Source organism: Cheilinus undulatus, linkage group 3, assembly GCF_018320785.1.
Source record: "Cheilinus undulatus linkage group 3, ASM1832078v1, whole genome shotgun sequence".
NCBI lineage: Eukaryota > Metazoa > Chordata > Actinopteri > Labriformes > Labridae > Cheilinus > Cheilinus undulatus.
Window position 1 is genome coordinate 15422194 of NC_054867.1, and position 128015 is coordinate 15550208.

General features: G+C 40.0%; 1 protein-coding gene across 4 annotated transcripts; it reads left to right on the forward strand.

Moving 5' to 3' along the window:
* The first annotated feature begins 6147 nt into the window (after positions 1-6147).
* On the forward strand, positions 6148-104023 carry sema3fb (sema domain, immunoglobulin domain (Ig), short basic domain, secreted, (semaphorin) 3Fb). 4 transcript variants are annotated; one of them, XM_041782730.1, is made up of 19 exons: positions 6148-6531; positions 9904-10057; positions 70112-70272; positions 70611-70673; positions 72523-72642; positions 75231-75320; positions 76995-77088; positions 80605-80724; positions 80984-81123; positions 82196-82310; positions 91839-91908; positions 92006-92150; positions 92348-92570; positions 93601-93689; positions 95256-95297; positions 95948-96105; positions 96464-96546; positions 98447-98580; positions 99536-104023. In XM_041782730.1, the coding sequence occupies exons 2-19, from the start codon at positions 9940-9942 to the stop codon at positions 99983-99985; spliced, it is 2415 nt and encodes an 804-aa protein (XP_041638664.1). In that variant the 5' UTR covers positions 6148-6531; positions 9904-9939; the 3' UTR covers positions 99986-104023. The 4 variants fall into 4 exon arrangements, with proteins under 4 accessions (XP_041638664.1, XP_041638665.1, XP_041638666.1 ...); XM_041782731.1 differs by having other exon boundaries at positions 96479-96546; XM_041782732.1 differs by lacking the exon at positions 75231-75320.
* Positions 104024-128015: the final 23992 nt, after the last annotated feature.

The following is a 128015-nucleotide window of genomic DNA, read 5'->3' on the forward strand; positions in this document are numbered from 1 at the left end:
CTCTATCGGTGTATTAATCAGCATAGCATTCTCCATGTCTTCCCCACACTTTTACCCTAAAATCCAGCTGCTGTAGGTAGGGAACTGAACTCACAGCTGAATGTAACATTGCTCCACATATTCAGGTCTGATGAAGGTCTGATGCTGAAACTCATCACTGTGTGTTTAAAGGTCCACTTGACCATGCTGTTAAAATGAAGGCATTTCACTTATTTCGGAGAGTGCCTAGTTAATCCACTGACAAAATGATGGAGGTTTTCCATTGCTACATCTTATTTACTATGTTGCATTCCTCTTCTTCACTGAATGTATTGTTGGGCTACATTGTGTCGTGGTGCTATGATGTCATGTTATTATGTAGCTGCCATGGCCTTTGGTGCCAAACCATATCGGACTGAACTGAAACAAAGTGGACTGCTTGGTGGAAATAAATGATAAGGTGATCAATGAAAAATGATGCAGATGTTTATTTGACAGAAAGCTTGACAGGCAGAAGCTACATTTCTGTCAACCAGAATGCTAGCTAGCTAGCTAGCTGACAGGAAGTCAAGCTTAGTAGGCGGGTCATTAGGTAGATCCAAAGTTTGATTGAGACAGCGATTTCAATATGGAAGCTGCCGAGGATTGGCTTCAAGAGCTATTTGAGTCCGCTTACTGTAAGTAGACGGCTGACGTCACACAGGCTTTGTCAAATTCTTTCTACAGTCTTTGGTAGCTCCAACTTTTTAGGACTGAAAGGTAAGACTGGTGCACCTACAGAGGGGTGCCAAAAAAGGGGGACAGTATGGGCTGTTTTATTGTGACCCTTTCAACTTTTGCTATATGGAAATGCAAAAAAACGGCATGCCTTACTGCACTGAACTGAACTGGACTACTTGGTGGAAACTCCCTTTTAGAGATAAAAGTATATACTAAAGAGTGCCCTAAATAATAGGCAGGTGATCATGATTGAGCGATGGTCAATGAAAATACATGCCCATAAGTAAAGGTAATTAAGCTGGGATATAATACAATCACTACCTTTCTGACTGCGTTGTGCCAACTATGAAGTTTGGTGGAGGAGAGATAATGGTGTGGGGGTGTTTTTCAGGGTTTGGACTGAAGGGCAATCTTAGTGCTTTAGCATACCAAGACATTTCGTACAATGATGCGCTTCCAACTTTGTGGCAACAGTTTGGGGATGGGGATAGAGCAGAGCAAGGACTATAAAGACATGGTTTGATGAATTTGGTGTAGAAGAACTTGACTGGACTGGCCTGCACAGAGCCCTGGCCTGAACACCATCGAGCACTTTAAAGATTGACTGGAACAGAGATTGTGAACAGGCCTTTTTTTGCCTGACCTCATAAATGCTCTTCAGAACGAATGGCCACAAATTCCCAAAGTAACGCTTCAAAATCTTGTTGAAAGCCTTCTGAGATGTTATTGCTTCTAAATGTATTTATTGCTGTGAGATAAAAAGCAATCTTCCTGTGCCTTTTGGAGAGCTACAAACAGCACTGTGTCAACCTGCTGACAGACAATGAGCTCTGTAGAGCACTAAGTAAAAATGTGACCCTATTTTTAAGGAGCTTATACTTTCAAATTAAAACTAATTCTCCTGATTAAAGAAAAGATTTGCAGGGTGGTCTCTTGAGACAAACTCGTCAAAGTGCTTGAAATATCAGAAAAACACATTCATCTCAAGTGCTAAAAATTAAACTGTCATTCAGACGTAAAACATCAGTCCTTACAGCACATTTAAAGTTTTAGGAATGAGAAGGAAATAAAATATCTTTAGCCAAAGAAGGCCAGTTAAATGTGCTTAAAACTCCACAGCTGTTATTGTGCATTCGTAGAGTCGTACGTAACTTTCAGCAGAAGTTTCCATGTCTGCTGTTACTGAAAATGATCTGTTATCATGCTTATAATACTGTGAACTCCTAAAAACACTATTTCATGTATCTCAAACTCAAATATCTCTTTCCATATCTCTAGCTTATATAAAATCTCGTCACTACATTTTCACCTCAGCCCAGGATAGAATCTGAAACCTTCTATGGTTCAGCACAGAACAAAAACACGAAAGAGACTGCAGAGCATACAGTAAGCTGTCATCTCTCTCTGCACACACTGAAGCTGGTTTTACATTACAGATGATCTGATGAACTGCTGGAATCACAAATGCTGATAAAACAGCTGGCATCGTGCCCTGCAGGCAGCAGAAAACCCCGTTCAAACCTCAACTGGAATGCAGCTTCTTCTGCAGGAACTAAAACAACTTTATACACCACTTAGATAGATGTCAACAGCAGCTTGGAAAAATGCACTGCCAGCATTTTTTAATCACAAATATTGCAGTTCAGGCCCACTGAGCAGCAAGAGCATTAATATCCATGAAGCACCTTGGATTCCCATGAAGCAGAAAAGAAAAGACTCTGGGAATCAAGGCTGACAGATGATTTCATTTGTCCTTCAGTAAAGTGGCGTGGGTGAGGAATGTGCAGCATTGTGGCTTTTGAGAAGGCCCAACATCTTACAAACCCCAGCCTTTACTGAGTAGATAAACTGTCCTGAAGAGGAAAGAGTCTACTTGGACTCATCAAACTGTCCTTTTCTTTTTGACCTCTGCCAAGTTTCTTATAAAGAACCTGCAGACTGAAGGCCATATTGTCAACATCATGGCTTCACATGGAAGAAAAGTTGAGCAAGACAGCTTCTTTTGACCCCATTCAACCAAAATGTTAGAGCTGACAAACTTTCTCTCTCCAGACCGGCTTAATAATGAATCAAGTCCACTTAATTTAAAGCTCCAGGCTGAATGAGAGGCTGATAATTCAGGTGTGAAAGGACGGTGAATAAAATATGATTAAAAATGGGGAAAAGGTTTAATTTTCTCAATGAGCTTTAGAAAATCTTCACAGGCGGTAACTCTGTGACTTTGAAACATCCAATCAGTGTTTGAATAGAGGAGCAAATTAGGCATTTTAATCAACATTTCTGACGTACTATCAAATGAATTACATTCCTCACCCTTTTTATAAATCAATGGCTACATAGCCAAGATAAGACTTTTAATTTCTGATAAGTTGGACCCAACAATCATTACATTGTCTGCGCTCGGAGTCGCTCAAATTGACTTTGCAGGTCAAATGTTCAATAGAGAAAAGTCAGTGTGAGCCTTGTATGAAGAAACTTTTACCCAGTGAATGATAAAGTTTATTTAACTTATTTTATCTGTATAATACACATTGAATACTCACTTATACATCATATTTAAAGTGTAAGATGAGGACAAAGTGAACTTTCAAGTGATGAGGCATAACACAGATCTATTTTAAAGGCAGCCCCTTGTTGATTGATAGAAAAAGAACACATGTATGCACCCCTCAAGCCAAATCCTGTTGCACATTTTTCCTCCACACCTCATGTGTGGGTGGCAGATGGTAGCTCACTGGTTGTCACAGTGATAGAAGATGGAAATACAGGCGACTTATTCAAAGCAAGCAAACACCTCCTTGGTGAGAGACACTCTTGTGTACTATAGCAGCTGTACAGGGGACAAGAAACCGGAACTAAATGTGCATACAATCACACAGGACAGGGTTTGTTCTTCTCTTTAATCAGCTTTCATTAAAGCTGGGAGTTTCAATAGAAACAGCAGTGACAGAAAAAGTCATGCTACTTTAAGTGACATACTGAATGCTTCGCTGAAAACTATTTTTGCCCGGCAATACCGGCTACATTTATGATCTGTATTCTCACAGTCAGTCACTACTTACAGTCAAATCAGTTGAATGTTTCTCTTAAAAGAACATGAGATGTTGGATTAGGATATATTCATATTTGTAATGTAGAAAAAATGTAAGTATTTATTGTTTCTGTCGTTGCTTCATGAGATTCCAACATCAAATTTGAAGCAATTTTTTTTTTTCACATCACATCACAAAACCAAATGTATGGAATTAACACTGTTTCAGACTGAGTGAGTAATGGCTACATCTCAGCATCACAGCTTGATTTGATTTCAACGTGCTTGTTAACAAGTCAGCACTTTTAGACCGCCTGTGTGAGTGCCATGTCTCGCACCTGATTTTCACGTCTCAGAGAATCTTGGGAGTAGAAGGCTCACCTATTTTTCCCACAATCCATTTTTGTATCCTGGCAAAAATAGACAAGAAAATACTCAAGAGAGAGTCATATCTATTTGGTTTTAGTAGGTACGCATGCCCACATGAGTAGAATATATTTCCAATGTATTTTGACCTTTGGTGCCCTAATGTTTGGAAATAAAATGGATTAAACTTTTAGGTTAGGAAAAGTTAAAAGTAACAGTCCTGATCTGTAAAACATGATAGCAAACTTTTTAACAAAGTGAAAACACTCTAACCCAGCCAGCATAACTTATGTACCTTTGTAAGCTAAGCAAGCTGCGTAAGTAAGTTAGCTACGAAGCTAACATAGCTAAAGCTAAGATCACAGAGCAGTTACGTAGATATGTAGCTATATTAACTTAGGCTACATTTGCTAAAGCCCATATTGCAAAAGCTCGCTTGCTAAAGCTAACTTAGCTACATTGGCTTATGTAGTAATGATAATTACATAGCTAGCATAGCTATGTTAGCTTTATGTTAGCTATGATTTGTGGTTTCTCAGATAAACAGTCTGTGAGGATGTCCATCAGAGATGTGTGGTTGCAGCCAGACCCCCCTCTCTCTAATGCCTATGGATAGATAAACATGATAAAGTGCTTCTTAACTCCTCTCTCAGTGAACACAATTTGACAAAGTGCCTCTTGAGTACCTTCTATGAAGACAGAATTTGAGAAAGTGCCTGGTTTAGTTCTCATTAGGTAGACTAAATTTTCCAAAAAGCCCTCAAGGGTACTTTTTAAATGGATAATACATCATGAACTGCCTTCCATGCACCCCATTTTGGGATAAAATGCCCTTCACAGTTTCCTTCGAGTGGGCAGGGTGCCCACATGTTCAAAAGTGGAAAATGAGAAAATGCCATTGAAATTAATTGTCCACCAACATCCTACCTAGTGCACCTTTGTAAAATCAATAAAGGTTTCATAGTTTCTCATCTGTTTATACAGAGGTCTGTTAGAGGTAATCATAATCTTATCCATATTTTGAAAACATTTTATGTTAAATATTTGATTTTTTTTTTTTTTTTGTGCTGGTGCCCTATTGCATCAGCTGCCCTTTTTTTTTTTTTACCAATTTTGCCCCTGCACCTCAAACATCCTGAGTCTGCCGCTGGGTAATATGAATATGGTATAGTAACAGTTACACTTCCACTTTGTGCTTTTCAGGAGTAAGAGCCTGGGTAAACATTTCTGTGGAGAAACTCACTTCATTTGTACAGAATGCTTTATTCTACATTTTTTCTGGCTCAATTTGGATATACAATGAATCAAATCACGTGTAGGGAGCTTTGTTAGTGTAAAACTTGTGATGTAAGACAATGCTGACACATCAGAGAGATGCAAAGTGGCACACTCTGGGCTTATTATCACAAAACAAGGCAAAGCAACACTTTTGATTTACTGTAAAATACAATTTGAGCATCAGCTTAAAATCAGCAGATAATCTGAATCATGAAATATATGACCGCAGACTTGGTGGAAAAATCTTTATTAATTAGTTGTTAGATTATAAATTAGGATTGTTGCTTTTGTTGCTTTCTGTGTCAAGATGTTTTAAATCTCTGTTTTAAGTACAAACTGAACTCTCTGAACCAGCTGGCCCTTGAGGTATTATTAAAGTTGTTTGAATCAAAATTAATTGAAATAAGGCTAAATGGATCATTTGGGCTGGTAAATAGGGACTGTTATATTCAAACGTTTCTTCTTACACTGAAATGTTTTTTTCTTATACCTATAACGAAACGTCATGAGTTTTGCCACCTTATCCCGCTCGTGTGGTAATGAGGATCTTTAATGAATATAATGATTCAAACTTAGTTTAAGGTTTGCCTGAGCAGCGTCTCTTCGGTGGCTCCTCTGTCTCAATAGCGTCTGTAACACGGTAGTAATTCTCGTCTCTGCTGGCTGATGGGCGGCTCAGCTCGGCGCTGCCCGCCCTGTGGGTGTGTTTAAGTCAAATGGGCCTCTGCATCCACCTGCTAGCGCCCTGCCTCCTACAGTCAGGAGCGCCCAACTTTCCTGAGGAGCACACGCTGCGTGTCTGGACCTCTGTACGCCACAGGGACTTTGTTTCACTCCGCTTTTTCCCACGAGATGTTGATTGTGCTCGTGCGAAGACAGTGCATCTTCGCCCCACAGTCTCGCTAACGACTGTAGTGAAGAAACATTTTTTTTTTCCCCCTTTTTCTTATTGTTCTCTGACAACTCCGGAGCCAATACCCGCGCAGAGCGCACAGGTACACACTTCCTCCTGAGCAGGACTGTCAGAGAGCTGCCCCGGGATTCTCTATTATTATTGATCTCTGCTGGAAACCAAAGTCATTGATCTGTTGGGATTGGTTTGTTCAATGACTTACAGGACTCGATTGGAAGTTATATTCGGAAAGCTGTAACATAAGGTAAGACATGATTTTCTGTTGCTTTGTACTTAGAGATTTATTTGGAGCCTGCTTTAGTATTTCTAGTATTTCTAGGAGCTTACCTGTTTACATCTGCGCGCTTTTTACCACTCCTTTTATTTTCAGAACGCACCAGAGACGAACATATTACAAGTTTTAACTCGTAATTGGAATAATTTATGATAATTATAACATTAAATGAATGCTATAAATGATCAACTTAAATCTCATCTGAATCACCCTTGGTGCTGTTGTTGAGTTTACCTCGCGCGCTAATAGCACAGCAGACTGTTTACTGTTCTGTTGTCCATGTGCAGCCAAAGCTGCCAGTCTGTTACGCACAGCCCTCTGTCTGCACTGTATTATGGTTCAGGAGCATTGATCTGCTTCTACTACACATGTTTATATTCATTCATCACAGGGATAGATATCTATTTATAAGATGTAGTACTGTGTTCATATTTTTCAGTTTTATATAATGATAACACTTTTAAAGCAGAAGGAAGCATTTGTGACTGTTATGCTTCTGATTTGTACCAAATGCCTCAGTGGATCCACTTTACTCTTTTAAAATGCCCAGAAGAACTCCTCTTATTTTTTTAACTTTAAGGATGACTTTTAATGGTTACATTTTATTTGTTCATCATATGGCTGCTAATAACCTGCAAACACAGACCATAAAACACATCAGTAATTGTGCTGTTTCCCATGAAGATGTAATATTGCTTTGTCTTGCCAGACTTATTTAAAGTGTTTATTTTATTCCATTACTTTTTCCATATTACAGCTGAACTGGACCTGAAGTTGAGTTGCACTTAAGCATCCTTTTGCATGGCACAAAATGACTTTTAATTGCAGACCCTCTTTCCTGTGAGTGCACTTACTTTCTAAGTGCTCTCTCTCTGAGCAGAGCCTTGTTTAATTTCATCGGCTTGTGCTGAAGGAGTTGTGTCTCCGAATAAACAGCTGGATTGTTTACAAATTGTCAGTAAATAGCCAAGGTTTAAACAGCTGCTTATGCTCATGAAGCCACTTTAGCAAAGCAGTCTGAAGATTCTCCAAATGAGCGTCTGGGATGGTGACCTGGTCAGAGAGTCCAGGGGTTTTAGGAGAAGAGTGTTGTTGAAGTGTTGCACCAGTGAGGTCTGGATGCTGGCGTGGGAATAGAGTTTGATTATGAAGTTTAATCCAAAGAGGAAATGGTAACTTAGATCAGAGATTTTCAAACATTTTTTGCCCATGGCACACTTAAGATCAAGCCAAATTCTCAACATCGGGCTTGTATTCTTGCAAAATCACCTCCTTAACTTTACTTGATGTTTAGCTGAAGTAGTAATGCATTGTTGTTCAAATTTACAATGCATACCTTTGCCAATTTATACAAATACGCTCTAAAATTCACATTTTTTCATTTCAGCCAAGTCAGCCTTAATCACAGTTGTTGATTAAACCTCTGAACCCCTTGGGATCACTGACGATCCCAAGCAATCCCATGTGTTATTTACATGATCTCTGGAGTCATAAGAGCTCTGTGGAGTAAATTGTGATCTGTAGCTTACCTTATTGCAGATGTACAGACAGCTCTTGGTATTTAAATCCCATCCAGATTTTTTTTATTCACGGCACAAAGCACACTGTTGATTAAAAGCTTTGGTACTATAAGTCCACGTTGCTAAATCAACTGAATCAATACGTTTGTGAAGGAAAAAAAAGTATGCTGAAAGGAAATTGAAGCTATCTGAGTGTAATAAATGATTTGCAGATATATCTTTGTAAGGTGCCAGTTGAACATGGGGTAAGAAAAGTAACTTAATACACTTGCCTTTCATTGGGGTTGCAAGGTATCGAAATGAAGTATTGATATCTGTGTTGTAATTAGGTCCAGTAGGTACTGGATATGTTGGTACCGGTACCATGTTTACGATACTCATTCCTATCAAATTTCTTCTTCTGTTGTTTTCTTGATGGTAATGACCAATCAGGGCAAGCCAAAGATCTATCAGAGACAAGAGCTGCCTGTTTGAGAGGCAGGACAAATAGCCCTCTGTGGCCAAAATAAAGAAAAGAGGGCATTTGCATTACTAAAATGGACCTTTTACAAACTGTAATACCACATGTGTGCAAAATGTGACTTGGTTATTTGGAGATAAATTATGCACGTTGTTATTTTTCCTCAGGCCTGTAAATGTAGATGTGAAAAGGCTCGGTCAATGTCGATCTGGGTTTGATTTGTAGGAAGTTTTTTTTTAGATTCCATTTCTGTTTTGTTCTTTTACTTGGTCTTTCTGGTCTTATAACTTTTGATACATTCATCTGACATCCATGCAGCACACGTACCCTGATAGTCCAGGTTGTCCTGAAAAAATAGATGTTTCTAACTTGATTGTGCTTTAAAGGGTTGAGACTCTACAGGCATTATTGAAGAAAAACACAGGACCAAAAATTTAAAAACTGGCTTTGGGTTCCAAGAGTTAAAGCAATCTGCTGTTACCAATTTAAAACTTTTTGTACCTTGTATTTGTCATTTTTACAAAACCTGTGAAACACATGTAGAAACATCTCTACTTCATTTATGTTACTGTGGAAATCAAGCATGGTTGTAAAAATTCTCACGGTACACCAAGACTCTCCAGTGTGCCGCTCCATTCAAGAACCACTAACTAGGTGATTAAATCCATCTGATGTTGAATGCAATGCCAAGACTTGGCCTGTATGACAGGGATTCAGATGATTTGTGACATGCGTGGATCATTATGGTCGCTCCCTGCTGTCGATCATTCATTAACTCCAGCCTTTATTGATGGCCACCACCACTTTGTTTGGGACACTTGTTAAACCGTCCCGGTTAGCATTTCAGCCTGTCATCATTTGTAACCTCATCCTTTCAGCCAAAGTTAATATTTTGTTAAGATGCACCAGTAACATTGTTTTTCCTTTGTCTCCCTCTTGAATAAGTGTGAGGACACGCTTTAACCCAGCATTACTGAGCCTGTAATTACAATGCAGCACACACGTGTGGAGTCATGACGTAGGAATGTGTTTTGGGTGCATGAAAGGGGACAAAAAAAGCTCCTCTCATTTGAATCAGAGTCATCTTAACATAAGTTTGTCACACAGGAGCACGCCGTTTAAAAGCAAACAAAGCTTGTGCCAAGTGGATGTGTCATCATTTTAAGTTTGGTTCCTCTCCACTGGGGCTCATCAGTTTTGCAGAGATGTTGGCGTAATCTTCACACCTCGTTGCTGCATCGCAGAAGCTTGGTTCCACTGGGAGCTTTGCATTTGACATCACACATAAATTGCAAACAGACTGCTGCTGCAGTTGGGAAAGTATCTTCTTCTCTCATGAGTCTGTTTGTGTTTCTCCTGCAGAGTTTTTTTTAAAAAAACACACCTTGTTGGGGAGCCATGCAGCTGGATGGTCTGTGGACGGTCCACGCCCTCCTGGCACTGTCCAGCTTTGCTCTGGGGAACCCGATGAGCAATGACCCGCTGGCCGCACCCCGAGTTTTCATTTCCTTCAAAGGTAGGAACCTGAACCCCGTCTCTCTTCTTTCTAACTGGCCTACATTCCTGCTTTGCAACTGGTGTTCTTGAGTTTCCTATCCTTCTTATTCAGTGTTTGTTTCTTAAACTCTGCCACGTGTTTGCTTGTTGTATGAGTGATGGCACACCGGTTGTATAATTGGAGCGATTGCGGCTTTGATACGTGCTGAGGATTTTTGCAGAGGAGGAACTTGCAGCATCACCAGACTCTCATGTTGCGCTGCAGAGCAGACCGCACACAAATCATGCAGGCAGTCTTCATTTGCTTCCCCCTCCTCAAACCTTCAGGCACTGTAATAATCACCAGATGCATCCACACTGGCTCAAACTGTACGGACATTTACAAATGCAAACATGATTAAGGCACAGATTGGATGTATAGCCTGTCTTGTTTGTATCTGCCATCAGCTTCATTATCTACCTCATAATTGGAGCCACAAAAACACATGGGATACTAAGACATCATCTTATAAAAATGATAAGAATCATCTTTTCGGTCTATAGCTGTTTTACTCCCTTAAGAGACAGACTTGGACTCCAGAGAGCTGTGTTTTCAGGGGCCGTATAGATTAGGTGAGATGGGTTGCTGGGTTCCGAGGGTTGCAGAGTGAGAGAGGGTATTATCAAGAGCAAATTGCCAGGATCAGCCAAGCAGAGCGACGTCCCAGAGGCCTGTCCTACTCCGAGATCAAGCCTTTGATTAGCACCCGGAGAAAAGCCAAGGGAGCGAGCGGCAGCACCCCTGTTTGCTTTGCTTTCCATTTCCCACCGCTCCTCAGAACAAGTTGACTTAATTAAGTGGACTGGCACGGTTCATTGTTAAAGGCGTTTTCCTGCTTTAATCAAGTAGGATTTAACACACCAGTGAACTCACATCCAGAGCTCAGCAGTTTCTAAATATCATTTTAGTCTGTTTTAGACACAGAACTTTAGAAGTGATGTTGTTCTGCTGATCTATAGGCTTCCAGACTGGTGTATAGGAGCATCTTTGGCTGGCTGATCTCACCCATAATATATTAGAAAGCAGCACACCACTCGCACTCTTCTTTGGCTGACACGCCGAGTGGAAAAAGCTCAGCTCTGCTGCTTACCTGTGTGTTTGCCTCTCCGGTCAATATGAATTTCACAGTCTGCTGCTACTGCCTCTCTCAGAGGAATGCACCCCCCTCTCCATTCAATATTATGACTCTCTCTCCCTTAATTGCTTTTTGAGAGGCCCATGTAGTCCTTACCTTGGCAAGCTGGCTGCACTTTCTCAGAAGATGTGTTAAGTTTTGTGCTTGAGCTGTTTGGGAAGCAGTTCGCTTCTGGGCAGAGACTTTTAATAGAGCATGCTCTCATGAAAAGTGTGGATTAATGCAGGAAAGAAATGTCCTAATCATTGGTCATTATTGTAGCATTTCACACTGTCAAGACAAACTGAAATTGCAGCTATGAAGCTGGACTTTTCTTTGTGTGTTGAACTGATTAACTGAGGAGAAAGGTTCAGATCCACGACCTCTGTCTGGGAGGCCCTCACTTCCTTATTAAAGCTGCTAGAGTAAATCACAGCACCTAACTTCTTTGGCATCATTTAGTTTACTGTTTTTATGATACTGAAAGAAAGAAATGCAGACCACAAAGTATTAAGGAGTGATGAACTGAAAAATAAACTCAATCTAATAAGATTAGAGCTTGCAAAGTCTGTGAAACAAACCTCAGAATTAGACTTTGTCCAGGCTTATCACCTCCTCTGTGCTAGTAAGCCGAGGAGAAAGGGCAAGAAGAAAGGAGGCTGCCTCAGTTTACACAGCAGAAAGTTGTAATCAATGTCAGATCAGCAGACGTGTTTTGTAGAGTAAGGATTGGAGGCTAAGCAAATCTGACAGAGATAATAAGTTAACATCTTAAGGTTAGGTGAAACCAGAGCACTGTCATCAGCCAGTTGAAGCAGGAATAATGTGTAATAGTGCAGCTGAAAATACTTAGAATCAGACAGTTTGAGGTAACACACACCCAGAGTGATTCCTGTCCTGACATGCAGAGCAGTATGAGCCAATATCGGAATAAATGCCAAAGTGAAGACATCTTTTTAAAATAGCTCATCTTGCACGACAGACTCAGATTTTTTTATAAGTGAAGCTTGATCACTCTGCAGATTTTTCGGTTGATTGTTTGTTTTGTGATTATCTATCAGAAAAGAATGAAAAATATTGAAACCCTTGATTTGCATGCTCCACAGCTCACAGTTTAATAAGGCTTGGCTAGAAACATATTCTACCTTATTTGTTGCTAGACATGACAGGTGAACATCAAATCATTCTTTATGAGAGGGCAGTGTTAAATTACAATGTCAATTTTTGCTCAGAACTGACTTAAATGTTGCATATTACATCCTTTTCCCACCTTTTTAACACAGTCCACTGTGGTCTAAAGTAGGGCTGGGCAATTAATCGCAAATTACATTGCAATATGGCCTGTTGCAATTATTGAATTGCAGGAGTTGCAATATTTCTTTAACTTAAAATGTGTCAAAATACAGGTAAAATGAATCATTTTTTTGCAGAGGCAGAGATTTAATGCACATTATGCAAACATTCAAATGTCAAATTTTTTGTAATGGTGTACAAAAATCCTCCTTTTTGTGTTTTATGTATGTTTTTCTTAATCAAAATGAGTGACATAAAAATGATAATGCCCTTCAATAAAGCAAATGACATCACCTTTGCAATATGATCAAAAATACTTAGCTCATTCTATCTAAAACTAATGAAGCCTAGCTTTACTTCACAAAAGTCATACCCCAGCTGCAATCAGCTAGTAGCCAGAACCCCCTCCCCCCAATTAGATCGTTGTTGCAAATCGTTCATCCCTAGTCTAAAGCAGTGCTCCTCAAGTGGTGGATGTGGTCCAAAAGTGGGTCGTGGAGCTCTTCCCAGTTGTTCGTGAACAAGTGCCCAGAAAAATAATTGTAGCAAAAAGTCTATACTTTATGGAAGCCTGAAGTGGACACACATCATGCTTTTTATTTTACTTACTTTTCCTGCGTTAACAAGTACATATGAGTTTCCAATCTCATTTTCTCAAGATTTCCTAATTTTCTTGGGATAACAAAGCTGTTTTTCCCAATATCACAAGGTAATTTCTCAATAATTTAACAAAACTGCATGCTGCCCAGGTAAAAGGGAGTAAAAATAAAATGTATGCACGCATGCTTTAGTATCTTTGCACTTTTCTACATGTTTTAACGGTCCAAACAGCAACACTTTTCATACATAAATTGAAGCAATGATTTTTTAAAATTTGGGTTGCAATTTCTGACAAGGGGGTAGTGGTGAGTCCTGATGCCCAACCAGTTGAGAACCATTGGTCAAAAGTGATAGATTGTGCAGTGCTTTGGTGAAAACATAAATTGGTCGAGCAGCTGAGGAAGTTTTAGACCCTGTATAAACCAGCTCTAAACAGCCTTTCCAAGACGTCTGTTTTGGTGTGTCTCTTTATATGAAGTCCTTTGAATTTGGCTCTCTACTTTGGTGTGCTGTAACATTTTAGCTGCTAGCTTCCACTGCCTGACGGCCGGCTCACACTACATGAATTCCGCCAGATTTTGGCCCAACTGCAACATCGGAGCTCATCGTCAAACTTCAGGCCTGATTTTATGCATCAGGAATGACAAATTGTCTTGTAGTGTGACATAATTAACAACTAATCCAAGCTTCCCATGACCATGATTCAACAAGACTAGCATGTCAGAATTTTTCTTGCTTTGTCGTCTAGTTTGACACCTTGAGTCGACGTTAACGACATGAATCCTACAAAGGAGAGCATTTGCTTATCTTAGCATCATCATTTACCAGAGTCTCTACTTTTTTCTCCCTCCAGGGAACTAATGTATAATACGAGGGAATGTGGGTTAGCTCAGAGGCAAGCAGAGCCTTTTTAACAGGGTTTCTTCTTCATTTATCCATGCAGTAAATAGAGATACACTCTTCACTCTACCACAGGCTCATTCCTGCTTGATGGTGTAACAATAATGTTTTATATTAGCAGTGTAATTCAGCCCAGCCAGAGAACAGGGATTTGACCAGCAAGGTGTTTTTTGGATTTTTTTTTCTTTTTTTGCTAAACAGTTATATGAATATTCAGTTAATTAAAAATTAAGCATAACTGGAGTAAAATACCAGCACAAAATCAACCTCATGTCATGGCATTGCTAAAGTTGAGAGGTTAAATAAGGCGAAAATGGTAACAAAGAAAGAGCCGCGTGGGAGGCAAAAGAGTTGGCACAAGCTGAGCCGAGCCAAATGACCCCGATGACTAAAAGAAGCAGAAATTCACATCACTACTCTTCAGATCCAAGAGCTGGCTTTTTTATGAGAATGATTGGAGCCAGCTCCTGTTTAAGAGACACATTTGTTGTTGTTTGATAGACATAGTAAAAGCCAAGATGGCCCCAAATGACGACTCATTTTGAAGAGAAAAGACTAACTTTAAGTACTGGGGTAGGTATATCCGGATCTCTAAAAGCAGGCAGATTTTTCTCACTATGAGCAAAGAAAGAAAGTGAACCACATTTTGCTTACTGGCCACAAATTGGGTCAGATTATGTTGTGGTCATTAATTCATGCCAGTATGGGTAGCGTCTTTAAAACCAACCCAAATGAATGCATCCAAGTCTACCCATGTAACAATCTAAACTATTATATATCCAAGCTTTAGGTGTGTCCACATCAGCACTAAGGATTAAAACTCAATATGGCTGTTACTTGGTTTTCACGGAAGGTATAAACAGGGTCAAACTGGCATTAAAGAAACCATTTACTGTGACCGTGCTATAAATCTAATGTTGTTTTTCTTCATTTTTTAAAAATGTATTGTTCCATATTAGTTGAGTTCTGCTCCCTGCAGCCATGTATTCAGTGTCCATGACCGTTCTTTGTGTACAGGAGCAGAGTTGTGGTCTAGTTAAGCCATCATTCCTGATTTTACTCTAATGTAGAGCCACTTTTTGGCCTACAAAGTGAAAGAGTGAATTAACATGTGAAAGGATTGTGTGAGAGCGTCGCCTCTCCGTGAGACTCTAAAGACATGCGAGTGCCTTTGTGGTGAAAATCCATTAAGAGGTCAACAGATTTATATATAGTGTTATTCTCCACTTTCACATTCACATGAACACACACAAATTGTTTAGTGTCACACATGAGGAGCAGCACAAACCGCACTATTCCTGGTGCTCCTCAGGGAAATGATGCCATGCTTTACAGAAGGTGTAACATTATTGATGTTTTGCGGCCCAAAATCCCTCATTGACTGATTTAAGTTAACGCATTCAGCAAATTTGAATGCCAGTCCATGTTATGACTGTAGTTTAAGTCCTATACCATACCAGGACTACATTATTTTGCAGCTTTTATGTAACTGAAGCTGTATGTAGTTGTACTGAAGGTTTAAATGTTGGCTAACAGCCTTTAATGACACACAAAGGATCTTTAACCAAGGACTTTTCTCTGCTGGGATAAACAGAAGGAAAGTAAACATTGCTTCAGAAAAAGCAGTGATTCAGGGTCAAGAATCTTCACTGTAATTTCTCTGTGAAAAGCACTGCTGAGGGGAGCACCACATGGCTTGTGAGGATTAACCCAATGCACTTTTCACCTTTTCTGACTTGTTAATCAAATTTGAATGGCTTCTCACTCCAACAACAGCTATGGATGAATGCTCCGTCAGTACAATGGAAATGTCCATTACATTCCATAACACACAGGATTACAGCACAGTGCTCCCTCCTCCCACCGGGTACATACAAGGACAAATCCAGAGACGGTCAGAATGTGGGTCAGTTTTACCACAGTGAATGGGCCCAGTGCTGTCGGGGCAGGTGGGATAGAGAGGAACCAGCTCTGACTTCTTACTATGCCAAAAATGTCCCATCTGCGTGCCTCCTGCAGCGGCTAACAGCAGGCTCTTATTTTTGCTCCTCAGCAGAGTCTTTAGTCTATATCAGGGGTGAGAGTGTGGGTTTAGGGAGTGTGTTGATTATGGTGGGTGGGAGTGTAGAGGTGAGAAACCCCCTTTTCGGGTTATACAACAGGGATTCCTGTGTGTTAGCCAATGCTGCCCAGCTTCTTATAGTAAGAAGCTGGGCAATATGGACCAAAAATCATATCATGCTATTTATTAGCTGAAGGGTGAGATGTAGTCTATATATCAGTATTTTCCTCTATAAAGAAGACAAAAAACATCAGTTCTAAGTTGAATCTACATAGTCCAAATGTCACACATGCACTTTTATTAACAGCCAGCTGCATAATGTCAACATGTACATGAAGACTGACATAAAAATGAACCTCCCATTTGTTAATTTAATGACAATGATTATCTGGTGGTCAATGGGAATACTGTCATGTTTCTTTCTGCAAACGATCTTTATCCTGAGCACATACCTGCAGCGTTCTCCACAGCCAAATTGATAATTAGTCATTTTGTTAGAAGTGTCCAAGTTCGACTTACCACAAGCTACCTGAACATGAAACAATGATATATGCTCATTTACTAGACGAAAATTTTAAGATATCAGCCTCTAGTCAGGAAAACCATGGTCTATTCACAATCTCAGTCATAAATACTACAATACCCACAATCCTAAAGTGTCTCAATGACGTCCCTCATTATTAGGGTCTGCGTTAACGTGGAAGTGTCTACTGGCCCCACAAATGAAGATTACCAACTCTTGATGATGACAGTACAAACTACAACAGTATAAACAATAAAAACGCAAACACAACATATTACAACATAATTATTTCAGATGGTACATATGTGGCCTGAAAGCTGGGAAAGCTCTCATTAACAATGCATAGAATTAATCTCAATGAACTGTGGGATACGTAGTTTATCCAGTCTTGTACTTTTGCCTGTTTTCAAATGCTGTCTTTGTGCATAATCAAATGTTAAAGAGTCATAAATATACTGTTGAGCTCTATTGGATCTGCTTCTGTTGTGTGAGAAATCAAAACATTATTAGAAATATATCCGTTTATGCAGGAATCATAGGATAAAGCAAGTCCAAGGTGAGAGGGCGTGTAAACTACATATAACTTTGCCTGTCTGCCTTTCCTGTGATCTTTAAAGTCTGATCACCTCTATGACCCTCTGATGACCTTTATCTTGTGCCACAGACAGGCAGTATTGATGATAAAGTGACGAGAGTTACAATTAGGAATCTGTGCATTGTGTTGTAATTTTCTTTGATCAGACACTTGGGGGCTCTAGTTCCTGTTTGGGGTGATCTGTTCTGTGAGGATTGATTTGTGGAAGAGGATGAAGAAAAAGCAGAGCAGAGTGGAGTGGAGTTGCATGGATGGATCATGGTGTGTGCTGTGGGATTGCACAGACTGAATAGATGGGGGCTCCGGAGTGCATGGTGTGTTCGGAATGCTGCAAAAACAAAGTATGTGGAATTTTTTTTTTTTCAAATGAAGTAAATTATAGGAGCATTGAAAATAATTTCTTACTCCATCTCTTGTTTTGGAATATAATGGTATATCCAAAAAAACATGATTTGTTGCCCAGCCCTAGTAGTAAGTGTCATGTACTTATATGGCTTGAATGACCAGAGAAAGCAACAGATGAGGATTAAATCTATTGGAGTGATCTAAAAAAGCGGCTTATGATGGCATCCATACAGTCAAGTAGTTGTTTTGATAACTCAGCAGTTTGCTATCAGATAATCTGTAGGCATGCCCTTAACTGCCACCCTTCTGCCTCACTTACATCAGTGAATGTTTACTCTCTTATTACTGTTGTTCACACAGAACATTCCTGCGGTCACTTTCTACTCTGGCACACTTTAGTGGTCAGTATTATCTGACACCCTTATCACTGCTGAGCTGATTGACCATGACATCATGCTTTGGTGTTTTTAGTGTTAACTCAATAGTGACTGTAGAGAACAGCTATCAGCATGTTTGCATTCTGACCCTTTTTTCTGCAGTTTCCTGAAAGAGCGCCTCTTCATTTTAATTGCTTAAGACTCTAATAATATTGGTATTACCTCCATCCTAACTGCAATATTGCTGCATTAGCAAACCACATGGGTAAGCCACAAATCCAGTGCCCCAGTGTCAGTGATCTGGCACCGCCACTGATGTTTGGCTGTGATCTCTAATTACTGTTTGTGAGAGCTGAGTCCATATATCACCACAGCAGCAGAGTTAAGACCGACAAAGCATTGGAAACCACTATTACGTTGGCCATGTCCCAGACCTCAACCTCTCTCCACAGTAGCTCTACCAGGTTATATTTAGTGTAGAAACTCTCCTCTCCTTCCACACACAGCAGTCATTTGTAGGACTGTGGTTAACCATTGAACACAGCCGGCAGGGTGGTGAGGGCAGTTTAAGTGCAAACGCAGCCTGGTGTAACACAGCTGAGCCGCGCTGGGGATCTGTTGTCTAAAGCGTCTTTATATTGTTGGGATCTACCTGGTCAGAGGACAAACAGCACAAACATTCAAATTTGATCTGGAAAAGTAAAGATGGTACACATGTTAATATAATCTCAGCTGCATTTACAAGCAGTAGATAGATAATGTTTCCACTTATGAAATAACAAATAGTTATCACAATGCCAAAACAATGATTTGTGAAGTGACCCCAGCCACATTCAAATGGCTCATACCAGAGTCTGCTTAGGCCCTCACTTTAGCCAGAGGCACCCTGTATGCTTGACACTCCATTAGACAGTGAAGAGTGAAAATAAAGACACACTTTGTGGGGGAGTAATTCATGTTATTGACTATCTGTAAAAGAAAATGCCGATTCAAAAATCAACCAAATGCCAAATATCAGTCTTAATGATCTCAATGTCTCAACTGCTGACAGGAACTGCTTTGAGAAAAGGCAAAACTAAGCCAATACAAAGAAGTGCAAGGACTTTTTTCTCATATAATGATTTTTTTTTCCACTTTTTGGTCCCCAAGAGATGGGAGAAGAGATTTTTTAAGAATCAAGTGATATTACTGCAGGTTGTCCTGGAAATAAAAGGATGTGATGTTTAAAACAGGAGCTGTATGGCGGTGCAGGGGTTAGCAGCGTTCCCTCACAGCAAGGAGGTCCCTGGTTCGCTTCCTGGTCAGGGCATTTCTGTGCGGAGTTTGCATGTTCTTTCCAAGCATGCATGGGTTCTCTCCGGGTACTCCGAAGAGAACTCCCACCACCAAAAACATGCTTGTTGGTTAATTGGGGACTCTGAATTGGTCATAGGTGTGGTTGTTTGTCTCTATATGTCAGCCCTGCGATTGACTTGGGACCAGTCCAAGGTGTACCCGACCTCTTGCCCAGTGAAAGCTGGGAAAGACACCAGCCCCCACGCGATCCCCAACGGAATAAGCGGTACAGAAACTGGATGAACGGATGGATGTTTCCAAGCTTTTTAAGACAATAAGTCCAGGTGGGACAAAATGGAAAAAAATAGCTAAGGGCTTGAAGGGTTAAACTTTAAGGACTGATGGTTTCAGCAGTATTTAAAGATTATTTTTTTGGGGGGGGCACTCTTGTTAAAGAAGATAGCTGAACAGAGACAGGAAGTTGCTCTCAAATGTACGTCGCTTTGGAGAAAAGCGTCTGCTAAATGACATTGTAACATTGTAACATTGTATGGGGACAGATTGTAGCAGGGGACATCAAATAGCACCGGGACCCGGATTTGAGGCTGCAACCTCTTCATCAAGGATTCTAGCCTCTAGATATGGGTGCCTGCTCTACCAGCCCAGCTAAACCAGCTCTGAACTACATTTATATAAGGGTATGCATATCGGTCTGAGCTAAAATAGATTTGGAATAATCTGCATATCAGATACCTGCCTGTATACTGTATAATGTTGTGCATCCCTTTCTGTCTTTTCAAATAAACTGTAAATATCTGTTTTCATATCTCATTTGAAGAAATATTAATATACTAAAATGCAATATACTGTATTTCCTATTCTTACCCATTTGTCTTAATGTGTGTGAAGGCTAAATACAGTAGAGCTTGTGCTTTGCCCTGTTTAGTTTCAAACATCACTGTTGTGCTATCAATATGTAAAGCACGGCACTTGTGGCTTTTCTTGTGTGTTAGGTTCATAATGTTGTATTATGTTGGTGCAGTTTATCCTTATGCTGAAAACTGGGGATTTATTTTTTATATTAAATGTTGAATTTATTAAAGATGACCCTCAGAGCTCATTTCAAAGCAGGCAAAATTGAAATCATTCAAGATTTGCTCTAAAATAAACTGACCCTTTTACAGTCCTTGTCAAAACGTTGTGGCATGGTCAATTTTCTTGTCAGTGGTAATCGTTAGCATTTATCCGTCTGAGTTGACAGGTCAGGAATCAGTTATTGATAAGCTGTCTGCAGGGAGCCTGTATGAAAAAGGCACCAGTACAATAAAAGACAGTGATTACTATTATTTCTGGACCATTTGGTACAAGGTGCATGCTTGTTTTCATTGTCTGGTGAACAATTAAGTGACGTTGAGAAAAAGTAAATATACTTAAATTAAAGTTGCACAGACTTGTCTCCCTTAGCTTTGAAATCAACTTTAACTAATCCATAAGCTGTATGTATAGCTAATAATATAGAAGGCAGCTTCTGTTCTCATGCCTCTCTCTTGTCAGGTGCATATGTGGGACGGAGGTGTGATAATTCTCAAAATAAAGATGAGCATGTCAGTGCCTTTCAGCACATTGACCCTGAATCCAGCAGTGACCACATGTCTGTCTTCCATGGTGTCAGTTTCCCTGTGAAAATAAAATTGTGGTCTTAATGACATCTCATTGGCGTGTCAGCCAAACATTAACGCAGTTTGCACCTCCCAGCCTGCTGATGCTGCTGCTCCTGAAATATCAGTTTTATTCTCTCTTTCTCATGGTTGTTAAGTGCATACAGGACTTTCTTTATGATTGCCAATGAATCGAGTCATTGTGCTGTCGTATTATAGAGTAAGGCCACTTGGCACCTTTCTGTACTTGATTCTCGGGCCATATGGCTGCAAAGTTGTAAAGTGTATTTCAGACAGCTTGGGTGGTCTAATGTTTGATAAAGGGGATAGAGTTGAATTGTTTGCCTCTGGACTCTCACATCTGGTGATTGGGTGTTGGATATTTTGTTGAGTGAGGCTCTCATACTCCATGGGGTTACTGTGGTCGAGAAAGGATTGCCATCTAAATGTTCGGTGTCTGTTCCTTTCTCTTCCTCTGGCATCAGCATGGTTGTAAATACAGACAGACTAGGGTGCTTCAGATTCCTGACATAAAAGCCCTGCACTCTTATTGCCTCTGCAGAGAGAAGGATATGTTGTGTTGAGCATGATCTCCCCTCTTTAGTCAGAGTTTCACTCGTGGAACAGCCTCCTGAGTCAAGTTTCAGCCTCTGTCAGTACATTGACTCCAGTGAAATCAAGATCGTCTCTTAAAAAGACTGAAGACCCAGCGCCGTCTGTCTGTCTTGTCTTTCATGGAGATGTTGTTGCATCTGTTCCTCCCCCCTGAGCCCCCCTTCACCACACTGGGAAATACCAGCCAGATTGTGCAGATACTGTGAATTGCTTTTCTGCTATAGTTGCAGCATCCCCTCATTGGTTTTATTAATGAAACTGATATTGTACAGTTGCTCTTAGAGTACTTTTCCCACCTTTGATGTAACTCTGCAAATGCATTCAGTAGACTAAAGGGGGAATTAATAAAAAATATATGGAATATGCTTTCACCTAGACTAAAACTTCATGAAAGTATCTTTTGATTTCATTTCAACTTTCAGTCATGTGGTTAGAAGTCTATCAGCATAATCTAGCTTGACATGGCAAAATTTTCCAACTCTTTCTTGCAAAAGAACACAAATCTGTCAGATTATGAGGGTGTTTCCCATGCACAGCCCTCTTCAGGCCAACCCATAGATTTTAGGAAGATTCAGGGCTGGGTTCAGCTGGGGTCATCCCAACAAATTTTAGTCCTCTTCTGGTAAAGCCATTCTTTTGTAATGTTGGATGTTTGCTTTGGGTCTCACACTATAAGGTGAAAATCCTGTATATATTCAGCTTTCTAGCAGAAACCTCAAGGTTTTGTGCCAAAACTGACTGGTATTTGGCATAAATCCATCCACCTTAAGTAAATCCAGTTCCATTTGAGTAAGAACAGCCCTAAAGCATGCAGAAGTCTCCATCATGTTTCATCATGGGTATGAGGTTCTTTGGAGGATATGCAGTTTTGTTTTATGTCTAACATAACATAAAAGCTCAGGAAATACAGTTTTTTTTGCCAGATTTTACCCATGATTCCCAGTTGGGCAAAGTCTGCACCGGTTTGGGACAGTTGGCATGGCTAGTTGGCACATAAATCTGCAAGTGCGCGAGGGGAACAGACCTGACCTCAGTCGTAGTCCATTGGCCAAATCTGGACACAATTGGGTCGTGTGAACTGATTACCAATCCAACTGCAAGCACTTGTTGCCAACAGCCAATGAAAAACAGAGTTTGCTTGAGACTTTGATACATTCAGTTGGCGTTAGTTGGTTTGACAGGTCATGTAGTCTGTTATCCCTCATCAGGCGCAGCTGTTAAGTGTGTACTCCCCAGTCTTTCAGTTGTTACACAAATATCTGCTGCAAACAGTCTGTCTCTATGTGTATGTCGCCTTTTCAAAAGCTATAAAGACTTTGACAGTTGTGTGTCCCCAGCTGTAGAATAATGGTCAAATAGTTTCACTTCACTCTCTTTTGATGAAAAGAAACATCCTTTGGGAGACTTCTGTATGTTTTTCTTGTAAAAGTTAGCCCCGCTTGAATGTTTTCTTGCCACCCCATCCAACCATACCCACAGTGAAGCAGGGGGCAGCGCTATCTTTGAGCTGCTTTTCTTCAGCTGGTACTGGAATTTTAGTTAAAGTGGAGGTGAGTTATCAACAGTTCCTAATACTTGTAACCTATTTTCCATAAAAAGGTTTAAAAATGTCCATTCCAATGACTTAAACTATGCTGACTGAATGTATGTACAGTGCCTATAACAAGGATTGATTTTATTCATTTATCATGGTTAGTGTAAAGGGGACCAAAACCTCTTTAATGTCAAAATGAAAACAGATTTCTATGAAGTAATGTTGTTGGGATGGTACGTTTATGTTGATGTGCAGTGTTTTTTTGTGTCTGCCAAACAAGACTTGACCTTGGCGTCTCCCACATGCTTTTTGGTTAACTCTAGTCTACTCTAGTCTGTGATGACAGCTGATCTTGGGAGACTTACATATGTGCCCTATTTCATCTATTTCCTGATGATAGATTTAATTTAACTCCGGGGGGGTGTTCAGTGCTCTGTTTTTGTTTTTGTTTTTTTTCCTATCCATCCCCTGACTTCTACTTTCAATAACCTGTCCACTGAGTTGAGTGTTCTTTTGTCTTCATGGCGTAATGGTAGCCAGGAATACTGATTAACCAGTGACTGTGGCCATGAATGGTTTATAAAATCAATGACAGGGTAAAACATCCAAGGGGATGAATATTTTTATAGGCAGATAGACAGATCTAAAAGTACATGATATCACACACGCAAACAAAGTAATTCAGCAGTTCTTGGCTGTTCCTGTAATCCACAAAGCTGTTGTTGGAGACCATATCAGTCATACAGTGGAGGCCCTGTCAGGTGTGATTAAACTGTTTGAAACTTGTCAGTGATGCAGAGAAAACTCTCACTCTGCACCTTTTGTTATTACACCACCCCTTTCTTTAGGAAAGTGTTAAAACACAAAGATGATGCATTCTTGGTCTAGACGTAGTGGTTGAGCCACGTAGATGACCAGGTTCATTAGTGCCTTCAGCTTAGTATCTAGAACACCTGTCAAGCGTCAAGGTTGGTCCTTTATCTCGGCGGCATAGTTTAGACTTCCTGTGGGATTTTGTGTCCTTTCTTACCTGAGAAAACAGGCCATTGGAGTGGACTGGATGAACAGGTTGAGGACTCAGACAAGCTTTGTCTCTGTTATGCTGATGGTGCTGTACACTGTACATTATCAACAGTAGGGCTTCTGTTATAACAGATTAAGGTGTCAGGCTGAAAAATAGTCTGGATGAAATGGGTGAGCTTGTTAAAGTTCCGTTGAAAGCTAATTGTTGTTCAAGACTGAAATTAACAGGGAAGACGGACCATTTGGATACTGTATTTTTAGTGCTTTTAGGTGCTGCCATAAGGTTGGGGTCAGCTTTAATGGCAAGAAATAGCTTTATTTTAACATTTCAAAAGTTAGAATGCAAAAACTAGTGATGCACTTGGGTTTTAGAAGAACTAGAGTAACCATGTTGCTGCCAGTTGCCATGGTATGGAAAATACTGGATATGAAATGAATACCTAAGGCCTCATTACACATTTGAAGGAATCTCCATGGGCTATTTAGATAGGAGCACTGAGAGTCTGTCATGGTTTGGGGAGCTAAGAGAAGCCACTCTTTATGATGACCAGTCCAACTCAACCATTGCTTCTCCAAACTTACAAGTGTAATAAGACAAATTGCAACCTGAGCTATTTAACCTCCCAACAGTCTGCTAGCTGTTCAAGTTATGAGGCGTTATTTGAGGTTAACGTAATTTCACATCTCAACCTATTCAGATTTAACAATTGTTACAAAAATACACCAAAGGCCTTATTTATTTACTAATTACCTCCGCCAAGGAGGTTTTGTGATCAGCAGGGTTCGTTTGTTAGTTTGTTAGCAACATAACTCAAAAAGTTATGGATGGATTTTGATTAAATTTTCAGGAAATGTCAGAAATGGCATAAAGAAGAACTGATTAGATTTTGGGAGTGATCTGGATCACTGTCTGGGATTCTTTACAATTGGGAGTTAGGGCTAATGGCAGAGGTCTGCGCTCTCAGAGTGCTTTTCTGGTTTCCCTATACTACATCACCTTTAATGTTAATAAACAACAAAAATCAGTCTACAGGCTGAGAAGTCATGACAGAAACTGACCATTATTTAGAAGGATATATTAATTGTCATAACCTCAGCCCAGACTGTTTTCCATCCCAGCCACTCCACAGCTGTGAAGCTGGAACTTTTTCCACTCCTAAAGTTGAACAAAACTCTCTTCGAGTGACTTTAAGTGGCCCAGCAGTGGCCGTTTAGTCCCCCGTAACCTTGGCTCACTCTTACCGGCCCAGGTAGTGTCCGTGAGGTCAGGGTTGTCAGTGCTCCACGGAAACTCCTTCCTGCCGCTGAGGTTCAGGCTCCTGGTAGCTGGTAACTGGAGTCAATTGACCAGTCCCTGGGTGCTGGACCCAGTCCATTTTCATTCCCTGCTGACACATTCCTGGTGCTGCCAGCTGTTAGCTCACTATGCTAATTGCCAACTCTCCTACCCTAAGTTCGAGAGGAGCGCACACGCAGAGGGTAGAGGACTGGAGGACAGGGAATCTTACTATTTGGCACAACATTTAAAGATTTTATTGAAAATATGCACATCTGTTTGATCTTTATGGCACCAGTTTCAAACTGGTACACATAAAAAGTGTTCTGTGATATGTAAATGGAGACAGACAGACACGCCACAGAGGATTTTCTCAGTCAAAAAACAGTACCTACACATGTTCAGGACAAGATCAACAAAGGAACAAGACATTTTTGTACTCAGACATCACCAAAATGAGCATAACACAAAAAAATCCCCATGGGAACTTTAAAGTTAAAAGCGAAGAAAAAAACTTCTAGGAGAGGTTTGGTAATAATTTGCAAGAGAAAAGTACGTGGCTTCAGTTGCCAGACATTTTTGTAACACTACATTCACATCTGTAGTTTGTCATCTGCACCCAACCTCTGTAATTCAATTTAAGCTCATATTTTGCTATCTTAGGTAAACAGAGAGTTGAGCCTGATTTTTCTTTGAGAGAAAATGTGAAACCTTAAAGCTTTTTGACATCTTCCATCTCACCCTCAACATTTCCTTTGTAGCCTCCCTGTCAAAGAACGCTGCTCCCTACAGACCCTGTGCAACTCATCCAGAACACTGCACACTGCCTTGCCTTTAACCTCTGTGAATTCTCCTGTATCATCCCCCTCCCTCCGCTCCCTCCACAGGCTGTTTGCAGCCGCTCATATCATATTCAGAGCCCAGCGCTGGCATACCAGCCTTTGAAGAGATCTGCAACCCTGTATTTCCAGTCCTGAACACGACTCTGCCTCCTCCCTGCTCTGTGTTAAGGAGCAAGAGTTTTGCTCTTTGCTTCAATACTAAAAATCATCACTTTTTCATTTTTCTTCTCTCAAAGAGGCTCACGAATTCATTTCAGTCTGACGACTTGCCTTGATCTCTACAAATACTGAATTTTATTTTGTAATTGCATTAGTTAATTTTATTTACTTCCCACCTCTCTTCATGCATGGCTAGATCCCTGAAGACTTAAGTATATGGGAGATTGTCAGAGAGGTCAAGTGGCAGGGCACGACACTGGCTGGGGAGGTCAAGGCCACTGCCCCCCTTTCATCTCCAACCTCCACATAATTTCTCACCCTCTGTCAGTAGTAGATTGAGTTTCAGATGTGCTTCACTGCCTCAGAGCCGCAGACTTGTGCCTGTTAATGTGACCTCTCTTCTTTATGATGTGCAGTAAATACACCATGACTGAGATGCACTGTAATGTAACATGAGAATAAAGGGGGAAATGTGTGTTATTTTTAAGATCTGCACAATTCAAGTTTTATTTTTACAAATGGAAATACATATTATGCTGACTATTAAGGGAGTTTGAAGCTGAAGCAGAAGTATTAATTAATGGACTAGATAAATACTCCAGCATAAAAGTAGTCTTTATTTATAGTATTTCTATACTCTGAATTAAGGCTGCACTGATCACATTTTTTGCTGCTGTACCTGACATTCATGAGTGATATTGGCTGATCATAATACATCATATCATCATTTATGTGTTGATATATCTGCTGGTTTAGTGGTTGTGTGTGGGTGCTGGGACCTCCTACAGGTCAACAGGTCAGCAACCTGGTTAAAGAAACACAAAATGCATCCTTATTTAGTCAACAGCATGCTTTTACTTTGCTTGTCAAAGTAGTGCAAAAAAATCCTAAGACGAAATGCACCAAGTGTCCTAAAGTCAGGACAACTAAATTGTATGAAGTGATGATTCATTCATTTATGTGAATTATTCAACACAGTTAGAAACAGATTAAAACGAATATCCTATTAGATATACAGCACAATTTGTCTAGTAAAAACCAGGCAGCAAGTCTCAGAACATAACTGAGTTGGATGCAGCAGATGTCTTTTTTTATGTTGGGAAGAAAAAAGAATTTCGCCTCCAAACCACTGCAATAAATCAGATATCTAACTAAAAACCTAACACACTTTCTCAAAGGTCATTATGAACAAACCATGATGATGTTTTTAAAGATGTTCAATGTTTGCCAATTTCCTATGCTGGTATTTGCAAATCCATTTTAACCATTATACTGATATTTTGTATATTGATACATACATTTTCACTTCAAGATCTGTGTAGTCAAATACACACTGTCAGAGTGATTACTGACACTTTTCAGTGTCATCATGTCTTTTTAACACTAATTAAGTATCATTATTTTCTTTTAGGAGTTTAAAATGGACTCTTCTTAAACCTAATGAGTGTTACTTTAGCTCAACACTTCTTTTTAGTGTTAGAAATTTACTCTCTCAGTGGATCATTTTAAACTACTAAAGTATTCCAGTCATATAAAGACTGTAAGGTGTAAACATTTATGTAATTACCAACTAAAACTTTATATATTTATAGTCCCAGAATAAAGATTTTATCACAAAAACTTCTGATGTAATTTTGAAAGTTTTACTATTCTTATAATTAAGATAATACAATTTGCTATGCACATTTCATAATTCATAAAGATTATTAGTATATATTGAATGCTTGTGTTCAGGTGTCAGATGATCCTTACCAGAAAACACCAGAGTTAGGTATTTTCTGGTAAGGATGGAGCAAAGAGACAATTGCAGAGTTTGGAAACACCATTTGGTAAAAAAACAGCATACCACCCTGTCTAATAAACCATCCCTTGCCACAGGCAGGAATTAGCTAACTCAGTAACTCAGGCAACATCTAAAAACATTTAAAAACTATGCCCAAGGGCATGATGGGAAGACTCAGCCCAGTCAGATTTGAATTGGCAGTGGGCAGAGCTTAGATTAAATGAGACTGAATGTTAAAAACCTCAGCACTGAAGGCACTTGAACTTATTATAGGGTTGAAATGATACTTTGGAGTTAAATCAACTGAGAATTTTACAACCCAGTGTTTGCTGTGTAGCCAGACCCCAAACCTTCAGTACTTCAAACACACTTTAAAGTTTAGGGAATGAGGATGGACAAACTTTTTTTTTTTTTTTGTACTAACACAACTCACAGCAAAGTTTCTGGGTTTTCACTGAGGCTGCCTCAGATGGATTAGGATGACTAACACAACGCAGCAAATACAGATGAGTTTAAGTTTTAAGTCAGCAGTCAAAGCTGCTTCGTTTTATTTAACTCTTATGCACAATACTGATGTGCTAACTACTTATTGGCTGGGAGTTTAACTGTATAATAATACCGCTGCAGATGCAACGCTCCTCTCAGCTGCAGACACCTCAGTATTAACCACAGGTTACAGATCTGTTCTGCCAATTATGCATTTTAGAAATAAAACTTCCTTATAATTATTGGTTCCTCGTCTACCCAGGCATCTACTCCTAACTTTAGTGGAATGACAGTTATTAGTGTTAACTACTGAGTAAGACAGTGAAACATTTACAGTAGGCTATTGCACTATGTAGCTTTTTACCTTTAGGGGCATTAAAGGCCTTATAAATAAAAGTTTAAAGATGTTTCAAAGGCAAATCCAAAAAAGAAACAAGTCACCTTTTACAGTTTAATAAGATGAAAAGGACTGATGTTTCAATGCAGTCCTAATAAAGATGCAGAAATGTTTCTGATCTTTCTGAGATCACCAACCTCCACCTGTGGAGAGATGGTATAAACACATTTTTACACAGTATTTAAGCCTATTGTTGGCATATGTTATAGATCAAGATTTGCATGTTGAATGTCTTCATCTGCCTAATATTCTCCATGTATGATGTGGCTTTTTGCTGAAAGTCACTGAATCAAATTTACTGCACTATTTAGTAGGTTGGGTAACATTCTGCATCATTCTGATTACAACCAGCCTGGATGTGATCTGGCTGTAAATAAGTTCAGAGTGTTTGAGATTTAATGAAAAACAGAAACACGGCGGCTGCATTAAGACTCCTTTCAACTTTCAGTGAGGCAAAATATTTTAAAATCAACAGTTAAAATGTAATATTATTAGACTGGAAATGCTTAAAATCAACCACTACACAAGGATTTGTTGCAAAAGTCAGGAGGCGAGGCATTTAGAGTTCTGATTTAGACCAGAGAAACTGGATCCTACGCTCATTATTGTTTCAGAGCTCAGTGAAGCATGTTAGAAATAAAGTGAAGTCAGCATTTCACCCATTCCTCACATCCAGTCCTCTTTCAGCATGTATGCCTCGGCCTCCCACCTCCTCATCTGGTCAGTGATGAGGTCATACCGCACTTTTGCATGAGGAAATGAGGTTACACTGAAGAGTATTTTCCCCTATAAGAGCACTCAGGCATGTAACAATGCACATACTTTGATGTCTTTGTTGTGAGTTGGTTTTGAAATGCTGATTTGTAGATTTCCCAATTGCTGCCCCCTGCCTGTCGGTGGAGTAGGTGTTAATTGCGATGTGTGGGGATGCACTCATTCACGTCCATTCAGACCAGGCCGGAGCCAGCGGTGACCCCCCGACAGGCCGTTTTTTTGTGAACGACCCATCCTTTCAGGCCCCCTCCTGTGGCGGTGCCTCATCTTGATTGGTGAAGGGTTGGGAATAAAGGAGACCCCGGGCAGCAGTTCCCCGTGTTGTTGTTGTTGTTGTTGTTTGACGTCGCCCACACACTCTTCGTCTTGTGAAGCTCCTATAGCTGCAGGGGTGTTTGTGTAGGTTTGCGTCTCATTCAGAGAAGTTCATTCACATTCTGGGAGACCTGGGGGAGGGCGTCAAACTGGCATCAGGCTTCTTTGTTCAGGAATGTCCCGCAGACTTTTCTCTGAGCTTCCTATAGATTCCTGAGTCCAGGTCTGAAGGGGACATCAGCAGAGGTGAAAAATGATTCGGAATGGAGGGAAAATGCCTTCTTTACAGCTTGGCGTCATGCCAAACCAGAGGTGCATGAGGTGTTGCAATCTGAAAGCATGGGAGATTAGGAGTATCATGGGTGTTGTTTGTGGAACCACCCAGTAATGCCCTAATGTCTCTGACTTCATTCAATCACTCAGCCCCTGTTTTTGATTCTCTGATCTCCTGCTTGTCTGAGCCGGATCTCTTCAACTCCTTTTTCAAATCTGAAGACGACGGAGAGGTGGTGTTACTGTGCGCGCTTAAGCCCCTGTTTGACTTCTTAACTCACTTGCTTGTTTTCCAGCTTAGCCCTTCAATGGAGGGTTAATGAATACTTTATTGCCACTTTACTGTGTGGATCAGAGAGGCCGTATTTATTTTCCCCCTTGGGACGTCCTGTGGCGTTTCCCAGAGTTTCGGAGCAACCTACTTTGCATTTCCTTTCTGTGGGAAGACAAACGGGCCGAGAGTCCAAGATGAACCGCTCAGACAGAGGGAGGGAGAGAGGCGCACCAAGCTGGAGCTTGGATTTCACTCCAACTTCTCTCCGTCTACGCTCTTGAATCAGCCTCTCTCTGGGGTTACGGTGTGGATTAGGTTTTACCCCCACTTGTCTCCTCCTACCTTCCAAGTTTTGTCATGCCTACATGTCAAGGGTTGGAAAAAAAAGAAAATCAGAATGGCATTATAGAAAATATATGTAGAGTTTGTTGGATTAGTTTCCCAAGGTAGGACTCACCCAAAGTCTTGTGGGTAATTTTACACTGTCAGGCATGTCCATATTCTCAGTTGGCAGACACCAATAAACCTCCTGACTCCATCTCAGGTGAGTAATGACTAAATCATCACCCTCCTTTGCAGTTTTTCTCCTCTTCTGCCCATAACTCTTTCAAACCAAGCTTAGTAACGCAGCCCAACCGTGACGACTGTTTGCTTTTTTAAAGCCCGTAATTAAGTCACTTAGCTCTCCCTCTTCCCCTCATGGTGCATGCATGACCAGATAGGGGTTCAAGGGGGTCCCAGAGCCCACCTCTTGCTCGTGTTGGACCCTGGCCTGATCGATGGCTTTTTAATGAGGCCTCCCAGCAGAAAAAAAAGCCCAAGTGAGCGGTAAAGCAACCCAAGGGAATATTTAAAAGACTGGCGAAAAGAGCAGCAAGAGTAAGCAGCTCTTCCTGTTTTCTTAAACTTGGATACAGCATTAAGAAAAGGTAATTGATTGGAACTAATTAGCGGTGGAGAGATAAATGATGGGTAGGTGAGATGTGGCGCTTTTAACGACGCGCTGTGGGGATGGAATGCACTGTGGATTTAACTCTTCAGTGGGTTGTGGGCGCCCACAGTAAAGCTCCATCATGTGTTTGTGTTTGTGGGTTAATCTCCACGGCACCAGTATTTACTGGCTGTACTGGGGCGTGTGGAAGTTATTAGCTAATAAAGACAGTTTCTTACATGCTGTGTGGAGAATTTGTTGCTTGAAGTATCTAACTGAGGAAATGAACTGGAAATAAAAGCAACTGTTGGTGTGAAGGATCAGTGTTGGGTTTGTGACTTGTTGCATCACAAAGCAATGTATTGTCATGCTGGCTGTGGGCTCACAGGCAGTTAAAAAAGTCAAATTATTAGCTGACCAAAACTCAGACTCATGTTATTTTATTTGTACCTGTAGCTAGATTTGTCTTGCAGCCAGTGAGATTTTAACATCCATTAGTACACACAGGTCACAAGACAGAAGTCTAAAAAGAAACAAACATCATAAAACTATTCAAAACCCACTTAAACATGAACCCCCCCACCCATCCGACCCAACCCCAACCCTGAGAAGTGACACAAGATGCTAAAAACAATAAAAATGATTAAGAAATAAAAAATGAAAGTTGTCAAGTTTTCATTAATCAGGGCATTAAAAGAGAGCAACACACCAACTAATAAAATTGATAAAAAAGAACAAATAAATAGATCTTAATTGATCTGGGTAAAACAAAATAAGACTCAAAAAAGAAAAAAATACATATATAAATATAAATAATTGTGTGCAAATGTGACTCCAGCTTGTTCAGCTCAGCCAGGATAAAGCTGTTTTTATACAGCTTTGTCCTTCACCTAGGGGCTAAAAACTGACATCCAGGAGGGAGAAGCTGAAGTTCCCTGTGCAAAAGATGGGATTTATCATTTAAGATAGAGTTAGACTGGGCTTTAAAATGCATCCAAACAGGTTTATCAGAGTGAAATCATACTAAATCAAATTTTTCAAAGTCAGATTGAAACATTTAGACAGTGCAATTGCAGATTAATTTTCTCTAATAGTATGAGAGCATTGGTTTCCAACTTGGGGTCCAGGACTTCTTAGGTCTTATGAGATCCCACAAATCTCATGAGTTGTGCAAGGCTATCAAACCTGAATATGCACAAATTACTTATCATGATGAAACACTCAGGTAAAACTTAATAGAAAGATGTTTTAGTAAGAGAAGCATACAAAGACCTAATTTAATACAGATTGTTTATCAGTGAAATAATTAGGGATGCACTGATGCATCGGTTTAACATCTGTATCAGCCGATATCAGCCCTGTTCACAAATATCAGCCATTGGCCAAATAATGTGGCAGGAACAGATATCAGTTACCAAGTTTATCTGCTGTCACCAATCAGTTTTATTTTGAAATCTGGTATATCTAGCTCAGCGTTTCTTAGGTGCAGGTATGGGGAGCTCCAAGGACAAAAGGCTGGGAACTACATTAAAGCATACTACCATTAGAGTGTAACTAAAGTAAGTAACTTTTCATTGCACGTACACTGCCCACAGGCTGTTACAAGCAGCAATCTTTCAACTCATCTAGCATGATGTGGAACTGCATTTTCTGGGTTTGTGTAACTGAATATATTTGGTGATATGATAAAACATATATTTCTAAAAGTCTACTTTATTACAGCTATGATAGCTACAAAAGCGACAGCTCCAAAATGGAACAGAGTTTAAGGAAAAAGCAGCAGAATTAAGTACTAATTTTCAATGTTTAAATAAAGTGGCTGTTATCACTCTCTGACAGGTGTCTCCATGAATTCATATGTAACTGTTGTCTATTTTGTGTCAGAGTAGCATGTTATAATGCTGCTGACAGCAATGGTGCAGTAAAGTTTGCACTGTCTTGATCATACTATGCATACTATAAGCTTGAGTAACACTATCATCTTTCATTGTTTTGTCCAGAGCTGGGATTTGAAGTATTGATGAGCAGCAGTTCAGGAAACACCAGCTGGTCTGTGTGTAACATATTCATTCATGTGCAGAAGTTTTGGGCATGTGGGGCGCTAAGGATTCACCAGAGAGCTCGATGTGCCACAACCTGTGCTAGCAAAATCATCTGGAAAAAGTGTTAGAACTAGCTGAAAGTGTGCATAACACCATCTACTCTGAAAAGTGACGTGATGTCTCAACTATCTTTTGCTTATGTTCACAGATTGTTGTTTGAGCAAGTACTTGAAATCTTTCTGACAGTCATCAGATAAAAAAATGGAGGATTTTAAATGCATGACCTATAGATTTACAGTTTCAGCTGCATTTGTCAGTCTGCCTCTTATCAACTTGTCAAAATAGGACAGGATGAAAAATCTTATAGAAAACAGGATCCTAGTTGTGTCAAGTTCTGGAATACATTGCAGACACCAGACACACAGTTATGTGGTTCAGGTGTTTGGAAACGGTTGCCCCTTGAGATGTCGGTGAAATTCACTTTCATGTGTGAAGAGAGAGGAAGGGAGAGTCATCTCTGAAAGAAGCTGTCATGACTGAGGACAACCACTGACATACCTGATAGTTTCACTGTCAGAGAGTTTCCTCTCCTTTTTAATAATCCTCTATAATTTGTTAGTTTTGTTCTAAGGTGATATTTCTAAGTGTGTTGATACCCGAATAGTCCTTTTGTTAATGGATGGTCTGCTGCTTCATTCAGTGCTGTTTCACAGGTGATGTTAGAATTAAGAGTGAGTCCATGATATTTTTCTGTGGCACTGAATTATCTTATCAAACCATCAGGGAAGACACAGCATGAATACGACTCTTCTTTGCTCCGTTTGAGTGGGATTTGAGATTGCAGCCTTGGCTCAGGGTGTCATCCTTCACCTGTTTGGTAGCGACAAAAGAGGCCTGGAGTTTTATAGAGATAAATATCTGAAACTATCAGCCCTTACCTGCCATGCGTCATTGTTAACCTCATTGAGCTGTGCACTGAGCGATTTATTAATCATCACTCATGCTGTGAAAAATACTTGAACAAAAAAACTGCTTAAATAACAAAGAAGAAAGTGAATGAAGAAATGTTTTAACTCTAGGGTGCATCATAATGCAGATAGTGCTACCACATCACAACTGGTACTGCAGTAGGACGGACTACAGGACTTTTTGTCCCCAGTTTAAGAAATTTGAGGCAGTAAAGAAGTAAAAACACCCAAAATAGACATTCAGTCATTTAGGTCATGTCTAACACTTCTATATCCTCCATAACACACACAAGCACATGGCATTTTGGCTTTCCTACAACATAGTAAATATTTCTGCTATTAGAGGTTTCAAATTATAGTCCAGAATGTCTGTTGAAGTTTAAGTCTATGTTTAAGATATTGTAAGGATTTGCTTTGAAATCTTCACAAAAATTTGGGAGAATTTGTCTGGATATCCAGGGTGTTTTCATGTAAAGTTTGGAAATGTTTTCTTGGATTTTAATGAATTTGATTTGAATTTTTTGGGGGCTTACTTTGATTTTTTTTTGCAATTTTTTATTGAAGTTAGGAAAATGTATTTTTTAATATAATTAAAAAAACATTTGGAAATTTTTGGGTGTGTCCTTTAAAATTTTCAAGAATTTCCAAAATTTCAGGAAAATCTTTTGGATGTTTGGGGGAATTAAAAAATTTGTGTGGAATATTTTTAATGCACTGGTAAGTTTTTCAGGACATTCAAAAATTAATTAGAGATGGAACTTTGAGGAATTTAAAAATTTTATGATAAAAATTCACAAAAAACATTTAAGAAACATCCCAAAAAATGTGGGTACTATTTATGGGATTCTGTAGAAATTTGTTTAAGAATGTTCACATAGATTTCAGGCCATTTCTTTGAAATTTGAGGGAATTTGTGTGGATTTTGGAAAGGGAAATTTCATATAATACAGAACTTTTAGTGGAAATTTCTTTGATGCTTGACCTCAACAAGTCCTTGGGGTCCATGAGTAAAATGACTCCACCATCCCTCTCTCAGTTACTGATGATATTTCTGACGGTAGACTCCTAACAGCTGACCAACTGGCCAACACACAGCTAGAACTGATCCAGTGCTGTTTCTGCAGAAACAGGATGTTCAGGAGATTTGCAGCCAATTATTCCTTAACTTTCTTTTATTTATAAACAAGGGCTGAACAATTTTTTAAAAGTGTCCAACTCTGATAATTTTGACTCGTATTGCAAATTGGGTATGAATTATTGGATTGAAGGGTTTGTGTCATTCTTATATTTAATAAGAAAAAAGTACAAAAATGAAGAAGGTAGGATTTTTTGTTGGCTATTCTAAAAAATGACACCTGAATGATTGCATGATATGTTTTGCATAGCATCTCTGCTGCAAAAGAAAAAGTTTAAAACTGGTATTTTGACACAAAATTTAGGTAAAAGAAAAACTGCACCTTTTGCGATTTAATCTAATTTTTGATTATTTGCCCAGCCCTACACAGTAGTATAATAGTGAGAGAATGACTCCACATCACATCGTAAAACAGCAGGAAGTGAAGTGATGTCCCAGTGTTTAACATTTCAGAGCTGATTTTAACTCCCAAAGTTTAATTTTAACTCCATTCTGAGTGAAGTGGTCTTGACAATATTGATCCACCAGTGCTAGTCTAACTCTGTAAGGAGTCAGTTAATCTAAGCTTTTAGTCGTGTTTCTGGTGGACTGTAGTAGTTTTTTGATGTGAGACACATTTCTACCATGAGTGAAGTTATCATACAAGTTAGAATTTTCACCTGTGACTTCAGGTGCTCCCAAAGGACATAAAGTGCATATTCTTTACTAGGACGTATTGCCTTGTTATGAGGTTATCACAGATTTTCTGGAGTTACTGCAGCTCTTTTATAATGTAAAATATCAAACAAACGTGTAGTTTGACTATAAGTACAGTGGAAACTTTAACTCTTTTTCAGTTTAATTGAAAATGGCAATATTGCTGTCTATTTGATTTATTATAGAGGTGTGACTTTACCTGAACAACCTGGTTAGAGAAATATTATTTTGTTTTTGTTACCAATAAAGAAAGATCACATTTTACCATCAGAGCTTAAAGTAAACTTTAATGATATACTTTTTGCTTTTACTTGAGCAGATTTAGAGACATGCACTTGTACTTTACTTTACTTCAATAAATTTTAACCAAAGTATCTGCCCTTTTACTAAAGAACGATGGTTGTGTACTTTTCTGCCTGAGGTAAAATGTAAAAGAGAGCAGTAAAAGACTTAACTTGTAGCTCATTCTGATAAAGTTGGACCATTTAGAGATACTCTTTGTCTATTTTGGATCAATTTAAAATCTTTTAATAGGGTGGGAATAAAAAAAGATGTTTGAAGCTGTGAGTTTTTGTTGACTTTACATGCTGGAATTGGGGTGAAAACTAAAAATCTAAATAGGAATGTATTAATATTATTATAGTTTGCAGTGCAAACTGTAAACAGCTGTTACTGTGCACCTTCAATGTTGACTTTGAGTGGTTACTGTCAAAGCTCTGGTCCAAATTAGTTTATGATAAAATATAACAATTATTAAAAAAAAAAAAAACTAATGGAGGGACAGAAGAGCTGTCAGTAGAAGAAGATGAGGCTGTGAGTGGGGAAACTCTGTAGGCACATGTTAATACCAGGTTTAAATGTATGTGGTCAAACACTGTTTGATTCCAGTCCAGTGACAGAAAAACACATGTAATGCCAGGTATAAAGGGGGTCTACTACATCATCCAGCTGGACGTCCCCCCACTTCAAAAGTCCTTCCAGCACTACTGCTGCCAAGCCATGTGTGGTTTATTCAAGCAGTAAAACACACTCCCTTCACTAGACCTTTACCTGCTTGGTTTTAATGTTTTAAAGCCTCTGCAATTCAAAATGCAAATAAATATCTGTGGAAAGTTTACAAAGAACTGGAAGTTATCCCACACATTTTTATCAGACATGCTAAAATATGTGAGGGCACTGGCATGACCCTTAAATTGTGATTCACAACAATCTCCCCTAATCACACTTTATTCCCCAAATATTTTCTTTGCACTTAACTCTGTGTGCCTGAGATACAGGCCATACATCCTCGATGAAGACTCCACATTCTCCAGATAAACTCGCCTGGGGAGTCAGATTGCTCACTCCTCTCCGAGGAGTTTCAGAAGAGCTGTTTTGACTTGTCTCGCTTAATTGCGGTGTCAATTAAAATATTTTTCAGGAACATCATGCGGGCAGGGCAGGGGCCGGGAGGATTGCGAGAGGCTCGTTCTTGTTCACAGCTGTGCATCGCCTGCAGTGCTGACGCAGAGCCAGGGAGAGACAGCAGGGACGAGCTGCTGAGGGTTTAAGCTGTGAGCAGCAGAATGAGAGCTTATAAAAGGTCTTTTTCTGTCCAAATCACATTAACCTTTTTGTTTGAGAAGGCAGTAACTGATAGGAACCTAAGAGAGCAGAGTGTAAGATAAGCGCGATAAGACGTGAAGATTAAGGTAGCATGGATTTCTCCTAAGTCTTTGGGAAAACTTTAAAGATAAAGCAACAAATGATGAAATAAACTGATAAAATGCACACATGGAAGGCTGTTTAATTATAATTCTGCTTATAAAAAAACAATGTGAAATCATTTGAAGGTCATCTCTGTTGTTTTTTCTGTCATTTAATTAAACCAATCACAGCATTCCTTGATAAGTGCTTACACATTTGAGCTGAGCTCTGCCATGTTATGAAAAATGTAGAAAAATCATTAATGTTGTCTTTGGGAGCTAAAATGAGTTGACCCATGATGCTTCATACCAAGCTGGCGGTAAATTGCAGTGGAACAAGGCCACAGAAGAGTGTGAGAACGAGGAAGAGTTCTCTGTGCGTTATTTGTGCAACAATTTATTTCTGCGTGGTAAGGGAATAACAATAGAGATGCTGTATGGAACCACTATGGGCTGGAATGCTGATATCCACCTATACACTTTGGTTAAAGAAAACATCAACTAAGATTAAATAGTCACAATTATTTTCCTTTTTTTCAACAACTTTTACCAATGCTGTCTTCTATGCCAAATGTTCTATCAATAACCCAAAGACATCCAAAAACCATAGTAAAAAAATACCAGAAAACAAACAACAGTACAAACTTATAGCATTAGTAATGGTATAAAAAACTATGGTAGAGGTATTTTTTTAAAAGTTTGGATGATATGACTTGAACTTTTGCTGCAATTCTAAAGTATTGAAATCCTATAGCTATAGTGATTTGATGGTATCCATTATTGATTCTGGTCTTATCCTTTTGAAACAAAAACAGTGGTCAAATCAATGCAATGCAAATCATCAGAATATTTCCAAAAATGATGAACATCACTTATCAGTCAGTCTTTGCTTTTTCTTCATTTCTTTTTTTTTTTTTTTTTTTTTTAATTCCATCATTCATCTGCAACATTCAGTGGATCTGTTCCTACAAATCACTTGACTAGCATCTGTTTTCTTTGTGACCTGGACGAGTCCTGCTCCATCCGATTGGTTGCCTGACTAGTATTGACAAGTATTGCTCTGAAAGCCTTTATTGATGGAAAGGATGATTTTGCGCTTCTCCCAGCCTCTGATTGGCCTATAATGAATGTGACAGAGGGTTTGTCTAGTTTAACCGTGCATTGCGAGATGGATTCGCCCGACTGTTATCAGGAAAATCCATCTCGCAAAGCTCCAATCCACGTTCTTATTTGAGGAGAACGAAGTGGTGGCTATGACTGGGGTTTAGCTGTACTGTTAGCCGTTAGCAATGGCTGCCTCCATGTGGTGACAGCAGTTTTATCAGAACTGGACCACATTTCTTCATGAAACAAGAGCAAAGAACAGATCTGAAAGCTTTTCATGATGGATTTTTTTTTAACTCCCCTGCTGACCTGCTTCTGCGTGACTTTGCCATCGTTACAGTGGTGGGGTTGAGTTGTACTGTAGCGGGAGTACACAATAGCTACAGCCACAGTAGTGATTAGCTTGGCTATAGCTGTAGAAAAGCAGCAGTTTAATCAGAACTTGACCACATTTCTGTATTAAAACAAGCACAAAAAGCTTCTTTTAGCAGAGATGGCTTCAGCATGACCGTGGCCACAGACAAGATTTGTTGATCAAATGCTATGCCTGGTTAGCCTAGCTCAGGTAAGCAACAGAGCTGTGCATGTGCTCAGAGCTGCTGGATGAAAACAAAACAAATACTAAACAAACACTCAGTATTGCCCTTCTAGTGACCCAGATACTGCTTATTTCATTCTTGTTACTGGGGAAAGATCTGCAAAAAGATACAGAATACTATAGCAGCTAGCCAAGTGAGCAAACTGATGCTAATGGTAGTGGGCTAACATTAGCCTAATCAATGATCAACTCAGCAGCTTTTTGCTACAAACACATTCACTAACCTGAAGGAAATACCCACGGTTTCTTGACTGAAACACAACAATCTACCTTATTTTGATGTTGGTAGGTATTTTTGGAGTCTGTCTTTAAAAACTTAATGTTCATAATGTAGCTTTATAAGCTAATTAGCTTGTGACCCTCGGTCACACAGTTGCATCAGATTAAACGCAAAAGGTCATGACAACAACTTGCCACTGGTTATTCAGCTGGGATGGAATATTTTTTTTATTACTAGCTGGTTCAGTCAGAGGGACTTGTGTAGGATGACGCAGGCTGGTTTTTGCTTGGTTTAAAACCTGAGAAGGAACAACATAGATCATCTACTGTCTCACATCTGCTGCCATAGCTTTTAAGTGGATATGGCATCAAGATTACTGATCTGCATTTTATATTAAAAACTCACTATGTGATACTTTAGTTAACAGATGCCTTTTTTCCCACTCATAGTGTTGTGGTAGCTCATAAGCTTTCGAACTCATGGATCTGTCACTTACCTGTAGAAACATGCCCTTAACAACGCAGACCCTTGACTTTTTTAACACCATGATGTGAACACCCTCTAAAGTCTGAGCACCAAAAAGAGCCCTAAAGGGCTGTCAAAGTAGAACATCGCCTGAGACTGAAATAAAGTCGAGATAACAGCAATTATCTCAGTTACACTTGTCTCTCACTGAAAAAAAGGTCTTGAATTCCTCTTCCCTGCTGGTTTCTTGTCTGTACCATCTAGGAATTCACCCAGAACAAAAGCTGTAGTTGAGACACTTTGCAATCCATACTTCCGACTTCTCCTGTAGCTTATTACCCACCGCCAGGAATGCTCCAGAGGAGGGCTGCAGGGTCACAGAGGGGGGTGTCCTGCCTGTCAGTCAGATGTCAGGCCTGTCATGTGTGCCTCGCTGCTGCAGATTTAAACCCAAGCTGGGGAAGATGGACTGGTCATTAAAATCTTGCAGGGAGGCGAGTTTTGATTTTTGCTCAAGCTTAGAATATCTCCAAAGCTGTCAGTCTGTCTGCTGATAGATGGACAACTTCCCTCTGGGTTAATAAAGAACAAGGTCAGGGGTGGTGGTGGTTGGGTTACTCTTTCTTTAAAGTGTTTTTTTTTTTCCTTTAATGCACTTCCAATGAAGAACCAGGTCAACTGGGATTCATATTTTACCCAACTGATGCATGCAGAAGAGTTTTATAGAATTTGGACTTGGTGCACACAGGATCCAGGGTGCTTTTTAAGGGGAAAAGCCTGCCTATGCACTCCTCTTCCTCAATGTTGAAAGTAAAGATCAGATACTCTACAGTGTTTTTAAAAAGTGGTTCTCTGACAGGAATCCTTTATACCTTTTTTCTCAGAGGGGCTGGCCAGTAGGGAGAGCAGGTAAAGTGAGCCCACTAAGGGGAATGTATTGTATTTTGAACTTTACAGACCTTTCATTTACTCCTCCCATCAGCCCCCTGATCCCCTCACACTTGCTGCTTTCTCCTGTCATGCCAGCCTCAGTAATGACTGTGGATTTGGGAGTCTTTCATGGATGGCATATGGGAGTTTCTTTGTTAGCTTCAAATATTTGGGGTCGAAACAAGGCTATCACAAACCCAGGAGATTCATGGATGTGTGAAGTTTGTTATTGAAATGATAAAAGGACTTCTCAGAAGGATGGTATGTCACACCACTGAAAATAAAATAACAGAATGGTTGTAAGAGAGTGTTGACCTGTCAAGTAAGAAGATAAATTAAGCTTTTTTTCACCTGGTTGTAGTGCAACGCTATTGGAAAGCTGCGGCGTTGACCTCTAAGTGCACTCATTCTCTGGGAGAGATTGCAGCCTGACAGACCATGATGCCGCTCCATTAGCTGAGATAAGGCAGCGAGGGATTGAGAAGCTCAGATCAATGAGTCATTATGGGAAGTGCAGATCTCTGGCCACAAACTCTGCCAGAGCTGGATGCTTATAGTCATGGCTTAGCGGCTTCGCAGCCCAACAATCCGTCAGCCGCTTCCCACCAACCTGCAGAGGGGCCATCCTGGCAGAAAAACCTGGCAGGATTTTCTCTGGATTAACAGCTGATTCCATGTCAAATATGCTATCCAGGAATAATGAGGCAGGGCATCAACCTTTTAACCTGACACTTCTCAGTTTGGCAGAGCAGCCAGCAGGTTTACCTAGATGTGGTTTACTTTAATCACCTTTTATGGACTCTGCTTTCATGTAGCAGTTCCACATAAACCTCCCGTCTTCCTTCTGTGGTCTCAGGTGGTGTTGGTGAAAAAAGGCCTTAGCATTTAATAAAGAGAACACTGGCTGATAAAGGGTGGACACTTAACAGGTGTTTTCACTCAGCAGGGATCACCTTTGAAAGCATAATGCTGGTTTATAACAACTGAAATGGGCACTAAAAACAACTTTCTGCAGACAGCCAACTGAGAGCTGAGCATGGGAGATCATCTATAAATCTTTACAACATGTAGTTAAAGAGTTATTCTATCATTTGCTTTCATTTGATATTATATCTTCCACTTTTACCTTTCTCTACATGGCTTACAGGAAAAAGTCTGTGTAGAGTCAGTTTGAACAGATTTGTCTGTCTATATTTACACACTGTCAGGAGCACAGTCATTAGCTCCTCTATCAAAATGTCTTTCTTTTTATAAGTAGTTTGTGCCATTAAACAAGACCAGGATTTTTGATGCAGCTTTTCCAAACATCCTAGTTTTATTTTGGATTCTTAAATTACCGTACTTTGTACACAGAAATAAAACTATTGCACAAAAATCCAAAAACTACCAGGATCAAGGGTTGTTGCGCCAGCACAAACCACTGTTGTGCAATGATGAGCTTTAACTTTGTAATTCTAAAAGCTTGGAAAATTCGTTTTCCAGGTAGGAGGTAGGAAGAGGAAGATTACAAAAACGATGGAAAGAAAACTAGTGAGAGATGTGTCTAAAGACCCCAGAACAACTGCCAAGACTCTTGTGAATGACTTTGCCAAGTCAGGAACTGTAGTCTCCAGGTAGATGATCACTAGAGCCCTGCACAGGAATGGACTGAGAGGTTAAGGACCAAGAAAAACTTCTGCGGAAAAGACACCTTCAAGCCAGACTGAAGTAACGTGTCTTGACTAGGTGTACACGTTGTCTTTGTTTGGAGAAAGAAGGGAGAGGCGTATAACCCAAAGAACACCTCAAATCTCATTAAGATATGTGGAGATCCTGGAAGAAAACCTGAAGCAGTCAAGCAACAAAACTGGGTCCGGGTTGTCGCTTTGTCTTCCAACATGACAATGACCCTAAACATTCATGGTTTCTGGTGAAGGCCTACCTTCAGAAGACCAAAGTCAACGTTATTGACTGGCCTGGCAAAGCTCTGGCTGGAATTCTTTTGGAAATCTGTGGGGTGAACTGAAAACAAAGGTTCATACCAGAAAACCATCAAGAAAAATGGGCTTTGATGTCTCAGGAGACACATCAGAGACTTGTGGAAAACTACAACTAACGACTGCAGGCTGTTATCCAGAAAAAGAAGAGACACAACTGACTATTAGCATCCGGGGGCTAATATTTTTAACCCTGGTAGGTTTTCTGGTTTTCTTGCGATAGCTTTGTTTCTGTGTGCAAAGTACAATAATGTTAGCATCCAAAATGAAATTAGAATGTTTGGCAAAGCTGTGTTAAAAAAATCCCCTGCTCTGTTTAACAAAACTTGTGAAACATTTCTAAAAAAATGAAAATTAAAACATTTTCATAGAAGGGCTAATTTTGTCCTCATCTGTACTTACCTCCTAAAAACTGTAGCATGTTTGACTTTTCTTTCTGCTATCAGCCAATTAAAATGTAGATACAGTCCATCATGATTACTCATAAAATAGTCATTTGTGAAACAGGACTTTCTAGAGGTTTGGAGGTTGGGGCCCACATTGACCAATGGGCGTAGGCCACAGTGTCAACAAACCAAACAGCAAAGTGAAAAAAAATAGTGAAGCTGATGCTGTGAGGTACAAATCTGAGACAGAGGAAATGTTTGTTAAACTGCCTTTATGATGCCAAGAGACTTCCATGACAGAGTAAAAATAGCTGGCAGAATGGCAGATGTAATATAGCAGTGCTCTTAGCATTAGCATCAGGCTAGGATATCATTTAAAATACATGTGGATAGATGAACAAATACAGATCCAGAGTCAGATTACTCTTTTTATCCCAGAAGGACAATTCAGTTTTACATTTTAATACTAAAAGACACCAAAACAGTCACAGTAGCATTTGAACAAGCACATTCATATGTCAGTGACAACAGACCAGCAGACACATGGAACACCAATGAAGACCGATGACCAAGCCCTCTTCCTTCCAAATGTCATTACCTTGGTCATGATGATTGGTTGGATACCGCCATATAATGGTGGCACATATTTACTGCTCTGTGTTCTCCTAATCTGACACAGTGACCATCATAACAGACAATGGGCTAGAGTACGCTGACCTCGACATTAAGACAGGCTGCCCACTTAAAATGCCTTCTCTTCCCTCAGGCTCCATGTTCCCTTAAAAGCTACTGTGTGACTCTGACTGGGGTTTTTGGCTGATATTGATCAGACTTGAAAGGGGAGCCCTTAAGTGAATGTGTAAAAAGTCCTGGTAATCATTGATTGACAGTTGGTATTTCCCTCATCAAGGTCACTTTGCCAATTTCAGAGTATCGAAGAGCTGCAGGGCAATCAAGCGATGAGTGGAGAAGAGGGTTTGTTTGGTCTCTTTGGATTTTTCTGCACCAGAGGGAGGTCGAGCTGAGAGAGTGACTTTCAATCACAGTAGTACTCAAGCTTTAAGAGGAGAAGACGAACAGAGCTGAAAGGAGAAACAGGAAAATCTGTCTCTGTGCTGCTCGCATATCAGCATCTAGCTGGACATTCTGCTGCACAGTGTTTCAGTTCAGCTTTACAGGGAATTTTTAATTAATAATCAACACATCTAAGTGATATTATTCATTCAGGTATGCTTATGCCAGTGATTACTATTATTTACACACATTGTTAAACCTCCTACAACCCAGCAACCTCATATGTGAACATTACAATTTAGGTTCCCTGCACCATTACTCTGAGTTTTGCTGAACTCAGACCTGTTGGTCTCTGCAAACTTGTGATTACAAAAGCAAATTACAATTATCAGTGTCCATTTAAGATGGTTGTCATTCTAATCATTATGCTCTGCAGCCACTCTCCACACAAAACTGGTCAGGGTGCAAAAACTCTTCAAATTTCATGGTTGAAACTTTTTTATTTATGCTTGGTGACATTTATGGGCTGATATGGCTGAAATTTTGACACATTTTATCAACAGTGACAAACTACAACACCGCTAAACAGGAAGTGCTTGTATGATGACACTGGGACTTTTAAGTGGTGTAAAAATAAGAAAATATGGCCTGAGTACATTGATTTTTGTTTTTATGGGATATATTCCCAGGGAATATTTCCCTGTCAAGAGCAGAAAGATTGATGGGTGCAATAGAAGGTGACGACTGTGAGGTATCTCATTCAGGAAATACTATGTTGGATATTTTGCCATTTTATTTTTTAAAAACATGATCCAGCAGACAAAAAGGACATTCAGTATCTCATATTATTTGCAGGCACAGCTTTTTTTTTTTTTTTAGATGTTTGAATAGAGTTGTATGTAGGTCATTCTACCAAACTGGTGCAATCTGTTTTCCAAAAGAACCAAAAAGTGTAAAAATCTTGCATATTTAACAATATTCAGTTATTATTTTTTTGTGCCACACATAAACTTCAGATAATTCTAAGCTACTTTTGTATATTTAATACCCATTTATAAGGTGTGAGGTGGGTGTCCCAAACCTGATCCTCTACATATAATTTCATTAGAATAAAACTGTCACAGTTTGTGCATATTTTTCTGTTGATTTTTTTTCCTCAAAATTATCTTTCGTATGTATTAAAAAAGCAAAGTAAGAAAAAAGTTGTTTTATCGTTTTATGGCTGTAACCACTGAATGAGTTCTGTCATTACGGCAATGTGCCATTATCTCTCAGAAATGAAAACCAGTATTGAACCCCATCAATTTCGATGTTTTGATGTTGTTTAGTTAAATGTGTTTTAAAAGTATTGAGTTGTTAACATTGAAACAAAAAAAAACTACAAAAAGAATTTTTTTTAGAAAGATATTCTGTAATTTTGAACAAAACCTTAAAAGCTTTCAAGACCTTTTCCCCTCACAAAACTTTTTGTTTCAGTAGTGACAAATTTGAAGGTATTAAAATATGAGGAAACTGTCAAAATTCAAAGCCATATTTAAGTCTAGAAAAACTGGAGGAATGACTCCAGGAATGACTCTGGTAATGACTTAAGATTAGTGTTAATTCACACAGGACATGGTAGTCATACGCCCAGCTGTGATCAGCTGCTAGCCAGCTGATCCCAATTATCACAGCCCCTGCTCTCAACACAGTGGTGTATTCAAATATGACGTATCTCTCACTAACCCAGCTTGCATCAATGCTGATGCACCATGCTACTGCTGGTAAAGCTTAACCTCCTCCACCCCAGCCACCTCCTTTATAGCTTAAAGCTTGATGCACCCTCATATTCAGACTCAGATCCATGCTACTATGGATTAATTGCTTTTGAACTAATTTGACTGTATTTGTATTGCCATAACTGTATCTGTCCATATGGGGTTTCTAGCCATGCCCTTCCTGGAAAGTCAAAGCATGCTGCTTGACTAACCAAGGGAGCATCTTTTGAGCAGAACCTTCTCCACCAAGTAAAAACGTAAATTCATTTTGCAACAAAATGGTTGAATATGTGACAAGAGTGTTCCTGAATGAAATAGGATATTTCCAACTCTGTGTTTACACCAGTTTGGTAGAATTGCTCATATTATGTTACGTCATAGTGCCTTTACTATGTTATCCAATAAAAAAGACCCAGCGTCCTCATATGAGGACATAATTTTTTTTTAAATGCTTGTTGTTGAGATGCAGTGTTATCATGCTTATCAGGTCATACTAATCCAAAATAAGTTTGATAATAAAAATGCATACCAAAAGAAAGCTTTGGTCTCAGATGTGTAGCTCTGTTTCTACAGCCAAAACAACCTGTGGAGTTTGATTTCACTGACTGATTTCATCACTGAATGATTTCATCCTAAAGTTTCCTCTATATTACTCTTTTACCTGGTTCCATGTGAACTCACATAATACATTCTGACAAGCACATTTCCTCTAAATGTGCTTGAATAACAGCTAATGGCTAAATGAGGTCCTGCTAGGCTGTCAGTGGAAAGTAAGAGCCAGAGAGTTAACCACTTATGACCCTCTGTATTGCTTTCTGTGCAGGAATTTGAGTGAAGAGTTTTTAGAATAATCCTGTTTAGATCAGAAAAAAGACAACCACTCTGATTTAGAAAGCATATTGCCTGAGTTGGGGAAGAAATGAAGTGTTCACTGAGGGATAAAGGAGGCCACTCTGAGGGGGTTTAAGGGCGAGGAAGGAGGATGCATTGGCTGTGTGTCTGTTTTTGTCTCAGAGGCTGGAGGTTTTGGCCAACTCTGCTGAAGAGAACACCTCCATATTCCACCTCAGAGGAACCAATATGAGCCTTTCACACGCTTCTTACTTTCCCTACCTTCCATCTGGACTTACCTCATTTCTACTCACTTTGCTCCGTGTTTTTGCGTTTTGCTGTCATGGCCACTTTGAGTTTGTAGCCGTCACATTATTGGCCGGTCCCACTTTTACATTTTGTTTATATTCCTCCAGCTGCTCCATGTCAGAACAATCAAGAGTCACACTTGTTGTGTGCAAGGTTCTTAACTTGCGTGCATAAATGTGCATGCTGTGGCTTTTAACTGCACGTGTGTGAGAGAGATGGAGGGATGAGGTCCGAGAAGGCATGCACACAGACACCACCCTCTCACCCACCCTGTCTGCTGCTCTCTTTATCCGTGTCCTGCAGTTATCGGGCTGATTTTATCACCCTGTTAGCTGTGGGGAGATTACCAATGACAAACTGGGATGGCTAAATCGGCTTGGTAAACTTGCTGACCCTTAAAACCTCCGGCTCTCCCCTGCTAGTATCTCCTTAACACCACCTTACATGGCTGTGGAGCATGGTGTGCCTAGCTAACAGCCTTAATGCTGATAGAGCTCAGAGAACATTCTCTGTTAAAGGCTATTTAAATGATGACAAATGACTTTAATGAAAAGGGTAAATGAAATGGAGTTAGTATTTAAAACTGCACATTTTTTAAAAGATTATGGCTGTGGATTTTTAACAACATGCATATATCTGACATCCCTGGATTATCATTTAAAGATTAATACTCTTTTTTTTCCACATAGAAAACCCAGAAACATACATTTGTGAGTTAGGGACTATGTCCCTGATCAGATTGATTCCTCTCGTCTTAAGGGAACCTATTATCTCGTTCTGACTCTAAAAGAGGATAAGAGTGCAGAGCCCTGGAAGGCCCTTAAAACGGCCGTGGTTTAGGAATAGCAGGCTTATGGCTTATAGCATCAAAGAGCACAGCAGGACCTGTGACTTCTGCTTCTCATTGTCTTGTCACCTGTCTGAACAGGTCTCTCCTGGTGGTTTCAGGACGGCACAGAAAATTCAACATTCCAAGAGCTGCAATTTGCTGTTCAAAGTGGCAAACCGCTTTGATTTATTGAATTTACAGGGACAGGCTATGAATGATGGTTCTCTTAAAGCCATATACCAACAAACAAGCACTTCAAAGAAGTTAATAGACAAGAATACTTAGGTTTGGCCCTATAACAGTATTCCCATGGGACTATTTGTGATGCAGACCCTTTCAGGGTTTCTCCTGGCCGATGGACCCAGCCAGACAAAGGGAATTAGAAAGCACAATGCTGTTTATAAAAGGCTAATCCCTTTTATTTCAGACGAGCGCCCTTTCAAAAGAGAAAGTAAATGATGAGGCAAAATGTGATGACGCTGCTGCCATAGCCATGTTTAACTGGACTTTGTCATCTAATCCCACTTCCTGTCCCCTAAGCCTGGGAATCAGGGGAGGCATCGGAGCTAAACTGCTGGCCTGCCTCTGTCCAAAGAAGATCTGAAACAGGAGGGATGTCCGCTAGTCCCGCTTCCGTCAGCATCATCAGCCTTTTGTCAACTATGACTGATGGGAGAAGCTGTACATGGCAAATAAGACTTTTCTGTCCTGACCATAACTTCTCCCTCACACTGCTCCACGGGGGAGCAGGAAGATAAGCGCTGAGGTGGCATGGTGTGTACTTACTCAGGGAGAGGGGATCAGCAGGAGCCTGGTGGGAGGAAGAGACCTGGAGCAGAGCCACAATGGCTGCTGTCACAATCTGTCCTGTCTTCCTGTCATTCTCAGGAAGGGGCTGGAACAACTGGCCTCCCACACTGTGACCCCACACTGCTCCAACAAATAAGGCATTCATAACCGCTGGGCACTACAGTGGGTCTCTGGTGTCACATACATTAGGTTGCTATATCCTGTGTCTTCACAATTGTAAATCTGCCACTGGCCTGTCAGGACGCACCTGAGAGACAAAGACTTCTTTTGTTACGTGGAGACATTTTTCAGCAGCTTGGAGCAGCTCTGTTAGGGGCAGTCGAGCTTCCAACAAAGCCTTCTTCTATAAAGTCACTATTTTCAGGGCGTGTTCATCGCTCTGTTGGTTCACATGGAAAAAAGGCCAGGATACAACATAAAGAATATGATCAGGCTTTGGTCAAACACTGAATATTGTTTAATCCATGAGCTTTACATCAGAGCACAGCAGCTATAATCTTCTCTTTTCGTTAGATTTGTCGTCTCTGGATGTGGTCATACCAGAAAAGTTGGAATGGAGGGGTAGGGTAAGGTGCTAGGGCAAACAAAGTTTTTCCAGAGGCCCACTCCAAACCAAATATTATTGTAAATATCCCAGAACCTTGTGTACATTGACAAACTTGGAAATTACAAAAATCAAGTATAATCATTTAATGTTTTTCTCATGCATTTTGATTTCGCACAAGCATGAAAAAACTTCTGATGACATATAAAGGAGCTTTAAGGGTGGCTTCATTTCTGTAAGGAGTCATTGTCCACTGCCTTTTAAATGTTGGTGGGATCTGTAGGCGGAGTCCTTGACCAGTGTCTGGATGTGTTTTACATGTATTTAGTTTTATTTGGAGGTTGCCTGTTGTGCGGTGATCCCTGCTGGGGTTCTTTTGCTCATGTTTCTGGTAGATTGTTGTTGTTTTTGATGTAGGACACATTTGCACCATGACTGAAGTTATCCACTGAGTTAGAGTTCCTACCTGCAACATTGGGTGTGCTTTCTTCATCAGTACACAGCGACTCTCTGTGAGATTGACTGTTTTTTTCTCGTCAGAAGAGACCCATGTTGTCACAGATTTTTAGGACTAACAGCAGCTCTGTCAAACTGTAAAATATTTAACACTTTCAAAGTGTAGTTAGACTATATGCAGTACAGACAATTTAAATGTGTTGAATTTAACTCTACATGAGTTTATTCAATAGTGTCAATTTTGCAGTGTATTTTGCTTTATTATAGAGGTGTGATTTTACCTGAACAACCTAGTTGGAGGTCTATTCTCTTGAAAAAGAGATCATATTTTACTGTACAACTCCTCAGTAGCTATGATACATTCTACTTTTGAGTAAATTTATAGACAAGTTTACTTCTAAGTCAATTTGAATCAAACTGTACTTTTACTTAAATATAACTGTTGTGTACTCTTTCACCCCTGCACAGTATTAACCAAAGACTGAAGAAGAACACCGTATGGGGCTGTTTATGTGCACAAAGATTACACTGATCTTTAGGTCATAACACCTTTTGACTCTCTCTTGGGGATTTTCTTGAATGGAGTTTTGTCATTGGCTCAGCCAGACTAGTGATAGATATAGTGAAACATTTTGCAGATGCTACTCACACTTGGCCACTTTTCAGGAGTTTGTTCATGTGTTAAAGTGACTTTTGTTGTTGTTTGTTGCAGCAACTGTTATTTGAGGACAACTGTATTTTTAGGGTCAAGTTGTTAGTCTTCATTCTGTGAGACTCTGGATTTAATGAGGCCTAATTGACTCTTCGTCTTAAAAACTTTCTCAGTCAGTCCAGTAAATCCATTTAGGTTCTGTGTTTGGTTTTGCTGGTGTTGCACCTTTTCTTTCAAAAACGGACTAAACTTCAGACTGGGAATGTATCAACACTAGTATCTTGTCCTGGTACAGATGCGTAGCCTAAGTACTCAAGCTTGAACTCAGTGATATTTTAACATAAATGAGGATGACTGCAAACTATGCATCGCTAAATTGTAAAGAAGAGGAACAAGGAACGTCTGATGGAAATTAAACAGACTACTGACACAAGTTTAATAATTGTATCATTGCACTCTGTTTAGGTGAATACAAAAATGTAAGTTCTTGTACTTGGCTTGAAAAAGCAGTGTCAGTGCATCCATATTTCAGACCTCTAGAGGAATGGAGATTGAGAGCGATCCATCTTCATAACAACAAGGCTGACTGTTTCTCCTTAGGTACGCACCTCTAGTGGAAACCAGACAGCAGAAGCAGAGATGTTAGAGTGTCTCTGCCTCTGAGAGTGTCTGTAAGTGGGGATTATAGTGTGACATGAAGCTGAGACATGCCAGGTTAAGATAAGGGAGGCTAAAGGTAGCAGGGCTCTTTCAGTCAGGACGTTAGCCTTTGTGTCTGCTTCTTGTGCACAGCTTTACATTTGTTCTCCCATACTGACACTTGAGTGCATGTCTGCCTGCTGGCTCGTCTGGCTTCTGTACTACATCAGCATTAAAATGAATTTAACATGCTCAATATACTCAGGAAACCAGGAGGTATGCACATAACTGTGGCCAGACAGATACAATATAGCAGTGATTCATTGGATCATTGGGTGTAGTAATTCATAATGTAAGTTCATGTGGATCTCTACTGAGCTGGATGTCAGGGCGGGGAAGTGTTAGAGTGATGGCACGGAGGTTACAAACCAGAGCCCAGTGAGTCATGCTCCATATACGCTCATTCCCTCTTTCTTCTCTTTACTCCTGTTGGACACGGGCTCATTGCGATTCTAGACAAGCCATTCAGTAATGCCACTTTACCCCAGGCAATCCCTGTTTCCTGATTCCACTCAGGCTGACGAGAGATAACCCTGACCCTGAGCTAATCCCAGATTAAACCAGAACATAAAGCACTGCCACTGCAGCAAGGCAACCTCTGACCTCAGCACGTCTCCTGGCCCAGGCTACAGCTGCCCCGCTGACCAGTGCACATGCAGGTTTTATCCAGAGCGATTGTGGCATTTGTACTTTGAATAAATCTGAACCGCTCAGATTATTTGTGATGGTTAATACAAGTCAATTTTAGCGTGGTGAGACTGAAAACACATGTGATAGACATGAAGTCTGTAGGTAAGGGTCACAAAAGGACTGCTGTGGCTGACATATGGGATGGGAAAGGGACAAGATGTGTCACTGCTGAGCCGGAGACTGTTAATAAAACACATGTCAGTAAAAACAGAGCTATGTTTGTGCAGATGTGAGCGATTAGATCAAGACTCTCATGGGAGGATCCCCTTCCCAACTAGTTCTCCACATTTTACATCCTCCTCGGCTGGACCTCCGTCTTTATATGTTTCTGTTAGATGGAGGAAGGAAGGTGTTCATTTGTTTGGAGAAGAAGCTCAGGTCTACACTGCTGGCTTTAAATATACTCACAGTTCCAGGTTTGAGACCTAAGATGGGGGAAAGTAAAAGCGAAGTTACAGAATGTGTAGTTAAGGTTTGATCATGGATCCTTTAGTGTAGGGATGTACATTCAAAAGGAAAGTCACTGACATTTTTTCAAAGACAATTCAAAGATATTTAGACTGGAGATTCTGTTTTACCTTGTGTTTGGATCCAGCTGTGTCATGAGCATTCTTGTAAATATATTTACCTGTACATGATGAATGTTTGTAGAGGATACCACTAGGGGGCACTAGTGAGTTCAGGTTCATACATCTATCTTATGTGTATGATGTAAACTGGGCATACAGGGATATACAGTTTACTTGGTGGAAGGCTCTGTTCAAAAGATACTTCCTTGGTTAGTCAAGCAGCATGCCTTGGCTTTCCATGGAGTGCATTGTGAGAAACCTTCATATAGAAAGATGATAATTTCAAATCAGTAAAATGTAATTCAGGTGCAGTTTACTTCACAGGAGCATGAAACTGAACATGAGGTCCCAACAGCACCGTTGGCTAAAAAGGAGGTGGCTGGGGTGGAGGTGAAGCTTTGCCAGCAGCAGTGTGGTGTTATCAGCATTGATGCAGCAGGAATTCATGAGAGAATGTCATGTTTAAATGCACTGCCTCGTTGAGATGATGAGCTGTGATTGGCTGTGAGATGATAATTGAATTTGGGTGGCCATCACCTGATTGTAGCGGGGCCTATGACATTCATGTGCTACCTGAACTAATGCTAATATTTATGTCTAAGACCAGACCTAACACAATGTTACCATAGATAATTAACAGCAGCATCAGATCAGCTCAGACTCATGACTTGTGGTTAGAACATGTCTGCTCTTTGTTTCTCCAACATTTATACCTGTGCATGGACGTAACACTCTAGTTGCATTAGTTAATTAAAGACCGTCTTAACTGGTGAATTTCAACCAACTGTGTTCAGAGATTTGTTTTTATTACGTAAAAATGTCCTTATCAGAATTGCTTTCAATGAAAAACCAAACTAATACAAACATGCATGGATGCACTCTACTCAAAGAAACACCTTTGCACAGTCACTTATTGAACTGCAACACCAAAGCTATTTTCATTGTTTGCACAGATATGATTATGTCTTCTCAAGCAGAGTCATGGAGAATTATGAGCTTAGTTTTCAGTTTGTCTTCCAGACTTTCGGTCATCATTGTCTTTGCTGCTGTGTTGACTGTTATACCTCCTTTTCCTCCACACTGCCTCTACAGAGCTAACGTGTCTAACTGCTGCTGGACATGCATGGCAGCCATGATGTGTTTGCATACGCTTAGTTAACAGAAAGATATGGACCAGGTTGTTCATCAGAGTTTTTTTTTTAGCTCAATGCAGGCCTGCCTGCAGAATTGGCTGAACAGTCAAAAAGAGAACAAGCCTTACTCAGATCTGAATTATTAGTAATTTCAATATATGTGTGTTGGATCAGTAGCATTGATGTTAGCATCCTGGCTAACAGTAACTTCATTTTGTGCCTGATAAGTGTGTGAAGTGGTTATTGGGTTCTGATGTTAAATTTCATTATTTGTGCTACTTTTTTCACTTTTTATCACCTTTTAATCAATTCTTGCCACTTTTTGCTACTTTTCATCCATGTTTGCCCCCTTTTGCCATATTTAATCACTTTTTGCTGATTTTGCCCTTAATTTCCATTCTTAACTCATTTTGCTTCTTGTTAACTATTTTTGACCCTTTTTCCAACTCTTACCCCATTTCTGTTACTTTTCAAACATTTTCCCCACTTCTTTTTTCCACTTTTAACCCATTTTTTGCTGCTTGCTGGCTTTATATATCCATTAAAACCCATTTTTGCTGCTTTGTATTCATTTTTGCCTTTCCTTTGCAACCTTTTAGCCTTTTTTTCCTATTTTTGTCCTTATTTTCCACTTTAAACCCATTTATTGCCAGTTTTTGCAACTTTAAGTCACTTTTTGACTCTTTTCGTATTCATTCATTTATTTTTCTTTAAACTTGTCTCAGTTTCATCTACTTTATTTTCTGTCATCCAGATTTTTCTGCACACCATTCCCTAGCTCGGAAGTCTGACATTACTGTTTCAATTGTTACATCATGTTGCCCATTTACATTCTTAATCAATTTGAAGAAAAAGGGGTTTACACTTTAAACAAGACTATTTTCTACTGAAGCATAAATGAATAAAACCCATTTTCAGGTTTTTGTTGTTTGGATAATAGTGGTTATTATTCAGGTTGAAAAGAGCATATTATCACAGCTTAACTTTACAGTGGACCATGATTTTAACAACCTTTAAGGGCCCACACTTTGGCTGGGCCCCAGAAAGCTCTCCCATTAATCCCCCTTATAGGGGGCCTTGGCTCAGTGTTAGCATGTAATGGAAATTGCCCAACAGATGTATTGCATTGCTTCACACTAATTTTATTTAAAAAAGACAATGTTGACAATACTGAACTAAATAGATTATATAACTGGTTATATACTTGAAACTCTTTGTAAAAAAAATTGTTTCACAAGTTAAGAGATGCTAAGTAATGAGTGAGTTTTTAGTAAGTTAAACTGAATATTCAAAGCTCATTGCCCATCCCTTCTTTATTGACCCTGTGTGTTGAGTTGAACCGATTCCGTCCAAGAACACAGATGCTTTTTTTATGAATGTTAAAATGGAAATAAAGACAAGCATGTATCTCCTCACCAAACTCCCTTGTCGTCTCTCCCTGTCAGTCAGAACGCCGGGCTTGGCAGTCAGCAGCAGAGGGGATAAGGTGATGGGAGCCAGAGGCCCTGTGATAAGGCCATCTCTCCGCATGAGAGCTCATCAGAGCTGACAGTGAATACAAATTGGTGCCATTAGCACAGGGGGGCTTTTGGACACAAGAGGGACAGGGTCCTATGGTGGCTCCTAATAATAGAATGGTAGAGCCCCCCAGGTTGATAGGGGAGTGTCAGGGTGCAGCGAGGTCTGATAGTAACGAGGTGGAGACAGTTGTAAACACAAAGGCGTCATGTTTCACAGAGCACTGCAACGCCTCGTGGGTACTGTTAGGTCAGGAGTGCTGGTTAATGATCTTGGATGTGGCAGCACTTTTATATCCATTATGGTGGAAAAATAACTGGACATGTGTTGAGGCAAGAGTGGGTTGCCCTAGCGTGGGAGCTGACAGTAACAGCATCCAAAAACAGTGTGTCATGAATGATCAGGAGCTTTTCCATGGTGGTGGTTTAGCAGCCAACTATGCCAAGCAGAGAAAAGAGTCACTTCCACTTTCCTTTATGAATGATGCAAAGTTAGATAAGAGCATGCTCTAGTCTGGCTCTATTTAGTGATCTGAATCATTCGGCTCAGCTCAGCAAGATCTGGCTCTTTAAGCTCCCAAACAGCTCCTCATTCAGTATCACTTTGGCTTCATTATATCAGCCATATTAAGCTATGCTTTGACCTATGGCTGATGCATGGTATAAAGAATTCATGTTGCACCATGACGCATGAGTCCATGGTGTGTAGTGTGGCTGTGGTGGAGGGGCCTGGCAGAAAGATCGGCCCTACTCTGTCAAAAAAAAAACAACAACAAAAAAAAAAAAAAAAAAGCAACAAATGAGAAACAGGATCTGGATCCAACTGTTCATACAAAAGATACAGCTCTCTTAACCTTTTAGCTTGTTCATGAACAACACATCAGTACTATTAAGTTTCTCTTAAGCCAAGTTCAGACCAGAGATTTATGACGAGATAAGTTGAACCTTGCAAGTGCTAAAAATGGACTGCTCTACAGAAGCCTGTCAGTTCACACCACTGCAGCTGGAGGAGACAATAATAATAATAATAATAATAATAATAATAATAATAATAATAATGTTATTTGTATAGCACCTTTAAAAACAGAAGTTTACAAAGTGCTTTGATAATAAGCAGAATCCCAATTATGGCAAAGCATCACAACACAAACAAACAAAAAAACACAACAACAAAGACAAAACCCCAACAACAGAAAAACCCATGAAAAACACAGCCGGCAAAGTAACTCCAACATCATAAAACCCAGCAGAACATTATAAAACACGAGAAACATGACAAGTTAGAAAGACATCATTAAAACCCAGAAGAGTCCAGAATAAAAGTGAAGACCAAGGATAAAAACCCAGTTTAACCTAGACCAATCCAGGCAACACAGGAACCCAACTACATAAAAAGAGACCTAAGGACCAGAAATGTAAAAGTATTTAAAATATTAGAGAGAGACAGAAAGGAATATAAATCAAAACAGGAAGAAGTAGAATAAAAACAATTAAAATGTGTAGAAATGAATAAGTCATAATTTTTTTTAAAAAGCTAGACAGTGAAAGATATTATTCATAATAATGATAATAATCAGGTAAAATCGATATACACAGGACACAATAAAAGCCTAGCTGCTGCATTCTGAACTAACATTCAGTCTCCACATTTCCACACTCGACTGCATTTAACTAATAGTGTATGATAAGATATATCAACACAGTGGTCAGCAGTTTGCAGTGGTGGCTCATAGAAGGTTCCTGGTTCAAACTCAGTTGGACAGTGTCGCAAACTCCACACAGAAAGGTCCATTTTTCATTCCCAGACATGCTCGCTAGGTTAGTGGTGACTCTAGATTGCCTGTAGGTGTGAGTGTGACTGCTCTGTATCAGCACTGTCATTGATGGGTGACCAGTCCAGGGTGTACCCTGCCTCTTGCCCAGCACTCTGCAACCCCAGTGGTGCAGATAATAGATGTATGTACAACATAATAGTTAGACACATGCTTCAGTTTCTGACCTGACTCTAGAGGACTTTGATACAACTTTTAAAAGACTCTAAAAAGACTAACATCTGACACCCTCTCGAAGATGAAGAAAAACTGCCTTAAAATAACTCGAATAGAGTTTTATCACCACCTTACATCAATCTACTGAAATCACTGGAGAGCACTGCAACTTTTGCAAGATTTTACTCCAGCTTTAGTTTTTATCTGACTTTGGGATCACTTGCAGAGTCATTAGGTGTAAGGCCAGCATTAGTCAAAAAGCAATAAAAAAAAGGTGCCTTCTGTAGGAGATCTTGCACCAATTTATGCCATGATCATGAGGCTGGAGGTATTTGATCTCTGGTCAGTTTTCCAGAGCAGTTTGAATATTAAGAGGAACCAATGCCAACTGTTATCCTCTTACCATCACCTCTTATCACCTCTTATCTCCTTCATCCAAAAGTCCACCATTACAACCAGTGGGCTGTTTGCAACTTTGTAACTGGTGTAACCAGCTGACTTCCTCTCTGAGCTCCAAACCACTGATTGGCTGCTAAAACACATGACATGCCTTATGTTCTAAAAGCAGCTGCTGGAGACTTGACAACATTGCAAACAACACCATCAGCCAGCCTGGTTAGAGTTCAGTTCATCGCTTCCTAAAACATTGCAAATCTTTGGTATCAACCACAATCATAAATAGAAATGATTATCACAGTCAACATTGCTTGGTTTTGCAACAAATCTACTGAGTGGTGTGGCAGTTCTGTCTGCGGTTGTGGTGCACCTTGGCATAAAGTCTGGAGTAGGTTGATAGTGAGAGAAGTGTCCTGTGTTGATGCCTGTACAAATGAGGCAGGTGTTTGTACAGGCATGCTGTTATGTCTGTGTTTTCTCTCCTAGCAGCGAGCTGCAGAGCCTGTCTCTTCACTGAGGTGCACACACAAATACACACAGATTTCAGCGAGGCTTGACCATGCTCCTGAGAGCAAATCACAAAAGATTACCATTCCTTTATGGCCCCGGCTCTTTGGCATTACCAGCAGGTCAGATCATATCTCTGGATCCTCTGCCCTTGCATATTTGTTATCTGCTGAATGACGAGTTCTATCTGATGTGACACAGTGGCCAAGCCTCTGACCGCTTTTATTATCCTCCGTCCTACAGAGTTACTAAGCCGAGGAGAGCAGCTGCTGCGTTCACATGCTGTTATCGTTCCTTTTCATTTAGCAGCACAGCTAACCTCATACCCACTCTTCAGTAATCACACAGGCATTCTTTAACAACTGTGTCACTTCTTTGCTGGCTTTGAAGCGTGGAGCTCACACACACCCAAAGAACTCCTGTAACTGTTTGACATGAAGACAAGTTGTGTTGAAAGAGGCTGTTGAGGGAGACTGGAGGAAGGCGCTGTGGGTCCACAGATTCCCTGATCAGAAGTGACGCAGCTAACAAACTTGAGGGTGTCAGTCCAGCCTCCCAGGACAGAAAAATGTTCTCAGATCAGTGTCTTCATGATTTTGAGCCCAGTGGCTGCCTCACTTCTTTTTCAGTAAGTCCAGTTTTTAAGATAAGTAAGGTAAGTTTAAGACGAGAGTGAACCACAGCCATTAGAAGTTTAACCATAAGGCTTTCAGGTTGGCTATTACCGGGGTTGATAGATGATAGTTCGTCAAATGGATGCATGGATGGACAGATGGACGGATGAATGGCTGGATTAGGATGATGGATGAATGGATGGATGGATGGATGGATGGATAAGGGGTGGGTAGGTGGATGGATTGATGATGGATGAATGGATGGATGGATGGATGGATGGATGGGTGGATGTCGGATTAGGATGGATAGATATATGGATGGTTGGATGGTTAGATGGATGGATGGATGGATGCATAAAACAGATAGATTGATGGATGGATGGACAGGCAGATGGATGCATTTAAAGGATGGATGGATGGATGGATGGATGGATGGGTGGGTGGGTGGGTGGGTGGATGGAAGGATGGATGGATGTTGGATTAGGATGGATGGATATATGGATGGTTGGACAGTTAGATGGATGGATGGATGGATGGATGCATAAAAAGGATAGATTGGTGGACGGATGGACAGGCAGATGGATGCATTTAAAGGATGGATTGATGGATGGACAGGCAGATGGATGGATTAAAAGGATGGATGGATGGTTGGATGGATGGTTGCTTTATTATTCCCGAATCCCTCCTGAAATTGAAGAAAGATCCTCATAGATGTACATTAAATATAAGGTACAAGTCTCAAATTAGAAATAAAGGGAAAAGAAAGAACAAAAAAGTCCCTGGAGCAGACCCCTGGACCCAATTCCAAAATGTCTTCATATCAGGCAAATTCTAGCCAGGTAGATCCATACTGAAACAATGAACCAGTGAATAACTGTGTGCAAAAATGGCATGCAATAAAAGATAATTATTATTATTTCAGAAGAACAGATACTGCATCTACAGGAAGTATTTCAGCTGTATTATTGATGCAGTGTGTCCCCAGGTTGTGGTGCGTATGGACCTGTGATGAATCCTTAGAGCCCTATACGCTTAAAACTTATGCACATGACTGTATATTCAAGTTTAGGGTGGCTAACTCAATCAGTAATCATATTGACAGCAAACATGATAGCTAGTGTAAGACTAAACCAAAGATAAAAATACATTTTTTATTTAAAGATAAAAATGCATTTTTTATTTATTATGTTCTTAGGAAGGGGCTGCAGACGGTAGGACAAATGGAGAACTTTCCTGTCTGCATTGTCTTACAGGCTACTGTCTGTCTGGCTTCAGCTCTGAATGTAGTGAAAAACACACTGGAAGCAGTATGCAAACAAAATTTGTGCACAAACAAAATTAAATTGTTGCATTTAACATGCAAGAATTCACAGGAAACCAATCCTGTGTTTATTCTCAGAAACCAGATGGGATATTGGGCAATAGAGCAGATAAATGCTGACTTTATTTGGCTCCCTGTTTGGCCCAGCGTCTGTGACTCCTTCCCAGATCGAGATCTTAACAGATCAATAAAAGATAATTATTATTATTTCAGAAGAACAGATACTGCATCCACAGGAAGTATTTCAGCTGTATTATTGATGCAGTGTGTCCCCAGGTTGTGGTGCGTATGGACCTGTGATGAATCCTTAGAGCCCTATACGTTTAAAACTTATGCACATGACTGTATATTCAAGTTTAGGGTGGCTAACTCAATCAGTAATCATATTGACAGCAAACATGATAGCTAGTGTAAGACTAAACCAAAGATAAAAATTCCCAGATTATGCATATTGTTGCAGACATGTCTTTTAAACATGAAACACTGCTGCTAGTAGTAGCTGCTCATTGTTTAAAAATGGCCTAACTGCATAAGGCAACAGTGCAAGGGTTTTTTGTGCAGAGCTCCATTGTGTCTGTTAAACTAAAACATACTTCTTAAAGAGAAAGACAACCTTTACTTGATTTTCCCCTTTTGCTCTGACAGCAATCAAAATATTTGGTCAGGATTCCTGACATGTGCTGCCTTTGATGTGTGAGAGCTCACCACCTCTCCGCCCCCTGTTAAACACCCTAATTATCACTGCTGCCACTCCGCTCTGTATGAACTAACACACCCCTCTCTGACGGCTTGGAAACCGCCTCAGGTCCCTGCTCAGGTACCGCAGCTTGTTTATGATGAGCCGGGGGCTAACGGGATATTTTTGTCACTTTATTTTTACAGCCTGAATTAAATGCTGTTTAAGTCAAGATTTTTAATTTACTGTTTTCATTAAAGTAAGCAGAGCGGCTTTTGTGTTACTGTAGAAGGGCTGTGGACAGGAGGACGGTGTGATGCTGGAGCTGCAGTTTGTAATTATCAGCTGTACGTCCCACAGGAGAGAAGCACAGACCCGTGAAGTGAGGAGGTGATTGCTATACATGCCCTTCCTTCTTCATTGCTCATCGCTCCCTTCCTGTTCAGTGTCAAAGCAGCACGTCACAAACTTTTGTCTTTTCCTATCATCATCCCCCATCGTCCTTATCTTCAGTGTTTCTCTTTGGGGAGCTTCAGGCAGCAACTTGCACTTCACTGCCATTGGCAGCATCATGCACTGTTTATTTACCCTATCTGACGCCAGAGTATGCAGAGGGGTTTAACACCCATAACAGTGTCATGTAGCGACTTTGCACTGCACTGTCAAGTGGCAGGATGTGTTTTTAATCCTCATTATTACCTTTTCTCCCCCATATTTTTTTGAAAACAAAGTTTATAGTTTCCATGATCCAATCACCTCACTGATGCATCTTGGTTATTTGCCAGGAAACTTAAGGGGAGGGGGCTGTACTGCAAAGTCAAGCTGCATACAGTTATCATGCCTCAATGAGAGGAAGTTTGGATATTTTCTGCCAGCATTAAGAGCTGTAAATGCTCTTTTCTGGGGAATAGTTTCATAGACAAATAAAGCAATAATCAGTGTGTTCTCCTGTTTCTGGATAAGATGTGATCTTGAGAGTGTATCACACGCCAGTGAACTTTTCCTGTCCGAACATATTTCCAAAGTAAACTGGGCCCGTTGGCTATTAATTTGAGATGGCGAGATATGCTATAACATGCAGGCCTGCAGCCCCGGAGATCATTGTCAGCAGCCAAGTATTCTCTCAGGAAGAAGAGGGCTGGCTCAGGCTGACAGTGAGGCATGTCTCTCCTATACACTCTGTTTCTACACCTCATTTGACCAGGCAAGCTGACAAAAAATACATTTTTTATTTATTATGTTCTTAGGAAGGGGCTGCAGACGGTAGGACAAATGGAGAACTTTCCTGTCTGCATTGTCTTACAGGCTACTGTCTGTCTGGCTTCAGCTCTGAATGTAGTGAAAAACACACTGGAAGCAGTATGCAAACAAAATTTGTGCACAAACAAAATTAAATTGTTGCATTTAACATGCAAGAATTCACAGGAAACCAATCCTGTGTTTATTCTCAGAAACCAGATGGGATATTGGGCAATAGAGCAGATAAATGCTGACTTTATTTGGCTCCCTGTTTGGCCCAGCATCTGTGACTCCTTCCCAGATCAAGATCTTAACAGATCAAGGTTTCTTTTTCATTAAGACATGCTGGAAGATTTATGAACCAGATTTAGGCTTGAAGCAGATTAGATGTCAGTCATGGTTCAGTATGAAATGAATATAGAGATGAGCTGTATATATCTCCCCTCCTTGTTGCATGGTGCATCAGTCTTATTCTGACCAGAACGGAGCTTAACAGGATCCCCAACCACAAAGCCTCAATGATGATTGGCTATTTTTCTCATCAGGCATTAATCCTCTGATACCAACAAGAAAAGACACAGATTATATAAAGTTAAATAACTTTTTAAACTGTAAATCATAGTCACTTTTGTTTCCTGTTGTGGCCTGCTATTGTGCCATTCTAATGATGCTTTCCATGCCTTCATAGCCCTCACAGAGTCTTTGAAAGTGAGCCTGGAATTTGGGTGACTTTCTGGGGTCTTTAAAGATTAAATCCACACCAGTAGGGTTAGGGTTAAAAAAGCTAATTTAAAAAGTGTAAGGACTTTTTATGTAAATGTGTAAATATTTTAAGGATTTTTTTTGGTCACAGAATTTTTTTTTTTTTCACGTTTTGGCCCTCAAGAGATGGGAGAACAAGTTTGTGAAAAAAAGTCTGAATATTCGTGTAGTTTTTTCTTCTGTCTTTATAGCCATGTTACTTTTTGAAGATTCAAGTGACATTACTGCAGCACACATATTCTTAAAGCCCAGGTTCGTGTGGAAAAAAAAAGATGTTTAGAGTTTGACTGTGCACCACTGGGTAGATGTTTTTCAAGCTTTTTCAGGTAATAAGTCCAGGTGAGACAAAGTGGTAAAAGATAGCTGAGGGCACAGTCGAGCGCTTGTAGACAGGTGTATTTCAGCGGTGGCAGGTAGTGCGGTGATAACCGCTAGCCACTTTGGCAGGCTTAATTTATCAGTGACACTTCCAGTGCTACTTTCTAACTGGGCTCATCTGTTGGCACCAGTGTTTCTGAACACTGTGACAGTGGTCGATGCTTGTTGCAGTAAAGATGTTTTGCAGGATTACAGATTGGTGACCTCTTTATATTAGACCACTAACTTTGTTGGTCAGTTTTGTGTTTTTCTCCAGAGTGGATGAGCAAAATAGTTCTTCATGAGTGTATATGTAGCATTGTATCAACAATCTTAACATTATGTGAAATGCCGTACAGTTTCTTAATATAGGGGTCAGCCCCCTGCAACGGGTCACAAAATAATGAGTTTATAAATGAAAATTTAACTTTTTTTCTTTATAAGTCATTCAAACTTTTATTTGTATATGCTAAATCCCTTAAGTTAATGTGTCCTGGGCTCCTTCCCACTGGTAGTTATTCTATCTATCAGATGAGAAGAGCTATGCATGTCCTCTCCTGGATGTTTGGCAGCAGAGTCTTGAGTTGTCTCTCACATCATTTCCGGGCTGTGAATCTGTCTATACTTTGTCATTTGGCGCTGATGCTGACCTCTAACTAAAATGTGTTCAGGGCTCATCTTACTCAGCTCTCCATCCTCAAACTCTGGCAGAAACCTTACTTGCAGCCAAGAGCGGAGTGTTGAGTTGTGGGAACAAGCAGTGGGCTGTGTCAGCCAGCAGCACCTTGAAACGTTGTGAGAGAGGAGAGGATTGTCTGTGTTCAGCAGACTGAAGAAAGTGAACCTGATTGCCCTTCACTGGTGGACTGAGATGTCTGAGCTCACTCCTGTTTGATCAGTTTATTTTCTGCTACACAGGCACTACTTTTGTTCTTAGTTGCGTGCAAGTTCAGGCATACGAGCGTACAAAGGTACGTGAATGAGTAAAGGATGGGACATCGAGTGCGAGGATCAGGTTCCCTCACCAGCTTACTTTCACCTCTAATTGAGCCATTGCCATTCCATGGGGAAAAGCAGTGCGTTCCTGAAACAAAGCCCCTGCTGTGTGTGTAGACCCCCCAGAGTGAACCTCAACCATATGCGCAGTAATGGGCTACTTTAGGAGTTTATCTGGCTCTAATAGACACCATGTACACTGCTCTCAGCCTCTAAATCTCTGGGATAAGTCCACGAGTGTGGAAAAGGCTGTCATGCCCTAATGTGGCTGACAAAGAGCACAGCAGTTGTGCCTCTCTCAGCCTTTCCGGGACAAACTTGTAATCTCCTCCTGGGACTTTGTAGTCGTGTGGGAACAGTGGATTGAGTAAGCACTCATATGTATCTGAGATGTAAGGGTTTGACTTTGTTGATAACTTAGAAAAATTAACATGACGTTTGTTACCAAACACAGCCCTAGAAATAAGGCGGCACCACAACAGCCGCTCCTTGGAATGCAGTCACGTAGTGCAGCAGTTTCTCTGCATGTCTCTCCAAGCTGACAGTGGCTGGGTGTTTTCCTGGCACTGGTCTCTGAACAAGGACCTTCTGGGCTTGTTTTAACAGGCAGCTGACCTCCACACTTGTAAGGCAGCCGAGCTCAGTCTGCTGCCATTATGAGATCTTGATCGACATTTCTTTGAGAACAATGCTGCGTGCCCAGGCCTCTGGCAAGGGCTGACTTTGGGACTGAATTAAGAAAGTCTGACAGAATGGGGAATGATGCCTTTTAGCTACAAAAAACATCAGACTTTTGTGCCAGATTTCTTGTTTTTTGAAACACAAGGTGAGAGGTTTCATAAGTTTCTTTCTTCTGGTGCTAAAAGACCCGGTGACATGCAGGCACTCACCATATGTAAACCCTGTTCAGCATTACTCCTATAAAAACTTTTCACCCCCTTGAATGTTTTACTCTTTTATTGATTTAGTAAATCAATCATTGTCAATATAATTCAGCTTTTTCAAGAAAAACAAAAACAAAACCATTAACATCAAAATGAAAACAGGTTTCTACAAAGTTTTTTTTTCATGTATTTACAGATATGTGATGTAAAATGAATGACTGCATACATTTTCTTACCTTCTAAGTCAGGATTTAGTAGATACACCTTTGGCTGTAGTCACAGCACTGAGTCTGTGCGGATAGGTTTCAATCAGGCTTGCACATCTGGACACTGCAATTTTACTCCATTGTTATTTGGAAAACTGCTCAAGCTCTGTCAGGTTGAAAAGGCCATGAACAGCCCTTTTCAAATCCAGCCACAAGTTCCCTATTGGATTGAGGTCTGGGCTTTGGCTTGGCTACTGTAGAACATTCACCTTGTTGTCTTTAAACTATTTCTGTGTAGCTTTGGCTGTATGCTTCAGGTTATTGTCTTGCCAGAAAAATAAATCTTCTCCCAGACTGAATAAGATTGTCCTCCAGGATTTTCCTATATTGTGCTGCATTCATTTTACCCATTACCCTTAGCCAGCTGCCGAGAAGCATCCCCACAGCATGATGCTGCCACCATCGTGCTTCACAGTAGGGATGGTGTCTTTGTGTTGATGTGCAGTGTTGGTGTCCACCAAATATAGTGTCTCGTCTAATAACCAAAAAGCCCAATTTAAGACCATTTGATTATGGAGACTCCCACATGCCTTTTGGTAAACTTCAATCAGGATTTAATCTGACTTTTATTCAAAAGTGTCTCTCTCTTTTCTCCTCTCCCATAAATCTTTGACTGGTGGAGAACCCGGGCAACTGTTGTATGTAGTTTCTCCCACCTCAGCTGCTGAAGCTTCAAACTCCTTCAGAGTGTTTGTGGCCTCTCTCACTAGTCTCCTCCTTTCATGGTCACTCAGTTTGTGAGGACAGCCTGATCTAGGCAGATTTACACATGTGCCGTGTTCCTTTTCTTGATGATGGATTTAACTGAACTCGAGGGGATGTTCAGTGCCTTGGATTTTTTTTTGTTAAATCTCCTGACTTACACTCTTCAACAACCTTTTCTCGGAGTTGCTTGGAGTGTTCTTTTGTGTTCATGGTGTAATGGTAGCCAGGAGTGCTGGACCTTCCAGACACAGATTACTTAGTGTTTCAGTCACTTGAGACACATTCAGTGCACTCAGGTGATCCCCTTTTTCAATAATCCTGAGACTACTAGCACCAGTTGGCTGGACCCTCTGTTGAATTAGGTGAGTCACTTTAAAGGCGGTGAATATTTATGTAATGACTTATTTCATCTGACATATCTTTATCAATTGAGATTTCTTTTTAGAAATCTGTTTTCACTTTGACATTAAAAAGTGTGTTTTTTTTTGTGAAAAAGCCAAATTATATTGATTCTGATTGATTTATGAAATCAATAAAAGGGTAAAACATCTAAGGGGGTGAATATTTTTGTAGGCACTGTAAAGCCTTTGAAAGCTGTAAACAGTTAAAGCCATGTCACCATTAAATCATTCTTTCATAAAAAGACCAGAATTTGCCGCTGGCTTGATTTCTACAATAACAGCATAATTTAATAAGCAAAGCTCACTGTGATGTGGTCTACGTTATGATTAGATATGGAGGATAAGGTGTAGAGAAAGAGTTTCCACAGTTCACTACAGTGAGCCACGTTTTTGTCATGACCTTAAAGTTGGACACGCTACAGCTGGCTTTTTATTGCATTATCAAGAGATTATCAGATGATATGACCTATGTGTTTGAATAATTTCTTAATCTATGGCTCTGTGTCGTTAGTTTTGTTGCTTTGCACTGCTCACATTCCCCATGCAGCTGAAAGATGGTCCCATCCAGCTTCTCTGACAGCAAACACAGGCTGAGAAGCTGCTGACAGCCAGTCTCAGGAAAGAGCTCTGACCGTCCCTCGGAATGTGTGTGTGCGCATTCGTGTTTGTGTGCACAATGCATTTTTATCCAGTGTGTTTCACTCTAACTGCACACATGTAAACACAGCTAGAGTGTATGGGGACTCATCATTCAACTTAAGCCTCCAACACAAATAATCAGAGTGCATGAGCACATGTTGCTGCTCCTCTGACAGCTGTCAATCACTCTGCTGACCTGTAAACATTCCTTTGGTGGGCACAGTTATTAGATCAAACTGTACAAATACAGCTAATCTAATGCTTTTAATCGTTGCTTATTGACGTTACCCTGTGTTAAATTTAGGTCTGGATGGAAAGACGGGTAATATCAGATTCCATTGGGAGACTGTTTAAAAAAGGTCTCTAGATGGTGTTTATTTTAAGGCCCAATGGTGGACATGTTGATGGCCTTGCATGCTTTGGTGTCCAGGACTCTTTTGCATAACCACCAACCAGACTCACAGGAATATTTCTGAGTAAAAATAATCACAATAAATGAAACATTACGAGCTTTCAACAATCTCTAATCAATTAACATTGCACATATTTAAACTATTGAGTCCACAGGCAACAATAGTTGTCAAGCTTTCATGATTGCCATTTCCCTCTGAGAATAAATTTGTTTCATTCAGGAACACTCTCATCATATGATTAAACATTTTATTGTAAAATGGATATTCAGTTTTATTTGGCAGAGAAAGCTTTGCTCTAAAGATGCTCTCTCCGTTAGTCAAACAGCTTGCTTTGATTTTCCAGGGAGCACAGGGCTAGAAACCCCTAGCGTTAGATACACTTATGACAATGTCTATTGAACACAATAAAATTAGTTCAAAAGCAATTCATCCATAGTAGCATGAATCTCAATATAAGGGTGCAACAAGCTTTATGCAATAAAGGAGGTGGCTGGGGTGGAGGAGGTTAAGTTTTGCCAGCAGTAGCAGTGGTAGCAGCATGGTGCATCAGCATTAATGCAGGCAGGGCTAGTGAGAGGTATGTCATTTTTTAAATACACCACTGTGTTAAGAGAAACAGCTGTGATTGGCTGTGGGAGCTAGGAGGTGATCATTCAGATCAGGGGGCCATTAGCTGATCACGTCTGGATGTGTGACTACAGTCCTGCATGAACTAACGCTGGGCTTCATTTAATACCATGAAATTAGTTTGAAAATGACGTTATTTCAGTCAGTCAGTTCACATTTGTGATTCTTTAAGCATTTATTATAGCGGCTTAACATGTTTGGTGTCAGGCTCCTGCTTCATCAGTACTCGCAGATTTTATTTTACATGCAGATTTGTGAAGTGATAGTAATGCATCTTAAACCCCTGTTGGAGCCCTCAAGTATGCTGGGGTGGAGGAGGGTGAAAACAGAGTGCTGTACTGATTCAGGGGAAATCTTGCAGCTTAAATATATCACTGAATTATGAATATGTGTGTAATATGATTTGATTATGATGCATTGTGCTCAAGTGTGACTGAATGAACTAGCTGGCAGCCTTCCATACTTCCCTTATGCATTAATTTGCAGGGATTAGTATAATTGTATACAAATTTGATCACATTTGTGCCCTTTTTTAAGAATTTACAACCACTAAAGAATAGGATACATGCCACCTCTTTAATGTTGAAATAGCTTTATCTAAAATTTACTGTATTGTTAAATTATTTCTTAATGAGAACAGCTCATTTAGAAAAATAAACTTCCATTAAAAACTTACTCTTTGCACTCTGATCCACATTTTGTTGTTATAGATGCAAGGTTTATGCCCCCCGACAACAATAGCTGCCACTCATTCAAATAGTCTCTGGAAAAAAGACCACAAAATGGAAAAAAAAACCCTTGCAGAATGTGTTTATATGAGTCCCGGTGAACACAATGAAATATATTCAATAAAAAAAGGTGAAAAATTTAGCACAAATGGGCTAATTTATTTTGAATTAAGGCTTGAATTGTGCTTTTTCTGTATACTATTTTGCTTTTAAGTTCTCCCCCCCCACACTGACTGACCAGAGTATACCCTCTGGTTTCTCTTCACCACATTTCTGCTGCTGAATCAACATTAGAGAACTTTTGCTAACCTTGCTGAAAGTGTGGCTCCCTGTTTCAGCTCTCTGTGGTCTGCTGCTTGTAGGATAAAGCAAAACAGTGCAACGGGACTTTCCTGCTGTTTGAGTTAAACCTCTGTGTTTGTCCAACAATATGTGAATGCCACCCTGTAATGCCTCTCCCCTATAGATTGTAGAGGAGCGTGTTTGTCTATGGTGGGGCCTTTGCTCTCTTCGCAGTGGCCTCTCTGCCCTGCCTGTACATGGTTGCTGAACCAAGAAGAACGTATCAAACAAACACTCCAACACAGAGCTGTAGGAAGATAGGGTTACTCTTGACATGAGAGGACTTGTTGACTGCCTTGTGTTACCAAAGAAGTGCGCTGCTTTGACCTTTAGAGAGTGTTGTCCAACATGAGATGTAGCAGCATAAACCCAGCTAAATTTAGTGCAGTCATCTTTCATTGCCCTGTATGTGGCATGACTTTGGTAAACATTATATGTAAGTGTCGAAGTGCTGTCTTTATTTTCTGCCTTCTATAGACAGTGCTTAAAGAGACTTCCCACATCCTCTGATCTACTCAGGCGGTATGAAGCCATCAACACAGCGTGACAGTTACTCAGTAGCAGTTGTCTCTAATGTGTGGTGTTAAGTTGCAATAGTGAAGGTTGAAAACCATCAGATAATTCCACACTGTTAGGAGGAGTGGCATGAGGAATGTGTCAGTTGTGCATGCATGTCTTTGTAAAAATGTGTACCACAGCTGTCATTAATGGATGTTTTCCTGTCTCCTTACAGAGCTGAGATCCACTGGCACCGCTCATCACTTCGCCTACCTCCTCAACACGTCCGATTACAGGATCCTGCGCATGGATGAGGACCATGACCGGATGTACGTTGGCAGCAAGGATCACATCTTGTCCCTGGACCTTCATGACATCAACAAGGACCCCCACATTGTAAGATATTTCCCATGCTACCTCTTGCCAAGAAGTCTTAGTATCACTGGGTTTAAGGAAGCATCTTTAATACAGTGCTACAGCAGACACAGAATGTTCCATGTGTTCCCTCTGCAGCAACCATTTTGGGTAGCTCACATTGAGTTTTTGTTGGCGTGCATTTTTTCAGTTGTCGGGCCATTAAAACACTATAATTGGGTTATGAAAATCCCAACAGGACTTATATTAGCCTGGGTGGATGTCCCTCTTGCAATTTCAGCCCAGAAATCTCATAAATGTCAGTGATGTATAACAGTTTGGATTGTAACTATAAAATGTCATCTGTTCCCCTCTGACAGATCCACTGGCCAGTGTCAGAACGTAGAAGGATGGAGTGCCTCGTGAGTGGGAAAGATGCCAATGTAAGTACGCCTGCTGACTGCATTCATAAGCTCAGCAGGTATGATCAGCTGTGGTGATTTCCTTCCACTTGATAGCCCAAAAATTAGAATAATGTAGTTTTTCAGATTCAAAGTGCTACAGCATCCTACATACAATATGATAAAAGGAACCTTCCGAAATGGCAATCAGCTGCAAAGTAATGACTCGGCTCAATAAAATTACTGGTAACAGCCACTTAGCAAAATACAGGAAGAGTTAAATAAGTCAAACTTACTATATACCTGGCTGCCAGGTCAGGGTTGGAGTACACATCATCGCTGGCTCAGTGTTCGATATACAATTTCAAAAAAGTTGTGACAGTGTATAAAATGTGAATAAAAACAAAAACAGTGTTTTGCACATCTTTTTCAACCTGTCAATTCCAGTATCTGTGATGGTGTGTGGGCATTAGTGTCCACCAAATGGGTAACTGGCACATCTGTTAAGGCAATATCAATACTGAGAGGTTCATATGTTTTGGGAAAAGGGGTCTGGCTTCGGATGGCTCTTCTATGATGGCCACTCCCAAAGACTGTTCATCTGTGACAACATCTAGCCTATCTAGGCAAGGAAGTGCTGTAATTTACTGGTACAACCTTTTTCTAGTTTTAGACTGTCATTTTTTTACATTCAACTTTGTTCATAAACAAAGTCTGCCAGTTACATTTATGAAATAAGCACACTGCAGACATCACAGACTAAGAAACATTTCATAAGTTAGGCGGGGAAAAGGGTCAGAGGTCTTTTCAGGGGTTAGATTATGTATAGACCCATTTTAGGAGGAGATAGGCAAACAGTGGCTTGCTTTAGCTTCTTAAACTTTAGATGAAGCTAATGTAGCTACACTGGCTATGTAATAAAAGTTACTTCATAAGCCAATGTAGCTAAGTTAGCTTTAGCAATGTGAGCTTTAACAATATAATCTTTAGCAAACATGTGCTAAAGCTAACATAGCTATGTCAATAATGTCAAAATGTAGTTTACTAAGTGTTTTGTGAGCTAAGATTTAGCTCGATTAGTTATGTAGATCTGTTATCAATATAAAGTTAGCTTTAGCAATGTGAGATTAAGCAAACGAGCTAAAGCTAACTTAGCTATGCAGATAATGTAGATACATAGATTACCTAGCTGCTTTGTGAGCTTAGCTTTAGCTACATTGGCTACATAGCTCTGTTATCTGCATAGCTTATGCATCTAACAGAGCTACATAAGCTGGGCTTGCTGTGTGAGAATGTTATCATGGAGGACAAGCTTTTTACTCTTAAACAGACAGTATGAGTGCAGGTACTAGATGGCCTGCATGCAGTCCAGACCTGTCTTCCATGGCACAATGGAAACCCTGCATTATTGAGCAATTTAAGATGTAAATTGAACAAGAATGGAAAAGATTTCAACTTTCAATACTTACTAATTTGTGTGTTCAGTCACAGGCGTTATTTCAGTATTTAATGTGGATGTAACACAGTAATCAACATGCTCCTGTCACATCTTTTTTTTCAAGTTTGAGGCATAGAATTCTGAATGTGTGTATTTTAATGTATGTATATGAATTTTATCATGAAATATCACGTCTTTGTGCCACATTCAATGGAGTATAGGTTGAAAAGGATTTGCGGATCATGTATTCTGTTTTCATTCACATTTTGCACAACATACCAACTTTTTTGGAACTGGGGTTTGTTTTTCCAAATAAATGAGGAAGTCTATGTGGTTAATGTTTAGTCTCTATTGCTTAGACATTCAGTAAATCTTCAGGAGATTTAGCAGGAAGTTATGGCTGAAAATGGCTGCCTCTAGCAGTTTAACTGACTCAGATTTCACTGTCTCCAGGAGGAGTGTGCTAACTTCATCCGTCTCATTGAGCCATGGAACCGGACTCAGCTCTACATCTGTGGGACAGGAGCCTACAATCCAGTCTGTACCTTTGTCAACCGTGGACGCAAACCTCAGGTTAGAATTTGAAGACTTGAGAAAAGTTTCTGCCAAAAGGTGATCTCTTGATACATCTACCTAGCGAACAACTTTCCTCATATGTGTTTTGAATGGCATAGCCCACGCTCTCTTTCTCCAAGTTCTTGCTCTCCATCCACCTTACTCTAGGTTCCCTTTACAATGACTTTCTTCTATGATTAGGCCTGCTGGAGGTGAAGCAGCCAACAAAGCTTTACGTGCACACAGCTGTATTCCCCAGTGAGCTGTTAAAGTTTCTCTGTTTAGTCTCAGCCTTTAATGGGACCTCTTGAATTTCTTAAACCAAGCCAAGCATCACTACCATGCCATACTTCCCTTTAACACCTCACTATTCTTTAAAAATCACACTTGTTCCTTAATGACGGTCAGGGGGCTTTTTAGTAGGGGATGAATAAAAAGTAAATTTCCCCTTTAACTCTCCTCTGAGACATACAACAGAGTATAGGGAACTTGCAACAGCAGGCACGGCTTGCATGAGTCCCTTGTTGCATTCGGTTACTTCATGACCATTTGCTTACAAAAGGCTTCCATCCATTTGCTTGCCTATCCATCCACCCCTTCATGCATCCACCGAGGCCACCCGCCAGCCTCCAACATGTGAGATGTTGGATAATTGGAGGTGGGAGCTCCCATTATGGGGTGCTAGTGGAATGTTCCAGTTCTAGTCCATTAATAGGGGTTTTTTTTTTCTTTTTCTTTGACACATTGAACAGATAGGTTTGATTTGTTCCTGTAAAAAAGTTGTACTTTGGAGTTTGATCTGACTGCAAACACATGAAGTGTTACATTCAACACAGATGCACACATATGATCACTGCGTTTTATTTAAAAATGCGTGTGTTGTTGTCATTTGTTTTCACTGCAACAGGATGTATCCTCTTATTTCTGTGGCTGCAGACTTCAGACCACTTCAGCGTGACACCATATCTATAAGAACGGAAATACACGCTAAAACTTTGAAAATAAAATTGGATTAAACTTCTGGTTAGGGTTAGGGATAGGGAAAGAATTAGGCTTACAAAAGTTTAAAGTCAAATACTGATATCATTAATTAGCACTCATGCTGTTATTTATGTTTGGTGTTGAAGTAGTTTTGGGATCCCCCTGTTCTTCTACAAGCCTACATGGAAAGCATTAACAGCACATGTTCCTGCTTTTCCTATGCCAATAAGGAAAGTTTAAGGCAGGAAGAGAAGCAGCAAAAAAAAAAAAGAAAAAAAAAAGAAAACCCAGACCCAGACCGGTGGAGGCATCAATGACATCAGAATGACTTTGATTAAGTCAGAAGCAGAATGAAGGAGGAGCTGGGGTGGAGGATGGTTGCAAGAGCAGCTTGCTGAGAGAGCAGCAGACCACAGCCAGGCAAGAGCGGTGTAAATTAGGCAGCATGGGAGCAATTAGCAATTAGCTAGCTTTGAGCAAATCAGCTGGCTGTCAGCTGATGAGGGCTTGCGTTGATCTCAATTATGGCAGCACTGACTCTGTGGTCTGCCAAAACTAATGCCAAACATTGATCAATGAACTTAATGCTAAAACTAACAAAGCTACGTTAGCTACATAGACAATGTAGCCACATAGCTGATGTAGCTAAATATAAATCTAAGGAGGTGTTAGATAATGCCACGTTTGCTAAAGCTAGACCCTTTTCAGAAGTAGTTATGTAAACAGTGGCTCACACTACCTTCACTGGCTTTAGCTATGGACAACGTAGCTACATTGACTGATGTTATAATGTTAAGTACAAAGCTAGTAAAGCTATGTTAGCTTTAGTTAAAGCTAGAGAAGCTAAAGCAAACCACCATTTGCATAACTACTTCTTAAATGGGTCTACAGGACCCTGGATAGACACTGAGCCTTTTCTCTGTATAAATGAATGTTGCTTAGTCTGTTATAGTGTTACAATGTCTTTGAGCTGACACTTTTGTCCAAAATTACATGTAGAGATGGATGGGTAAGGACCTCGCCCAAGGGCCCACTCTGGATACTAATCTTGCCCTGATTGGGATTCAAGCCCCTGATCTCCTGTACCTAAGTTAGTGATGTGAACCACTGAGATATCCAGCCCACGACTGCCAAACTTTGTTTATGTACAAAGTTTAAGTTCAGCTAAAACTTCTGAAATGTTGTATCAGCAAATTGTGTCCCTTTCATTCTGATAGATGCGGCGTCTCACTGTAGTGGTCTGCAAGACGGAGGTGTCTGAGATCTGTGCTCTGTAGCAAGACCTCTCTCAAATGTTTTGCTTCAGCAGCAGCTTAGAGGGAAAAGTATGTTGCATAGGCCACTGTGAGAGCTTTACTGACATAACCACAGGATAGAGAATTGTGATGGTTGCCTTTTCAGCTAGCTGGTCAAATAAACAGAAACATTCCCTGCAAATAAAACAATATTAACACATACATAATTTCCTTGCAAGCACATGCATTATACTGACTTCAATATCCTGAGAGGTCCTCATCGTTTCTGGAAGTCCACACTGATTCAAGCAAATCACATGGAAGAAGGTTCCACAATCCCTCCTCATAAGTGGCGTAACATCCAGACTGTGTTGCTGTTTCCTGTTTTAGACGTCCATGTATCTGCAGATGGCCCAGGCCAGAGGAAGGGCTAGCCGCGCAGCTGAACCCAGTGCGGTGCACGAGACACTTGGATTAAAGGTGCGATGTGGGCCCTGTCTGCACCGCAGCCCTGCAGTCTGCCTGGGCTTGTGGTCACCAGCAGCACGCTCCCTCTCTTTGTGTCCGAGCACATTTTATCCATGCCATCTTTAACTCGTCATCATGTGTTGATCTACCTAACATTTGGCATGAATCTTCTCTAGTCTTTGCACAACCCTCACGGCTATTTGATTTGGTATTGCATTTAATTTAATGTCTTCAGTGTCTCACTCATTTTTTTCCTTTGTGTAAGCCTCATTGTCTGAGCACCCTTTCATACCTGTCATTGTCCTGTTTCTGCTTTGCATTTGAGCTAAAGGCCATATTTTGCATGAATTTGGTTATTAACTGGTTTCTTATCAGATGACTTTTTCTAGTCAACAATTCAATTAATTTCACTGCTTTTCAATGCATGGCATATTTACTTTAAATGGCAACTATGTAGCATTTTTTAAGGACAGATGTCCCAATCATTTATTGCACTTATCTGAGACTACATAGGATGTCCCACCCATCATTGCTTCTCACCAACGAGCCATCCACCCTCTGTAGGAATGTGGTGCAGTCTCTCCCACAGAGGCGGCAGGACTAGTCAGCATCTCACCCACTCCCACAGCAGGCTCTGTTAGCCCAGAGCAAACACTAGCCATCTGTAACCAACTAGCAGCGCAGCAAAGGAAAGAAAAGAGCCACATACTTGAACATGTCTCCACTGTTAAGCCTTCCAAGCACTTTGAAACACAGAAAGGCACTTCTGAGGGACAAGTGGGCTCTAAGGTGAAGTGGGTCACTTTGGAAATGTTTCAGTTTTTTTTTCTTGTTAAAATGTGTCACAACTTTTCTAAAGGGTCATATTTTACAGGAGGGTTATAAATACATGTCCAGGGCACAGTTTCCCTCTGGCGTACATAAATGTTTGTGACCTTTTTTACACATCAACATCTGGCATGGCTGGGAGTGAGCTGTCGGCACCTTCTTATTTGCTCATGTGCTGATTTTAATTGAAGATGAGTGGAGAATCGCAGAAGGATATGCTATGATAAAATGAAGTGAGGCTGGCTGGGTGCCATTTTGTTTCCACTGCTTTAGTGCTGATGGACAACGACAGAGATGTCTCTTTCTCTGTACCCACTGGGATTGGACGTGCTCTGGTGTGTGAGGCGGGGCTATAGGACATGTCATTGCATGCCACTGATTCATGTTCCCCCACTCTCATGAGCAAATTCATGCCAATCATCTTTCAGTGCAAGCGTGCAGGGAGGCCACAAGCAGTGAGCATCAGTCATCCAGCCTGCATCATGGGTTTGTTTTCACTGCGCTGGATTACAGGTGTCAGCAGTCGGCCTAAAGAGCCATAGGCACAAAAGGCTGAGAGACATTTGGTATGCAGTTTATTATGCCAGAAGAGGAAAAAAAGACACCCAAGACACATTGTTTTCAGCAGTTCAGTGACATAGAGATGGATGAGAAATTCCTCGCTTTCCCTGCATGTATATTTCCGTATGAACGCATACTCATTATTCTAATACTTCAGCCCCCATCATGCAGCGTGGGTCCCACAGGAGTCAGAGGGAGCACACTCGCTGCCTCATTTTCCCCTTCACAAGGGAATTACAGTGACAAGATGAAGAGTGCTGAATTTATTGCCATCTCCATATGATTTTTCCATTTCAGGAAGATATCTTCCATTTGGAGCCCGGCAAGGTAGAATCTGGGAAAGGAAAGTGCTCCTACGACCCGAAGCTCAACAGCGTGTCAGCTTTGATCAGTGAGTATCATCTGGCTATGGTTAGGCTCTGGTACATTTAAGCCTAGAGGTCTTCATGGGAACGGCTGTTATCCCACATGAGTTCTTTATTTTTATTTCCTGTTTCTGTTATGGCCTTTTCAGATCACAGTTTATAATTCTGCTGGTGCTTGAAGAAAAATAAAGGAGGTTAGACCTCTTAGCATAAACCGAGAACCTGGACAAACAAGTGTAGAAAAGTACTTATGAAGATTCATCAATTAAGAAAACTCATAGTGACCCTTATAACTATTTGTTCTTGTTGCATTGCAAGGCCTATAAAGCCAGGATCAAAATATTTAAGGAAGGTTTCTTCATTCCTTAAGAAGTTAGCATACAGAGTAGGGGCTTTTGTCCACCGCTGATGTTTTCAGTGCTTCCAGTGCTTATTTTAATACAAAAACTGTGCCATTAAATGTTTTTAGTGTTCAGCAACCTTAGTGCTATAAAGGCCCTCACAGCTCACTCAGTTGGAAACTGCACTCCTCAATGTCACATCTCCTTCACTGACCAATAAAACTCAAGAAGGGGCAGAACTTAATATACCAGCTCTGTCAACAGCAATAGCAGATGAAAAACTGGACTAGATTTACAGTGCTTTTATGATTTCTTGGTAGTGTTTGCTTGAAACACTGAAAAGTCTAAGCCAACAAATCTGTTTGAAACAATTTTATAGATTTGCTATTTATTGTTTTATTTAACCTTTATTTAACCAGAAATAAACAAGGATGACGTGGCCAAGAGGTGTGCGTCTTACGTCATAATAAATGATACATATTCAAGAGACAGAACAATTAACGTATTATTGTTTTAACTGATTACAAATTATAGGTTAAGACACAATAACTTCAAAAGTGCAAATGAGTTCATAGTGCAGGAGTTCATGTCAGTTGAAAGTGAAATGAGTTCTGACGATTTTAAACCAGTCATGAGAGTGTTCCATGAAGAGGAGCAGCAAAAATGAATGTTGCTTTTCCCAGTTCTAACACGTGGAACAAGCAGAAGGAAAATGTCACAAGAACTCAAGACATAATGGGATTGAGGCCTTTCAAGAAGCTACTATTACTTAGTAAAGTACTACCAAGGAATGTAGACGTCAACTTTCATAGCCTTCATAGCATATATATATATATATATATATATATATATATTAGGACTTGAAGAGTATTCCCCCTTTTTCTATCAATCCATCCTATCATCACACGTAAACCTATGATACTGTTCTTTATAATGTATGTAGTATTTATAAAGGCTCCGTCCCCCGTCCCTTTGCCCAAGGTCGCTCAGTCAGGTCCAGACCACACAGTTGCCACGAGTGAAAAGCGATCTTCTCTCTGTGGGGTGAGACAGTGGGTGTAAATCACTGGCAGTTCATTCCCACATTAACACACTGCCAGCTGACCAGTATGAAACCAGCACTGCCATCCAAGATGGATTTACCTCCCACTTCCACCAGTTAGCATCATACAAGAGCCGCTGTAGTTGGTGTTCATAATGATTTAGAATTCTATACCCCAACAATAGATTTACCACTGACAACTGACTGCTCTCCACCACATTAGACCTCCAATCATCCATGGACGTTTTAATGGTACGTCATCAATCTCCATCGAGCTTCTGAGCACCATGACATTGAATATAATGGTGCTAGGACAATGTTTTCTGTTCCTCTGCTCTATCTCCTGCTGTCTTCTTCCTCCATCTCTGAGAGCTGACAGTCACACCTGCTATTCTGAGGGGCCCTAGCAGCAGCTGGAGAGCCAACACCTTGCCTTCCTGTGGCTAAACAAGGCCGTAGTATTTGTCAGTCTGCACACATGGATGTGCTCTTTATGGAGTGCATGGGAATGCTGTTTTAGGAAGTTTTAAACACTGCCATATGGAAATTTATCACTAATTTGAAAGCAAGTTAAACTATCTGTTTGCATCCTAATAAGACATTTTTTGACCAAAATAGTTAAAAAGGGGTGCAGATGGCTTTGTTGTTATGTCCTGGCCAATGCAAAGAGGCTATAATCTTCCAGGTGGGCAGCCAGGCTTAATTTTGACCTGTGGCCCCTTCCCCAACCCTTTCTACCTGATTTTTGACTGTTTCACTGTCCTATTAACATACGGACAACAAGTCCAAGATACATCTTAATTAAATGCTGCCACCAGGAGGCTCTTAACTAAAACAATAACAGTATTGTGTAGTAGAGGGGATTTTACTTGTGCATGGCTAACTTCCTATGGCAGTAAACCACTTTTGGTTTTATTAGTACATTTCATATACTGTGGGAGAAAAGCTGTTGAAAGTGCACTTTCTTATCTTGGAAAAGTGGGACCCCATGAAGTATAAAAAATATAGGGCAACCATAAACAGCAGATCAGATTTCGAGAGGGGCTTTATTCTGCAGAGACAACACTTTGCTAAGCAGATTTTTGACCTTACATTTTGGCAGTGCATTGAGCAGCCAAAAGATAAGAAATTGTGTCAGTCGATAAGAGACATATGGTGTTGTTGTTTTTCTAAATACAGACCACAGGACCTTAAGTGAAAAAATTCCATACATTTTTTTGTTTTGGTCATGGAAAATTTCCTTTAAATTATCTAAGATTTCCTAAACACAAAATTTGCTAAACCTTAAAAAAGTTTTCCTAACTATTTCAGTGAAACTTTAGGAAAAAAATCCCAAATATTAAAATTATACTTTTTCTCAAAAATTCCATAAAAATTCCAGAACATTTCAAATCAAATTCCCCAATGCTACAAGAGAATGTCAACCAAAGTTTCGAAACAAATAACAAATAATTTCTACCGAAATTCCATGGGAAAATAATGGAAGTTCACCGAATTCCCATAAAGATACCTAACCATTTTAATGAATATTTCACCAAAACTTCAATGAAATATACTAACATTTCCTCCCCAAAAAAACAAAAAATCCTGAAAAATTCAAAGCAAATACTACCCAAAATTTCCAATCAGATTACAAGTGAATTCCACAAGAAATCTGTAGAAAATCATGGAAATTCTACCAAATATACCCCAAACAGCCAAACAAATTACCTCAAATTTTCAGTGAAATCCAAAAGAAATTTTCAAGGGAATAAAAACATTCGACGCAAATTGTTTAAACTTCTAGAGAAGAATTCTATGTGGTTGGAAAGCCAAATTATGATGTATCCTAATGTACATGCGGTGTCACGAGAGAATATAACTGGAGAATTTTTCTGGCTTTGAAAGTGGTTGGAAATATTTTACGGAATGTAAAGACAAGACTCAACCCTAAAAATATGTTTTTTTAATTGCTGTAGGCATTTAAGGGCAAAAACATCTACATATTGTAGCTTTAAAAACATTATGACTCTCTTGTGCCTTTCTCTAAAGAACCTTAAGATGATGGGTTCTAGATATACATTTTGACATAAGGATCTTGGTGCTTAGTGCAAAGGAAGGTGCCGAAATAATGTTCAAGTCCTGTTAATTCTGAGTAAACATTTCTCTGTTTTTTACAGATGGTGAGCTGTATGCAGGGGTCTATGTTGACTTTATGGGAACAGACTCTGCCATTTTCCGTACTTTGGGAACAAAGACGGCCATGCGAACAGATCAGTACAACTCCAGATGGTTAAATGGTAAATGTCTTTTTAAGTCTATAAGTGATTCACATGGCTTTCATCCAGAGTTTTAAACTCTCTTGCACGATTATCCACTAAACAATGCAAAATAAGCTCCAAATGTAAAGCTTAAACGTAAAGGCTCTAATGTTTGCATATGTTTAGAATCCTTCAACAAGTCATAAACAAGAAAGGCCCACAGTTTATACGATTTCAGCCAGATGTTTTCCCAAATCCACTCTTGGCCTTAACATCTCATCACCTTTTTTCCCCACAGACCCCACCTTCATACACGTCCACCTGATCCCAGACAGTGCGGAGAGAAATGATGACAAGCTGTATTTCTTCTTCCGGGAGAAGTCCTCTGAGATGGGTCAGACTCCAGTGACCCAGTCCCGTATAGGACGCATCTGCCTGGTGTGTAAACAGTGAGAGGATTTGTTTTTGGGTGTAAACAAAACTAATAGACAGCCTGCATCGATATTAAAAACAGGCTGGGGACTCCCAGTGGGAGTGTTTAAATGTTTACAGTCACAGAAGCAGTATTTGGCCAACGCTGATGTGCTGGAATCCACATGTGTCTTTAACCTTCCTGTCTACAATGCATGCCTCTGTCTGTAAGGTTGCCCTCTGACTTCTGACCCTGTGATCCTCTGACCTCTTCTCCCTGCTAGTCCTTAAACTCTTTTGTATAAACGGCAGCCAATAACACACTGCCTTTTCAAGTTCCCTCAAAAATTTTCACTAAACTTGTATACACTTGAAAAAGTGACCAACAAAACATACAACAACAAATATCCTTGGAAGCTTTAGTGGCATCTTACAGTGTGTAGATGGTCTGGTGTAACTGTAGGTGGGTTTGCATGTATGTATGAGCCTTACAGTCGGTGCAAAAGCACGGATATGAGTGAGAAAATTTGCTGTACGTGTGCTCCTCGCCTCAGCTGTTCACCATTATATTTATTTGAGGGGGTCAGGCATTGACCCGGCACACAAACACTCATCCCACTCTCAGTGGGCTCTGCTGCAGCCTCCAGAGAGACCCGGTCCTGTCATTCTTGCACCACCACACATCTGGACACCCTTACTGCCATTCTTTGCACTCTGCACCACTTAGAATAGACTCAGACAATAACTGTAATTAAACTGGAAATTATGCAAATCTCTGCTCCTGCAAAGGGAACCATCTGAAGCAAATGAAGAATGTGAGTCAGTGTTTCAAAATGCTGATTATAGAGAAGAATGTAAAAGCATAAATTCATCTCAGCTTTTTCTTACCGGGATAAATGTTGGCTTTGGTCCACCACAGATGGAAGTCTAAATAGGAGGAGTCAGTGTTTACAATCCCCCTCCCCGCACCCCCAGCTTTGCCAACCAACATGTACTGTATAGTGTGTGTGGGTAGCTCCACCTGGGTTTGTTGTCAGTAGGAAGACAGAGAAAAGATGTGAGTTGAAGTGACTGATGGAGAAACTGTTCTCAAATGCAGAACGATGATGGAGGCCACTGCTGTCTGGTGAACAAGTGGAGCACCTTCCTGAAGGCCAGACTCATCTGCTCGGTGCCGGGGGCTGACGGCATGGAGACGCACTTTGATGAGCTCCGTGAGTACAAAGACCTTGTCATTATGCTGTGATTTTTTTCAGCAGATTTACATTTGAAGTGGTGAGCAGTGGGTCACTCTGTGTAGGTGGGGGGCTGTATAGATGTCCCTGTCAATCAAACATGTTGTGAGGCCTATAATGTCCTCTCTTCTGTTTCTTTTCTTTTTTTTCTGTGGATGGTGTTTGAAGGCGCTTTGCCAAAGTACATCCCACACATCTTTGGTGGAAAACAAAACAAATTTATTAATTAACATGCAGATTATGTTTCTATGAACTGATCAGTCATGTGGGATTGAAAATCATTCAAAAAAGACTACTTTGGTCTCTGCAGTTAAACTGATTCTTCTTACAAACTTACAGAAACGTAAACAGTGAATTGTGGAAAGATGAGCTTATAAAACACTTTTCTAGTTGTTTCATCACTCAAAGTGTTTTTCTCACAACAGGTCAGACTTGCCCATTCACACCCTTTCACTCCACATTCACACATTAATGACAGAGGCTACTACATAGAGATTATCAGTATTAATAAATCCCATTTATTCACATGGATACACAATGGGAGGAGGTTGGACCATAGGCCTTGTTTCCACTCATGCATGCTTACAGTGGTGAGATGACCAGTGTTTATATTTCTATCCAGAAGAATACGTTGAAAAAATTGAATTGAATGACTTCTGAGAGACCGTGTGACAGTGTGTTTGCTTAGTTAACAGGCGTGTTAGCTTAGTTAACTGGTTTCATTTCAGCTTGAAATGAAACCAGTCAGATTATTTAGTTTGATATGAAATACAGCATGATTCATCAGTCCATATGAAGTGCAATCAGAATTGGCAGTTTGAAATACAACCCCAATTTCAAAAAAGGTGGGGCTTAAAATGTAAACAAAAAACAGAATGCAATGATAACCATAGTTTATTCACAATAAAACATAACATATCAGATGTTGAAACTGAGACATTTTGTTCACACATTTTGAATTTTATGGCAGCAATACATCACAACAAGTAGGAACGGGGCAACAACAGGCTGGAAAAGTTAGTGGTGCTAATGAAAAACAGCTGGAGGACCATTTTTCAACTTAGGTTAACTGGCAACAGGCCATCCACAAATTAAAGTTAAAGCTGTATCAAGCAAAGAAGACGCCACATGTGAAAACTATCCAGAAATGGTAAAATGGAAAACTGTTCTGTGGCCAGATGAACCAAAATTTGAATTTTTGTTTGGAAACCACGGACACCATGTCTTGTGGACTCAAGAGGACCTTCCAGCAAAGAGTTAAAAAGCCTGCATCTGTGATGGTATGGGGTTGCATTAGCGCCTATGGCGTGGACAGCTTACACATCTGGAAAGACACTATCATTGATGAAGTATATAGAGATTTTAGAATCCAGACAACATCTCTATCCAGTAAGACCTTGACTATTTCAGCAAGACTATACTAAACCACATACCACATCCATCACAACAGCATGGCGTCACAGTAGAAGAGTCCAGGTGCTGAACTTGCCTGCCTGCAGTCCAGACCTTTCACCAAAAGGGAAACATCTGGTGCATTATAAGACTAAGAATCTATCAAAGAAGACCCAGGACTGGTGAGCAACTAGAATCCTAGATTATTACCTCTGCCAAGGAGGTTACGTGATCGGGTGGGTTTGTTCATTTGTTTGTTAGTTAGTTTGTTTGTTTGTAAGCAACATAACTCAAGAAGTCGTGGACAGATTTTCATGAAATTTTCAGGAAATGTAGGAAATGGCATAAGGAGGAAGTGATTCAATGTTGGGAGTGATCGGGATCACCATCTGGATCCAGGAACTTTTAAAAGGATTCTGTACTATAGGGAGACAGGGCTAATGGCGGAGGTCTGCGCTCTCCGATTGCTTTCCTAGTTGTTAATAGAAAAGGGGATGATACACAATGTACACAAACCATTGCATTCTGTTTCATTTACATTTTAGACAGTCCCCCAACTTTTGTGGAATTGGCATTGAATATTCTTACATAAAAAGGAGAAGTTACAAAATTAGATAAAATAGATTAGTTAACATACAAACAAACATTTGAATGGCTAAACCATTTAGATCAGATTAGTTTGCTTGTCCATTCATACACATTTTAAGAGAATATTTCTCAAAACATGGTATGTTAATGGCAGATCAACTTCTTCACTTATTTCTTGATTTGGAATACTCAACCTGTTTTTGTCCTGGTGTACTCTGTCAACACATACTCCAAACTATTAAATGGTGCAAAATGGAAAAAATTATCTTCTCCCAATGGCTACAGGTAGTCTCGATCAGGTTTCTATCCATCCATAAAGAAGCACCCTTCCTTACACTGGACACCAGGAGGCATAATTTGTATATTTATGGATATACAGTCATCAATTATACATTGAAACGAGGCTTAAGTGTCTTGGTCAAGGACACGTCAACATGTGACTGCATTAACTGGGAAACAAACCCTTGACCTTCTGGTTTAGAGATCACCTGCTTCACATACTGGGCCACATCCACAAGTTTTCAGTGACTGGGATTGATCCCAGCTGTCATTTAGTGAGAGGCGGGGTACACTGTGGATTAGTCGCCAGGGTGAACACAGAGGCATACAACCAGGCATTGTCATATTCACATCTACGAGCAATTTAGTCACCAGACAACCTAACAAGCATGTCTTTGGTCCGGGGAGGAAGCCTGAGTTCAGTGGGAGTACTCACAAACTCCACACACAATGGCCCTGTCCGTCAAGGATTTGAACCAGGAACTATCTTGCTGTGAGGCGACAGCGCTAATCACTTCACCACCATTCAACCCACCTAAATCTCCCTTTTTTACTTAATCATTCTGACAGCTAGAATCAAATGGCAAAGAAAAAGACTAAATGTCAATCCTTGATTTATTTCACACGTATTGTTTTCCAGATTGCTGTCATTTATGATCACATCTAAAAGAGTAGAGAACCGTCCACTACAGGCTCTGTTTCTACCCCAGCACCTGCCAATACTGTACTTGTGTAAACACACACCAGAGCTCAATCCTTGGCCCATATGGCAGCCCACTCCCACCATATGGCCTGTACAGCACACTGTAATGGAAATTACACACATAACTGCAGTTGTCATTTTATTTCAGTGTGTCTCAAACAAAAGAGTCTGTTTTTATGTGCAAGCGGAGGCCTGATGATGGGCAGACCAGACTACCAACAAAAACGTGCATTACCGTTAGCCTCTCTTTCTCTTCTGGTCTCATTGATCTCTAACAGACTGGTAATGGACTGATGCATGAGGGCACTAAGGCTGTAGAATCAATCTCATGAATCAAAGAGCTGCTTCCCTGCTTGAACTTCACACACCTGCAGCTCTAAAAGAGTCTGTGTCTTGCCACAGATAATCTAAATTATTTCCACTTAAAACAACATGTGTTGTTCTAAGGAGGGAAACTTCTTAGAGTGTTTCTATGAGAGTGTTTTAGCTTTTAGTACTTGGTGATTTTTAAGGACATTACTCGAAGAGGATTTACACGTGCTCTTGAACAGGTCAGCGAATGACCAAGGACAGACATGAGAGGATACACATTCCCACAGGGAAGGAAGGACTGCACATATCAGTTTGCAGAGCCGCCAACCTGCCAAGGACTCCTAGAGGGGATAGTAAATTGGATATGATTGAATTTCATGCTATTGGCTTTACTTTTACTATCTTGAATGTTTATTAAGATACGTTGCTGGAGTTTTTGATCTGAGTTAGATTTGAGAAATCCACAAAGGCAAATTAGTTCTGACTATTGCTTACAGAATTTTAGAAGAATAAGGTTGAGTTTTTGGGAATTATGCTCATTTGCCTTCTTAACAGGATTTAAAGAGGGAGATTTGTTTCTCTCATGTGTATTAAATCAGTGCATTTACAGTGCAGCTGGAAAAAACTTTAACAATATGTTTTTCCTGTAAAAAACAGTATCTTTTAAGGCATGCAAACACAGTCTGCCTGAAATTTTACTAAATCAGTCTTCTTGAAGTAGGTCTAACGTGCCTTAATAATGTGGTTGAAGATCAATATATCTTTGCAATTATATGCCTCAGTGGGGCCAGACCAGGGCTTTGACCCTGAAATAGAGTAGTATAAATGCTAAGCATAGCAGGAGTGATGTTGTTGTCTACCTTTAGATATCACCGTAAGTTAGAGGAATACATCTCATCTCATTATTTCAAAGTAGAATATGTATAAAATGTACAGAGCTAAAAAGTTTGTCTGTATTTTCAATAGTATAAACAGTTAGCGGCTTGTTCTCATGTTAGCAAGGTTAACAGGATGAGGGTCCACAGTAACTAGCTAAAAGGGGGATGTTGCCACCAACTGTAGCAAATCTGGGCATCCTCACTTCATCAAATTGAATTGCACCTTGTGCATGTCTACTAGGAAAAGTACAGTGGCCCACTGAGATTATCCAGCTCTAACCATATTAGGGCTGTCAGCATTAATGCATTTATTAAAATGCCATTAAAGTCCATAATTTGCACATTTCTTTATTCCAATCTCATCAATTGCATGCTTTATTTGAACCATTCAAATGGCAGATTGACTACAAGAAATCAGCATTGTTTTTTATGAAAAAAAAAATCACATAAAATGAGTTATTTTCTAAAAGTTAAATGTCAGGTGGCTGGGGGATTATTTCAAGCAGCAAAAGTGATAAAGATGCATTATTGTTTTGTGTGGGTGTTCAATTTTTAAACTTGACTCCTTAATTAGCCATTTGTGGACAAAAATGTGCTTCCATTTTGATGGCGTTTTTCTCTTTGCCATAACACAATGAAAGTTTTGAATCCGACACCACAAAACAAACTACTCATGCATCATACTCAGTTTTGTTCCTAATCTTTGACACATCCAAGACTATAATTTTAAAAATTACCTACACCACCATGTGTTATATTGGAAGGAACTCTTTTTTTGTTTGTGATTTATGTAAATAACACCACGTTTTCAAACCGGCATTCAAAGGGTTAAAATCATGAAAACAGTTGAATATTTGGTCACGTTGATCTGGACAGGAATTAATTTGAAATGTTTTAGCCAAAACAAGAGGAAATATTAATCTGTAATAGTTAAGTAGTATTTTTGTGAGAAGACATTTTTTGTCCATAAAGAACTTGTCAGGTTGCTAGATGTTAAATTTGACACACACACAAAAAAAAAAAATCCCCAAGCCACCTGACATTATTTGTTTTTCCTGCCGTTTTTATTTATAAAAATACAACTATGACTTCTTGTAACCAAACTATCAGACAATCTTGTCTGAGAATGGCATATGAGGGTAGTAAATCTCAATGATACTGGACAGTTAATCTTACAATTTGGCTTATTAAGTGAGATCATGGATAATAAATTTGACTCAAAGTAGAGACTAAAATATAAGAACTTTTATTGACTTAAAACTGGACTAAAACACTTTTGAGTTTTCGGTGACTAAAAAGTCTCAAACTATAAATGTCAAGATGACTCAAATGTGAATCAAAGTAAATGCAAATTTTAATCTAAATCAACACTAGTCCTCCTCTCTTGTTATCAAACATTCCCCTTTTTTAACATTCCCTTATTCTCCTTTTTAATCCATGGCAAGCTCCTTTTTCCAGTGTTAAATAAATGTCATAATCTTTGATTTTCCTGACGTTGCTTATTTTCTCTTACAGTGTAAGCTGTTTGGTTATTCTGTAATAAACATTAACCATTTAAAATGCAAACATATTCACTATTGTGCTAAATAAGTACAGTAATTCATCATCACAAGGGAAACATTTAAAGGAAGTAAAGTTGACATATCAGAATATACAGTCAATACTCAACACATTGTTTTTAATGAGTAAAATCACTAAATTGTAAAAACTACACACTTTGTGGACTGTTCAAACTTCAGGAACCATTCAAGCCAAGAAGTAACCCCATCTACCAACCTCCTAAAAACCACACATTGCTTTTTTAGTTTTATTCATTTAGAATATTGTTGGCTATGCACAGCATGCTGTAAAGAGGCACTGTAGTGAATTATGCTGCACAGAGGAAGGTTGTTTCGCGCCAGGACAAGTTCAGAGAGAGAGTTCAGAGAGATCATTTAGCCATGCCTGAGTGAGAAGATCCTTAAACTTTCCCCCCTTTCTTAAAGAGTTTTAATAAAACAACTCTGCAAGTCATTACTGAGCAGCTTGTTGAAATGGCTGGAGCAGCTGTGCTGCTGGCGCGGTCGTCTCATGCAGAAAGGCATTATGGCAAAGCACGCCTGAGACCTGGGGAGTTTTTACAGTTGGAATATGTAGCGCTTATTGGCCCTGCTGCACAACATGGACCTAAATTAGCCACAATGATTTAGAGGACAGCAGGAAAAGGCTTTTCAAAAATAGAAAGAATCTCCTCGTGGAACATTTCAAAACAAGCCTTTAATGAATGGGCAGATGACAGTTGAGGGAGTCAGATGGAGGAAAAAGGTGAAAAGTGATGGAACTTCCAGGAAGGTCTGGATTAAGAAAGAAAAGGCGATCAATTTTTTTGAGAATTGGCTTGGATTATGATCAGGATTGAAAAATCTGTGTTATCACTGCCTTATTAGACAGCTTTTATTGCCAATGACAAAGCTTTTTTACATTGTTATCTTGAAGGCTTCATCTGTTTTAGATATATGGTAGCTCTGTCTTTATCTCAGCTGTGGTTCGTCTTTAAACGCACACTTCTTGCGTGCAATCGTATGTTCCTGCAGTACGGCAGATGTATGTCATGACAAGGATCATCTGTTGTGCGACACCCATGACAGCCCACCACACTGCGTCCATGCAAACCCATGACCGTTCCACTGCTGTGGCAGCTGTGGAAGATGGCCCTGTGTTCTTTGTGTGCTCGTATGGGTGGATTTGGGAGTGGGTTATCTGTTGAGAAATAAGGAAAAAACTCAAGGCAGTGGACGGTCCCTAGAGGAAGACTGTGCGGACTTATTTATGAGGGCTGGACCAGAACAAAGCCAAAAAGACAAAGACAATGCTAGCCCCTTCATTTATCTATCATAGAAGCCTGACAACTGCCTTCTGTTTCTGCACTAACCAAGCTCTCATAGTCACATTTCCAGCTTTAACACTTCAGTCACTTCTTCACTCCACTGCCATTTCTCACCTCAACTAGGTTGCGAGCTCATTCTCTGCTTCACGCTGAAGGCTGTTGTCCTATTGTCGGCCGTGAACATGCCTCCTGAGACTAGTATTTAGGTCAGGTACTGAACAGTAGAGAGACTTATCACCCATCACATGTTTAGCTTCCCTTTATTTGTTGCTGTGGACCTTTCCTCAGTATCAACAAAAGGCTGGTCTAAATCAGCCTGTTTGAATGTCAGAGCCCTGTAGGACAGAGTATGTGACTGTCTGATTTAGAGACCACGAAAATTGGCTTAATGCTATGGGATGCAGTGCTCCTGAGGGAGAAAAGAGATATTTCCTTTCCCATAAAGACAACTACATGGGAGGAGAATCCTTCCACATCATGTTTAAAGTGTCCTCAGGATTCATCTCAGGTGATTCAGAACTCACTTGTTGGCTTGAAAACCAGACCGCTTGAGTTCTGCTGTAAAATATCATGGTTCAGGTGCTGAGGTTTAGATCGCTTCATTGAAGATGATTTGATGATAAATGAGCTCAAGGTCAAGTAGCTGTTTCTCCAAAAAGTCACCTAATGTGAACTTCCTTGTTTTCCACTTGAGTAAAGTGATTGGCTGTGATTTTAATGGGATGTTTGTGGGATATGAAAATGAGTGAAGGAGAGAAACAACAGTTAAAGGATTTGTACCTTAGTCTACAGTTAACTGGTAGATCTTGGATGAATTATGTCGGCACTTAAATTAAAGGGTTAACAGGAATTTTGGAGCAGACATTCACGCCTTCCTCAGGATAATATTAGTGATCTGGCGGTGCCTGCAAATGAGTACATACCAGTAAATTAGTCACCCATCCAGCAAAGAATAAACAGCCTGTTATCGACTGCTATATTTAGTTCACATAAGTACTTTTAAAACAACTTCTGTTTGACTTCAGGTAAAGATTGATGTGAAACTAAGATGAGCAGCTTACAAGTCACATTTTCTAATGCTGTTTTCATTCATTTTTCATTCATTTTTTTCCACTTTTGACTAATTTTTACATCCTTTAACCCTTTTTACTACTTTATCTGAAAATGTTTACATTTTTTACCACTTTTAACACATTTTATCATTTTTGCCCTTTCAGTCAATTTTCTGCCATATTATACCCATGTATGCCACTTTTTAACCCCTTCCTACGACTTTATCGGGCTGTTTTTTACTCATATTTCTGTTACATTTAACCCATTTTTGCATTTTTAGCCTTTTTCTTGGTCACTTTACACCCATTTTGCCATTTTAACTACTTTTCACAATTTTTTTCTCACCTATTTGCTCCATTTTTTGTATTTTTGTCTCCTATTTCCCCTTTCAACCACTTTTCTACACTTTTTTTGCGTTATTTGCCACCTTCAACCTTTTGCTACTTTTTAACTGCTTTTCTTAATTTTTTTGCCCATTTTTGGCATTTTTGTAACCCATAATGGTCACTTCCAACCTATTTTTGCCTTTTTTTAACCTCTTTTCCACCCTCTTTTTTACAACTTGTGACGTCTTTAACCTTTTTCACCATTTTTAACTGCTTTTTGCCATTTTTCCCAATTTTTTTGCCCATTTATGTAAGAAATTTTTGCAATAAATTTGTACCAGTTTTATCCGATTTTAGCCTCTTTTAACCACCTTTCCCTGTTTTTTGCCAATTTTAAAGCTTTGACCTTAGCACATCTATTTAACCCATTTTTGCCTCTCTCAACCTCTTTTTGCCACATTTTTCCCAATTTTTGCCACCTTCTACTAATTTTTGCCACTTTTTAACTGCTTTTCATAATTTTCACTACCCATTTTTGGGCACTTTTTAACCCATTGTTGCCTCGTTCATCCCATTTTTGCAAAACTTTGCAACTATTCTCCATGGGCCCCCCATTTAGCTGGGCCCCAGAAGGCTCTTAAGCAGTCTTGCGCATACCCTGACGTGCACCACTGGATCTTGTGTCATTTTTACATCACAATTTTAGACCAACTACCCCCAAATTAACTGAATCCATTAAACCATTAACATTTGCATAAAGTCTTCCTTGAGAAAATAGTATGCCTACATATTTTTTTCCTTCAGTGCGACCATAAATATGTGGGTCACATGGAAGCATACAGACATAACAAGAGGTCCCACTTTGTTCATTTTCCACATCCAGGAGAGTAGTGGGTCCCACGTGTTTCCATCCAGGATGAATGTTCAGCTCTTTTGTTTGTGCATAACTTCTTCCAGCGAGGTGCAGCCTAGAGGTCTCTCTGGCTAAGAGTTTAGCATTGACTGAAAGCTGTGTAAATATTAGTAAAGGAGAGTGCTTTAGCTGCGGAGCGTGATGATTCCTTCACCCGTTCAGTTTGCACTGACGTGATTCTCTCTTTTCTCTTACAGGAGATGTTTACATACAGCCAACACAGGACACAAAAAATCCTGTGATTTATGGAGTCTTCTCTGTTTCTGGGTCAGTGGATGATGACAAATACTGTATATGTACAGCACCTGTCACAGGCAGATTTGAATGGATTTTGTGTCATTCAACATTGACTTTCTTTTCACAGCTCTGTCTTCAAAGGCTCAGCAGTGTGTGTTTACTCCATGGCTGACATCCGCATGGTCTTTAATGGACCCTTTGCCCACAAAGAGGGTCCAAATTACCAGTGGGTTGCCTACACAGGGAAGATTCCCTACCCCCGACCAGGCACGGTGAGTTTTCAGTCCACACTGACCCCACACACATGAATACCAAACCAGCAGAACACTTTCCCTCTGACTGAGACCTCAAATAGAAACCATCTGAACAAGATGCAGTCTTTAGGATGCTTTATTTATCTGATTATGTCCATTTACTCCAAATGTTTTGACTATCGCTCATGCTTATAATGCTTCTGTTTCTCTTTTAGTGCCCTGGAGGTACATTCACCCCCAACATGAAGTCCACCAAGGACTATCCAGATGAAGTGATTAACTTTATGAGGAATCACCCTGCCATGTACAATGCTGTGTACCCGGTGCATAAGCGCCCCCTGGTGGTTCGGACCAATGTTGACTATGAGTTCACCACCATCACTGTGGATCAGGTGACGGCTGCAGATGGAAACTATGAAGTTCTCTTCTTAGGAACTGGTGAGTGTTTTTTATACGTGATTAAATATGATAAAAATACTCAGTGTTTGTCTGCCTAAAGCATCTAACAGCTCTATTGGTGTTGTTTTTAAGAGTCTAACATGTGAACCAGAGGTCAGGCTGTGCACCAAATTCAGATTAGTGACAACAGTGTCAGTGGGAAGTTGAGTAATGGCACCAAAAATCCCCCCTATGGGAGTAAATCCCATGTAAGTGGAGGGCTTGTCTCCCCTGTAATCATTTATCATCAAGAGAAAAGAATTCTTGCCTTTTGTGCTCGGTGGAAGTTTAACCAATCAAAGGGTTTGTACCTCACTCTATTCACGCGAAGTAAACAACAGGAGATTTGTACCTGCAGGGCAGGGGTGGATCAACAGCGGGAGAGAGGAAAGACGCAGGGGGTAAGAAGAAAAAAGGCAGGGGGTACAGTCGGTGTATCCATCACCTTAATCCTGCCCACTGGTGCAAAAGAGATTATCTATTTGTTTTCATGCCTTTAATCAGGCCTTAGTACGACAGTAGCAGGCCTCACATGTTGCATATGACGCCTAGACACTGGCTTCCTCTCTCATCCGTGCATTATGGGTAGGGGAATAATAGGTGTATGTGGGATGGAGGCCACTGTGGTGGAATGCATGTCCTTTCAAGTGTCAGCGGCAGCCATTCAGCGTGGCATTTGAGGCTCAATGCAGAAGACAAAATAAATCTCAGGTGTCCCTCTCACTGAAATGCCTCACTGTAATCAAACAGCAAAGCCCAGGGAATCTTTGTATGCAGGCTGATTGGTAAGGCAAAAAACTAGAGCTGAAGATGACAGAGGAGGTTTGTCATGGCAGCAGCAGTGTGCTAAGGTCAACCCAAAGAGAAAACACATAACAGAGGCGAGGAGCACAGTGGAGCCTGCTGATGTAAGGATTATACCTTGTGGAAGCTTGCTGAGAGAATAAAATTGGAATTGAAGGGGCTGTTGACAGGCAGACGGTGTGAGGCTGCAGGTATGCAGCTAACAGGTGTGTGTTGTCATCCACAGATAAGGGAACGGTTCAGAAAGTCATTGTGTTGCCCAGGGATGACCTGCAGACGGAGGAGCTGGTACTGGAGGAGGTGGAGGTTTTCAAGGTGAGAGGCCTTTCTTTTTTGAGGGTGTGTGATATTTGATTTCCAAAGAAATTCTTGACTTTTAGAATTGTAACAGGCTGTGTCTGTTATGGTGGCTGTCATGATGTAGCCACCATAACAAACACGGCTTGTTTATCATTTCCATGGAAATGCTGGATGTGATGTCGCTGCTGCAAAATGTAGAAGAAACTGCTACTGCAAGCTGCCTCTGCACTCTTGCAGCTATCAGCGTGAACCTTTTAACGGCTTTTCTCCGTCATTTATGAAATTCTTCACTGGATTCAAAAATATGGTTTACTCTTTAGTAATGACACCTTAAAGAGAGCTGTTTTAAATGAACAAAGCCCTTGATTCAAAATGAGAAGTAAATAGCAAAGATAAACAAAGCTGAGCATCATATTGTCTTATTGTTTTGATTAGGAGCCCGTTGGTGGGGAATTTCTGCTACACATTTAAAACTAGCACCAAGCAAATCTGTCAGCCAGTTAAAGGCATTTTCCCTTATGTAGTGGCATAAAAGTAAGAAATGCAGATGCAAGGCCTCCCATACGGGGGAAAAAAGGGGAGAGCTCTCTGGGGCCCAGCCAGTCAGGGGACCATGAAGGTTAGCAACATCATGGTCTACTGTAGAGTTAATCTGTGATAACCTTATTTTATTTCAACCTGAATGTCAGGATCAAAGAAAATAGAGCAGAAAACTGGGACAACTTTAATGATAAAAAATTGAATATTTTTAGAAAGAGGCAAAAAAATGGATAAAAAGTTTAAAAAATGGGATAATAGTGGCTAAGAAAGGCAAAAACTAGTAAGACTGGCTAAAACAGTGGAACAAAGAAGAGGAAAGCAGCAAAAAATTAGTTAAAGTGGATAAAAATGAGTAAAAATTGACAAAAAGTATCAAAAAAATGGGATAACAGTAGCTAAAGAGGGCCAAAAAGGGCAGAAATTGGTAAGAGTGACAAAAAGAAGTGTTACGAGAAACAAGCAGAAAGACACAAAAAATGGACTAAATTGGATAAAAAGAGGCATTCAAACATCAGAACCTATTAATAGTTTTACACACCTTTCACCTCCTAAATGAAGAAACTGTTAGCCAGGATGCAAGCACAAGTGCTAAAGATCCAACATAAATGTTTTGATATCATCAAAAAATCACAACCGTATTAATTAATCCTACTATTAATACTAAAACTACCATAATATTAATGACTTTCAAATAGTCATTTCTTTTAGATACACACCCTTATGCGGATATATATAAAGTCAGCAGAAATGATCACATCTCCTATCTCTCCATATTATGCCAGTAATATTTGACATCCTTTTCTTAATAAAAAAAAAAACCCTGCTTTATGTTTTAATTTCCATCATGTATTTTCTGTGACTGCAGCACTTGATATTGTCTTTTTTACACCTTAATCTTTGACCCTTTTTTAGCTTGACCATTTGCCACAATACAGTTCTGTTTTTGTACCATTACCATTGTGCTCCATCCTTTTTGTTGACATGTCCATGTGCCTTAAAAATGAAACACTGTTCTCACACTAAACTATCCTCTCTGTCAAGGTCCCGACCCCGATTACAACAATGAAGATCTCATCTAAAAGAGTAAGTACGGATGTGAATCTTCTTCCGTGCTGAAATAAAGAAGGAAAAAAATACATCCTCCAAGGAAAGGAAGAGCAATTATTGCAATTTGAAAAGGTCACTAGATACATGTATGCAGCTGTGCTTACTGCTGCTTCCCTTTATAAATCATACAGTCAGTCTAAAGGAGACAATGAGGAGAGAAATATGGAAAAGACACTACAAGTTCAGTGTTGACTTTAAATGTGATTCAAATCATTGGCCTTTTCCTCCATCAATGACATCATTCCTCAGAGGGAGTTTTCATTACACATAGCCTGCCAGAGGTACAAATTTCTAACAGCTGATCATAAAATCATGTTGGCGACCTGAAAGAGATGAGCTGAATATTACACCAGATGATCCGGAGCCTGCTGCTGTTTCAGCAGGGAGCAGGACCAGATTTTACACTTATCTCATTACATCCATCTGGGATTGTGGAGCCTTTGAGCTACCAGAGTTTTGACCTTGAATTTTTAGACAGGAATTGACAGAGATGCATGAAACAGTTGACTCTAAATGCTCTTCTCAAATCTTTGATAATTTTTCTTTTCCTTATTTAAATTCTGATATCAACATGTTCCCCAGTGGCTATATTTAACATAATTTCCCATTCTCCTTTCTTCCAACAGCAACAGCTTTACGTGTCATCTACGCTGGGGCTGACCCAGCTGGCTCTTCACCGCTGTGATGTGTACGGCGAGGCCTGTGCAGACTGCTGCCTGGCCAGAGACCCTTACTGTGCCTGGGACGGCAAGTCGTGCTCCCGTTACTCTGCCTCGCAGAAGAGGTGAGCACCAACAGCATTAGCATGAACCTCACTAACTTCATAACTAACTAACTGGTTTAACTGGTGAGTGGATGGTTGCTCCGAGTAGACTGCCTGGATGGCTGAATGGCTGTTTTATTGGATCTGATCATGGTTTTTAGGGGATCTGTTGTTAACAATACTTATATAATAAGATTAACAAGCAAATGGTATGGATTTCAATCCCTGTGGTGCATCGTGATAACTTTATTTGGTGGAGGTTGGTGATAGGAATCATTTAAATGTGATACTATAATGGCTTTATTGTGGTACTGTTGGATGGCTTTGGATGGCTTGCAGTTGCTTTATGCTTTTTTTCTCTCCTTATTCGGCAATACTGGTCTGACCCGTTTAGACGGAGCCGGCGGCAGGACGTCAAGTACGGGAACCCCATACGTCAGTGCAGAGGCTTCAACTCTAATGGTAAGATGTCGGCCCTTTAATTACTGCTTCCTCAAGCAGCTCACAGTTGTCATAGCAACAGTAATTGTTATTATTCATGTATTCTTGCAGCTTTGTGGTCATCAGAGAAGGTCACACTATCAAAAAGGATGTTGATTTGCCACAAGTGAGATTTTGGTTTTAGGAGAATATGGTAACAAGGCCACCTTTACTGGGGGATAAAGGGGAAAGCTTTATGGGGTCCAGCCAAACTTGAGTCCCATGAGGAGGTCAGCAAAATCATAGTCCATTGTAATCTGTGGTATTTGAATTAACCGTATTTTACATTTAACTGGAATAGTAGCACTTATCAAAGAAAATAAAGTTGAAATGTATTTATCAATGCAGTAGTAAAATTTAGCCTTTTTCAGAGTGTAAACCCCTGTGCTTAATACAGAATTAGATGTTGACTTAACCGCCTGGAAAGTAATGTCAGATGTCATAGCTAAGCCACGATGCGCACACATGCAAAGATGCCAAAGAATAAAGTAGAAGTAAATGAGATAACTTCGTTGGGTTTAAAGTGGCCTAAATGGGTTGGATGTAGCAAAAATTGGCAGGAAAAGTAGTGAAAAGAGGTTAAACAGTGGCAAAAATGGTTTGAAAAGGGGCAAAGGGGGGTAAAAAAAAAAGTATCATTAAATGGGTAAAAGAAACAAAAATGTTGCTTAAATGGATAAATAAGGTGGTGAAAAGGGGTCAAAAAGTGGCAAAAATGATCAAAATGGGTCAAAAGTTGTAAAAAATCTTACATAAATGATTGGATAGGTAGAGAAAAGTGGTTAAAGAGTGGAAAAATGTTACTAAAGTAGTAAAATGAGTTAAAAGTGGCAAAAAATGGGCAGAAAAAGTAGTGAAAAAGGGTGAACGGGGTGCTGGAAGGGTCATCAAGTTGCAGGAAAGGGCAAAAGTATCAAAAATGGTTTAAGAGTGGAAAAAAGTTGCAAAAATGGCTGAATGAACTAGAGAAAAGCGATCAAATAGTAGCAGCAAAAGTGGCAAATATCAAAAAAGTGGCATCCATGGCAAGGTAAAGAAATGACAAAAAAGGTGTGAAATAGTGTTAAAAAGTGTTTAAGAGTGGAAAAAAATTTGCAAAAATGGCTTGACAAGGTAGTAAAAAAGGGTTAAAAAGTGAAAAAAAAAAACTATCAAAAATGGGTTAAGGGTGGCCAAAAAAATGCAACAATGCAAGAATGGCTAGATCAGGTAGCAAAAAAGGGTTAAAAAGTGGCATAATGGGGCAAAGATTTTTAAAAATGGGTTGAGAGTATCAAAAATGTTGCAAAAATGGTCAAGTAAGATAGTGAAAAGTGGTTTAAAAGTGGCAAAAAGGTTAAAAATGGGTTTAGGATGGCACTGTTGCAAAAACTGGCTGCATAAAGTAGTGAAAAGGAGCAAAAATTGACAAATAGGGTAAAAAAGATGCAAAAAAGTGACAGGAATGGTTAACAAGTGCCAAAATGTTGCAAAAACGGCTGGATAAGGAAATAAAAAGGGGTTAAAAAGTGAAATAAATTGACAAAATGTGGCAGTAACTGGTCAAATGTTGCAAAAATGGGTTGAAGTATAAAAAAAAAAACGTCGTATAAATGAATGAAACAGTGTGGAAAAGGTGTTACAAAGGGGCACGAATATATAATTTCAAAAACAGAACCCAATAACAACTTGACACACTTTTTGTTCCAAAATAAATTAACTGCTAGCCCGGAAGCTAGCATCAATGCTACTGATCCAACACTCATGCATTGAGCTCATTAATAAATCAAATTGGGAGTGGACCTATTCACAGGGTTTTTTCAGGGCCCAGCCAATTCTATGGTCAGGCCTTTATGGTTATGAGTGATTTGGTTGCCATGGTAACCCCTCTATCACCCTACAGCTAATAAGAATACCCTGGAGATGGTGCAGTATGGGGTGGAGGGAAGCAGCACCTTCCTGGAGTGTCAGGCCCGCTCACCACATGCCCTCATCAAATGGCATCTGCAGAGAGATAACAGCGACCGCAGGAAAGAGGTGAGCCAAAATAAATCCTACTCAATTAAGATTGAGCAAAAACACTGAGAAATCCTGTGCATTAAAGCGACTTGAACATTGCAGGCATAGGTCAGACCAAGATGAGCTTCTTTTATGGATAAGCGTGACTATTTTTTTCCCAGTCGAGGCTGGGGGGGCCCCTTCATAACTGGGGTATTTAATGTCATGTTGTTGTCTTGGAAAGAGGAGGATTTATATGCAGTCTGACACTAGAAAAAAACGACCTTTGTGTAATTCATTGTAGATTTTATGTTAAAATGATTAAATGAACAGCTCTGATTGAATGATGCCTGATTTCTCACGCAGACCTTCGACTGTCCTCAGGCCCCAGGGAAGGACACATAAAGCAGAGCTGTGAACAAGCCCTCTGCTATGATATATCACCCTGGGGCACTAGTTAAAGTTTTATTATGAGGCTATGTAGTGTTGCTGCTCTTCTTTTATAGACTATTCTGTTGGATGCTCTCTGTTCCCACAGGCAGAGCAGACCATGCTGCTGCTTTAAATTTTGAGCTGAAAAGCTAAAATGTCCTCATCAGATTCCTCGGTGAGAATTCAATGAGTTCGAAGAGTTACACATACTTTACTCGTGATTATACTGAAATGTATTGCCTTAAAATGATAGTTTTATCAAGAATGGAATGGTAAGTTTGTGTTTAATATGCATCATATTTGCTAGAAACAGCTGACAGGTGGTTTCTGAAAAAAATGGATGACACATAAAGTCATCTTGATGAAACTGTTTCAATCACAATTGTTTTTGGAGTTGTTTTAATACCTGTTGGGAGCTTATCTAAAAATAAAATACCACCACATATCTTTTCCTCTGCGCATGTTCTGAATTTGGTGATGCTCTGGGGGCCAGATAGGAGGATGTGGGGTCTGACTCTATTATATACAGGATAAATCACTGTTTTCCACTCTGTCTCCACAGATGCGCTCTGATGGCCGCATTTTGAAGACGGAGCAGGGCCTCCTCCTGCGCTCTCTGCAGCCCTCTGACTCTGGAATGTACCAGTGCACGGCCACGGAGAAGAACTTCAAACACACTCTGGTCAAGCTACAGTTGGTAGTGCTGTCAAGCCGGGCTGTCAACAATGTGCTTGTAGAGGGTGCAGGGGGGCTGCCGTCTTCTTTACACTCCTCCAGCACCCAGTGGACTCCCAGCTCAGGCCAGTACAAGGACTTGCTGACCATCCTGAGCCAGCCAGAGATGAGCCTGATTAATCAGTACTGCCAGGACTACTGGCAGTATGGAGACCCGCTGATGGGCGCCCTGAAGGCCAAAGACCTGAAGGAGCTCAAGGAGCAGAAGAAACCCCGCAACCGCCGGCATCACGGAGAGGTGGAGGAGGAAGAGGGGCGGGAGAAGGTAGAGACATGAGGAGCCCAGCTTTGTGTCTAAAACAACCTCAGCCACCCTCCCCCCACCCTGTGAAAACTGGGAGAGACTCATTCAGAGTAGCAGCGTGAAAAAAATCCACAATCCCAAAAAAACGCAAACTGAGAAAAAAAGAGGCTTACAAACAAATCCCCACACACTTCCTCTTCAGCAGTAAGATATATGATACACAGTATTTATTGTAGGTTGTATATAGTCCGATTCTGTGGATTTCTTTGTACTTATAGAAAAAAACATGCTCTTTGTGTATAGGTACCTGTGGGGCAAATATTATTATTGATGTTGTTAATTTTTATTGTTGCTGTTACTGTCATTACAAACTCATCGTCATAATCATATGACCTCTGCGACTGTTAGGAATGTGTTATCAGGCATGTAAGCTGTTAGAGGCGAGCTCTGAGGGGCTCTATTACAGGAGGAAGAGCTGTTGATGAGAGGTGATGGGATCTCTGTTGTTTCTTCTTTACTTTGACTCGATGCCAGGACTCTTTGATTTCTGGACACTCCAGGAATGTCTGCGATGTAACCTCCATGTGGCTGCATGACAGAGACTTGATATTGTGAGGGGACCAGACACATGGTCCCATTTATAGAGGGGAAATGATCGTTTCTCCATGGGAACCCAGACATATGATGACTGTTGAAATATATTTTGACTGGTGTAACTGGGCCTTTTATATGAAATTGGTGCTTGCCTTTTGCTTTTATTTTCTGCCCTACTTGATTGAGGGATTGTCAGTGAAATTTGGCAAATTTTGATTTTACTCCACAGAGTACCTGAAGGTTCATCAGGCCTTTGCACTCAAGTTTAAGGGTGTTTTCACATTAAGGCGTGACTGAGCATGATTGCTCCCCCATCGTCTCTTCTTTGTACCTGAGCACACTTGCATATTGCATAGTCTGATGCAGCAGGTGGCAGTATGCAGATAGGTGTTTGCAAACAGCCAAGAAGAAAAAAGAAGAAGAAGCAACCTTGGGAACCACTCACTTTGGCGTTTGTTTATACCCTGTGTGAATCATGGAGTCCAACCTGCTTGTATTTATTTGATTTTTTTCTGTCTTTTTTTTTCATGAGAATAGTGACACTTTCTTTTTCCACATCCACCATGCAGCTCAGAGAATGACATAGATCTGTGAATATAGATTGCCCTTGATGCAATAAACAAAAAGGTAAAAAGTGGCAAGAAAAAGTCGCATGACTTAAAGTGGCAAAATTGGGCAGAAAGCAGCAAAAATTGTTTTTTAAAGTGGTAAAAATTGATGGAAAGTGGCAAAAATTGTTTTGAACTTGAAAAAGTGGGTGAAAAGTGGCAAACATTAGCTACAAGTGCCAAAAAGATGTGGCAAAATGGGCAAAAAGTGGCACAAATGAGAATTAACTGGCAAAAAATGGCTAGGAAGGACAACTAACAGCAAAAACTAGTTAAAAGTGGTTAAAAGAAGTAGCAAAAATGCACAGGGAAAAGTGGCGAAAAGGAGTTAAAAAGTAGCACAGATAAATAATTCCAACATTAGAACCCAGTGATAGTTTGATACACTTTTCAGAACCAAGATGTTAGCCAGGATGATAGCCCAATTGCTACTGAGCCAACACACATGCAATCAATAAACCAAAACCAGGGAGGGTCCATTCTCTGGGCTTTTCAGCGGCCCAGCCAACTCTGTGGGCAACCCTGCTGATGTGACCCCAATGACACGGGAATGCCAGATAGGTGGCAGGAAGTGAGAGACAGCTAGCCACAAGGAATAAATGGGAGTGAAGGAAAGTTGGTACTTGCTGCAATTATCATCAGAAAATGTTAACACCCATTGACTATGACCCCTACACTTAACAAAAATTACCTGGGGTGGAAGCATTCAATAATAAAAATGACTCAGTCCTATAGACCTCCAAGCGCCAGGCTATTAAATTGGAGGGTTGGGGTTAGGCCCCTGAGGTCATTATTAGTGGCCCTTTGGGAAGACTACAAATGTTTTTAAAAGATGCACAAACTTTTTTTTCTCCAAATAAGGTAAGGTATGTTTTTTATATTTCACATGAATTCCCCAATTTATTTGTCCCACCTCACAATGTCGCAACTTATTCCTGTTTATAAATAATCCTCTCATGACTACACTGCTCTCCACTAATGAGAAGTCAAAATGTTTATATATATATATATATATATATATATACATACATACATATAAAGACAAAAAGTTACTGCATTGGCTGACTCTGCTCATCCAGACTTTACAAGGAGGCTTGTAATCCTTGCTTGCCACTTTTTCTCTGTGAGAAACTTTTCCTTATTTTTGCCTAAATGTTTACTACTCAAAAGTAGCTCAATGTTTTTTTTTTTTCATAATCTGAACAGATAGAATAATCATAAAATGCACACTTCTTTGCAGAAAACACTCTCTGCCCCTATCTGACGCTGTGACGTGACGGCATCTGCAACAAAACATTTTCTAATAGAGATAGGAGATGTTGGGAATTGCTTGTAGAACTCCACTTACTGACAAGTGCCCTATCCTGGGGCATGGTTGCAATCACATCTCCCATGGTCCTCAGTCTGGTGCATGGGAACCGTGTCTATGACCCCCTCTTTGAGTGGACTCTTGGTAATCATGTGTTCACAAATAAATTGGACTTAAGAATCAAGTGCTCTCTGATTGGGCCTCTTAATGTGAAACCACCCTAAAAAGACAAGAGAAGTCAAGTTTGAAAAATTAACACTGAGAGAAAGGCAAGCATCAGATCTTTTTTTAATGAAACTTAATGGGACATGTAATATTTTGGTTCTAAGATAAACCATTGTTTGAACTGAGGTTATGGTGCAATAAAGGGTCATGGTTTTGTATAAAGGGCATTATTCTTTTACATTCAAGGGACACTGGCTCTGGCCAAATCCAACAAGCACACTCTGCAACTTTTAAGTTGATTTCTTAAAAAAAGAAAAAAAAAATCAAAGATAAAAGAAGTGCCAGATGAGGCAGCAGTTATTAGCTCTGAGCACAAAAGGCATCTTTATTCTTTCTTCTCTGACATTCATATGTGGAAAAATAATATTGCCCCTTTACACATCAGAGCATTGTAACAATGTTGTGACACTAACCAAAATGTTGGGAAGCTGGCTTTCATTGTGTGCATGAACCTGTACTTGTACTGTAATTCTGATATGATAATGTGTGGTCATTATGTTTTTGTTTTTTCATCTCTAGGGGTTTAAGGTGCAGTCCCCAGGGGAAAGTTCAAGTATAGAGAAAATCTACTAAACAAAAGTTTGAAAGAAGTCAAATTTCCCCTGTGTATGGAAAAATAGATACACTTATATTAACTCAAAAAATGTTTTTGATAGCACAGACTGAAAAAGTAGAAATCAAAACATTACAATGGCATGGAAAGTATGGAGACCAAGGCAGTCTGATTTAAAGATAAGTGACAGTTAACAGATTTTTATTGTTATGCCCACCCTCTAGTATCAACAGCCATGAATTAAAGTCAACAGCGCTGTCACTGGGGAGAAAAGACTTTAAAACACCTAGAACAAGTTGCAATCTTGTTTTCATATCATTTTGCGATTCCAGAGGCTTTCAAACATGTCTGGCATGTATTCAGCCATTTTGAAAGCCTCTGGGACCATGCACCCATAATGAACAGAGGGGTTTCTGTATCTGCTCCTCAGTCTGTCCACTGCTTATGCAGTCAAGAAAAAATGCAAAGAAAGGTTGTACAATTTGTTAGTATTTTTAAATATGTGTCCGTAGTTTTTGAGTGTTTGTTTTGTATTTTTGCATCATCATCTTTAAGGAAAAAAGAAGAAAAAAAGAAATGCACAGAGGTGATGTTATTGTAATGACTTGTGTAAATTACTCTATCCCCCTTTCCATTGTTGTTGCTGACTAATAAATTAAAGCTCTATATTTTATAAGAATGGAATGCTCCCCCCCTTCATTGTGATTGGCTTGATAAATGATGTTCATGTTCTGCCCAGAGCCATCTGGATCCTTGGAATAAAGTTGTACCTGTTAAAGAGACATGTATGAACATTTCTGTAAAGATACTCACTGTTTAAGTTGGGATAAAACTCTGGAAGGTCAAACATGTATGGGTGTTCTGGGATCCGCTACCCTTCCACAAGCCTTCATGGAAAGCATCAAGCAGGAACAGCACACACTCCTGTCCTTCCTGTGCATACAAGAGGCGTTAATAGAGTAGAGCCGTTATCATTGACAACATAATGGCATTGATTAAGTCAGATGTAGCATAATGGAGGAGCTGGGGTGGAGGAGGGTTGCAGTAGCAGCTTCCAGAGGGAGTCGTAGAGAGTAAGCAGGCCAAAGTAGCCTAAATATGGTGGTATGAGTGCAGTTAGCCAAAAGAAAGCTGTGTCAATCAGCTGATCTCCATTAAATGGCAGCTCTTGACACCATGGCCTATCTGAACTAATACTATCTGCTCAGTTAGTGTGTAGAGCCCAAGAGATGTTCTCCGTATACCTCTGGGACTTTTAAAAGGGGTGTTCTATTGGCATTTCTAGATAAGTCTAACAGAAGCGGATTTCCTGCCTCTAAAAAGCATTAGAAACTATGAGCTGTGGCACAGTGTCTCTTTCTTTTTTATGACAAATAGTTAAACAGAATTGAGTAAATATGCTTGTGTTTATGTTAATGCAAGAATGAGGTCAACTGATTGCTGAGGCAAAGTTATTAAAAAATCAAACTCTTAAAACCATCAACCTATTAATAAAGACGTACACATCAACGGCAGTCAATACATTCATTCTGTTCAAAATCAGTGGCAGTTAATGTTAACGTGAAAATACAAGAGCCTGAGGGTCCACCTTGGGTTCCATTATTAGTTATTTATTACTACAACAACTGGGTGTCTACAGGGTATTCCAAAGTATTTAAAGTTGATCAATCAGTTAAGCCAAAATTAAGCCTTTTAAAATGTATTGAAAATTCTTGAATGTAAGATCATAATGTCTTACATTTGTGGCTGTTTTAAGGGCCCGAGCTCCTAGGGTGCTAGAGCCTTAATGTAATCATAAGTGTTTCATCTTTCTCCAACTCTCGCCCATTTTCGGGGCATTAGACATGCACCAATTGTACGTGAAAACTAGGATTCACCCAAAACTCAAAACAAAATGAGAGATTGATATATGATTCAAAAATGGCCCCAAGGAATTGCCTAAATAGTGCCAACTTTTGTGCTTTTTAAAGAACACTGTCAAAAGGCATTTTTACTCAGACTGATGAAATGTGGTGTGTACATGTGGCGTGAGGAGATCTACAGAAACACAGAGGGACCATGTTTCTATTTTTTTCATAGTTTACATTGGTATTGGGACTTTTTTGGTTATGCAAAGGGCATAGCTATGGTGATTTTTTTTTCAAAGAAAGTAGAATTGTCCAGGGCTTTCAACACTTGTAGAGCCCTGAAACCTCGCACAACAATTCTCAGTGGGAATCTGAGATGACTGCTCTTTGTGTTGTGGGTGGGTGTGGCTTATCTGCTTAGTTGCGCCCCCTGCAATATTTTAGAAATTCAGCACCAGTAGCACATATAACCTTGACTTTTGAAAATGCTTAAGCATACATATCATGTCAGGACCTGTGGATAAGTCTCTTGTGCCCAAATTTTAAAACAAAAAGAAAGGCTATTTTTTATTGTTAAAACTTTAAAAGCTCCCTCTTAGCTCCCTCTTCTGTAGAAACAAAAAAGGTCAACAAGAGGTCATAGTTATGTTGCCTTCATAGCTAGGCTACATAGCTATGGATAAAGCTAGCAAAGCTACATTAGCTACATAGATAACATAGCTATGTCGCTTACATAGCCAGGCTACATAGCTGTGGATAAAGCTAGCAAAGCTACATTAGCTACATAGATAACATACTTATGTCACTTACATAGCTAGGCTACATAGCTATGGATAAAGCTAGCAAAGCTACATTAGCTACATAGATAACATAGCTATGTCACTTACATAGCTAGGCTACATAGCTGTGGATAAAGCTAGCAAAGCTACATTAGCTACATAGATAACATAGCTATGTTGCTTACATAGCTTGGCTACATAGCTATGGATAAGGCTAGCAAAGCTACATTAGCTACATAGATAACATACTTATGTCGCTTACATAGCTAGGCTACATAGCTGTGGATAAAGCTAGCAAAGCTATAATAGCTACATAGATAACATAGCTATGCCGCTTACATAGCTGTGCTAAATAGCTATGGATAAAGCTAGCAAAGCCACATTAGCTACATAGATAACATAGCAATGTCACCTACATAGCTAGGCTACATAGCAATGGATAAAGCTCACAAAGCTACATCAGCTACATAGATAACAGATATTTTGCTACCATAGCTAAATCTAAAGCTTAGTATAGTAACATTAACTGCTTAGCTAGCGAAGCTATGCTTAGCCAAAGCAAGCCACCATTTGCAAACTTGCTCTAAAACAGATCTATCCTGAATCAGACACATTTCTGTTTTATTTATAAAATGTTGATAAGTCTGTAATGTTTGCAACATGATTATTTCATGAATTTAACCACCGGATTTTGTTTATGAATCAAAAATGTTGTACCTGCAAATATTTCCCTTCTGTTCTGACGGATGGGCGTCCCATAGTGGTTTGTAAGAAGGGTTCAAGTACGACTTGTCCCTGCTTTCCCACGTCGCTTACAAATTCTCTCATCCTCGTTTCTGACTCCATCTTCAGTCCTCTCCTCTCTAAAATAAAGACACAAAAAGCCCATGAAATCAAAATAAATAAATAAATAAATAAATAAACCAACAACTTAATGTGAGTTAGTAATGGACTGACAGATCCAAGCTGTGTTGATAGATAATAATAATACTTGATTTGCAATTAAAGTAATTATAACTCACAAAACTGTAGGGGCACCTGTTGTTGTCAGGTCAGTTAGTGTGCTTCAGTCAAGCCCATCAGGGTTTCTACACCTCATTAAAGTCCTCATGGCTGAGCTGACCCCTGAATGCCCAACCCTGACTCACTCTCTCCCAAGACAATCTAGGTCAGAGAAGAACGGAGGGAAAGGAGGAAAGAACATGTTGGGAAAGAGCACAGGAAGGAGGAACATGTAGGATAAGAATGTTAGATAACCCAGTTAAGAGCCTAAATCCCAGTTCATCACCACAGTGGGAGGATGAACAGAATGTCTTTGTTGTATGCATAATTGTATCACTATGTCCACAATGTGAATATATACACCTATGAAAAGAAGGTGCTTATTTGCGGAAATTATAATTCCTTATCGTAAATCAAAGGAGTGATATATCAAAGGAGTTGCAATAGCTATTGCAGTTGGACCCTACTGTACCTGTCCTAAGGTTATAGCTAACTAACTGTCTACACTAGTCCCTTCAATATATTTTTCTGGATTCCCTTTAGAATTTAGCATGCACCATATCACTGATACAGCACTGGTAGAGGTTAAAAATGACCTCCCTGTTGCCCCTGTCAGTAAGCTATCCTTCATATTTCTGTATTTGACACTATTATCAATCCACAGTTGAGTCTAGTACACTATGTTAATCTGGTTTGATTCCTATTCATGAGGCCCAGCTACATTATTCACATCAATGAAAATCCTCCATGATATAAAACACTGTCAGAAAGCTCCAGAAGGCTCAGTAATTGAACCAATTCTACACATAATGTTCTTTATCATCAGTAAACTGTACACTTTAACTGCTATTATGCTGATGATAGCTGGTTCTACTTATCAACAACAACAGATTAAATAAACTTTTAATGCAAAATATTTAAAGACCTAGATGACCAGCATGCTCTTTTATTTAACAAACCAAGTTTTTTATTTTTTAACCATTCTATGTTAAGCCTAGATGGTTGTTTGAGGACAATGCCTGAGGATCAGCAGGTATGGCTTCAACGACCAAACTTTCACAGTCACTTAAATTGTCTTTTCTTCCCTTTCTGATACTCAGTCTGAACTCCAGCTGATCATCTTTACCATGTTTACATGCCCATTTAGGTCAGGTCAGATATGGGAGCACATCCTGGATCTGTACTGCACTAGCTTTCTGATGGTTATCGTCCAGATATCTTCCCTGCTGACTCCTCCAAGTGGTTGCCCCCAGCATCTGGACCAGCCCACCGGGTCTTGGGCACCCAGTTTGCAGTGAGCTGGAAAAGCATGCCATGGGCCAGTAAAAGCACAGTTGGGCTTTCCTAAGCATTAGACACATGGTCTTGCCAATGATATCCTAAACCCTCCCTTGACATTGCAGGTATGTGGGAGTCTTCCTGAAGAAAAGTCTTGCTCCAGGTGCTGACCCGGAAAGACTGCCTCAAGTTGGGTCGACATCTTAGCACCACCAGCAACGATCAGGCTACTTGATCGCTGCTGGTTGCAAGGGTCCCAGGTGCTTTGCTCTGACACCTCCATCTGACTTGTAGCACGTCTAACACCAGCAGCATCTGGAGCACTACCCCTAGGCGGATCTTTCATATGCAGTTGTTTGTGTGTGATCTAGTTTAAAAGTGTGGGGGTACAAACCAGAGACAAGGACCGACCCCTGTCAATTGCTTTAGCAACTGCTGTATCCAGATATTGGTTGCTGGCATCTATTTGGCCCATTAGATATTTTTTGTAAATTAGTAGTTGAATGGATATACCTAATGAGGAGGTCAGCATGGGAAATTCCAAAAACAATATTTTCCCTTGAATATAATAAGGCATACTGTGTCTTGTAACAAAGCAGTCAATAAAATATTTGTTCTTCTAGGCTGGATTTAAAAATTTGCCTTTGTCAAGCTTTGAAAAAAAGTTTCTGAAGACTCTTTTGCTAAAGTGCTGTCTCACATGTACTGACAGAGCTAGCAAAGAGATCATATTTTTTTTGTCCACCAAAGCTTCCCTGAACTAGCTCCCCTTGAACCTAAAGTAGATTTCAAAAGTCTATCTTCTCTGCGAAAAACTTTTAATGTTTGTTTACCATCATTTCTTAAAATGCTCACCATGCCCTGTCAACCCTTTTAGAAAACTGTGCTAGAAGAATGCAGGGCTGTTCTTGGTGCAGAAGGCCTCCATATATTAGGTTCCATTTCCATGAAACCATCTATTAGTTTGGGTCAAACAGACAGAGTTTACTTTAGGATTTAGATGCTGCCTTTTACTAAGAGCTTGAAGTATGAACTGAACCAACCTTGGGAACACTAAGCCCTGTTACCTGCTCTCTCTCTTTATCTCTGTGTTTCTGCATGTAGCTTGCACTGCATCTTCAAAAAAATTAATAGCTAACTTTTATTGGAGGATCCTGTAATGTGGACATGAAAATTAACTGATATAAAAACTTGTAAGAGGCACGACTCAGTCAAACAACAAGAAAGGGACCTGGCTGCAGGCAGTGGGCCCAGCCATACCTCACCTCAGCACTGGAAGTTCGTTTACATACAAACCGGAAGTTGGTCTTCTTTGTGTCATTGTCCGCCCTTCCCCGACTCTACAGCTAATGCTTTAACAAACAACGAACTTCTTGGACTTAGGTGAGATAAATAGCAGGTTTTGTCAGAACTGGACAAAGCTTGTCATGATGGAAAGGTGTTTGCGCTCTTTTGGATAAATGATGTGCCATTCACAAATGAGTCTGTTCTATGAAATGGTTAATTTAACTCATTGGGTGCCATTGACGTATATACATCAAAGTGTTTTTTCGGTGGCTGGCATGAGGGGGCGCTCTCACACTCCCTGTGAGTAATTTTGGGGCTTCTGGGATACGTAGTCAGAACGCTACAGTCGAAAGTGATGGTAGATCAAACATCAGAGGTGGAGACCCTGGGGTCAAAGAGCAGAGTGATCGTTCCAGAGGTAATCTATGCTAAAAGTTCTAACTTAGACACTGGAAGAAACTTTAAACTTTTGCCTGAGGAATCGCTTACTCACTGAAACCAACACTGAACTTAACGTCAGTGAATCCAGGGATCGGCGCTTTTATTGATCTGCCTCAGCTGGCAAAGAGGCAAAAGAATGCCGCAAGGGTTCCCCCCGTGCATCGGAGAAATAAGGTAGCCTCTCGCCAGCTGGATGCATACAGCGACAAGCAGGAGAGGACGTGGGAGTATCGGGGGTCCCGTGGAGGCCGTCCAGTTCCAGAGTGTGAATGGCATGACAGTGACTGGAAGCACTGTTATTTATTTTACAATAAAATAACATTTGTAATACAATTTTCAGATGTCTTTTATGTTATTGAAGGCAAAATTATAACATTCAAATCACAGCTCTACTTGACAGACTCTCTTTCACAAAAGTGCATTTTTCTCAGCTTTCTAGAAAAAAAGTGGTCTTTTTGGTGAGACTACTCTCTATTCAACTTCAGATAAATCAAGAACGGAACAAGCTACAAAACAAGTGTTTTTCCATGATGAAATAGAGAGTTCCTTCTTTCATTTGAGCTATTTGGTGTTTTCAGAAACATAGTACAAAATATGCTGTGGGTCTTGAAAGATGACTCAAAGTGGCCAAAAATGCTGGCACAAGCCACTTTCCATTTTATAAAAGGGCTGGCACTCAGTGAGTTAATGTGAGCCATGTTGGCTAGCTCCTGGTTGAGGGCCATTTTTTTTCCCTACATTTTTTGGTCATTATTTAATCCACATTTAAAAAGCCAAACTAGTTCAAAATGAAAAGTCATTTGGAAGCCAAACAACCACCTCTACTTAGCTGAGCCAAATGATCTGGATCTCTAAAAAGAGTCAGCTTTCCTGTCACAGATCAGCATCAGCTGAGGAAACATGGGTAAGACCATTGGTAACTGTGCTAAATGACCCTGAATGACCCTGACCTTTGACTGATAATCTCAACAATGTAATCAGTTCACCCTTGAGCCAGGGTGGGCATTTGAATAACATTTGAAGCAAATATTGTAAAAAGTTCTTGAGATATCCTGTTCTGAAAAAAGTGGCTTAATAGAAACTAGTCAGCTGTGCTTACAAATATAATGGCAGTAATGCAGTGTTTATTTAGGAATAAAAAAAATAGATGGCAATGGAGGTCAGCATCCCAACAGACTTGACCAGCCACTGAGTAAAGAAGAAGGTGTTTGGCCTGCCGGTAGTCAAGTGGTTAAGATGCGCACCATATATGCAGGCAGCCCGGGTTCTAATCTGGCCTGAGGCCCTTTGCCGCATGTCTCTACCCCACTCTTGTCCCTCTTTCTGAGTCCATCCACTGTCCTCCACTCTACAATAAAGGCCTAAAAACAAATCTTTATATAAAAAAAGAAGAAGGTGTTGTCTGCTTTTGTGATTAAAAACAAAAAAATGATCTACCCTAACTTTAAACTTGAAATAAAACATCTCTCGCGATTACATTAAGATGAATAAAGCCCACTGTGTAATGTACTCTTATGTCCTTATTTATACTTAATATCAATGAATAGATATATTCAGAATGCCATTATGAATACAGCTGTAACAATGAAAAAATATCTAGCATCTTTTCAGGTCCTTTGCTTTGTGCATCTGAATATATTCTCTGTGTAAAGTGAATGCCACTCAAGCCAGAGACAACTTCCTCAGCTCAATTTAGACATGACGACATAGAAAATCTGGATATGAGAACAAGTCTGTGGGCATTACTTTACTCTAGCCTGGGTTTGTGTCAGGACATTGCAGACAATAGGTCAGATGAATTGGACAACATCACAAGGCATACCAGGGTCAGATGGCATCTTGCCCCCTTTTCATTCCTGCCCATAGACCAAGCTCTGTTCTCTTCGCTTATCTGATCTCTACCAAAGAGCGCCGGAGTCACTGTCAGATGGGGGTTCATGAATAGAAGACCACAATATTCAAGGTCAGCCTCCCACACTGAGGCTGTTCAAATGATGTCTGTATCATCTCGGCATCACATCAAATCCATCCACCTCCGCCTCTGAATCAGAAACTGGCTCTAAACCAAGTGGCTGATGCACATTTTGGAAATTCAACTCAACCCACAACAAATATTAACCTATCACAATCTGATCCAACAATTCTGTACTCCATTCTCTACAAGACAGAAGAGATTTATTTCTGTGGGTCATTATCTCTACAGAGGCTTTTTACATAGAGCCATGACACTGCCACCGTTTCATAGGGGAACGGCATGGTCTTATCAGAGAGTCTGATCTGGTGCTGGGTGGCTCAGAAAGCGGCGGTGGTATTCAGGGGCTATCTGCTCCGTCTCTCATTGAGAGATGCCGAACACTTACTGCATTGTTAGAGCAGATATTGGAGAGTAAGGAGCAGATGTTTGATATGCATTTAAACTTGCTCTGAGTGTATGGACTTCTATTTTTAGACTAATAGTCTAATGCTTATTAACAAACTAAACTCAGCCCACTAAAAGCTCAGCAGACTGACAGTCATTTAAATCCCTAAAGTGGCTGGATATCTAATTTGGTGTATGGCATCATATTCTGTTCTTCATAACCTCCCGGGTCTCTTAATGTCAGGCCTAGTCATGCAGTTACTATCTGCAGCTGAGACCCTGGAGAGAGGGAGATGGCCATTGTTGACCCTGTGGGCCTTCCAAAGAAAAAGCACAGTAAAGGGAGCAACACTGCTCTCTGCTGCTCCTTCATGCTCCCAACAGAAAGCTTTCTCACAGCTGCAGTGCATGCTGTCAGCCAGCAGATGGCAGGATGTAGCAGTGTCTCCTGCTTCGGTGCTGATGAACACACACATCTTTCTCAAAGGATTTGAAGCCAAATCTTAGAAATGTAAAAATATGTTTGAAAAAAACAGAAATGTTTTGGCTCAAGATGTAGTTTATGTATTTATTTTATGATTTGATTCCAAATATGAGGGTTGGGCTTTTTCTGATGTTCACAGAATACATCTAAGAGGCAGAACATCTGGGTAAGAAATAATAATAATAATAAAAAAAGAAAAAGAAACAAACTCTACACACATTCTGATACCACTTCATTTCGGTGGGCCCTCAGTACCGAGGAATATTATAGTAATATCTGTAATTATCTAGTAATTTACAAAGAATGAGAAGGTAATTACCTCATAGTATGTTGGTATTTTAACAAGTAATAACTTGGTAAATATTTACCTAGTAATATTGTATCAATTACCAAGTCATTCTTATCATACTGTGGCAACTACTTCTGGTAATTAGGTGGTATTTCACCCTAAACCTAACCCTTAACCCTCATAACACTGTGGCAAATCTCTGGTAATTAGGTGTCATTTTACCATAAAACTAACCCCTAACACTAGCTCTCATAATGTTGTGGCTGTTCTATGGTAATTGGGTGGTATTTTACTCTAAACCTAACCCCTAACACTAACACTCGTAATATTGTGGCAATTTCCTGGTAATTAGGTGGTATTTTACCCTAAAACTAACCCCTAAAACTAACCCTCATGGTATTCTGGCAATTCTTTAATTCTGTAACATTCTTTGTATGTTAGGGGTAATAAATCCATCAAATTATATTAAACCAATATGTGGCACCTGTTTTTTTTTTAATCCTCACAACTGTCCCCTGCAAGACAGTCCCCTTCATCATCCCTGCTGAAAGCAAAGCAATAAGGGTATCAAGATTAAATTATTCCATCAATACTGTGCAATGCAACACTATAATTAAAGTCCTCCATTTACATCAGAATCTGAATATTTTGAATGAATATATTTAAAGCACATTAAAATGTATATATTTACATTATTTTTTTCAATTTGGCTAACTAAAATACTACCTCAGCTCTAAAAAACAAGTTGGGATGCTGTGTGAAATGTAAGTAAAAACAGGATGCATTGCTTTGCAAATAAACCCGCATTTTATTCTTGATAGAACATAAACATCATTTCAGGTGCTGAAACAGAGACATTTTACCTTTTCCTGAAAAATATTACCTCATTTTGAATTTGATGGCAGCAAAACATTTCCAAAAACTAGGGATAGGGCTATGTTTAAATTGTGTGGCATCCCCTCTTCTGTTAGCAGCAGTCTGTAAACACCTGAGGAGCCCAGTCACTGGAACTAAAGGAAAGGAATGTTCCCGTTCTTGCCTGATGTAGGATTCTATCTGTTAAACAGTTCCTGGGTCTTCATTGATGTTTTTTTTTTTAAGTTTATGATGCTCCCAGTGTTTTCTATTGGTGAAAGGTCTAGACTGCAGACAGGCCAGTTCAGCACCCAGACTCTTCTAACGTAAAACCATGCTGTTGTGATGGATGTGGTATGTGGTTTTGCATTGTCTTTTGAAAAATGCAAGGCCTTCCCTGAAAGACACGCTGTCTGGATGGGAGCATATGTTAGTCTAAAACCTCTTTATACTTTTCAGCATTGATAGGGCCTCTCCAGATGTGTAAGCTGCCCATACTGTAGGCACTAATATAACCCCATACCATCAGAGATGCAGGCTTTTGAACTGTGCACTGAAAACAAGCTGGATGGTCCTTCTTATCTTTAATCTGCAGAGCACCATGTCTGTGTTTTCCAAAAAGAATTTCAAACTTTGATTTATCTGACCACAGAAAAGTTTTCCATTTTGCCATTTTTGTGAATAAAATATGGGTTTATGAGATTTGCACACTATTGCATATTGTTTTAATCGACATTTACACAGTGCCCCAACTTCTTTAGTTAAAAGGTTAAGACTAGATCTAAGACTCAATCTAGAGTAGCTGCCAAAATAAGCACTACTCACAGCTTCCATATCTGAATTCGAGGAGGCATCCTCAAACTATTTGGTAGAGTCACGGGCCACAAAGACAAGGAACTAACAACACACATTATCTTAAACATCGTTTGAAATTGAAGGCCTATTTGTGTAATATGTAAATCTGCAGTTTGGTGACATAACTGTCGACATTTTTGCAGGTGAGAGAGATGACAGTTTTTCAATGTAAAATTCTAAAGAGAACAAGAATTAAAGTAAATATATTAAACATTTTTCAGTTGAGTTAGTTTTTTTTTTTTTTTTTTCAGGCACTGACTGTATGTTTTGAGCACTGGAACATTTCTGAGAGTCTTTTTTGCCTTCCATGAGCAGTCTGTGAACAGCAAGATGGAGTGAAGACCTCTCTAAATGCATGTACCATCAATGGAACAAGTGTCTGTTGCAGTTGGTTTTATTGTACTCGGCAAGTTGCCAAAGTATCCTGGCCACCATCTGTGCTGTATTGTAAAAAAAAAAAAAAAAAAAAAGAAAAAAAAAGAAATGACATGATGCGCACAGCAACCACCTACATGCTGCTTCTCCCCTGACATTGACAACATTATCACCAGGTGAAACGTACACTCACAGGAAAAGGAAAGAGCACAGAATTACGATAAGAAAAGACAGCGCACAGGGGCTGCAAAAGTGATCAAAACAAGGGGCATGATCACCAGTTAGAGATCACCAGTTAGAGACTAGGTCAGCAGGGCCAGATTAACATGACACTGTTTCCCTGGGCAAGAACTGTCAAATGGCCCTCTGGATATTTCCTGCCCAGTGAGCGTGCCAACAGTTTTGACCCACACACACAAAAAAACAGGAATAAATAACAATAGCATACAGGTCAGTCAGTGCTGTAATATCCAACTAATGTGAATACTGTTACATACTTCTTTTGAAAACAAATCAGCATCAGCAGGACATCCCAGGACAGCAGAGATGCTGAGACTTTTCAAAGTCCACAGCAACTATGACTCATTGCTTCCCGTGGTTGCAGGAGCAGCAGGAGAAGGTCTGCTGTTGAAATCTGCTGCTGGGAGATTCTCTCTGCCTAAGTTGCTAACCAACCTGACACGTCAGACAGACCGTTTGATATATCCAGTCCATTAAGATATTTCAAATTCATCTGGGACACCTCCTACAGACAGAATGTATTATTTGTGACTGGTCAAACATTCAGTCTGTCACATTCATTACAGAGCATTGAGAATGACAACACAAAATGATGTTGGGTCATGATGTGGATGAAGTGTATGCAAAGGCCAGTCAGGAGGTGAGAGAAAATGCCTTCTCTGCCAAGAGAAGTGTTTAGTGTGGTTCTTTGCTCTTGTTTTAATTAACAATGTGGCCCAATTCTGAAAAAATGGCTCTTTTCTATGGCTACATGTGAGCTAATCACATCAGTGTTAGCAGGCATTGTATACAGCAGCTTTTAGCACAACTTTACTCTTGTATAAAGAAATGTGGTCTAATTCTGATAAAACTGCCACTGGGTCTACTTCCAAGTTAACTCCTCTGCCAACAGCCATCGTACATTCACACTTTAACAACCCCCAACCTGTAACAATCAAAAACTCATGCCAAAGCAGTTCTGTACAAGAGTGAAAACAGCTTTTCTGTTATGAAAAGCTTTCAGTGCTGTTCTTTGTTCTTTATTTTTTGTAGAAATGTGGTGAAGTTGTGGTAAAAATGCCGCTATACTTTAGATACAGCTGAGCTATGCTACACTGCCGTTACTAACGACTTCCAATAAAACTTAACCCCACCTGTAGCCACTGCGTAATCCCTCTCAAATGACACAGCAGATTGGAGCTTTTAAACATGGATTTGCCTGGTAACAGACACAGACTCTGACAAATCCATCCACTCTGGAAAGTTAGTTGCTAACAGCAGTGAAACATTCGACTTTTGCTAGTTGAGCTGTCCTTGTTGACATTAGCTCCTTGATCTAAGCAGCTGGTCACTGAAGTTAAGAAACAGCCTGTTTACAGTATATACCGGTATCTCAAGTGTTCAGAATTGCTGACTCTTTTGTCCTTTGTTATTTTCCGTCTGGTGCTTACACTTAGGCTGGCCACACACTACAGGATTTTAAGCCTGATTTGAGGCAAGATTTGCACCCACCGACAATTGTGGAGGCGTGTCCAAAGTGAAGCCTCGTCACAAACGATTATTTGTCTGAATAATTCTCATATGTGTGGTGCCAACACGATTGTTTTACTGCTACAAATCGCATTGGAGCCTCTCAGACCCTGAATTGTAAATATCAAACACATTTGATATTTACGATTCTAGGTCATGGTGGCTCTGACGGAGTACCTACAACGACCTATGAGAGCGAGCAGGTGGGGTAGCGTCACCACCCGGATCATACCTTCTTTGACCGCTCACGACCATAAACACAACTGTAGCTTCATTCCAGCCAGGATTTCATCCTGAGTCTTTCCTTTGTTTTTAAATTTATGCTGCATCCATAACACATGCCAGGGCGGCCTGTTGTGGAGGGACAGCAAGAGGGTGTTACAGACATCCGTGTTTGTTTGTTTTTTTTCTGAAGTCACATGATCACACAAGGTCATTGGCAGGTCGGTCAGGTGTGTAACAGTCTGGCTGAGTTGTCCAGTGTGTGGGTAGAGGATTAAAAATGAAAAATCGTTTGAAATTGTCCTGATGTTTGTGGTCTCCCATGGTTTTAAAATCGTTTCAGATTTAAAAATCTTCTAGAGTGTTTCCGGCCTTATCATTTTGATTCAGCACTTTGTGACTGCAGAGTGTTGCTGACCAACACCATGTTGACTGGCATTACCTTTAATGTTAATGCTGTTACTACCAACCTGTCCCACACCAGTTGACCGGAGAGGATGGGCATGTCATCCATGAAAAAATCTGCTGTGGCACTAGCTGACAAGCATTGTAAAGCAATGTCTATATTGACTTTGGTTGGTTATGCACCTACTGCTCTTGGCCTTCTGTAGATATTTTGGACCCTGGGAAGCTGTCCAGTTTCTCCAATGGTTAACCAGGTTACTCATTATTTACCCAACATGTGTAGCTCTCTAGCCAACAAAGTAGCATAAACAAAGGTGCCAGTATCGGTCGTTTGCAACCCTATGATTCTGAATGCCTAATGTGGACAGAAAGTGGGGGGCAGCTATTGTGAATGGGAACAAATTAAAGTTAATATAACAGCTCTAAATGGACCTGCATGTTGCACTTATAGTCTGAAAATTTCTACATACATTGAATACGATCCTTGCACTTTATGAAACGATATTTTTTTTTCACAGTTAAACTGATATACCTGTTGTAGAGGCAATGAATATTACTAATTATTCAGTCTTGCAGACTTTTTAGCACCTGGCGTCATCTTTCCAGATGAAGGAAGACAAGAGTCTTAAGGAGTCTTATACACATCTAAAAGGCTGGCTGATCCCCTTTAACATACAGTTGATAGAAAAAGTATGTGAACCTTTTGAGATTTCTTGGATTTCTGCATAAATTGGTCATCAAATATGTTCCGATCTTCATCTAATTCACAACAATAGACAAACACAGTCTGCTTAAACTAATTCTGCACAACAAATGATATGTTTTCATGTTTTTATTGAACAAAACATGTAAACATTCACAATGCAGGGTGGAAAAATTATGTGAACCCCTAGGCTAATGACTGGTTGACCCTCCTTTGGCAGCAATAACCAAACCAAACGTTTCCTATAGTTGCAGATCAGACCTGCACAATGGTCAGGAGGAATTTTGGACCATTCCTCTTTACAAAACGGTTTCATTTCAGCAATATTATTCGGATGTCTGGTGTGAATTGCTCTCTTGAGGTCATGCCACAGCATCTCAATCGAGTTGAGGTCAGGACTCTGACTGGGCCACTCCAGAAGGCATATTTTCTTCTGTTGAAGCCATTCTGTTGTTGATTTATTTCTATGCTTTGGGTCGTTGTCCTGTTGCATCACCCACTCTTTTGAGCTTCAGTTGGTGGACAGATGGTCTTAAGTTTTCCTGTAAAATGTCTCGATAAAATTGGGAATTCATTTTTTTGTCAATGACAGCAATCCGTCCAGGCCCTGAGGCAGCAAAGCAGCCCCAAACCATGATGGCCCCTCCACCATATTTCACAGGTTTTTTCTCCACACATAACGTTGTGAGTTCCTTCCAAACAACTCAGTTTTGGTTTCGTCTATGGACAGAATATTTTGCCAGTAGTGCTGTGGAACATCCAGGTGCTCTTTTGTAAAATTCAAATGTGCAGCAGTGTGTTTTTTGGACAGCAGTGGATTCCTCCATGATGTCCTCCCCATGAACTCCATTCTTGTTTAATGTTTTACTTATTGTAGATTTGTCAACACAAATGTTAGCATGTGCCAGAGATTTCTGTAAGTCTTTAGCTGACACACTAGGAGTCTTTTTCACCTTGAGCATTCTGCGCTGTGCTCTTGCAGTCATCTTTACAGGACGACCACGCCTAGGGAGAGTAGCAACAGTGCTGAACCTTCTCCATTTGTAGACAGTCTGTCTTACCATGGACACATGAACATCAAGGCTCTTAGGGATACTTTTGTAACCCTTTCCAGATTCATGCAAGTCAACAATTCTTGATTGTAGGTCTTCTGAGAGCTCTTTTGTGCCAGGCATGGTTAACATTAGGCAATGCTTCTTGAGAACAGCAAATTCAACACTGGTGTGTGTTTTTTATAGGGCAGAGCAGCTTTAACCAACACATCCAATCTCATCACATTGATTGGACCCTAGGTTGGCTGACTCCTGGCTCCAATTAGCTCTTGGAGAGGTCATTAGCCTAGGGGTTCACATACTTTTTCCACCCTGCACTGTGAATGTTTAAATGGTTTGATCAATAAAAACATGAAAACATATCATTTTTTGCACAGTATTAGTTAAAGCAGACTGTGTTTGTCTATTGTGACTTAGATGAAGATCAGAACACATTTGATGACCAATTTATGCAGAAATCCAAGAAATCTCAAAGGGTTCACATACTTTTTCTAAAAACTGTATTTTAAAAATCCTACATTTGTTTCCAACATGTTTTAATTAAAATGGTGATAAACTATAAATTGGATTATCCTCGTGCAGTGAGTGACTGAGTAATAATGTGCCGCTCATGAACGAGGCTATTCTACAAGAAATCTCTTTAATGTGAGTAGCTAGCTCTCTTTGAGTGCCAGTTTTCTTTCCTTCATCCTATGTTGTTATTTAACCCACCTCTAAAAAGCCAAACTGAAACCAACTGAAGAGCTGTTTGGGAGCCTAAAGACCAGCTCTACTGAGCTAATACAGATGATCTGGATCTCTTATCTTTTAACAAAAGCTTTTTTCCTGTCTGCTGCAATTTCTCTGAGATTTAAAATAAAAAAACTTTTCTGGCTAATTTCAGGACACAAACGTAACTTAAAGGAGACTTATTATGCAAAAATCACTTTTTCAGGCTTTTTTAACACAAATATGTGCCCCTGGCCTGTCCACAATCCCCTCAAATACCAGAAAAATCCATTCCCTCTCCCCCTCTCTTTCTCCACCTTTCAGAAAATGTGTGCTGAAACACACTGTTCTCAGATTTAGCTCCTGGTGACCTCACCAGGAGTGTAAGCACCCGCCCCCAGGTTTGGTTGGCCCTCCCCCACTTGGAGGAAAGTTCTGCCCTCCTCTACTGATCCTCTCAACTACCAGCTGAGATACTGGTTAGCTCATTGGGTTATCCTGCTGGCTATGGTATGGGAGGTTGATGGTTCAAATCCCAGTCAAGTTCTAAACTTTGGATAAAAGTGTCTGTAGTACCAGGAGTACTGCATCCATTTCCTGAGAGGGGTGTGGTCAGGGGCAGAGTCAGACAGCTAATTACCATTTAAAGCCACAGACACAGAAATGGCTCATTCTGAGAAGGGCAGAAGGAGAGGGGTTTTTAAATGTACAAACATGCTATACTGGAGTGTTTTTTCAGCAACAAACTTCACAGGCATGTTTTGGGGACCTCTGAGACCAATTTAAGCTTGTCTTAAAAGGGTATAATATGTCTCCTTTAAGAATTGAGAATGTTCTAATTAGAGTTGGGAATAACACGTTACAGTAACTCTTTTTATGCCAACTAGTGGTGTAACACGTTTCTTTTTAAAATCATTACTGCCGTTACAGTTACTGAGAATTTAAATCACACGTTACTGGTTACATTAACAGCTGACAACTTGCTAATGAAGGCGAGTAAATATCCGATTCGGCAGACGACGTGACGGGACCTTAAGCACATCAGCATCCTGTAAGAAAATAGAGCTTCTGCGGACACACATAAACAAACACAAGCACTGAAGCGTGTACACACATCATGCTGGAAACACCAGCATTACTTTTCCCTCCTCGGGATAAACAACGAAAGTAAACTTTCCAACCACCAAGAACAGTTATTCCAACCTTAACGAAGTACTGAGTTCAACACACGCTACAGCTAAGCTATTTTCCAGAGAGCCGGACACTACAAACACCGCCAGCCCAGGTACAGCACACGTTAGCCCGGCAGACCAAGGAGGAGCCACTCCATGTGAACAACCAGGGCTGGATTTTAAATCACCTCCAGCTTCACAGTGTGTCACCAAGGCAGCACTAATGGACTAATAACAAGGTATATTAAAGACACACTGATATAAGCTGTAGAGTCCGCTGCCTTCAAAGAAATATTGAGACAGAAAACACAAGACGAGAGAGGACTGTGATGCAGAAAGAAATTTAGAGAGCAGCTGGGATTTAGTGTAAATTGAGAAACATTTCCACTGAGTTCTGTTGTTTCACCACTTTCCACCGTAACAATGGCTACAATGTTATATGAAAATAGAGTTATTTCCTCTCACACTGCCACAACAACACAAATGAATGTGATGTGTAGGCTACAATGAGGATAGAAGTCAAAAAAAAGTAACGCCTGAGTTACTTTTCAGAGTAACTAGTTACTTTTACAAAGTTATTCAGTTACTAACTCAGTTACTTTTTGCAAGTAGTAACTTGTAACTGCAACTAGTTAATATTTTTCAGTAACTTGCCCAACACTGGTTATGATTTTTACACTCTGTATGCTTGGCATGGTCATTAACAGCTCAAAACATGGCCTTTGAGTAGCGTTTCTCTATATCACTTCTTGCCTCCTGTTGGGAGTTCTGTGCTGCTGGGTGACATCATCTGCATCAAACTTGTACTGTAGCCTTGGCTAATTAACAAGCTTTATCACAAGGCTAAGGGGAACAAAGATCAATAGTGCCATCTTCTGGTTTGGGAGTTGGTGAAATAATTCGTTTTCTTTGGTATCGTTTTTCTAGTATCTGACCAGAAATAAGATTTTCAATTTTATGCATAGAAAGATATTAGGGCTGCCACAAAGATCATATAGTACTTATTTTATCATAGGTTTTGTTGTCATATAATTTAAAATTACAGCAAATACAATTTTTTTTGCTAAAATTATTTTACATTAAAAACAAGTTATGCATTGATACACTGTATAATGTGTGTTATATTGCTGTAGCATCTGTTTTAACTGAAATGCAGATCTAGATATGCAGCCTACACAGGGATCAAGTCAAACTCCCAACCTGGATAACTGTCCAAATCCACTTTAACTTTTAGTTTAATTACATATTTGTCCCAAAGACGAGAACGGGATCTGTTTCATATATTATGCATGTAAGCCCCATTTAACAAGCAGACGTCATTATCTGTCTAGAAAACATTATCTAAATTAGATCTGGCATTTGTTTGACCTGGTGCCGTTAAACTGTATTCTTTAAACCCTTTTATAGTTGAAGACAATTGAACTTTGTCTTTATTTTAACAAGCTGGTCTCATAATGTGAAACATAATAACAATAGATTGATTTTTCCATTGATTTTTTTCCAATATTGGTGGAGGCCTGTTTGAACAGCAGCTGACATTGATTGAATTTTATTACTGAAAGCAGTGCGACATTGCAGGAATGGGATTGGCCTCTGTGACATGCAGTAAGCTGAGGCAGCAAAGCACGTTGGGAGTTGCTGTGATTCATTGCTTTTTAATGTCTACAGGTCAAAAAATCAATGCTCCACACCAAATCCATTCATCACCGTCATATTTGTTCACCTGTTGTCATCAGGATGAATATAAGGCCCAGTAAAGCTCCTCTGAAGATTGAAAAATCAAGAAAACAAAACCATGTTTAGTTTTAACCACTATTCCCATTGTTAGTGTGTAAGTTATGCTTGCATGTATCATTAATTTGCAGTGTTTATTATTTACTTTTTTGCTCTCCAAGGACAGACTGGAGGTAACTGACACTTCTCTCACCCTACCTTTTTTCAATAAAGTCATCCAAAAGTAAAGAGAACAGGTAAAGGATCCCCTAAAGGCCGAAGAGTGTGCCAATGACTGCATAACATTGTACAATGTGCATGAAAAAGAGAGAAAATCTCCCAGGAGAGACCCATTGAATCCCTCAGGGACCTAGATAGTGAGTTCTCTGTGTTATTATCCAAACGCCATGCAGTTTAAGTACCGTGGAAAGTGTGGCCAAACGGCCCTGCTGGGATTTTTCAGACTCAAATTCACACGGCACCAGGATGGGTGCTAATCTTGTGCTAATGGAGAGACTGTTACACAGATGCTCTCCTCCGGGTTGGGGGGAAACAGAGTGTGATGATGGCCGCTCTTTCCCACTTTTTCACTAAATAATCCTCTACATCTTAAGAGAGGATCATATTAGAGTGATACCAAATGAACATCATACACTGACTTTAATGATGCTTTGACACCACCATGTGAAAGTTCTTAATACAGCTCACTTGCATGAGGTTACCTAGATATACAGTGTGTAAGTTTATATGCCTGTAAGTGTATGCATGTATAGATACAGTGCCTATCAAGTATTCACACCTAGGATGTTTTACCCTTTTATTGATTTATAAACCAATCATGGTCAATGTAATCTGCTGTAATCACAGCACTGAGTCTGGGTGGATAGGTTTCAATAAGGCTTGCACATGTGGACACTGTAATTTACTTCATTCTTCTTTACACTGATCAAGCTCTGTCGGGTTGCACGGGATCTGGCATGAACGGCTCTTTTCAAATCCAGCCACAAATTCTTTACTGGATTGAGGTCTGGGATTTGATCTCAATCCAGTATAGAACGTCCAGAACATTCATCTTATTGTCTTTAAACCCTTTCTGCAAAGTTTTCGCTGTATGCCTCTGGTCCTTGTCTTGCTGGAAAATAATCCTTCTCCCAAGCCATAGTTCTCAGTTCTGCAGACTGAATAAAATTGTCCTCCAGGATTTCCTATATTTTTGCCACATTCATTGTACCCTCTACCTTTAAAAGCCTTCTAGGGCCAGCTACCAAGAAGCATCCTCACAGCATGATGCTGCCACCATGCTTCACAGTGGGGATAGTGTGTTTGTGAAGATGTGGAACATTTCATCATCTTGTCTGATGGCCACCTGACCACTGAATCTCCATGTCTTTTGGTGAACTCTAGTCAAGATTCAATATGAGTTTTCTTCAACAGTGACTTTTTTTGCTCCTCTCCTATAAAGCTTTGACTGCAGCAACAGTTTTATGCATAGTCTCTCCCATCTCAGCTGCTGAGGCTTGTAACTTCTTCAGAGTAGACTTGGTGGCCTCTCACACTAATCTCCTTCTTGCACGGTCACTCAGTTTGGGAGGACGGCCTGATCTAGGCAGATTTACACGTGCCGTATTCCTTCCACTTCTTGATGACGCATTTAACTGAACTTTGGGATGTCCAGTGCCTTTGGGTTTTTTTTCCATTCCCTGACTTATACTTTTCAACAACCTTTTGTCCAAGTTGCTTGGAGTGTTCTTTTGTCTTCATGGTGCAATGGTTGCAAGGAATACTGATAAACCAGTGACTGCACCTTCCACACACATGTCTGCAGCTGTTTCTCAAAGTCCAGGACCCTTCCTCTGTAGATAGGATCCTCCCAAGTCAGGTCCTTTGGAGGCAAGGCCAGGGTCCCCACTGGCAACTGTTGAACACGCATTTCTAACAGGCTACATGTGTGTGCATGATTATGTCATAGGACTGATCAACCCACGTATGCGGCGGTGGCAGAAATCAAAATGAGAGGGACACTAACAACACTTTGAACAACTTTTACCCTGTTTTATTGCATATCATGTTTAATATGATCCTATTCTATGGCACTACCCATGCAGCTCTCCTATAATGCCATAAAAATTGCTGATAACATAATTACAGTGGAAACAGGACATTTAAAGGTGTACTGAGTGCTTGAAGACCTGGCTTCTTCCTTATACTGCGCCATTTATTCATTCTTTTAAGGGAAGGAAAACAGTGTGCATTGAATTGTGGGTAATTCCTGCATGCATACAATACATATGTGCATTCTTGGAAATTCTCTGTTTGAAGGACATTGAAACAATCCTCCAACAGCAGTTGGTGACATGGTATCCTTCAGAAAAAGCCGTTCCAGTATCCCTCCTCGGCTCTGAGAAATGGCTCTTAGACTACAGTCACTTTCACTGCACTCAGGAAATCCCCATTTCACTAATTGTGAGACTACTAGCACCAACTGGCGTAACCTCTGTTGAATTAGGTCAGTCACTTTAAAGGGGGTAAATCATACAGTTACTTATTTTACCTACTATCATTTTTTTATTCAACTAACATTACTTAGCAGAAATCTGTTTTAAATATAACATTCTAAGGAGTTTTTTGTTATTTCTTGTCAAAAAAGCCTAATTGTATTGACCATGATTGACCAATCTTTTTTCTTCATTCCTTTATTTACATGTTAAATTATCAATGAAATCATCATTATATATCATATATGTAATGTCAGCTCATAATATAGCCCAACTTTAACATCATTATGATGCACACAGAGTGTCTTAGGCTCTTATCATATCGTATCTCATCTCATCTCATCTCATCTCATCTCATCTCATCTCAACTTATCTTATCTTAAAGATAAATGATGAGCGTCACAGAAGGATAAATTGATGAATCAGGATTTTAATACCATCAAAGTCATCAACTCGGTCAAAGAGTACAGTACAGAGCTCACAAATGCAAGACAGGACCTACAGGTGACCACTGGTCCTGGCAAACATCACATCTACAAATACACCTGGAAGTGCATGGCAAAATGAACAGACATGGAGTACTAAATACAGTGAGGAATGTACTGGAAAAAGCATTGCTTTAAACTGTGTAACAGTATTTAAACAGTGTTTATTTGCCATCTAAACAAAGAGAACGGACTACATAAAATAATCTATTCACATAAAGAGTCTTTCATTGAAGCCTGTCTTTAAAATCTAAATATCTATCTGAAACAGTGTAAGAAATAATAAAGCTGTATAATCTGAAGGATTGGTGTCTACCAATCTACATTAGGACAAATTAAAAAAGAGATACAGGTACAAAGAAAAGACTCTGTCCCCACAAAGTCAAACATGAGATTATTAGGATCATAAACGTAAGTTTTGTCCAGAGCCCCTTTTTATTTGAAATGCACACAAATTCACAGGTGCTCACGGTAAATACTCTTGACAACAGATTTGATGAGACAAAATCAGCATAACGACGATATTCCTCTATATTAATATATTACTGTCTCATCTAATAATTATTGACAACATGGCTCCTGCCTCCATGTATGAGCCCATGGCTGAATGTGTGTTCACCATGTGGGCACTCACAGGCCAAAATGGCCTTATCTATCCGCCCCCACACACTTATCTGACAGCAGCCACGTGTTGGCTAAGTGGCCCTGATGGACCTGACAGCTGGCAAGGACTAAAGACTTCCACTTACAGGTACATGGACTGTATCGAAAGGACACCAGGAATCACAGTTTCTGCAGCCAGTCGAATATTGCTCAATTTCCTTTAGAGTGATTACAGAGAACTCCTTCTGTAGCTCTTTATTAATGCTCCAGGGGACCAGTCAGAGGAGAGGATTGTTATTACTGTTTATGAGAAATTTATGGAATAAAAAAAGAAAAAGGATCAGAAAAAGAAGCAAAAAGAGATGTGGGTATATAAAGAAATTATAAATAGATACAAAAGTTAAAAAATGTCAAACATGTGCTCCAACGTTGTCAGCAGAATACATGTCAGCAAAGCTAAGACTCTGGTAACCACAAATCAGGTGATGCATGTCTTCCCTTGAAAGCCGCATGTGGTCAGTTAATGCACATTTTGTTTCAAAGTTACAACTTAATTAAGACATATGTGGCATTTAAGTCGATATCCTAGCACAGAGGTCATGGCTAAACCACAGCAGACACAAGTAGACTGAGATTTAGCAAGAGTTTCTGTCACATGATGGATAAAGATGTCATCTAAGAAAAGGAAAGCTACAAATCAATCTAAATGCATAGAACTGCTATGTTGTAATGACTTTTCTTTATTTATAGACTGATTAACAGCAGGGGCCTGAAGTGAGCAGAAGCAATAGACAGCTTTATGTGCAGCGGGCTATAAACAAGAGTCTACTTAGTTGGTGGGGTGCAGGGGGGCTGTGGCCTTTGTGGCAGAAGGGCATCTTTATCCACCAAGTGCTTGTGAATGTAATGAACAGCAAAAAGTGAGAATGCATGCTGTTTTGGCTACTTCTACAAAGGTCTCTATATACAGAATCTTTACACATACAGCTATGAGGTGCTTTCCTGAGCAGGAAGTTGGCAAAGGAACAAAATGTTTGTGCTTATGTGTGAAGCTGCCTCGGTCAAAAATACAGCACTGGGTTTAATAACACCCAGTCACAAGACTCAGCAATGTTGAACACACAGTAACTGGAGAGTGAAGACAATAACAGAATATAAAGATATCCATAGATCTCCTTTGACAGAAATATGGAATCTTCTGTATATGTGAGGGTGATCTTGCAAATTCAAATACTGGATTTGCAAGATCAGGAGAGAGGGTTTTCTACTGTATTCAAAGCCATTTCAGCACATTTCCCTGTCTACATCCTCTCATAATAAGATAATACAGTGCTGTGAAAAAGTTTTGCCCTCTTCGTGATTTCTTTTTGCATACTTGTCTCATTTAAATCATCAAACACATTTTATTATAAGATAAAGATAATGTAAAATCCAGTTTTAAAATGATGATTTCATTTATTAAGGGGAAAAAGCCATCCAAACCTACCTGGCCCTATTTGAAAAAGTATTTGCCCCCCTTGTTAATCATGAATTATCTGTGATTAACTACATTTTTTGGAAGCTGAGTTCAGTTTCACCAGTAACACTCAGGCCTGAATACTCTCCAACCTGCTGTA

Excerpts from the sequence above, each read along its gene's own strand:
- sema3fb (XM_041782730.1), top strand. The coding sequence starts at position 9,940 with ATGCAGCTGGATGGTCTGTGGACGGTCCACGCCCTCCTGGCACTGTCC. Across the intron at positions 70,674-72,522 it reads TGAGTGGGAAAGATGCCAAT|GAGGAGTGTGCTAACTTCAT; the intron begins GTAAGTACGCCT and ends CACTGTCTCCAG. Across the intron at positions 82,311-91,838 it reads GACGCACTTTGATGAGCTCC|GAGATGTTTACATACAGCCA; the intron begins GTGAGTACAAAG and ends TTTCTCTTACAG.